The 144179-nt window shown below is 38.8% G+C and overlaps 3 protein-coding genes across 6 annotated transcripts; 1 reads left to right on the top strand and 2 right to left on the bottom strand.

Moving 5' to 3' along the window:
* Positions 1 to 39724: 39724 nt before the first annotated feature.
* On the bottom strand, positions 39725 to 50154 carry hccs.S (holocytochrome c synthase S homeolog). The gene is given in 7 exon segments (NM_001093680.1): positions 39725 to 40988; positions 41868 to 41954; positions 43944 to 44063; positions 44601 to 44749; positions 47855 to 47988; positions 48414 to 48653; positions 50143 to 50154. Coding segments are annotated over 6 exon segments (924 nt in total). The 5' UTR covers positions 48649 to 48653; positions 50143 to 50154; the 3' UTR covers positions 39725 to 40789.
* A 15403-nt stretch (positions 50155 to 65557) lies between these two features.
* tlcd4.S (TLC domain containing 4 S homeolog) lies at positions 65558 to 97801 on the bottom strand. Of its 4 annotated transcripts, XM_018259354.2 has the most exons (8): positions 97573 to 97798; positions 96413 to 96992; positions 89625 to 89785; positions 87128 to 87217; positions 83157 to 83215; positions 82474 to 82568; positions 72315 to 72388; positions 65558 to 68288 (listed from the first exon to the last, which is right to left on the bottom strand). In XM_018259354.2, the coding sequence occupies exons 3-8, from the start codon at positions 89777 to 89779 to the stop codon at positions 67973 to 67975; spliced, it is 789 nt and encodes a 262-aa protein (XP_018114843.1). In that variant the 5' UTR covers positions 89780 to 89785; positions 96413 to 96992; positions 97573 to 97798; the 3' UTR covers positions 65558 to 67972.
* A 6764-nt stretch (positions 97802 to 104565) lies between these two features.
* Positions 104566 to 124576, top strand: alg14.S (ALG14, UDP-N-acetylglucosaminyltransferase subunit S homeolog). The gene is made up of 4 exons (XM_018260994.1): positions 104566 to 104879; positions 105942 to 106093; positions 117272 to 117394; positions 124323 to 124576. The coding sequence occupies exons 1-4, from the start codon at positions 104735 to 104737 to the stop codon at positions 124551 to 124553; spliced, it is 651 nt and encodes a 216-aa protein (XP_018116483.1). The 5' UTR covers positions 104566 to 104734; the 3' UTR covers positions 124554 to 124576.
* The last annotated feature ends 19603 nt before the right edge of the window (positions 124577 to 144179 follow it).

The following is a 144179-nucleotide window of genomic DNA, read 5'->3' as shown; positions in this document are numbered from 1 at the left end:
TTCTAAAGTGACACATTTAGGGACATATGTATCAAGGGGTGTATGTGATAGTTCATCATTACATACATATGCCCCTAAAATTCCCATCACAAGTGAGTGGTGAAAGTTCCCTCTGGCAACCTCTATTTCACATTTTATTAAATCAGAATTGATTTACCTGACAGTAATAAAAGTCTTGTTCAAAGGAAAATAAAAATTTTGGGAATAATTTTTGATTCCTCATTTTGATCTAACAAATCTGACCCCGTTTGATTTTCATTAGAACTACATTGGGTAGTATACTGTACAAATAGGGAATTCACCTAAAATGCAAGACTGACAAAATTAAAATAAGAAACTTCCATTTTGGTGGTTTTTATCTTTTGACTTTCTATTGGCATCTCCCTAACCTTCTATTTGAAATATCTACAGTTATAATTTACAGTTTGCATGATTTAATTTTCTGTTTAATTTTCTTCACAGATGAACTCCTTGTTGGTAAGGTCAGTGCCAGTAGGGTTTTGGCAAAGTACTCTGGAACACATTTATTTGTCTTTCTATTGGCATCTCCCTAATCTTCTGTTTGAAATGACTAGCTGCTACAGGGGATTAAGCAGCTGTAAAGCAGATCACTTTTGAGGTTACATTTCAACAGTTATAATTTACAGTTTGCAAGATTTCATGTTCTATTTAATTTTCTTTGCAAATCAACTCCTTGTTAATAAAGTTAGTTCCAGTAGAGTTTTGGCAAACTACTCTGGAACACATTCCACTACAAGAGAGAGAAGGATTCAACAAGTCAGTTCAATCACGAATGCTTCAGTCCAACGAAGCCAAGTATAAAGATCAGTGGTGGTAATGAACTTCAATGAAGCGCAAGGAGTTGCTGCAAAATTTGTGCTGTTTAAATAAACAGCACAAATTTTGCAACAACTCATTGCCTTTATGCCACCCTACTATGAATTCTGGGGTATTGTACATGGAATTGCCATGTTCATTTATATATTCACCGAGGGTGTATTTATAAAATGGGGAGTGGTTAGTGAGGGTGTGTCTTACAAAGACATGAGTCTTTGTAAGACACACTTTGTAAGACACACCCCCACTAACCACTCCCCATTTTATAAATACACCCTCGGTGAATATATAAATGAACATGGCAATTCCATGTACAATATCCCGGAATTCGTAGTAGGGTGGCATAGAGGCAATTCCATATAAAATACCCCCAGAATTCATAGTAGGATGGCATAGAGGCAATTCCATGTAAAATACCCCCAGAAATCATAGTAGGTTGGCATAGAGGCAATTCAATGTACAATACCCCAGAATTCACAGTAGGCTGGCATAGAGGTAATTCCATGTACAATACCCCCATAATTCACAGTAGGTTGGCATAGAGGCAATTCCATGTACGATACCCCCAGAATTCATAGTAGGATGGCATAAAGACAATTCATGTACAATACCCCCAGAATTCACAGTAGGATGGCATAAAGACAATTCCATGTACAATACCGCCAGAATTCACAGTAGGATGGCATAGTGACAATTCCATGTACAATACCCCCACAATTCACAGTAGGGTGGCATAGAGGCAATTCCATGTATAATACCCCCAGAAATCATAGTAGGCTGGCATAGAGGCAATTCCATGTACAATACCCCCAGAATTCACAGTAGGGTGGCATAGAGGCAATTCCATGTAAAATACCCCCAGAAATCATAGTAGGCTGGCATAGAGGCAATTCCATGTACAATACCCCCAGAATTCGTAGTAGGCTGGCATAGAGGCAATTCCATGTACAATACCCCCAGAATTCACAGTAGGTTGGCAAAGAGGCAATTCCATGTACAATACCCAAGAATTCATAGTAGGACAACATAAAGGCAATTCCATGTACGATACCCCCAGAATTCATAGTAGGATGGCATAAAGGCAATTCCATGTACAATACCCCCAGAATTCACAGTAGGATGGCAAAGAGACAATTCCATGTACAATACCCCCATAATTCATAGAAGGGTGGCATAGAGGCAATTCCATGTAAAATACCCCCAGAAATCATAGTAGGATGGCATAGAGGCAATTCAATGTACAATACCCCAGAATTCACAGTAGGCTGGCATAGAGGCAATTCCATGTACACTACTCCCAGAATTCACAGTAGGGTGGCATAAAGGCAATTCAATGTAGAATACCCCAGAATTCACAGTAGGCTGGCATAAAGGCAATTCCATGTACGATACCCCCAGAATTCATATTAGGATGGCATAAAGGCAATTCCATGTACAATACCCCCAGAATTCACAGTAGGATGGCATAAAGGCAATTCAAGGTACAATACCCCAGAATTCGCAGTAGGCTGGCATAGAGGTAATTCCATGTACAATACCCCATAATTCACAGTAGGTTGGCATAGAGGCAATTCCATGTACAATACCCCAGAATTCATAGTAGGACAACATATAGGCAATTCCATGTACGATACCCCCAGAATTCATAGTAGGATGGCATAAAGGCAATTCCATGTACAATACCCCCAGAATTCACAGTAGGATGGTATAAAGGCAATTCCATGTACAATACCCCCAGAATTCATAGAAGGCTGGCATAGAGGCAATTCCATGTACAATACCCCAGAATTCACAGTAGGCTGGCATAGAGGCAATTCCATGTACAATACCCCCATAATTCACAGTAGGTTGGCATAGAGGCAATTCCATGTACAATACCCTAGAATTCATAGTAGGACAACATAAAGGCAATTCCATGTACAATACCCCCAGAATTCACAGTAGGATGGCATAAACGCAATTCCATGTACAATAACCCCAGAATTCACAGTAGGATGGCATAACAAAAATTTAGTCTTACCTGAAATTTTCATTTTCTTTAGTCCGGAGGCAGCACACACAATGGGTTAAATCCCCTTTCCAACCCTGGTAGGACAGAAAATCAAAGCAATTAATCAAGCATAAATAGGATCAGGTAGCCCGCCCCCCTTGTGTTAGTCTTCAAGCTACTTTCAAAGGAAAAAAACCAGAGACCAAAAAATGCTTCAAGAACTTTATTTAGGGAGGGAAATATTGTGCTGCCTCCGGACTAAAGAAAATGAAAATTTCAGGTAAGACTAAATTTTTGTTTTTCTTTACGTCCTACGGCAGCACACACAATGGGATTTAGCAAGCTAACTCCAAAACAAAAAAGGGAGGGTTATGCCCTGATAGCTGACTCCAGGATTCTGCTGCCATAAGCTGCATCCTGAGAGGCTGCCACATCCAACTTGTAAAACTTTGCAAAGGTGTGGAGGTCTGACCACGTAGCTGCTCTGCAGATCTCTGCCACATCCACCAAGGACCTCTCTGCCCAAGAGGTAGAAATTGCTCTCGTAGAGTGAGCTCTCAATCCTTGAGGCAGATCTTTCCTAGCTAACTCATATGCCACTGAGATAGCCTTCTTCACCCAAGCTGCTATAGTAGTCTTGGATGCTTTCAATCCTTCTCTCTTCCCAGCAAACACCACAAAGAGGTTATCTGATTGCCTTACTGGTTTAGTTCTTTCAATATACATGGAGAGACATCTACGAACATCCAAGAAATGCAACTTCTCTTCACTCTCATCCACTGGAGTCTTACAAAAGGCTGGAAGAATAATGTGAGAATTCACATTTTTCCAGGATGGCACCTTTGGAGAAAAAAATGGCAACGTCTTCATTATTACCTTTTCCGGCAAAAAAATTGTATAAGGAGGATGAGCTGATAGCGCCTGCAACTCACCCACTCTTCTGGCAGATGTAATGGCTACCAAAAATGAAGTCTTCCAGGACAAAAATTTCATTGATTCGAAGAAATTGGTTCAAATGGATCTTCACAGAGAGCTGCTAGTACAGTATTCAAATCCCAAGGAGGAACTAGTACTGACACTCTTGGTCTCAACTTTAGAGAAGCTTTAAAGAAACGTTTGACTAGTGGAAGAGAAGACATATTTTTGTGTAACATAGCTGACAGGGCTGAAACGTGCACCTTAAGCGTATTAGGACTTAAACCTTTGTCAAAACCCTCCTGCAGGAATTGAAGAATTTGAGCTGTAGAACAACCCCTTGGGTTGAAAACATTCTCCGCACACCAAATTTGAAAAAATTTCCAAACCCTAGTATAAACTCTAGATGTAGAAGGCTTTCTTGAAGCCAAAAGGGTCTGAACCACCTCCGCTGACAACCCCTGATCTATTAAAAATTCTTTGTCAGGATCCAAGCTGTCAGATTCCACCAAGATGGATTTGAATGCTTCCATCAATCCTGTAGAAGAAGATCATCTCTGAGAGGAAGTCTCCAGAACTGACCCCTGGACAATTCCATAAGATCCGAGAACCAAGTTCTCCTCGGCCAAAATGGAGCGATCATGATTACCGAAGCCTTCTCCCACCTTACTTTCTGCAACACCTTCTGGATCATTGGTAGAGGAGGAAAAATGTACCCTAGCGCAAATGTCCAAGGGATCGACATGGCATCCAGATAAGAGGGGTTGTCTGATCTTCTCAGGGAACAAAATACTGGAACCTTCCTGTTCTGACGTGTAGCCATAAGATCTATCTGGGGGAGGCCCCATCTTTGAACTATCTGCTCGAAGACTTGAGGGTGTAACTCCCACTCCCCTTGATTCAAGGAATTCCTGCTCAAGGCATCCGCCAGGGTGTTGTTCACCCCCTTGATGTGCACAGACCTTAAAAGAAGCAGATTGTTCTCCGCCCAGAACATTATTCTTTGGCATTCCTTCATCAGCAAAGGTGCTCTGGTGCCCCCTTGACGGTTCAGATAAGTCACTGTGGCTACATTGTCCGACTGAACCATCACTTCTCGGTTCCTCAACAAGTGCTTGAACTTCACCAGAGACAGACGGACTGCCCTCAGTTCCCGGAAATTGGAGGACTGATTCTTCTCCCATGGAGACCATTGACCCTGCGCAACATGATCTAACAGATGAGCCCCCCATCCCCATGCTGAAGCATCCGTTGTTATAAGAACAAAGTTCGGAGGCCTGAAAGAGTTCCCCCGAGAGAGGGTTCGAGGCAGCAACCACCACTTCAGCTTTCTCTTTAGACTGAAGGAGACCTTGAAACTTTTGTCTAGAGCATTTACATCCTTGTTCCACTGTAGAAGAATATCTTGTTGCAGAGGACGCATATGAGCTTTTGCCCATGGAACTGCCTCTATCACCGCCGTCATCAGTCCTAAGACCCTCATTGCCTGACGAAGAGAGACTTGCTTGCTCTGCTTGAGCTTCTTTATCTCGGCTACTAGGGATAATCTTTTCTCTAGCGGAAGAAAAACTTTCATCTCCACAGAATCCAATCTCAGCCCTAAGAACTTCACTGAAGTAGCAGGCAGCAAGTTGGATTTTTTTCTGTTTATAATCCAACCATGACTGGTCAGAACAGAGAGTGCTAGCTCCAGATGCAAACTCATGGCAGGAAGAGAAGGAGCTTTGAGAAGCCAATCGTCTAGATAAGGAATGACGAAAAGACCTTGTTGCCTTAAGAAAGCTGCTATCACCACAATAACCTTGGTGAAGACCCTTGGAGCTGACAAAATCCCAAAAGGGAGAGCCTTGAATTGGAGATGATAGAGAGTTGAATTTATAAAATCTGTCATCCTGAGAAATATCCTGCTGGCAGGATGAATGGGAATGTGAAGATACGCGTCCTTTAGATCTAGCGTAATCATTACATCTCCCTCTTGGATGATATTTATAGCCAACCTTATTGTCTCCATTCTGAATCTTTCTTCTTTGATGAATTGATTGAGAAAACTCAGATCTATAATTAGCCGAAATTGACCGTCTGCTTTTGGCACTAGAAAAACCCGAGAGTAAACCCCTCTTCCAAGCTCCGAAGCGGGAACCGGCTCCACCACCTTCTTCTCCAGAAACTCTAAAATTGCTGCCTCTACAGCTCTCTGTTTCACTGGATTCTGAAGGACTTGATTGATACAAAATTTTGGAATTGGAGGAGTCTGAAAGGCAATAAAATAACCGTCTCTTATAATACTCAAGACCCAAGAGTCTCTTGTTCTACTTTGCCATATAGGAAGAAAAAAGGACAGCCTTCCGCCTACTTCTTCCTGACTTCTGGCGTCAGAATCCTGCAGACTTGGAGAGGGAAGCATCCTTCTTCTGTCCAGCTTCCTTATTGGGAAATCTACCACCAAATCTCCCTCTCCTATATTCTCTCCCTCTGTCTCTGTCTCGGTCCCTAAACAATCTTCTGTAAGAACCAGATTGAGAGGGGGATTTTCTTGCATAGGGACGAAAAAAGGGTCTCTTATGAACTTTAGGCTTATCCTGTGGAAGAGTCTTCCCTTTACCTGAAGCCAAGCTATCAATAAGCTTGTCCAAAGATGAGCCAAACAATCTGCCAGGCTCAAAAGGCATAGCAATTAGTGCATTTTTTGAAGCGATATCTGCAGACCATGCCTTTAACCACAGAGCTCTCCTTCCAGCAGTAGAAGCCATAGTTCTGGCTCCCAACTTAACAGTGTCAATTGCAACATCACACAGAAAATCTGTAGCAAGCTTGATTGGATAAAGCATATCCAACAGGTCATCTCTAGAAGTGCCAGTATCAATTTCCTCCTCCAACGAGTTCAGCCAGAACTTTAAGGATCTGGAAACCGAGACCGCTGCTAGGGAGGGTTTACAAATATTAGAACCAGTAATATATGATCTTCTTAGGGCACAATCTGCCCTGCGATCCATCTGATCCTTGATCGCTGATTCTTCCACAGGAATAGTTGTACGTCTTGCTAATCTAGCTACTGAGACGTCAACCTTCGGAGGTCCTTCCCATTTCTGCAATTCTTGAGACTCCAGAGGAAACATATCTTTGAACCTCTTAGAGGCATCCGGATTCTTTCCTGGATTTTGCCATTCAGATTCCATCAGCTGTTTAACTGATGGATGTATAGGAAACGCAGAAGATTTCTTTCCTGAGAAAAATAAGAGATCCTGCTTCTTCTCTCCATCAGGCCCAGAGCTTTTAACTCCTATAACTTTCTTAACTTCCTTTATAAGTTTATTAATCTTTTCCACTGGAAAGAGAAAAAATTCCTCCTTAGACTTTTGAGGAGATGAAGAGGAAGTTGAAGCAGAGCCGTCAGAATCTGCCGAAACATCAAAACCACTGGTCAATGTTGTTGTAGTACCCTTAGAAGGACCTGAAACAGCCGAGGACCTTACATCATCAAAGGCTTTAGAAATCATGCCCTTGAACCAGACCATAAAATCTTCAGGGGTATTAGATGGATTAACCCCCGAATCCTGAGAACAAGTGACACAAAGGGATCCAGAAATATCTTCAGGCAGAGGCTGATCACAACCAGCACACACATTATGCCTGGATTTCCTCTTCCTCTTCTCTGCTTGAGACATCTAGGAACAAGAAGTATAATTAGTAATATATACTAAATCATTCCAGCCTTACCAAGGGCAGTGGAGAAGAAAGGATACACTGTACCTTTAACAGCCCACAGAAAAAATCAGCAGCCTGGCAGCACACGCATGACAGGAACTGAGAACAGCGAGGGCAAAGAAAACTCTACAAGCAGGCTTATTAAGGAGGCACAAAAGAGCACCACCCCCAACAGAATCTATAATAGTTCTTACCTGCACTTGTATCAGTTTCTGAGAGCATTCCAGAAAGCTAATTCAAACCTCGCACTGTAATGACGTCACTCCCACGCGCCTGAGCGCTCAGAGCCGCCAGCTTCCAGCAGCACCTCTCTCCCTCTACTTCTGGCTTCCCCCTGCCAAGAAAACTTGCAGCGGAGCATGAATGAGGTACTGTACTGCCTAAGGGGGGACTTACAGCCTTCCATTCACCCCCCCGGAGCCACCCACGCTCACGTGGTAACTCCTGCGGCCATCAGGTTCCTAAGAACCTGGATCTTCATCTGTTAACTTCTCTCCTACCTAGGAAGGACAGAAAAAAACACAAGGGGGGCGGGCTGCCTGATCCTATTTATGCTTGATTAATTGCTTTGATTTTCTGTCCTACCAGGGTTGGAAAGGGGATTTAACCCATTGTGTGTGCTGCCGTAGGACGTAAAGAAAAAAGGCAATTCCATGTACAATACCCCCAGAATTCACAGTAGGATGGCATAAAGGCAATTCCATGTACAATACCCCCAGAATTCACTGTAGGCTGGCATAGAGGCAATTCCTTGTACAATACCCCTAGAAATACAGGTAAGGGAAGGGTAAATGGTGGCACAATGGGAGAAACTAGGTGGAGCAGCTAAAACTTTGCAAGAGCATTGATGAGGGCATAGTGGGGGAGGGAGTGAAACTGAGTGAGACAGAGAAAAAAAACAGAACATTACCAGCATTCTCAGCCTGCCACTGATCTTCTGGGAGGAGGGGGGAGAGAGGGAATCAGCAGCATACTGGATACTGGAAAACGTTCCTGCAGAGTCCACCAGACTGAGGTGCATAGGTGCTCCTTTCCTCTTTACAGTCTCCTCTTGGCTGTGCTGGTGATATCATCAGCCTGCTGCCGGCTGCCTGTTTGCTCTCTCCTGCGCCCTCTGCCTGCGGAAATATGCAATGCGGGCCGGATCGGCTGCTTCACAGGGATTTTTTAAATATAGTGATGTAGACGGGGGCGCTTCATGGGGAAATTTCAAACAGGGACCGAGGTCCTGAAACAGGGCCTGTCCCCGTGAAACGGGGACGAATGGTAAACTTAACCTAATCCAGATACACACATAATGATTATTTCTTTACATGGCTTTACTACTGACATCATCTCCTGAGTGGGGTTGCCAAATCAAAACCACAAAATACAGAAACTGAGCTCCAACACAGAATATCTAATAAGAACAAAACTAATGAAGTACAAAAAGGGGGGGAATTCACAAAAAGTGTAGATAGACCATTTTTGGAGTAAAAGTGGTGGTAAACTGGAGTACAATACTTTCTACATATTCAGAAACAGAAATCCGCCTAAATTCCGACTCAACCATCACTTTTCATATTTCAGTGAAAGACACTTTTATGAATTTGTCTTTCAAACAACATAAAAATTGTGCAAAAATAAATTTTAAACAACATTTTCTCACAAGTAAAGCTCCATAGAACTCTTCCCCATGTGTCAGATCTTCCTCTGCTTTGGTTCATCTAATCTTCATTTCACATCTCATGTAGGTACCCCATTGAGGAAGTATTAGCATATTAATAGGGATTAGCATTTTATAGTCAGGGTACAAATTTCTGTCTAATCCTATAGGTGTAAAAGGCTCATTAACAAAACACGTAAAACACTTATTAAACAAAAAAAGTGTATTTTATACAATGTGATATGTAAAAAGTTTTTAACTCACACATGCATTATTTTACTAGTTTTATCTTAATGAATGAGGTAATATTAGCAATTTGAGTGAATATATTATTTAAAGGAAAAGTAGTCTCCCAGCCATTTTTTTAGTTTTAGCAGCAATTAGAAACTTGACCTAAGATAATAAAACATATTTCTGATAAAAATCCCTATACAGCATATTATGCAAAATAGCATTTCTTGTATTTAGACCCTTATATCTTGTTACAGAATTGGCAGATTTATAAAGCCCAGGTTATCCTGAAAAAAATGATGTATAATTTTCCTAGATAAAATAAACCCCCTCCCCAAAAATTTCAAATTTAATGGTTGACTGACAGGTGTAGTTAGAGCAAAATATTTTTAAAATGTCATGCAAAAGACAAAATCTGAAAACTGTCTGTTTAAAAGACAAATTCACAAAAGTGGAGGTTTGAAAATCCAACATTTTAATCTCCACTTTTATTTTGTCTCAATATCATGACTTTTGTGAATCCCCCCCCAAAGAGTAATGAACAATTCACCAGTAGAGAGTTTCTACCTTTGCAGAAATATGTGAGGACTAAGATCAATCCATTTAGCAAGGTCTCTGCATTCTCTGTACAGTAAAAGAAAACACATTGCTGTTGTTACTAGCATCACAAGTGTTACTGAGAAATGAATTTTCTTTACACTTTACTTATACATTAAGCCAACTTAATATCTTCTTATAAGGGCTAAATCATTTGATAAATGCTGAACATGATTCAGAATCATGTCACAGTTTCATACTAATTATTATGATACTAATATCATTAGAGACCTGTGGATTTCTGTCTTTTTTAAAATGCCACTTAAAAGCATAGATTTACTGCAGCGCATTTCATACCAGCAGGAGTCATAAAGGATAACTTATTTATATCCCTTATCTCTTAAGATTCACAGTGTAATGAAAGCCATCTTAGTTATTATCTCCATAACTAGAGCAACCCAACATTGAAGAAGCATCAGGGAGATCACCCAAGAGTGAGAGCAGCAAGCCAATTTTGTATATCTGAGAAAGTTTGGGGATAAAATAAACCCTCTGAGTGAAATCTATTCTTGCAAGGACATTTACATAAAACATGTCTCCATTCTAGAATAAATACCTTTTTTTCATAACATGAACGTATGACCCTATGCTTGGTGTGGTACTTTTTTTCCATCTAAGTTCTTGCTCTTTCTCTTCCCCAATGTACAAATTCATCATCCTTTGTACCATCATTTAAACAGCATCTTTCAAATTTCTCCCCGCAATTCATCAACCTGCCTCTGTCAGAATCTGCCACCTCGCTGTTCCCAATTGATTAGCCTTTACTATATGAGACTGTGTTTATCTTCCTTTTTCTATTTTAAAGTCTTTACCTTCTCATTTTGTCTCCCTGGAAGGGGAAGAAAAAAGAACAGAGATTGCTGGTAGAAAGGTCAGACACTGAGTATGTGATGCTGATTATAAATCTCTGTGTGTGTGTGCCTATTACTGTGCTACTGGTGCACAGGTAACAGACAATGGAGCTGTTGCAGAAGCAGAGCAGTGGTTCTTAAATTAACCCGGAACTGAGACTGCACAGATGTTGCAAACGTTGTTTCAAAAATATGGTGGTTAATGTAAAAGGCATGCACTTAAATTGTGCTTTGGCCCATTAATACACAACAGAAGCTTTTCTAATTATATAAGTCCAGTCTCTGCTTCCTCAGCTTGTCCTTTTGCAACTGTATGGACAGAAAGCATAATTAGATCCATGTTTCCTGTGTAAACTCCCAATACAAGGTTCACTAACTTGTACTTTAATCTCTTTCACTTTAAGGCTGATGAGACCATCAACAACCGTTTTAATCAATACAACAATATAACTTTCCATCTAATATTTTGCAGGTATTCCTTGGAGAGTAAAAAGGCACTTTAAAATAAACAGGCTGAAAAAAATGAAAAATTGCTTTGAGAAAATATCTGCTAGAATACATCAAGCTGTCAGATTGTCTCGCTGTTATTCAAATTGTGCTATACAGGTTACAATTATGTACCTACTTAGATATGGCATTGAGTGCTTCCAAAACATTAAGTAAAAACTCTTTTAGAAAGCAAAGTTTCTTACATCTCCTAAAATAAACCTTTTTGTGTAAAATACAAGCTTAGCAGTACATTATCTTTAAAACAAAATAAAGCCAGTAATAAGAATACAATTTGAAGCAACTATCAAAGATGTGTTCTTTTTTTGTATGTGTTAATGTACATGTAATATATTCTGTACACCATAATCTTGCTTTCTATGGTACTTTGAAAATAAATGATATTCTTGAGTGTCAATGAAATAATAGTTGTTTCAGATCACAATTGGTAATTTAATGGATTGGCGGTCACTAAAAGTGTGTCCTAAATAGCAGTAAAATAAAAGATAAAGCTTATATTTCATCATTAGAATTTAACTAATGATATTGCTCATCACTAGTGAAATTTAAGGGGGAGGATGATGCAATACTTTGTTGAGATGGGCTACCAATGGAGGGCTTTCTATGAGTGAGCTCATATTTATATACTTATTTGTGGCAGTCGTCTTCACTATTCTCCGGCTATTAATTTCCCTGAGGTCTTGTTAAGCAGGGAGAATTTCATTCTTTATATAGTATCATAAAATATAATAGTATAACACCAGTAGTGATGAGCGAATTTGTCCTGTTTTGCTTCACAGAAACTGTTGCTGCAAATTCTGCCGCTTGCCTCAATTTTAATGCCGGCGTTAAAGTCAATGGGCATCTGAATAATGATGACGTGCGATGGTTTTGACGCAAGCAAATTTTCCAAAGTGCGTCCAAAAATTTTTGATGCCAGCATCACTGCAGTTTCGTGAATTTATTCGCCGGTGGCAAAATGCAGAAATTTGCAGTGAAATCGTGCCTGCCGAATTTATTCACCCACCACTACACACCAGTTATATTTGATATGTTTGTGTGGGTAGTGTCTAAAAATCCAGCAGCAGCTGCAACACTGTTCGGATGTTATTTGCAAAGTTTCTTTGATTTAGCTTGATATTGCTTTATATAAACTCAATGATATAGTGCAAAGCTGTTCAACTGGAGGCCCAAAGGCGGGATGCGAAACTCTTGGTCATTTTTACAGCCCCCACTCACTGCACATTGACTCCACAGACTTCTTTGTATGACAGCATAATGTAATACAACTCAGCCTTCAAACATGAGATAAGACAAATAATTGTCTTACTACCTGCAAAAAGTCAAACAGCACAAATACAAATGCCCATATGACTAGTAATGTCTTCATTTGCATATTTCAGTCCCATGCATAGGAAACGTCTATAGCTATATTTTCAGTAAGAAGTGTTTTAAGGACATCTGCATTCTTGAACCTTTGTTACTGACAAACAGTAACCAGAGGTTTATATAATCTCTGTATCTGCTTTTAGATAGAACAATACCATGGCAAGACAGCTATGGAATATCTGTTGTGAACGTTTTGGCACAACCACCTCCTTACATAATATATCACAAGGTAACAAGGTGCTGTTTTTAAAAAGACCAAACAGACTCCATATGAGATGCACTGTATTTAAACGCCAACTTCCAAAAACAGAGCTGCTACTCCCAAACTTGGGAATGCCGTATCTATCCCTTGTGGTGCAGGGAATATGAAACAAAAGAAAACAGTGGAGCGCTCCAAGTGTGAGGAAGCACTGCTAAATGCAAAAACATGTTGGGGCAGAAGGGGATTTGATTTTATATGGCTTTTACCATATGAGATTTTGTACTGTAAGTGTGTTTTAAAGAGATTTCAGTAAAGCTTTGTGTATCTTATCACACTTGTTCAACTCCCCTGTTTTCTTTTGTTGCAGTTTTTAAGAACAAAAGAACTTTCTACCCATGTGTCAAAACTATGATTGTGAACCATAATACACAAAATATAAACAACATGCATGATAGTGATTTGCTTGTATTGCATTTGGGCCTTTTTCAAGGAATTCTGTACTAAATAAAATCACTATTTTTGAAGAAAATAACATTGGTGTGCGGGTCTTTGCAACAAATCTCTATATGAACTTTTTGACCCTGCACCCACAAAGATTAAGCAAAGTCCGGTCTTCAGAGTGCGTCGCTTGTCACAGATTATATATATATCAACTACAAGAGGTCCTCTGCACTCAACCCATTATCAATATATTTAAGACAGAGACATTTTGTGCATACTGCTACTAAAAAATGCCTTACCCTTTAAACAACACAGGGATTGTTTGTCCATATATTGCAATATATTTAAGCTGGCCAACTACGTCAAAGTCATCCCATATCTGGCCAGTCCTACGCTTAATTTTCATCTGATTCCTTAAGAATTCAATTGCTTATACATTTTACAAAGGGATAAAGTTTTACCTGCAACTTACTAGCTGCTTTCAAAGTAAAACTCCCAAACTTGGCTGCCCTTTTATTAGACACCAGTGGGATCACCTGACTATAGCTGGGAGGGGTGGGAGCTACAACATAGAGCTGGTCACTGCTCCTGTATAACTATAACAAACAAGGGAAAGTTGTGCTCACCACTATTTTTTAAAACCATTAGGCGGGGGTGCAATGAGGCTGTGACCACAAAATACATATAGACAATTACAAGAGTCCTCTGCACTCAACCCATTATCAATATATTTAAGACAGAGACATTTTGTGCATACTGCTACTGAAAAATGCCTTACCCTTTAAACAAAACAGGGATTGTTTGTCCATATATTGCAATATATTTAAGCTGGCCAACTACGTCAAAGTCATCCCATATCTGGCCAGTCCTATGCTCAATTTTCATCCAATTCATTAAGAATTCTATAGTTTCATTATACATTTTATAAAAGGGACGAAAACGTTTACTATACATAGACAATCTTTAGCCTTCTGTATAATTCTGAGAGTTGAACATGAACAAATGCTGGAGGACCACATGGTGAGTTAATATCCTATATAATCTAAAGTATAAGTAAATTGCCCTTTTAAAGGGATACCGTCATCGGAAAACATGTTTTTTTCAAAACGCATCAGTTAATAGTGCTACTCCAGCAGAATTCTGCACTGACTTGGGGCAGCTGAAAAATTGCCAATATGTCTAGCCTCATGTCAGATTTCAAAATTGAATATAAAAAAATCTGTTTGCTCTTTTGAGAAATGGATTTCAGTGCAGAATTCTGCTGGAGCAGCACTATTAACTGATTCATTTTGGAAAAAAAATGTTTCCCATGACAGTATCCCTTTAACAAATGAATGATCTAGGACTCTGGCCCATTTTATTTTCGCCTAGCAAAAAAGTAGCTCTGAGGCTCATTCACATGTATCCAAGCTGAAGAACTGCACTCATGGTTTTCAGAATTGGATATGTTCTGTTATTGAACCATTCTTCAATATATGGTTCCAGTTAGTGTATCTGTAATGCACCTGAGTTAAATTATTTCCCTATGGTGCATCTCCATGCCTCACGCTGTCGATACTTCTCGATCAAACACTTGCATGGCTCATGTACTTAATCTTAATATGTGCATACAGACAGATAGACAGGCTGCATGTCTCCCAAACCCCTCAAGCTTTGCTTGATTTCACAGAGGAAGGTATAGAACAGCACGTGTACTTTGGTTTAATCGGCGTAACTGTCCACAGAACTATATCTCGCTGCTAATCTATGCCAATTTATTTTTTTCCATCGTTAACCTGCATCTCACAGGACTCACTGATGGTTTTACCCCAAAGAGAAACGTCTTTTCTCATATAGTGAAATGTATTAGTATGTGTTGTATGATGCCTTCCAACTGTTTCAAAAGACCTGTCAGTCATCAAGACTTTGCTTTAAACCAGAAGCTGCCCTTACTGCTGAGCCCCTGTTCCTCAACAGAGCACTGATCCCTATTAGGACCTCTAAAGACTGATCTGGCCAAGGAACTCCATGACACCAAGGGAGAAATAGAAATCAGATGATCAATAGAATGAAAATCACTCACACAGTTAAGGATTACTAATGCACCTTATTTCAGCTGAATATAAAAGGAATAAAGATGAGTGAGAATGTGAAGTGTTTTGGGACAGAAGAAAGCATCAATGCAGGTGTAACAATATAACCATTTAATTCTGCATCCCTAGTTAATGCTTTGTAAATATTTTTATAACCGATGCCCAGGAGCCACATTTAAATACATAACAGTAGCAGCCTCATTAACTATTGCTTGGGCATAAATAGGAATAGGACATATTAGGCAGAGTAAAAGTGTGATGTGCAGTGGAAAGAATAGAAGCAAAGATGGATATCTGATGGGTGTCGTAATAAAAGTTGCAAAGATTTTACACACTCTAATTACCCCCAGCGATCAATTGCATGATTTGGTTTTAAACAAGGACCACTATATGCTATTGATTTGTTACTAGATCAGATGCAGAGCATGTCATGTTTTTTTATTACACTACCCCATGCGAGAAAAACATCTGAAGTGGTGGGAGCAACATAAGGCACCGGGGATGGACAGACCAAAAAAAGCTATGCATAAAGTTAAAAATGGACAAATGACAAATATATTATATATTTAAATTTTTGTGTGTGTGTTTTAAATAGCCATACAACATTACTGTCTATTGTGGGAATAGGGGCAAAAATGCTGTTTAGCATATCTGAGCATTGGGCAACAATGAATCCTTGCTGCTAATTGCCAATGATTACATATCCATTCTGACTGCTCTGCCTCGCGCCAGCTGTTGTTGAACTATGACTACCGGCGCCGACTAGTTATGTAGGAATAGCTTTGTGTGATGAGAATATTTCAGTATCCAATGCGCCCGGTTGATGGATGTTTAAGAAGGCATGTGTTTCTCTCTTTTGCCAAATATGTGCTACTGCTTTTGCATCCCAGAGATAGCTGGATGGATTTATCTGTCTTACATCAGAATAAACTGCACAAATTATTATCACTGCAATGAGAATGGTGATTAATTATCATACTGCCAATATTGAGCATTAAACACAAATCACCAGGCGCAACAAATAATGAAATGAAGTAAAAGGTGTCACGCAATATGTTTAAAGAGTAATTAAAAGATGTCTTTGTCTCCCTGGACATCTGTCTCTTGTACAGCTTTAGCTGATGTTCGTGATGTATGGAATATGATAAGTACTAAGAGCTATTTCATTTGTGGCTCCATTGACACTTACTCAACGTCAAATATACCATGCTATTTGTCTGCAATTTCTGTACGTTTTTTTTGGGAGGGGGCTGCTATTTTCCCATTATTTCTTTGGAAGTTCAACAGCACCACCTGGTGGAAATGTGAAACAGACAGTGCAGTGGCTGTGCCAAACAGAATATTTGAAGGCTGCACATTCCTGCTGAGCTGAAAAGGGACAAATTATGGGGGTACGCAAGCAGTGCCATCAGACTGCTGCTACTGGTTTGTCAAGATAAGAATACAACCTCTACCATGTAAAAATGTATGTCTTTGTTATGCTAATTGCCTCCTAATGGCTTGGCTGTCACACTGAAAGAAAAAACATAAAGCTTGGTGAATGAAAATTCAGGATAAAAGGCACTTTTACTTATTTATTTATTTTTGCATAAACATAATGATATGGCCCTGATTTTCAGAAAGTGTCGCTTTTATTTTTTTTTTAATTATAACCATCAATAGAAAATTAGAGCAGGACAAATCAAGCGTGCATGTATTATATTTTCGTTTTGTGCAGAATATATGCAAATATTCAATAAGAATAGCCCCATTACAATTTCATGTACTTTCTTATAATATTAACCCTTTTACACAATGTGTAGTTTGAATTTAACACAACAGTCATTGTTTGCAGGCAATTCTTTCTCCTACTCAATGTAACAGAAGGAGTCGTAGTGGGACATAGATTTTAACTATTGAGTGCTGTTCTTATATCTACCAGTTTGCTGTTATCTCGTTACCTTCTCATTGTTTTGCTAATTGGCTGATGGGGGAGGGAAGGGGGTAATATAACTCCAACTTGCAGTGCAGCAGTAAAAAGTGACTGAAGTTTATCAGAGCACAAGTCACATGACTGAGGGGAACCTGGGAATCTGACAATATGTCTAGCCCCATGTCAGATTTCAAAATTCAATATCAAACAATCAATTTGCTCTTTTGAAAAACAGATTTCAGTGCAGAATTCTGCTGGAGAAGCACTATTAACTGGTGCATTTTGAAAAATTCGTATGACAGTATTCCTTTAAAGGAGAAGGAAACCTAGTCGGCGCAAAAACCCTCCCCTCCTCCCGTGTGTTGCCCACCCTCCCTCCTGGCCTACCCGTCCCACTGGGCAAATGCCCCTAACTTGTTACTTACCCTTCTGCGCAGGTCCAGTCTACAGAGTTCACCGACGCCATCTTCTTCCATGCGATCTTCTTCCTGCTTTGACCGGCGCATGCGCCAAAAGTCACTAAGTGAAATCGGAAAACTTCGTGACTTTTGGCGCATGCGCAGTAGATCCATACCGGCAAAATGCTCCTACTGCACATGCGCCAAAACGCCATTCAAAGCAGGAAGAAGATCGCGTGGAAGAAGTTGGTGCCTGTGAACTCCGTAGACTGGACCTGCGCAGAAGGGTAAGTAACAAGTTAGGGGCATTTGCCCAGCGGGACAGGTAGGCCAGGGGAGGGGGGAGGGTTTTTGCGCTGACTAGGTTTCATTCTCCTTTAACCTTTTTTCTAAAAGAAATGGTCAGCTAGCACATAGACAAGCCCTTGGCTCATTTATAAACACTGGGCAAATTTGCACATAGGCAGTAAATCGTAGCAACCAATCAATGACTGGCTTTTTTTCAGCCAGCTCCAGTTTGAACAATAAAAGCAAACATTTGATTGGTTGCCATGGGTTACTAGCCAGGTGCAGATTTGCTCAGTGTTTATAAATGCACTATGTACAAGCAGGCACCAATGATTGGACAGTAACTGATCTATATTTATATAATTACACAAGTAATGGTTGACTGCTCTTCAGTTATGCATATATCTGCAATGACAATTTACAACATTTGTATTGCTATGTACAGTGATGCGGGGAATGAATGTGTAATTCAACTGCAGGGAGACCAAAATGAACGTGTGTCTTACTTTCCACATGAGCACATGTACAAGCCTGACCCCATCACTCAGTGGCATAGCTGGGACACCCAGGGCACAAATTCTGCTGCAGTGTCTAGTGCAGTGAACACATATGTGATATTGCACAGGTTTATTAAACTGCACTGTCATGCTGGATTCCCCCATTGACTTACATTATTTCAGCATAATTTGCAATTAAACTTTTGACTGCCAGAGATCATCTGAGTGAAGTCAAAATTCCTCCCCACATGATTCTTTGCACACAGGCAGCACACAAAGCTATATTATCCAAATTGAAAACATTCCAATCAGTCTCAGACTGGTCTTGAACATAGGAGACAGTGTGCTTGCCACACAATGCTGAACTTAATTAGCTCTGCAGCAATAATATTTTTATGCTCATTATAAATTAATGTCAGGAAATGACAATTTCTTGGAATCTATTGATAAAATGCAGGCCTCGCTGTGTGCATTAGCACCACAAACAGGAGCTTTATTGGAGCAAGCCTGACTTCCTTCTGTTTTCTCTTTCTGTCTCGAAATTAACTGCAATAACCTGGTTTATGGGTTGGTTTTTGCTCTTTTTCTCTTTTTTTCTCTCTGTTTGACAAGTTTCAGGAAGAGCAATGTCCCAATTAAACTGCACAAATATGCACATTAATCTAAGTATGCCAGGGATGTTAGCTGCATTATATACTGTAACTGTACAGGTATGGGATCTGTTACCCAGGATTCTCAGGACCTGGGCCTTTCCTGATAGCTCTTTCAATAATTTGGATCTTCCTACTTTAAGTCTGCTAGAAAATCATGTAAACATTAAATAAACCCAATAGGCTGGTTTTTCTTCCTATAAGGATTAATTATATCTTAGTTTGGATCAAGTACAAGGTACTGTTTTATTATTACAGAGAAAAAGGTAATCATTTTAAAAAATTTGGATTAATTGGATGAAATGGAGTCTATGGGAGAAGGCCTTTCTGTAATTCTGCACTTTCTGGATAACGGGTTTCTGGATAATGGATCCCATTGTTTTGGATTTGTAAATTACAGCAAATGTGGTTTTAAGCAAAGCTTTACAAAATGACCTGACTCCTGCTGCAACAGAATCATGAGTGCTTTCATACATTGTTATATATAAGTTCTAATTTTAAAATAGGCATGCAACAAACACAGGATTTTGTTCATTTCCGTACTTGAGATCTTACTGTACTAGAAAACAAAGCAATCCAATTCAGATTAAATGGAAATATTCCTAGATTAAAGGGGATCGGTCACCCTATGAAATAATTCCAAATTCTTATCTATTTTGTTGGTTAAGCAAAATAAACTTTACTTACACTATATAAATTATTTAAATATTTGTTGCCATCAGCCTTGGAATTCACAATCGCAGCAAGTAAACAGCAGCCAATTTGTGGGCATTGTTTTTAAAGGGATTCTGTCATGATTTTATGATGTCGTTTTTATTTTTAAAGTACACAGTTTACACTGCAAATAATTCACTCAACAATATAAAATTTCATTCCTGAACCAGCAAGTGTATTTTTTTTTTTAGCTGTAATGGTGTGTAGGCAGTCATTTCATTTTGTCTGGTCATATGCTTTCAGAAAGAGCCTGCACTTTAGGATGGAACTACTTTCTGGCAGGCTGTTGTTTCTCCTACTCAATGTGAATGTGTCGCAGTGGGACCTGGATTTTACTGTTCTTAGATCTACCAGGCAGCTGTTATCTTGTGTTAGGGAGCTGCTATCTGGTTACCTTCCCATTGTTCTGTACAATAAATGCAGGCTAAAGAACCTAGTAGAAACAGCTTGAGGGCACAAATGCAAATAGTCATAGGCACATATCAGTTGGTATCTTCAGCTCTTGCATGGACATCTGAGAAGGTGCTACAAGTAACTAGCATGAATAACTCACGAAGTGTAAGCAGTGGTCCCAGTGCACAGGGTCAGACTGGGCCAGTGGGACACCAGTTTGCAGCTGGGATGGGGGAGAGGGGGCTCTGTGGCTGGGGGGCCCGGGGGATGGTGTGGGGCCCCTGAGGCTGCAGGCCCAGTGGACCCTTGGCTCCCCAGTCTGATGCTCCAGTCCCATACCCTCGACTCGGGAAAGGAAAGTACTATCAGAGAGGGCCTCCAGAAACTCTAGGAAATCAGAGAATGCAGAATAAACATGGCTTTCTGAGTTGAAGTATGGGTAATTGGAAATTTTCTCAATTCCACCTTGATTAATAACCGCATTTGTTTAAAAAAGAAATGCATAACTTTAAGAGACTAAGAAGTCTTTAACTTATCCAAGAACCACTGATGAAAATGTATACTTCTCAGATTTAATACTTGAGAGTACTTACAATAAAGGCCCTATTGTAAACAGATACCTTAACATGCATTAAATTGTAGTGGTTACCAAGACGCAATTTCGATACAAATTCTATAAGCTCATAAGCCTCCAGAATGGGAAAGCAAATCGACACCAATGGAGATTTGTGCCTGGAAATAATAGCTTTTGTTGGCTTTGTATTTATATTATGCATCTCAGTATGTGGTGCATATTATGCGCAGATCCTTATTTTATGTAGAATATTATTTTTCTCATTTTATCCTGCAAAAAAAACCCAGCATAATGTTCCAGATGTGATAAAAATTTAAACAGGTTATGAATTAGCTTTTTGTTTGTAATGTTTGTATTTGGTGAAGTGAGCACGTTTGTTAAAACGACTTCAAATCAGTTGCTGTTCGGTGCTTTCAAATGGCACGATATTAAAATTCTTCTTCCATTTTACTGAACCTTACATATCAAAGTTCAAATAAGTGAAGGTGAATTATATCATGCATCCGATTGAAGTATTAGCAGCAAATCTAAATCCCAACTTAATTAAAAATGAAGAGCCCCTTGGGACATCTTTAATGTAAGAGCCATCTTTGTACAAAGTATTCACTCATTATTTCAAAGAGAGGCTATGTTTATATCAGCTTTACATCTATAAGAACAGATACCTAAAAGAGAATGGCAGAAATAAATAGTGATCATTTTAAATGATGCATAACTACGTACATCCTTTGGATACATACAGGATTCAAGTCAATGGAGGAATTTTAATGAATGGTTAAAAACTGCATAAACGTTTATAAGAAAGAAATGTTGAAGGTTATTGGGAAACACTATCCTGGGTATTGCAATCATTACTTCTTTTAACAGTAATTATTTATGCCATTAACTCCTTCACGCAAGGTAGATGTAGTTCATGCAAAAATACTCTTAATTCAACTTCTTGAATTATATATATAGTGAATAAAGTACCCCCTCTTGTAAAATATAAGGATATTATAAGTTACCGAGGAGTTTCATGACCATATTAAAACACGAGGCCGAAGGCCGAGTGTTTTTATACAGGTCATGGAACTCCGAGGTAACTTCTAATATCCTCATATTTTACAACTGGGGGTACTTTATTTATTATAATACACAAGTTTCAGTGAGTCATGTGACAGAAATGACATCACTACTCACCGTTTATAACTGATGACATCAGAACTCACCGTTTATAACGATATAATTTACAGGATATTCATGGCTTTTGTGTATTATATATATATATATATATATATATATATATATATATATATATATATATATATATATATATATAACATATTTGAACTTTATTAATTGTTCAACATCAAATTGTTGCATTTGTTTTTTCCCATTACACTGCATCAAGTAAAAAACTAAAGCTCTTTTTAAATTAATGCCTTCCTTGGTACTAAACAACTAGTAGATAATTTAATATAGATTTACATAAATAGCATACACCCAAATATTGTAATTATAGAGAAAGCAGACCACAGGGATTGCTTCCTCTAAAGTTACGTGGAGCCACCCCTCCCCAGCCGCTCTCTTACCTTTGGCTGGGGAATTTGGATGAAAGCAGCAAGGAGACTCAGGGGCAGGGAGGATGCAGGGTTGTGGGCATGTGGTCTGATGACCATATAAAAGCATGAGGCCAAAGGTCACATTATTTTATACGTCATAAAATTTCAAGGTGACATTTACTATTCTCATATTTTACAACGGGGACACATTATAATAATACACAAGTTCCAGTGAATCATGTGCCCGGGTCAGAACTATGGGTAGGCAGAAGAAGCACATGCCTAGGGCACAAAGCTGGGGGGGGCACCAGGAACGTTCCTTCTCTGACCACAACCAATGTCCCCTCACTAACTGGCAGTATTCTGCTAGACAGTAGTCAAAGTGCATGCACGAGTGCCTGTTTGGGGGGTGGGAGCCACGCGGCTGGATGGGTTGCCTAGAGCGTTGGCTGGCCTGGCCCTGCATGTGGAAGAAATGACTTTACTGAGCACTGATTATAACTGATGACTTCACTAAGCACTGTTTATAAGGCTATAATTTACAAGTTATGCATTGCTCCTGTATTACATATACATTTAATAATCTGTACAAGAGTGCCTATGCTATAGATACACAGCAAAATCTAGATATGTTATAATTGTTTTGCAACTCCCTGCTTGAGCGTGACTCTTTATTAAGCTGTACATACTACCAACAGCAAATCTATAACTTCTATACTATACTGTCAAAGAGTATAGTATACTATACTTTATTGTCCAAGAGGTTTTGCTGTTTGGGGTTTTTACAGACTCTTGGATGAATTATAAATCCATCCAGCAAAAGTCAACGATTTGCAGTGCATAACTGAAACAACATGACTTTGAGTTGTTTGCAGAAGGAAAAAAGCGTGAGGTTAAGGAAGCATGCCCATAAACCATTTATTGTTTCCTAAACGAAAATTTTAAAAAATCATAAAACCGGTTTGTAAAAATGGATTAAGCATGCAGTTTGGGTCTATGTTTATAGCAATGAAAGTTGCCCTTTGATTAGAGGAAAGTGTAAAAATCTGACCCTTAGCCTGCTTCATTCAATGGCACATAACATTCACTGGTGTTTCAATTTCTTACCCAAGAACCATAAACACATATACACATTCATGTATACTGTTTAACAGAATAACACTATCGTTTTTTTCCTGCCTTCACACAAGATAACTTCTTAATTCACTTCATACACAGAAGATTGACTGGAGGGTTGAAGCAATGTCTTTGATGGAATAAAAGAACAGCGTTCTCTTTTATGTTCTGTTTCAACAGCCGACAAGATGTACTCACATCATCTGCCACAGTATAAGGTTATTAAAGTATGCCAGATTAAGCAGAAAATCTATAGTCAGTCCTATGGTTGTAACTGTCACGAACACAGAACTTTTTCATTTTAGAAAAATGGTACATATGCCTAGTCTTAAACAAACTGACAGCTATTCAGTAACAAAAACAATGAAGATGTTTCTTTGCAAAGAAGTAAGAAAGATTACAATGGGTATTTTTTCAGACAGTGCAGAAAGTGCAAAACGGATTTTTATTCCTGTGATGATGGGTAGACTTACCTGAAAAAGTTGGACAATTTTATAAGCAACACATTACTAAAAAAAAATAGCCTGCATTCACAGAAAAAGCAGATGGCAACATTTTTAATTAGATGCTAACTATAGACAAAAACAATAGTTTAAAGAAACGTGAATACTTCTCAGGAGATGTGAAAGTGTTGCTAGATTGATCTCATTTAAAAAAGATCTTGAAAAAATATAAAGGTACAATCAAGGCTGAAAAGTTGTCACTTTTTTCAAATAAATCAAAAATTACTCAAAAAAATGATCTTCTGCAAAACATATAAAAAACTGTTTTTCAATACAGCAGAACCCACATTTTATATCCCAAGATTTACCTGGAATTTGCACCGTTTTTACTTGGTCCTCTGGGAAACAAAATATCTGTGTCCCACTGTATTTACATTACAGAACTTATTGTTATTCTGTTCAGAGCATAACATACCCTTCAGACCTAAATATTTAGGAGCTAAAACCAAGTGCGTTCTATACCCACAAATATGCTTTCTATAGACATAAATTAGCTTTCTACATATTTACTGCTCCAATTTCACCAGTGCATTCTCCCATCTGCAATTTTTTTTATCAATGGGATTCAGATTATTGTTGGATATTTCTTAAATTAAATAATTCTTGTGTGTTTTTTGATGTGTGCTTAGGGTCATTGTCCCATTATCTTATTATTTTAGTATCACTATAGCTGTGGATATTATGTTTGTCCAAGAAATCATCCAAGTCCCCTCATATAGGCATTAACAGAATCAGCCACCACAACATCACCCGGCACTGCATTCCACAACCTCACTGTCCTGACTGTGAAGAAACACCTACACTGCTTCAAATGAAAGTTCCTTTCCTCTAGTCTGAAGGGATGGCCTCTGATTATACATTTTATAGAACAGATCTCCCGCTAGCTGTCGCAAACGCCTTTTTTCCAGAGAAAACAATCCCAACTTGAGTCTACCATCGTAATTTAAATATGTTATCCCTCTAACCAATTTAGTTGCACGTCTCTGCACTCTCTTCAGCTCATTCATATCCCTCTTAAGGACTGGAGTCCAAAACTGAACTGCATACTCCAGATGAGGCCTTACCAGTGACCTATAAAGAGGCATAATTATGTTTTAATCCCTTGAGTTTATGCCCTTTTTTATGAAAGACAGTACCTTATTTTCTTTAGTATTATTATTATTATTATTAATAACTTGTATTTTTAGAGCACCAACATTCCAGTGCCTGGAATTAGACAACTTGAAATCTACAAAAAAAATGTAGTAAAATCACTCTGCAAGGTGGCAGCATCCTGCATAGAACTTATAGTGCACAATTTAATAACATCAGCATAAATAGAAACTGTGCTTTCAATGTCCGAGTATTATGACTTGGAATGAAGTCAAGTATTTTATCCCTTAATACCCCTTCAAATTGTTTTCCTACCACTGATGTCAAACTAACAGACCTTTAGTTTTGAGGCTGAGAACTGGATCCCCTTTTGAACAGTGCCACGACATTAGCAATTTTCCAGTCTCTCGACACCATGCCAGACCTCAATGAATCCTGAAAGGTTACATTTAGTGGTTTAGCAAGCACAATGCTAAGCTTGTTTAGTGCCCTAGGTTCACACCTCTCTGCCTGCCCAACTTTATGCTAGCTGTGTATGCGACTTACACTACTCTGCCTGTGTGTGCATACTCTGCCTAGTTACATTGCCTAGCTACGCCACTGTGAGTTTACATATAAATTAGAATGTCCTCCTTAAAATCCTACTTCTGAAAGGTACCAATTATTTTGTCAGGTTTATGTGAGGAATAAGATAATAATATAAGATTTAGGAATTGTGTAACTTTTTTTTGTTTTGCGGCAAACAAAAGAAATCTCCCTGGGCACTCCATGTTATAGACACAGGAGAACCCCACCCCAGTGCTCCCATGAGAAGGACCCTCCCCAAACCTTTAAAAGATCAACCCCACCCCCCAATCTCCAGTTTACTGTTTGCTCCCATTGGAAGCAAGTTCTTTTTAGCCTTGGGAAAGCATTAGGACTTGACACAAAGCATCCTAGCGACTGGGGGGGTCCATGAGGAATTTTTGGTCCATGTGATGTTTTTTCCCCCATAATCTTCTGTATCAGGTAGGCATGTTGGTACTGTGGCTGATATCACTTGTTTGTCCTTGATCCACGTGCCCTCCTGGCCTGCTGATAGCTTGACCGGTGACAAGTGCTCTGTCTCCTCATTGCCAGGCTTGTCTGAAAAAGTGTCTGGCGGCAATAGAGTGTGTGGCCCCTATACCCCTTATGATTTTTGCAGAGTGAAAGGTCACAGTTAGCTAAGGTTATTTTCAGAGGTGTGAGCTAGTCCAGCCCATTGGGGTGATGGGGACTGACACTTGCTGGAGTCCCAGGGTTGCCCCGGTGGGTTGGGGTAAGCAGTGATCTCTGGAGGTAGGGATGCTTAGGAAGGTCCCCATAGGCTAACATTGGTGCTCGGTAGGTTTTAGGTGGTGAAGTAGGTAGTAAAAGTTTTTTTAAAGAGACAGTACTTTGACTATTGAATGGTCGAATAGTCGAACGATTTTTAGTTTGAATCGTTCGATTTGAAGTCGAAGTCGTAGTCGAAGGTCGGAGTAGCCAATTTGATGGTCGAAGTAGCCAAAAAAAACCTTTGAAATTCTAAGTATTTTTCATTCTAATCCTTCACTCGAGCTTAGTAAATGTGCCCCAAAGTGTATAACTTGCATTTATATTATTTTTTCCAAAGTGCAATCTAATAACCAAATAGGAATTTGCAAGTTATACATTAGTCTGGTTAAGTTAACAACCAAACTCAAGGTATAGGCTTTAGCTGCCCAATGGGTTGGTGTCTTGGAAGTTGGAGGTTTAAAGCAATATCCAAACACTGTTCATGGTTATTCTGATTTGGATATATTTGCTTATACAGCTTGTGGTTTGATTGTGAGCATGTACAACATATGTCCCTGTTCCAGAGCCCCTTTGAATATACACACATTCAAATCAAATTAAAAGCATGGCTTATTTTTAAGAACATGCTGTTTGTGCATTATATGCTTGCTTAAGACTTAGACTTGCTTAACTGCGAGAGCAAAGTCAGACGCGTGGGGGTAAGTATTGTACTTCAAATGGAACAGTCAATACTGGCTTTAGAGCACAACCAAGTAGTATACATTTAATATGATATCTGTTATGTATTTTCACCTTTCCTTCCCTTTAAGATGGCGAATAGTTGTATTTGAGTTCTTAAAGGGTCAGAGAATGATAAATCTCGAAAATTAGAGTTCGGATAATTCACAATTATAATCTGATAGTTTTGACCAAATTTTTTTTTTGAAAATTTGAATTAGAATTTTCACTTTGACCCATAATAAATCTGTCCCTAACCGTTGCATAGTTCGGTATCATCAATATTTAATATATATCCTTGTGCAGGTAAAATGTTAACAATGTTATGTTTCTTTCCTCTACTAAGCCATCTCTTACAGATGCCTCACTTCTTGAGTTCCAATAGTGCTCTTGTGGTGGGCACACAGTTGGTACAGCTGTGTTGGTAAGTATTGGAAGTGGATGCTTTTTGTTACTATCCTCTCATCTTTCTATGGAGTATAGTTCTCTCACTCCAGGGGGGTGTTGTGCTGGTTTCAAACTCGTTTCATTAATTTGGTGTGGGTTTTCCCTCAAAAGATACCTATTTCCTTTTTTCTCTGGCTATTCACACTTTTCTTTTCTTCTAGTGCAGTCCATGTTTACTCTGTGGAGATAATCAATAGGTTTGGGACCAGGGGTTCTCTCAATGTTCACTGGTGGAGGTTTCATTCTCCTTGGTATTTATCTGGAATAGATTAGTTTCTGGGATCCAGATTTCCTTGTTCATTGTGTTACTATTACTCTACAATCTAGGGATATTAGCTTGATACAGTATGTCCCATGTGTATGTCCAGGGAAAATTGTATCATAATTACCATGATTTTCCTTTCATGGACACTCCATGCCATAGTTTTCCATCCCTTTTTTCTATCGTTTCAAGAAGCTTATCACTAGACACCAGATTGAGAATGGGGTTGAGCTTTTTCAGCTCAAGTTCTTGCTAAGTATGATACAATTATTCCTTATGTGACTACCTAGGCATTGTTATTCTTAACAATCTTGTGGCAGTGTGCAATTAACTGAAAAAAAGTGTTTGAAAGGTGGCAATATATTTGTCCAAGACTATGGGGTATATTTATCAAAGAGTGAAGTTAATAGTGAAGTTCCGCCACTAGAGTGAAATTCCGCTACTCTCCACACAATTCTATGGGATTTTTATAGGCGTATTTATCAAAGGGTGAACTTTCACTTTCACCCATTGATAAATACGCCTTTCAAAATCCCATAGAAATGAATTGAGAGCTGCGGAATTTCACTCTAGTGGCGGAACTGATAAATGTACCCCTATATGCAGAATACAGACAGTTACAAAAGTGTAGAAGAGTAAACTGCTCTGGAAGCTCTCTCTGTTTAGAATAGCAGCTACCATATAAGCTTTGTATGGCATAACTTCCTGTCTGCGTATCTTCCTGTTCGCTAATAGCTCTTGGCTCAGATTACAGCAGGGAGGGGAGATCAAACGGAGCATGCTCAAGCCCGTGCCCTGGAGGTTTATGACAAAAGAAGGACTTCTGATACAGAAGCCCATGTGTACACAGTAGAAGGAGATAATGTGTTGTTTCCTTTGACATAGAAGCATTACTTTGAGGGTTTATATGTGTATTTACATAGACCTTTCTGATAAAGCTTACTTAGCTTTAAGTAAGATTTAAAGAGATTTCTTTTCACTGAAGTAGTTGTAGTGTCAGATACATTGCATAGTTTTAAGTAAGGGTTGGATTAGCAATGGGTTGGATTAGCAAAATTCTACTGATACTAATGATACAACTAATAGTATTTTTCCATTCTGATGCAAATTGAAGACAGCTTCAGATGTTTTATTCCCCTTTCTGTAGATCAGGGTTGTTCAGCTGGAGGCCTATGTACTGGTTGTATCACTTCAAGGAATGTTTACAACCCCTTTGACCTTATGCTGCTGTGTATGTACTATGGCCCACAAACATGGAAAGAACTGAACTATGCTGTTGTATATAAGCTACAATTTAAAATAGATAGAAGGTTGAACTTGATTGTGTTTTTTTTAACAAAGTCCCTGCCCAGGAACAAGATTGGTACAGACCAGAATAAAGAAATATTCTTCATTAGACCATTCTTAAAATGCAAATTTTAATTGCACTGAATTGAATGTTTCAGTAAGAAGCTTCATTATATACACTCTGCAATGCAATTTTTCTTCCATTTGCAGGTGGGGCACTAAACACTTTCCAGATACACAAAAGTTATTTTCAAATTAGGAAAACTAAATATTTTTCATATAATCTAGCAATTGTTAGCAGTATACATATTTTTACCGTTAACCGTTTTTGTTATATTACACCATTTGGGACAACGCCACATGTTTCCCACCACTGATGTTATACATGTTACACAATAGAACCAGCTGCTCTTTTTTTAGGACGAGATGTCTAACAGGTGACTCTTTAGCTGCTGCTGAACCACAACACCCCTAATTTTTAGCCACCCACATAATGTTAAACGCTGAGTAATATAAAAATATAATTTTGGTGATAGTCTTGTTTACGAAATAAGGAGAACAGGACAGACTTATCACAGCAGAGAGCTTCCATTTTTTGTCACCAACTACTTTTCATCTCGTTGGCTATTTCTGCCAGCAAGTAAACTTCCCTCAGATACCTATGTACTTTCCATCCATTAGAAAAGAGCTTGTACAAATTCAGAGAAAATTGCCTCAGTCCCGCTGCTTCAAACTCCTTTTGCAAATCACTTACTGATGAATATTCTTTAACTTCAAATGTAGTAAATCTGTAAGAGAATAAGAAAGTGTATATTCCTACATTATATAAGACTAATGCTATTCCTTTACTAAACAGCAAAAGTAAATTACCTTTTCTGCTTCAATGGTAATATGGTTTCACAGAGAACACTGATCATTTTTTTCTTTGCATTTCTTTCCCATTGAGTCCACATCTACTTTAAAGGTTTTCTGGAGCACTAAATAATCCTGCAAAATAATCACAAACTTTAAATAACCATATTAGTTGGTGTTGGGGCATTTGCACAACGCAGGGGTCCTGCTGGTTAATACCGCATTCAACATCTAGGAAACTTTCTTTAAGAAACATATTACTTAAACAATTACTACATCCATACACACTATGTAATGTATCCCCTTAACGTACCTTCTGTTGCAAAACATTCAAAGCCACGTTATTATATAATGGCACAAGGCCAAAGGCGAATAACAAAGATGCCTTTGCAAATGTGCCTTGTAAATTGTACTTTATATATGAATAACTTACCCTGGAAGGAAGACTCTGGCAATACATGTAGCAATAGATCTAATTATCAACCACCCCAAAATTACTTATAAGCTAAGAAGTTTGAACAATCCAACACAAATCAGCCCTTCTGCACATAGCATGAAGCAGTTCAACAGAGCAATATCTTGGGTATTGGAGAATTGTTGGAGCAAAGTGGGTGGTTTATGGACTTGAAGAGGAGAAAAGTAAGAGACTTTGGAGCACATTTACTAAAGGGAAAAATGAAAATGCACCACAGCATTGGCAAATTAACTTTGCATTGGAAAACCTTCACATCTTTTTTTTCCAGGTGAAATTTTTCTAGTGTAAAGCTTTGGGCATTTCCCAATTTACCAAGTGAATGCATCTTCACCCAGAAGAATTTCACTAGGATCAGTTTGGCAAACTACCATTCTAAGGATTGAGCAGCCACATTTGTGGCAAATTGTTGGCACATTACATTAGCAATGGCAGACAAGACTTTAATGAAATATGTTATGTCTCGTGAAAATATGCCTGATGAATTGAGGAAAATCATAATAATGATAATGTCTACCTTTCCACTACCCTCCCTATTTGGGACTATTTGAACTTTGAGCTTTATTACATTATTGCTCATCCCCAATGAAGCAACACAATATATAACTTGTATGTAAATTTGGGATTGCCTTATTTTTTTTCTAACACATAGAAATGGTGGATTAGTCAAAAAAGAAAGTGTATTTCAAAGCGTCTCCACAAAGCCTGGAGGATATTTGTTATTCTCAATAAACAGTAAATCCATATCAGCGTTACACTTGTTCCCCCATTCTTCTCAACAGAGTAGGAGGCTTCTCCTGGCTGCTTTAATCTCTGCAATTCTGTGATGCACTTGGATTTGCACAGGAGCCAAATGCTATATAAATATGCCCCTTACCTTTCCTTTTAAAAGAGATATTGTAAAACACAGCAGGACATAACACAAAGATATTTCCTACTCACCTAGTCAAAACTACATGGATTCTTTATATATGTAGCTCTGCAAATAGCATGAAACAGCTAAGCATATATATTTATGTCACAAGGACACATCATGTACTTTAGTGGAAGCCTTCCGTGAACTTATTACTGTCCATAAAAGCCCATATTTATGTTATCTTAAATGCTCTGTGCACAGGGGTTTTTATTATATGTACCTTTGGACTAAAAGCACATTAAATAAACCATTTGGTCCCAACACTCAGCAACACTACTTTCCATTATGCCCAGGAAGGAAATATATTTCATCTGCAAGATAGTTGAGAAAAAGTACAGGATTTTTGAAATAGTTTTATTCAGTATGAATGAAAACCAAAGGTATTTCTTACATGTAGTGAAGGAATCCCTGATGAATGGAATAGTTTTGGAACACAAGAGTTATTCTTCAACTGCTTGTGAAGTGCAGGGCTACCTCCAGAAAATGGGCCATATCCCTTCACCTGGCCATGCCATGACCAACCCAAACCCTACCCATAGCTCAAGCAAGCTCTTTGTGGCATCCCAGAGCTCCCTCACTGGACCTGGGTGCCTGGCAGGACTTCTCGCTTGATGGTGGCACTACTAGAGTGTCACTGGTAAAACACAGCCAGTACATCTGTTTAGATAATGTTGCTGTTTTTTGGCTTTAAAGCAGCCTACAATTACAGCCAAACTCTCCACAGAGCACCAGAAGCCAGGTTGCGCCAATAGGGAATAAACAATTTAACTTCTATCAACAAAACAGTTATTAGAGACAAAAAAAGGTGTCAACTTCAGGCCCTGGGGATGATGTCAGTATTGAATGGGGACTGATATCAATAATTCTTGTTTTTCAAGCTACTGAAATTTGTAAAATCATTGTGTCTCTCAGCTTAGTGAACAGTCAGAATTTAAATCAGACATTTTGAATGGTAAATAAAATATAAAGGAGGAATGCAGAAAGATGGATGAATTAAACATGCTAGAATTACTGTGTAAAGGTCATTGAAACATATACATGGAAATAATAAAATATTGCTTGGTTTGACAAGTGTGGCATAATTTTGTCTTGCTCTTTTACTTCCTCTGCTCCGCCGGTTACATTCAATAATTTACAAATCAATTTCAAATACAGTCCCAAAGGAAATCAACGCTCGATCAGATTTTTTTTCCATTTCAGCTACTCACCCTGGTGCTTTGTCTGTCTCCTTGAAGAAGAATCAGTATTATCTTGCCCAAGAACATTAGTCTTCCGCAAAACTTCAAGTCATTTGTCCATTTTTCCACAGTTTTGACATATTTGCTCTTAGCCCATATGTGATTTAAACGCAAAAGAATTGTCCATGTCGCCTCTTCCGTTATTGTGTCTAATGAGAGAGGGAACTGTCCTTCCAAGATCGATGGTTCAGGTTGCGCAATGAGGTTGTTTTGATTCTGTTGTGTCCACACAACCAAGTCATGTATCATAGGATCCAATATATGCTGCTTAGCTTGTTCAACCAATTTCTCCCTCACGTCTTTACACTGAGCTCTGCTAAGTTCTTCAGAGTTGACAGAAATATTGGGTAGGCTGGATGGATATTCCACTGGCAGGTCAAAAATAAGCTTTAGATGAATTTCTGATCCTGTTATCCCTTGCACGCTTGTCTGAATCATTACTGTTATTCCATTTACTGCAAAACATGGAAACAATTTTTCAGCCAGCTGCAATGCTACATACAGACAGAAATAAATCAGAGATTAGCTACATTTTCAAACAGCTCAAGTCATTCCGCTATTCATCCTGATGTACGACTATCTCCTTCCCAAACCAAGATATTCATGGCAGCTCAGAGCTACAGCATTACAGTATTGTTGCCAATTTGATTTGCTCTGCATGCATGTTTGTACATTAAACTGCTCAGAGGAATAGAGGCACTAGCAAAGCTTGGGTGCTATTCCAGTACATTAATCAAATACCTGTTGTGTTAAATATCCCCATTTTTTTAAGGGGTTGTTAAATACTGATGGGTGAATTTGTCCCGTTTTGCTTTGCCAAAAGCAAAACGTGGGGTTTCAACGCAAATTTGCACTTGGAAAATTGTACAGAACAGTAACAATATTTTCCAACATATAACTGACCAAATTCTTTATCCCAGCATGTGGTTGTTTGGGGAAAAAAGGACATTTGTATTTCAAATCAATAAAAAGTGTTTATCTCTCACTGTATCCATATTTATTAATATAATATGTAAAATATAAATAGAATGCCATAAAAACAGATACAACTTGGGTAGCCATATAGCTAGATATAACTATGGCAGGATGTCCTAATATTCTTCATATTTATAAAAAAAAGAATTTGAACACTAAAATCAAGTAGAATGTCTGTTGAACTGGTTATAGTTTAGTGTAAACATGTAACTCATGCATGAAGCCCCAGTGATGGGAGCATAGTGCCTGGGAGCCAAAGATGAGATCTGGAATTTATAGCAAAATCCTTTGTGCCACAAGTTTCGAAAACCCTTTTATTCAAAATCTGAATAATGGAAACTAACTAAAAGGGCGATGTAGTGGAACTGTTTGTGGACCATGCTGGGCATGCTTGTTACAGAGCTTTAGATGTATGCAGTGATTTCTTCTTGGCCTTATGGCCTTATGTCTCACTGCTAGTCCTTTCCCGTATTATGGTGGATGTAAAATGCATTCACAGTATGCAAAGAGCTATAGCACACAGGTCGATTTGTTGCCTGTGGTTAAATCTGGCTTAAACACAGAAAAATGCAAAGGGAGGCAATTTCCATCAATTAAACTAGATTGCTGCAAATAATATAAAATACTGCAATCCTACAGTTATGCTATGGAAAGACATTTTCAAGAGATTTGTCACTGTGGCAGTGCAGATTTAACCATGAGCTGCAAATCTTACTGCGTGTCATTGACCTAAAAGCTGCACCTACATTCCAGATCATACAGTACCTGCTAGGGCTATTAAAATTAACTTACCTGTGACCTCTTTTGCATGGATCTAATTTGGCCACATCGGTCGCACTTTCATTGTATTTATATTTTTTTATATTATACTGTATGTATTTTATATATATTTCTTTACTTAAGGTGGCCATACACAGGCCCATAAAAGCTGCCAACAGAACAAAGCCGACAGCTTATTGGCACATGTATGGGGCCCTCCGATGGGCTTCCCCAATCTATATCGGGCGGGGTAAAAATCCCATCGGAATGCATCTGGAAGACTTCTTAGAATTACATTTGATTTAGCTACAACCACTTCAAATGAAACATATTCACACCAACCCCGACATACACCCACATAAACTATATATACCAATACAGTTTGGGAAACCCTCTTAATTCTTTGGAGTTTTGTTTATCATTGGCTGAGCTTTCAAAGTAGCAACTTTCTTTTAATATAAAACATGCCTCATGGAAACAGTAGTATTTCAGCAGTGATATGAAATTTATTGGATTAACATAAAATATGCATCAATTTGGGCACCCCAACAGAGATATTACATCAATACTTAGTTGAGCCTCCTTTTCAAATGTAACAGCCTCTAGACGCCCCCTATAGCCTTTGATGAGTGTCTGGATTCTGGATGGCGGTATTTTTGACCATTCTTCCATACAAAATCTCTCCAATTCAGTTAAATTTGATGGCTGCTGAGCATGGACAGCCTGCTTCAAATCATCCCATAGATTTTCCATGATATTCAAGTCGGGGGACTGTGACGGCCATTCCAAAATATTGTACTTCTCCGTCTGCATAAATGCCTTTGTAGATTTCCAAGTGTGTTTAGGGTCATTGTCTTGTTGGAATATCCAACCCCAAGTTTGTGACTGATGCTTGAACACTATCCTGAAAAATTTGTTGATAATTGGTAAATTACCAAACTGCAAGAGGAGAATTCGGAAGAAGGTGAGGCTGTCGAACATGGCGCCACTGTGCCCTGCTGTTCTGCACATGTGGTCAGTATTTCAGAATTGGACACAATTCTGGAGTAACACTGTGCCAGGAAGAGGAGGGGGGCCAGTAGAGTGGGGCCTGTGGGGACTTTTGACTGCGGGAGGTTTAGTTCTCCTTTAAAGGTATTAGAATCAGCCATCACAACATTATCCGGCCGAGCATTCCACAACCTCACTGACCTAACTGTGAAGAACCACTTATGTTGCTTCAAATGAATGTTCTTTTCCTCTATTCTGAAGGGGAGTCCTCTGGTGTGGTGATCTTTTTTTGGGAAAAAATATCCCCTGCTATCTGTCTATAATGTCCTCTAATGTAGTTATAGGGAGTAATCATGCCCCCTTTAGTAATTTTTCCCATAAAAAAAAACAACCCCAACCTTGAAAGTCTACCCTCATGCCTTTAACCAGTTGAAATGCATGTTAAATCGAATTAATGCCCTTTTTCTGCACCACAGTACTTTATTTGCTTTAGTAGTAACAGAATGTGCCTGGAACCAGACGTTATCTACAAAAATCCCCAGATCCTTCTCAATTACTGAAATCCCCAACACACTGCCATTTAAAGTATAACTTGCATTTATATTATTTTTGCCAAAGTGCATAACCTTGCATTTATCAACATTGAACCTCATTTTCCAGTTTGCTGCCCAGTTTCCCAATTTAGTCAAATCACTCTGCAACGTGGCAACATTGTGCATGGAACCTATAGTTCTGCACAATTTAGTATCATCAGCAAAAATAGAAAAAATACTTTCAACACCCACCTTCAGGTTATTAAAGGGATTTGTTGTTTTTATTTCTAAGTTACACTGTTTACATCACAAATAATTTACTCTACCATATAAAATGTTATTCCTGAACCAACAAGTGTATTTTTTAGATGTAATATTGGGTGTGTAGGCAGCCATCTGTGGCCATCGATCCTTTGCTTTCAGAAAGAGCCGGCACAAGTCAATTCCGCTGCAGGAGGGGGGGGGGGAGAAGAGGGTGATATCACGCCAAGCTGTAGTGCAAAAATAAAGAGTGACTGAAGTTTATCAGAGCACAAGCCACATGACTGAGGGCTCCTGGGAAACTACCATGTCTAGCCCTATGTCAGATTTCAAAACAAAATATAAAATTATTTTGAAAAATGGATTTTAGTGCAGAATTCTGCTGGAGCGGCACTATAAACTTACAGAATCCCTTTAATAAACAAGTTAAAAAGCAAAGGACCAAGCACAGACCCCTGTAGTACTCCACTAATAACACTGGTCAAATTAGAAAATGTTCCATTAGCCACTCGTTGTAATCTGTCTTTAAGCCAGTTCTTTGTCCACTTACAAATATATTCCATTATTCTTGAATTCAACCAGTCAGTCTGTGTGGCACTGTATCAAATGCTTTAGCAAAGTATAAGTAGATCACATCCACTCCCATCCCAGAGTTGAGGTTCCTGCTTACCTCATCATAAAAGGCAATTTAAGTTCTAACTTTAAAAAAAATATTCAGTTTATTAGATGAACTTGTGTTTGAGTGTTCGTGCCCCTTAAAGCCATACATCAGCGCAGTGGTGTTGGAAATAAACAAGTGAATTATTGTGCCGGCTTTCATTGTGCTAATAAAGTCAGACCTCATAAAACTTTGATGTCATTTTGTTCTTAATGCGGCTTTCTCAGCACATTTACTACATATATTCAGAGAGGGAGATTTTGCAAAGATTAGCATAAAATGCATACGTGTCTAAAATTTCTATCTGCAAAAACATCAAGTCATAAAGAAAACGCTTTGCTATTATTGCCATGAACAAATGATATGGAACTCATTACTTATATTCGAAGTGCCAGCTACGTTCCTTGAACATGACTTTATGCAAAGAAATATACCCATTAAAGGAAAACTAGCATGTCCATTGATGGAAATTGCCTTAAACCAAAAAGGATCATATATTTCAGTGATTTTTTTTTTCATAACGCACTTTGGATTTGAAAATCCAAGCTGCAAGATACAGTCAATACAAAGTCAAAATGCAACTAAATGCCACTTTGGGAATCAGAACCCAATAAATATAAGGATGTTTGGAGATACATATATGGGATCTGTTATCAAAGAAATCCATTATCCAGAAAACCCCCGAATTACAGGAAGGACAACTCCAATTTTTAGTAAGCATCAGTGCCTTTCGGTGGTGGGCGTTAATTGAATGAGTCTGAGTGGCAATAAAGCATCTTACAGATGAGCATATCTTGTTGCATGTCCCTGGGGAGGGTCCAAGGCCAGAACTAGGGGTAGCCAGAAGCTAGGACGCTATCAGAAGAAAATATAATATATGGCTGCTCCCATCTGCCCAGTCTTGCTTTCAGTTCTGTGAAGCGGGCAGGAGTGGCCTGAGACAGGAGGCATTGGTGGGTTGGAACTGCAGCTTCTAGAAAGGAGGTTCTTGTGACAGAAGGGAAGTTGCAGCGATGGGCGGGTGGTTGAGAGGGAGTGAGTGAGTGGGGGTTGGAACAGGAGGTATTCATACCTCCCAACATTTTGGAAATAGAAAGAGGAACAAAAACATTTACTACTCGGAGAACTGCAGACATTTGTGACCTTGCCCATTTTTGTGGTCACACCCCCTAATTACCATGTTCATTTTACAAAATTGGGCAGGTTATGAAAGTTTGAACACATTTCTGTGTTTTTTTATTTGCTAATGAAGGTGAATTTCCCTTTAAGCTGCAAATCAGTTTCTCAAGAGACCTTCTCATCTTAATTTGTTACCATTGTTTCTTTGCTCATCTTAAATTGTTACAAAAGTATCTAAGTGCACCTGGGCTCTGGGCCGAATAGAGGAGTGAAGAGCTTTGATGGTTATGAAGAGAAGTTTGTAAGTTATTCTCTGTTTTATGGAAAGCCATGGCAAGGACTTCAGTAGTGGAGGGGTTTGTACCTTTTGGATGAGATGAGAATTCTGGCAGTGGTGTTTAATACTGACTATAGAGGGGAGAGATGGAAGTTAGGAAGGTCAGTTAGTCGAAAGTTACAGTAATCTAGTTGGGATAGGATATGAGCACAAATGAGCGTCTTGGCCATAGCAGGTGAAAGAAAGGGACAGATTTTGGCCACATTGCGTAAGGAAAAGTGCCAAATTTTGACAATGGTGTAAATATGATCTGAAAAAGAGAGAGGAGTCGAAGATTACCCCCAGACAGCGAGCTAAATTGACAGGGTTAATGAGCATGCCATCAATGGATGTTTTAATGATAAAATTTGCACGCAACTTGTATTACATTGCTTTTTATGTGTAGGTGACAGGTCTGCTTTAAGTTACACATGAGCCCTGCACAGGGGTGTTTCTGACATGAGATGAGCATCTCTTTGTGTCACTCCTCCATGTTGTGATTGGCAAGTATTCCTTAAAACAGTACGTGTACTGTGTTCGAGATAAGCCTATGATTAAGGGAGAGATTTTTTAAGGGTCAAATTGCAAATTCAAATTAGAATTCTCGATTTTCTTTTTTTATGCTCAAAACTCTCAAATTCGAATTGTGAATTATCCAAACTCAATTCAAGTTTTAATTCGAATTTCGAGATCTATCAAACTCTGGCCCTTTAAGTACAAAAAATTCGAGTGTCAGCATGTTTTTTTTTGTTTCTGACTCCTCCATGGGGGCCATGACTCGATACATACCGGTGTAGCACATATAAGTTATAAGTAAATAACAGAAACTATAGTGAAAATGAAAACTTAATATGAGCTTTGTCTCATGAAAATCAGAAACTTTCAAAATATAATCAATTTTGGACTATATCTGAAATATATAGTCTTCACTCTTCACTATCACTCTCTCAGCATCTCTCTCTTTTTATTCTCTTCTCATTGGAGATGTCTGGGTCAGATTTTGATCTACAGGCAAGAGTAATATATTTTTTTTAAGGGGGGTTCCTTTTTCTAGCAGATATATAAGAGCTAACTCAAAAAACTAACTGCAGCACAAATAATAAATAACAAAATAAATGGCTCCAGCACAAATCCTGCATGTAAAGAAGCCATATTTCTTGTTGTTTTAAAAGAGTGAGCTCTAATACCTGTTCTAGGCAAAGGGAGCACCCCAAAGCATATATTAAACCTGTCAATCAAATGCTGACTCCAACTTCTGCCTGAGGAGAGAATGAAGAGAGACAGATTTCTGTGAGGGGGATAATGAGGATTAACTAGATGCAATAGTTCCCATTTTAGAGGCATATTTCCCATGTTTTATTTTTAGCTGTCCAATCTACCTCACTTGGCTCGAGTGCAATCATAATAAATAATAAAGAGGACACCAAGCCCTGGCACTTGATCCTCACATAAACCTCTGTTTTTTTCTATTGATGCTGTTAAAAACATTGGACACTTAAAAATCTTCAGTCAAAGATTCAAACAACTTTTAGTCTCTGGCCATGATTACCGTGACCATGAATAGGCAAAACTGTAGAGTGAGCATTGACAGAAAAGGCTGAACCAGCCCAAAAGCTTTATTTTTTGTTTATGCACTCGGTAAAACTCCCCCTTTTGTTGTTGTTATGCTCCAAGAACTAAACCCTGCAACCATTGGCATTAAAGATGGCGCAGAACTAAACTTCCAGCATTTCAAAAGGACGTAGGGTGCAAATCATGTGTAATGAGTGATTGCACTTTTCTGTTACCTGCATTGAAATACTTATACATCTCTAAGCAGCATGATAGCACACCCAAGTAACAACTGAGGTTCTCTCTAAAGGCTCTTACATATGAGCGTTCCACCTATGTTCGTCGTTTATGAGCACCTGTGTGAGCACTGGCTCACTGAAAAGAATAGAATGTGTTTCTTGTTGCACTTCCCTGCGGTGAAACGCATTAAAATTGACCGCAGGGAATGGAGCAAGAGACACTCGTGTGCAAGAGCAATAACAGCATCAAGTCATTAATCTCACCCAAGAGCAACAACAATCTTTAGGTAAAATCATATATATCACAGCTGATGTTGAGTTAGCATATTTTGCATCATAAACATACGGACAGACTGGAGTTCCTCTTCCACACTTCATATAGTAACAAACTATATCTCTAATATATAATAATTAACTCTGTATTTAAGTGATATTATATAGTGAATAAAGTACCCCCTCTTGTAAAATACATATAAGGATATTGTAAGTTACCAAGGCGTTTCATGACCATATAAAAACACGAGACCAAAGGCCGAGTGTTTTTATACAGGTCATGGAACTCCGAGGTAACTTCTAATATCCTCATATTTTGCAACTGGGGGTACTTTATTTATTATAATACACAAGTTTCGGTGAGTCATGTGACAGAAATGACATCAGAACTCACCGTTTATAAGGATATAATTTACAAGATATTCATGACTTTTGTGTATATACATATATATATATATATACACTTAAATACAGAGTAAATTATTTTCAAATTGCACTTATATAAGTCCACTTTTTTTTGCAGTTGTCTGATCTTGTATAGATATAAAGCAGCTTCAAACTTTATAACAGGCTTTCAGATGAAAGGCTATGATGTCCAACGCCACCAAGCCACTTTCATTCTGTCCCAGATGGCACTCATACTGTCAAATGCAGGACGGACATCTAAAATAGTGAATTGATAGTTCTTATCAACTACGCCTCCATCATAATAGTCAATAACATATCGAACTTTTCTTCCACAGCGGTCAACAATCCAATCATGACGATCAAATGGAAGCTCATACCTGAAGACAAATTAGAAAAATAAACTTTTAGAAGTACATTATGTCTACAATAAAACTACTTTATAAATACTCAAACTTCTATTGATTTCTATTCAGCACAGGTTAGTATAATCTCTGCACTGCAGTATAAACTTCCTATTTTATAGTAATCTTAATTTGCACTGCTATGGTTGAGTCACATGCATAACCATTATATTACAAATATTATTTAAAGAGAATCCTACTGTGCCCTGTATCGCAACTTTCATAGATTCAAAGGAATCAGATCTAATTACAGACTAAAAAGGGTGTGTGTCATGCTTTGCAATTTGTAAGGTGTATCCTGAAGCCAAGACCAAAGCAGTGGAAGGATGGAGGACAACTGAAATTAATTATTTAAATTGTAGATACTGCTGAAATTATAGAGAGCTAATGTACATATATATATAACCTTATTATGAGCTAACCAATACCTGACCAGAAGATGAAATGCAAATGGTGGCACCAAGTCTAAAATCAAAAGCCATAATAAACTTCTGGGTGACAGTAGCTAACTGGGGGTTGCCTTGTGTATTTCTTCAGTAAAAGAAACACTAAGCTCACGGCCAGATAGGCATATGGGATGGCAACACAATTTCATATGGCAAACCTGTCCTCAGCATCCCAATGTTTGCCTGGGGTTTGAAGAATATCTTGGCAGTCCACCTAAGCAGCCAAAATAGCACAACATACAGTTGTTTGTAGCTTGATAAACTGCTCTTATCTTTGCAGAATTTGTATATGTGTAGCAGACTTAACTCTTATATATATTAATTGTATATTGCAGTATTTTAAGATATTGCCTTTACTGGTCCTTTAAAGCGTTTTTTTTGTTCACAAAATAAATTGTAAAAATCATACCCCATCCATGAGCGCATCCGTGCTCTTGGAGAATACTCCTTTGCTTTTCCACCAAACCGAATCAATGAAGGGCCACAAGGGCATTCTCTAAATATTAAAAAAAAAAAAACTGAGAGACAGCTTCTTTGAAAGTGAAACATTTGCCCTTTAAAATAACTGAAAATGATCATTCACTTTAACCATGTCACAAAATGCATTAGGCAGAAAGGGTAACAAAAACTAATGGGAAAGATGGATTCTTTAGACAAGCGTTAACCATGTCGGATATCATACCCTTCTACTATGTTGTTTTTTTTTTTTTTTTTAAAGTATTCTGCTGTGGTTTGGGCACTAAAGGAAAATCTAGCTCACTGCTTCCATAAGCCATAGATAGGCAATTCTTATTAAGTCATAGCTACAAAATGCTTCCTTAAATATTGTGCTCCCTATGAGTTCAGAACACTTTGCATCAACTGTTTTATCTTGGAGCAGGTTTTGTATATGCCTCCTGTCAAAATACAAAGTTAATGTTTGTCAAGGTGCCCTTCAGAGAATGGTCACTGGAGCAAAATGAAAACTAACTTCAATATATCTTAAATGGTGCAAAACAAAGGTGATTATTAGAACACTGAACAAAATTACTCTGGAAAGGATTGCTGAAATGAGCATGCTCCTAGCGGCCAGAGAGCTGGGGAAATAACATCAGTATTGGGAGTTGTATGCTGTGAGCTCCATTTTTTTAATTGTTATAGTTAATACTTTTGTTTCTATAAAGAACCTCACCTATTCATATTTAAACATACAATTCAAGGTACAGCTTGGTCACTAGGTTAAGTGGATTTCAGCATACAGATAGATCTTAAAATATCAAACTGACATTGGTGCAGAACAAAAGGTTAAAAAAAATAAACAAAGACCCTAGCAAGTTGTTGGTCTGCATCTCACTAAAGGTTAATTTTTAAACCCATCACAAGTGGAACAGTTGCAATTATAAAAATCCTGTAAACTGCAATGGATTTTCAATAAACCTGTTTAACAATGTTTTAAAACTTCATCCCTATATTTTTCTATCTGGGCGTTCTTCAATCTAACATCTTTTTCTAGTTTTGAAACTAGGGATGCACCGAATCCAGGATTTGGTTTGGGATTCTGCCAGGATTCGACCTTTTTCCACATGATTCATATTCGGATGAATCATTGTGCCTGGCCAAACCGTCTGCCAATTAGGGGCGGGAAGGGAAATTGCATAACTTTTTGTCACAGAACAAGTAAAAAATGTTTTTCCTACCTGTCCCTAATTTGCATATGCAAATTACGATTCGGTTCAGTATTCAGCCAAATCTTTCGGAAAGATTCAAGGATACAGTTGAATCCCAAATAGTGGATTCGGTGCATCTCTATTTGAAACAGACAGCTTGTTTTTACCAAAGCTATCTGTTTCAAAACTGCCTGTCCAGGTTTCACTAAGCTTCCCAAAGGTTTCATCTAATCCCAGTGCCTAATAAAACAAACTAAATGTGAAAGAGAAATATTACTAGGACAAAGAATTTCTAAAATCACTATCAATTAGTTAGGCAACCCTCAGTGAATAAAATCATGCCTCAGACGCTAGGCTGGCATTTCTTTTTGATAAAAAAAGCACCTGCCCATAGTACTATAGTAGACAGTGCCAACATCTTGCTTGTCACAGGATCTTTTTTGCAGCCCTGAAATTTATGCATGCACCACAGGGCAAAAGTTTGACTTTTTGCATCTAAGATTCAAATTTTCTCTGCTGCACATGAGCACAGCCCAGGGCAGCCACAAGGATCCCTGCTACAGGAGATGGTGACACAGGCCTCACTCAAATACCCTGTGCATGTACAGTTTTTAGGAAAGAGGAGCGCCAGTCTGAGTTAAATGATTATAATAATGGGAGGAATACCAAACAAATTGGCAACCCAAATGTTTCAGCTGTTCCTTTTTTAAAGCATCTGCTCCACTTTAGTGGATTCCTTTGTACATCAATCTAAATCATTTTAATAAAACATTTACTGTTATATATGAAATACATGTATAGGAACGATAATAGTTGGCATTTAACATAGTTCAACTAACTTGGCGTGGAGGGCTTCCCACTTCTGAATTTCTGACCAGGCCTGCTCATTGTTCTTGTTGTGAATTTTGATAATGTTTGCCATATCATCAGGTTTAAGATCATCCTCTTTCCACCTCCATCTAAAGAACAACACAGTAGTTAAAATTGCCAAATACAAGATGGTGCCTACATAGAGTATAAACTTTAGCGAATTTGTCTGCATGTAATTTTCTAGTAGTTTTCATTTATTCTTTCAATTAAGCTCTCAGAAGGATAGCATTATTAGTAATTTACTTAGTACATAAAAATGTAATAAACCCATTTATGACATAAATTGCTTTGTTTATAACATAATATATTTAAAACACCATTAATAGATAAACACGCAATTCATAACAGTTATATCAGAAATGAATGTTTACTCTTGATTGTATTTATCTATTCTTACAAGTATTAGGACGTAAAGACAATCTATTGTACATATATAACAATGACCACATTGCATGCAACTTCCATGAGTGATATCTGTGTGAGTTATAAATGTCAAATAATAGCAAAAACTGCCAAATGCAATTATGTGGATGGTTGTAGAAGTTACAATAAAGAATACGAATTACGTGTTATGAGAATGAGAGTGTACCTTTGAACTTCTAGAAAGAGAGCAGAATAAGGCTTACCCCTTCCTTAGCATAGCATTCCAAAACATCTGTTCAGATGGGTATATCCAGTTTTTTTCAGTGTTGGATCGTGGAATGGTGGATTCTTCTCTTTCCAGAGACAAATTGAATGGCTGGCCAGGAGCTGGAGTCTGATTTGGAGGTGGCATCTATATAAAAAAAAAAGGAGAAGACGGCAATTTAAATTTTAAAGAAGACATTTTATATAACCTTCATATTCAGATATATTACCCATCCTTCCTCAAAACATGTAATGACGCAGAAAGAAAAGCTTTTGCAAGCATTTTATCTCCTAAAACTGTCATTATATCACAGCTGGAGAGAGATCTTTATAGGTCAGAAGCTAGGCTGAAATAAGGAGTAGGAGTGTCTCTTAAATCTCCCACAGGAAATGGTCACAGCACTGACTGACAGGCTGAAATCTGTAGCTGTAGCATCCAAACTCCTCCCCTCCCACCTCTGTCCTGCATGTGCCAGCCTACACATAACTCTCTTATGCTGCTGCCTGATCATTCTCTTATAACAATATACCTTAAATGTTCAACATAAAGCAATAGATGTGAAGGTTAATACAAATTGTAATAGTAATGTAATAGTATGCTCCTGTATTCCACAGCAAATAGGCATCAGTCACAAATGTACACGCCCAGCTGGACATAATCTATACTCCATAATACATTGTTATACACTGTGAAAATCTCTATTAAATTATAAAAGTTATACAAACAGTGTACATTAGTATTTACGGTTATGATATTCCATAACATCAGCTGTAGGTTTGTTTTCCTGCATATTGATGTAGGGATGTGAAAATCTTAGACACCCATACACTTTACAGACAGGCACATCCCTAGTTATATGGACGCCTAAAAGGGTCCTTATGGGGACCTTGTGCTTATGTAACCCCTGTAGTTCACACAGTGTACACCAGATGGCACTGTGCCAGAGTATAAAGGTTTAGGAATCATGTGCTCTGGGTCCATTGCTTTAGCCCAACCAAGCAGGCTGGAAGGGAATGGGTAGTGCTGACCCTAGGCGCCTTGGCCCTAGTAATTAGACAGCTATACTCGTTACTCGCTCTAGGAGTGATAGAGAGGTTATTTAGTTGAGCAGCTCAAGGCTCCGCCGAGGAGATTAGAGGGATTAAGATCCCAGGGTATTACTGACCCAGAGTAAGGAACCAAGTGTTGAGATAGGGATGTCAGGAGTTCCCCTAGTCTGCCACTGGAAGATATCCTGAAAACTGGGCAATACCCATCACATGCTGTCAACTTACTCTCTGCTGTATATTCCCTAGCCTGTGGGGATTCAGCCTATACGTGCTGTGAGTATATGCTTCCTTTATGCTGCTGTGTATGTTCTATACTCCATTGTGGATCAATGTGCTAAATGATCTATGTGCTATTGTTCAATACACACAGTTCTTTGTTCAACCATTAAAGAACTACTGGCGCCCATAATTGTGCTATCGCATCCAGTTACAGTTACGCTATACCCTTGCCTCCACCGCGTTGCGAGGGCTTACCCCTGAGAAAGAGAGCTCATCTCTGGTCTCAGCCCACAAAGGAAAGTAGTTAAAACTGCCCTAGCACAAGTCAGTTTACTATAGCGCTACATTGATATATGATCAGGTGCAGGGAGTTGCAAGGGAATAAATGCAGCAGTCCTGGGAAAATGTGTGCTTGATTGTAGGGAGTTGCAAGGGAATAAATGCAGCTGTTCTGGGACAATTATGACCAGGTACTGGGAGTTGCAAGGGAAAATGCAGCTGTTGTGGAACAGTTTATGGCCAGGCACAGGGGTTTGCAAGGGAATACATGCAACTGTTCTGAAACAATTTATGACCAGGTGCAGGAAGTTGCAAGGTAAAATGCAGATGTTCTGGAACAATTTATGTTTAGGTGCAGGGAGTTGCAAGGTAAAATGCAGCTGTTCTGGAACAATTTATGATCAGCTGCAGGGTGTTGCAAGGGAAAATGCAGCCATTGTGGAACAGTTTATGATCATGTGTAGGGAGTTGCAAGGGAATAAATGCAGCTGCTGTGGAACAATTATGATCAGGTGCAGGGAGTTGCAAGGGAAAATGCAGCTGTTCTGGAACAGTTTATGGTCATGTGCAGGGAGTTGCAAGGGAAAAAAAGCAGCTGATGTTCTGTAATTGTATAACATATAATAACAGATGCAAGGTGTTACAAAGGAAATCCGAAAAGATGTTGATTGCTTGTTGTATACAACATAATATTGTGTAGAAAATGACTGGTATTTACACTAACTGCTGATACGCATTGCTCCCAGCAAAAAATAAAATACTTTTAGTAGCAGATTATGTTTTATTTATACAGCAGTTTGCTTTTTCCCCCCCATTTATTGCAGGGCAAGGGAGAGGAACAAGCAGTAAAAGGAGGGGGAGGAGGGAGGAAAATGAACAGGGCAGAAAAAGGAGCAGTTCAGGGAAGGGAAAACAAGCAGTTAGGGTTAACAGATGTCTGCAGGGAAGGACTGAGTGTGACATCACAAACACGCCCACTCGTCCCTCCCTGGCTGCTGCTCTGTTCTGCTGCTCTGCTCTGGACAGGAAGTTGCAAATACAGACATTTTTGACCCTAAAGGTATTAAAATAAAAACTATTCCTTCTATTTTACATGGTTTGGTGCATTTTGAAAATGTATGCTATATGTCCCCTTTAACAATGGAACTATTGATATGCAGAATGGTATCTTAGATCTAGTACAATTCGCATCAGAATTCAATAATCAGCCCTGTAGCATCAGCTTCTATGACAAATCTGGATGATTTTTGACAACCCCTAAGCTTAGCTTCTCAACAGTTGCCCAGAGTGCATTGAGCATTGTCACTGACACTCATTACAAAATTTGAAATGGTGAGCCCCTTTGACAATTTTGAAGGCATGGATAAAAAAAAGTTTTAGAGATACTGGGCCTTTAGGCTGCTGCAGTAATAATATAAATTATATTTTATATTTTTTTTAGTGTTTAGTTCCACTTTAATAAATGTGTTAAGATCTTTGATTGAGCAATTCAGAGTATTTCACTCTGCTATATTTTAAGATTCTGAATCAATGTTTGAGTTGAGCTACCATAATCATAAATACTTCAAAACAAGTGTATTTTTTTGGAAAATGACGTGATTAAGCTAGAATCCACTTCTTCCAAATGTTCAACTAACTATAATAAGAGACAGGTGTGTTTATACTGAAGGGTGGATCACATGCATTCCCCACAATCACACCATACCATATTGCTGGGATCAATGTCATCCTTTGCTCCTGATCTCATTGGACACTGAACATATGCATAGGCCTCTTCTTGATGTACAGGGCCAGAACAGTTTTCAGTATTTTGCTTAGATTCTTTGTGCATTGGGCAGCCTAGAAAAAACAAAAATTGAAGAATGAACCCCACTAATTTTCAAACAATTTATGTCTAAAAACAGAAATGATTTATCAAAGACAGGCAATGTCTCAGTAGTTATTAGGTCACATTTTAGCACTCTGACACTGGAAAGCATCAGAGTACATACTTGATAGCAAGGCAGCTTATACATGACATTTCAAACTTTGCAGCTGGGTACAACTACCAACCACCAGGTAAATGTAAATGAAAGTTTATAATTTTCTGGAGATTATGATTTTGTTGGAAAAAATAAGTTAAAACCGAATGGTTAATGCGTGACAAAATGTTTAAATAAAAAAAAATCTCACAACACAGATGTTCGGTTTATCAGATTACAGCTTTCTAGTATATAGTATCAATTTGTACCAAATCAGAAGATTTGAAGTGAGCATTTAAGTACCTTCCATCTTTTTCTGATGCATTGGACTTTCTGCTGGGTGGGTCTTTGTGGAGTCAGTAGATGACTGTGGAGGAGCACTTGATGGGGTTAAAGGTGAAGTCCCCATGTCTTCCATCTTTTTCTGATGCATTGGACATCCTGGGGGAGGAGATTCTGTTGGCCTTGTCTTTATAAATTCATTAGATAACTGTGGCTGTGGAGTAGAACTTGATGAGGCTGATGCTGAAGCTCCCATTTTAGCTGTTTAGCAGAAAGTGAAAAACACATCGTAGGCTTATAGAGATTAGAAATATACATAGACAATGAATTAGACATCATTTCCACATTTCTAATATTTTCTGTGTGATCGGGCTGCCATTTTAATTGTTCCACAAACCTCAGTCTCAATGTGCAAATGTCTTTCAGATAAAGGACAAATGATCATCAAATGAGTCTTAAAGAAGGAAAGCTACCAAAGCAGTTTATTGCCAATAGAATAACAACAATAGTGCAAGCTATAATACTATATTTATTCTGCGAAATGCTTTACCATACCAAAGTAAACAGCTCTAGAAGTTCTCTCTCTAGGTTTAGGATAGCAGCTGCCATGTTAGCTTGGTGTGACATCACTTCCTGCCTGAATGTCTCCCTGCTCACTTATAGCTCTGGGCTCAGATTACAGCAGGGAGAGGGGAAAGGGAGCAAACTGAGCATGTTCAAGCCCTAGTCCTGGAGGTTTATGCTGAAAACAAGAAGTCTATACACAATAGAAGGAAAGAAATGTGGTTTCTTTTGACAGGACTGAGAGCAGTATTACTTTGAGGGTTTACTAGTGTATTTATATAGACCTTTCTGATAAAGCTTACTCATACCTCCCAACTGTCCCTTTTTCGGAGGGACAGTCCCTCTTTTGACAGCTCAACCCGCAGTCCCTCATTTGTACTGGAAAATCACTCTTTTCTATGCACTGAACAGCCAGAAAAAGAAACAAAGTTTCCAACATAATTGGCTTTTAGCAGAGAGCCCAGAACAGCTAACAGGTGCAAATAAGATACTTTGTAACAATTTTGAGACAAAAACACAGTTTAGATAAGGAGAAATATTTTCAAACTTTCATAACCTGCCAAATTTTGTAAAACAAACATGGTAATTAGGGGGTGTGGCCACAGAAAGGGTGTGGTCAAAAAAATTGCTGCGCTACATGCGGGAAAAATTTTTTATCCCTCTTTTTACTTCCAAAATGTTGGGAGGTATGACTTACTTAGTTTTAACCTTTCCTTCTCCTTTAAGAGATCATTGCCCATATTTTGACTTTTACTATTGAATTCCAGCCACAGAACAAGGTAATGATTTATATTATTATTAATACATGGGCCTATTACTACACTACGTGCCATGCTCCATAGTTTTACAGGCAGCTGGAACAAAACTTTTTATTTGCCCTCCACAATCGGTCCTACATTTTCAGAGATCGCAGCCCACCAGGGGTTACTAAATTTCCACTCCCAGCAACCTTCCCACGTGGAGTCTTAGGTTTGACAGCACACACCAAAGAGATCACCTCCTGTCCTAGACATGTTTCTTGTACCACTATAACCCACAGAGGTCACCATCTCGAGGTCCCATCAATGATTCTTTTTTTTATACCACAAAAGTGCGTTGTACATAAATAATCACTGCAAAATGAGGCCAAACTTAAGGAAACATGACACAAAGCTAGGTTCTCGCAATGCAAAATGAATTACCTTACCCTCGGAGCCCTGACAACCAGCAACCTCTAAATGAAGGAGCGCACCGTTATGACGTCACAAACTTCCGCTTGTTCCGCTCGCGTGCCAAGACTCGATTTAGATTTTCAGTTCCGCCTGAAGTAATTACAGCGATAGTTTGTTGCTGTAGTGTAGTCCGTTCTCTTATTTGAGCAGTCATGTAGTACTGACATCTGCAGGTGGACACAGAAAAGCAACCATGTACCAAGTATCCTGTGACCATCAAAGTGCCCCGCAGCTAAGCGAGTGGTCCACATTTAATGGAGTTATGTGGCCAGTCCAGGGATGGTGATTTTCACGAAAGAGCATTAAATATGGAAAATCAGTAGTATTTCTTTTTAAGCTAAATATTGCATTTGAAGCTATTCTGTTACCTAAAGTACAGGGCCCCACAATTTCTAATGGCAACGCGGCCTGATGGTATAGCTAAGTGATTTATCATTTTATGCATCATATGGTCAAGTAGAAACCAGTCATTTATGAGAGAGATTGCAAAGCAGCAATTGTAAGCAGTGATCAGTACAATCCCTTACAGTGATAATAAATAGTCTTGTATTGCTCTCTGAAGCATGAAACTAGAGTTCACTACAGTCATGGCCGCCATTAGAAATCACGGGGCCCCATATAACAAAAATTTTGGGGCCCCCTGGGCCCCACCCACACTAGCGCCCGAGCACCACCCCAGATCCCTCCCACATCATAGCTAAAAGACCACACAGACATCAGCGCAACAAAAGTAACCCCCACACCCCCCTTATAAGTTAAAAAAAAAAAACATTGGCGCCATGGTCCCCCATAAAAGTTTTTTTTAAAAAAGCATTGGTGCCAGGGCCCCCTTAAGTAAAAAAAAAAAATTGGGACCCCAAAGAATATTTTTTAAAACAAAATTGGGGCCCCAAAAAATATTTTTTAAAAAAACTTTGGTGGCAGGGGCCTATAGAATATTAAAATAATACATTGGTGGCCAGGGGAATTAAAAAAAACACAAATTGGTGTTCATTAGAATTAAACTCAAGGCTTCAGGACTTCAACTTTATATCCTCCTCCTCCTTTCGTGACTTCGGGTCTTTTCGCCGCTTCAGGACTTCAATTTTGGCTGTTTTTGTGACTTCGGGTCTTTTCGCCGCTTCAGGACTTTGGCTATTTTCATAGCTTCGGGTCTTTTTGCCGCTTCGGGAGTTCAGCTTCAGCTGTTTTCGTGACTTCCAGTCCTTTGGCTGTTCCGCTTTTTGGCACTTCCACATTTCAGCTGTTCGGGACTTGAAAAATGGCCGCATGGCTCGGGCCCTCTCAAGGGGGGCCCGGCTCTTTCAAAAGTGCAGCACTGCCGGGCCCCCCTTCATGCCCAAGACACTTGTCCCCCCTGTCCCCCCCTGATGGTGGCCCTGACTACAGTTCCCAGAGGGATAGTTCTCCACTCTCTTTTTATTAGTATAGGATTTTAAGAATAGAATATTCAAAAGATGCAAATAGTTGACAAATATCTCTCTCAAATACTATACTAGTGAATAGAGAGTGCTGAAACTCTATTAAACTATATTAACTTTAAAGTAAATATTATGCCCTTCTAAGTGGGATAGAGGGAACTGGACTGTACTTTCTAGGACACAAAAGTGTCATTAGCTACAATATACTCTATTAGGAGTAAGCAACATTAGTGTCAGATGCTGTTGTCTTACAATATCATAGTGGTGCTGTAAAACACCTGATTAATGTAACCCTCTGACCTGTACATAGGGATCTGGTGTTATCAGAATGACTAGAGAATTACCCTCGGGAAACAGTATACAGTAACTGCTTTAATCTGAACTTTTGCCCAGATCTGTCCAGAATAAGGCTTTTTGCAGAATCTGACTGAGAAGCCCCAAGGTTTAGACTGAATTAAATTAAAACTTTCAAATGCTTTTGTATTTCCAGATCTTCAGCACTGTCTAAGCTCCCCATTAAAATGTTTTCCCATTCTGATGAGAATTCCAGTGAGATACACTGTGCCTGCTCTGGGGCAAGGCATGGGAAAGTCTTAGGAGGGCTATGGTCACATCATCCTTGTAAGTTATACTGGCCTCTAATGTCACCAAATGCCAGGAAATCTGATAATTATTTCTTTCTCTGCTGTTTTCACTTTACTTTCATGTTTTGCGAGCATCTATTTGAACATTTACCAAATATTTTCTTGGTATTGTGCACCGCAAAAAGAGCTTTCTTGTAGCCATTCTAGGGAATATGTAAAGTCATTTTCTTTTACATTACACTACTTTCGGATTGGGATGAGTTTCGCTGGGGTTAAAATGTAGTCACATCCATGCTGAAATTTCTTCATGCATAATGCTGGGAAAGAACTTGGGAGCAAATTTACTAAAAGTGAAGTGTCCATCGCTGGAGAAAAATCGCCAGAAATCCAAACCGCAGGGACATTGCCAATTTACTACCAGGTGTAGGTGACAATTCGCTAAGAGAGCATCGCTAACGTCGTTTCGCACCCTTTCGCCATAGCATAAGTGTACTAACAAAGTTTTGCTAGGCAGAAATGAACATTAACGAAAGTTCGATACGAAATGCTCATGCTGACGATTTTGGGGTAAATTTATCAAAGAGTGAAGTTCCGCAACTAGCGTGAGATTCCGCAGCTCTCAATTCATTTCTATGGGATTTTGAAAGGCGTATTTATCAATGGGTGAAGTGAAAGTTCACCCTTTGATAAATACGCCTATAAAAATCCAATAGAAATGAATGGAGAGTGGCGGAATTTCACTCTAGTGGCGGAACTTCACTATTAACTTCACTCTTTGATAAATATACCCCTTTGCGTTAGCAAAACTTCGCCAACGTTCTGTGAATTAGTGTAAGGGTAGCGAATTTTGCCTGACGAAGTGGCGTGGTGTGGCGAAGCCTTCCCAGGCGAAAATTTGCCCTTTAGTGAATTTGCCCCATGGTCTTTTGTGTCAGCAATAAAAATATAGAAAACCCCTCAAGGAATGTTGGCCTAGAACATAGTATTTGCACCTGGATAGAGAACTGGCTAAAAGATAGACTACAAAGAGTGGTGGTAAATGGAACATTTTCTAATTGGACCAGTGTTGTTAGTGGAGTACCACAGGGCTCTGTACTAGGTCCCATGCTTTTCAACTAGTTTATTAATGACCTGGAGGTGGGCATTGAAAGTACTGTTTCTATTTTTGCAGATGATACTAAATTGTGCAGAACTATAGGTTCCATGCAGGATGCTGCCACTTTGCAAAGTGATTTGTCTAAACTGGAAAACTGGGCAGCAAACTGGAAAATGAGGTTCAATGTTGATAAATGCAAGGTTATGCACTTTGGCGAAAATAATATAAATGCAAGTTATACACTAAATGGCAGTGTGTTGGGAGTTTCCTTAAATGAGAAGGATCTAGGGGTCTTTGTAGATAACAAGTTGTCTAATTCTGGGCAGTGTCATTCTGTGGCTACTAAAGCAAATAAAGTTCTGTCTTGTATAAAAAAGGGCATTAACTCAAGGGATGAAAACATAATTATGCCTCTTTATAGGTCCCTGGTAAGGCCTCATCTGGACTATGCAGTGCAGTTTTGGACTCCAGTCCTTAAGAGGGATATAAATGAGCTGGAGAGAGTGCAGAGACGTGCAACTAAATTGGTTAGAGGGACGGAAGACTTAAATTATGAGGGGAGACTGTAAAGGTTGGGGTTGTTTTCTCTGGAAAAAAAGGCGCTTGCGAGGGGACATGATTACACTTTACAAGTACATTAGAGCACATTCTAGACAAATGGCAGGGGACCTTTTTACCCATAAAGTGGATCACCGTACCAGAGGCCGCCCCTTTAGACTAGAAGAGAAGAACTTTCATTTGAAGCAACGTAGGGGGTTCTTCACAGTCAGGACAGTGAGGTTGTGGAATGCACTGCCGGGTGATGTTGTGATGGCTGATTCAGTTAATGCCTTTAAGAATGGCTTGGATGATTTTTTGGACAGACATAATATCAAAGGCTATTGTGATACTAAACTCTATAGTTGGTATGGGTATATAGAATTTAATTAAAAGTAGGGAGGGGTGTGTGTATGGATACTGGGTTTTCATTTGGAGGGGTTGAATTTGATGGACTTTGTCTTTTTTCAACCCAATTTAACTATGTAACTATGTAACTATCATCATTCTGTGGCCCTTACCTTCCACATCAACTGGATCAGTGCCCTCCCCATGTCTGTCTACTATACAAAGCTATCCAGGTGCATTTCAGTGATGTCACTATTTTGTGTATTTATTATGCATCACTACTTTCTGAGCATCACCTTAACCTGATATTCCAGGTATCATATAAACTTATAAGATACTTTCACAGCTCATCAAACTTGATGCACTTATGAAGAGCTCAGACTGTCAGAAAACTGTTCTGTTTCTAGTGGGACAAAAGCAAGGCACATAGTGTCACTTGAGCTTCCAGCAGATCTAACTAAATTGGCAGAGCGATGCTAGGAAATATACTGTAGCTCCGCAAATGCTAAAGCAAATGCTAAATCACCTGATGCTTATTTCTGCAATGTGGAAATTGATAAAGCTGAAAAAAGCACAGTGAATAATTGGATTACGATGAACAGCAGGAAACAGGGACCAGCTCCACATTATTTTCCTTTCCCTACTGCCCAGCACAGCAGGTTTTATTTCATATTGTTTCTTGTTAATAGAATAAGTGCATAGAACTGGATTGTGACACCTACCAGATTCATATTTAGGGTTTTAATGTAGTTATTTGCCACTAGGTGGTACTACATTACTACAGATGGTTTGTATGCAATTTGTTTTTTATCACTTGAAATCAGTCAAACTCTATTAAATTCGAATATACTCGAAATTTGACTGGGGGGTTATATTTAAAAAAAATAGAATATCTAAAACTCGGACGAGTTTTACCGACTCGAAAACTCGATTCGAATTTGACTAAACTCGATTTGAGTTTTTCCCCGAATGTCACGAAGGCTACTTACATGGCTCCCATTGACTTATACATTAACTCGGCGGGTTTTAGGTGGCGAATAGTCAATTTCAAGTTCTTAAAGGGCCAGAGTATGATAAATCTCAAAATTTGAATATATATAGTGAATAAAGTACCCCCTATTGTAAAATATAAGGATATTATAAGCCCTGAGGAGTTCCATGATCAAAAAAGCACGAGGCATGTTTTAGTGAGTCATGTGACAAAAATGACATCATTACTCATAGTTCATAATGTAACCATATGAGTATCCAGACTCCAAGTCTCAATATGTATGGGTAGTGGTGCTGATTAACAACTTGTATACACAAAATAACTACAAACCGGCACACCCTTTGTAAAAAAAACGTTGTCTTTTTATTACATAGTATCAAGGTCCAATGTTTAGGTCCTTATTAGGACCTTTTTCAAGGGCGATACAAAGTGCATTGAAAAAACTTTAAATAGCAATGTGTGTTTAAACAGACCAATCCGTGCTCAGTGTCCAACCTGATCAATTAATTGATCAATTGATTAAATATGTATGTTCTCTGAAAAAAACTCAAATGTCAGGAAGGCTATTAACATACCCAGATTGGTCCCTGGACTTCTCTCATTGACTTATACATGAACTCGGCAGTTTTAGGTGGTGAATAGTCAAACTTGAGTTCTTAAAGGGCCAGAGTATGGTAAATCTCAAAATTTGAGAGAGAGAGAGAGAGAGAGTGTGTGTGTGTGTGTGTGAGAGAGAGAGAGAGAGAGAGTGAGAGTGAGAGTGAGAGTGAGTGTGTGTGTGTGTGTGTGTGTGTGTGTGTGTGTGTGTGTTATCCCACAGCACCAGCACTCAGATCAATATATTGCAGGTGGTGCACGATCAAAGTTGCATTAATAGTATAGAGAGGATCAGCACTCACATCTACAACAATGTGAGTGCTGATCCTCTCTATACTATATATATGAGTTCTGATGTCATCAGTTATAAACGGTGAGTTCTGATGTCGTTTCTGTCACATGACTCACTGAAATTTGTGTATTATAATAAATAAAGTACCCCCAGTTGTAAAATATGAGGATATTAGAAGTTACCTCGGAGTTCCATGACCTTATTAGGACCTTTTTCAAGGGCGATACAAAGTGCATTGAAAAAACTTTAAATAGCAATGTGTGTTTAAACAGACCAATCCGTGCTCAGTGTCCAACCTTCAGTTAATTGATCAATTGATTAAATAATCCTTCAACCAGTGACCATCAATATTTGTGTAAAACATCTAAAGACCATTAAATACATCATAAACTACATATCTGTTAATGTGTCAATTAAATGTGAATCATAAATAAATTTTCAATATTCTCAAATCTTATTTGTGTATGTCTCATAATTTAGTGCATTTAAATAAGTGTCCATGTAAAACCCATTTGCATCCACAAGATGTCACCAGTGTACCTTAAAAGCTCATGCTACACTGTCCATAAAATACATTTGTTATAAACCTAAAAGGAAACAAAATTGTAACCAATTTGTATCTATCACTTGCAAACTAATTTTTACACTGTAACAACCACAGAAGTACTTTTAGAGATATCTATTTACTAGCAGAAAAGACTTCTTTTTTTAAACATCTCATACTCAAGTCAAGAAGCATACTAAATTAACTTGTCCGTTCATACCATTTAGGATTACACCGTTTCATTTATAGAAGGCTGTCTATATTTATATTTACAGATTATTTATTTACAGAAGGCTGTCCTTCTCAAAAGCATATATCTGTGTAACCTCCCCTGGGATGTGCTCTTATGTATTTAATTGGCATACACCTAAAGGAGCAAGCATGGTGCCTAGCCTCTGCTCAACATTTGGGGACGGGCTGTTGGGCTATATCCTGCTTCCCATCACATCAATCATTTTTGTTTTTTATTCTGTCCGGGTCTAATGCTGCCCTAATATTTGATCGGTGCAGGCCAATTCTTTCTTTTAATTGTCTCACTGTTTATCCACAATTGAGCAACCCACAGGGACATTTGATTATATAACCTACCATGGTTGTCTCACAATTCATACGTTGTCTCACCTCATATTTTTTACCGGTGTATGTTCTCTGAAAAAAACTCAAATGTCAGGAAGGCTATTAACATACCCAGATTGGTCCCTGGACTTCTCTCATTGACTTATACATGAACTCGGCAGTTTTAGGTGGTGAATAGTCAAACTTGAGTTCTTAAAGGGCCAGAGTATGGTAAATCTCAAAATTTGAGAGAGAGAGAGTGTGTGTGTGTGTGTGTGAGAGAGAGAGAGAGAGAGAGAGAGGGAGAGTGAGAGTGAGTGTGTGTGTGTGTGTGTTATCCCACAGCACCAGCACTCAGATCAATATATTGCAGGTGGTGCACGATCAAAGTTGCATTAATAGTATAGAGAGGATCAGCACTCACATCTACAACAATGTGAGTGCTGATCCTCTCTATACTATATATATGAGTTCTGATGTCATCAGTTATAAACGGTGAGTTCTGATGTCGTTTCTGTCACATGACTCACTGAAATTTGTGTATTATAATAAATAAAGTACCCCCTATTGTAAAATATAAGGATATTAGAAGTTACCTCGGAGTTCCATGACCTGTATAAAAACACTCGGCCTTCGGTCTCGTGTTTTTATATGGTCATTAAACTCCTCGGTAACTTATAATATCCTTATATTTTACAATAGGGGGTACTTTATTCACTATATAATCCCCCCACATCTATGCATTTCGGTTCTACTTATATATATAGTGAATAAAGTACCCCCGCTTGTAAAATATAAGGATATTATAAGTTACCAAGGAGTTTCATGACCATATAAAAACACGAGGCCGAAGGCCGAGTGTTTTTATACAGGTCATGGAACTCCGAGGTAACTTCTAATATCCTCATATTTTACAATTGGGGGTACTTTATTTATTATAATACACAAATTTTAGTGAGTCATGTGACAGAAATTACATCACTACTCACCGTTTATAACTGATGACATCACTACTCACCGTTTATAAGGATATAATTTACAAGATATTCATGGCTTTTGTGTATTATATATATATGTGCATGGTAATACAAGGCACTTTTATACCAGCGCAGTGGGATTAAACCTCTGTGTTTCTGTCATGTGTCTGATTGTTGCCTGTATTTCTCTTTTTCACATTAGCTGCAGTGGTGGCAAAGTGCAACCCTCCTCTCAGGTGGCCTGTTTGAAGCTGCTTGTATCTAAGGCCACTTCATGCCAGAATACTATGGGTGTAAGGGCAGAAACCCACGTGGAGATTAGTCGCCAGCTAGAATCTAAATCGCCGTCGGGATGGCACTTGGATCGATTTGGCTTTCCGAAGTCGCCTGAAGTTTCCTCATGAGGCAACTTCAGGCGACTTTGGAAAACGAAGCACTCTAATGAGACCCTAATTACTGAGCAGTTTGAAGATAGATTGGTAAAACAGGTGAACCTCTGGATATGCTGTGCGGCCAAGTATCATCTAGTTACGCCACTGACAGTACTAGTGAAAAATGAACGACTATTAAAGTAAGCATATAGCTAATATCCAAACTGCTTCTAATACATGGAAGTGTATTTTTGGAATACAGGCATAGGAACCCTTCTCCAGAAACCTCAAAATAATGGGAAGGACATCTTACATGGAGTCAATCTAGGTAAATTATTTTAACTCTTAAACATGATTAGCTGACCGTGCACTCATCCCACCTTTCCATAAGAAATGACATAATTTTGCCACATACTAAAATGTTTTCAGAAGTTAATCAGATGAAGTGAAATGTACACTTAATGTCTCTAACTGAATTTATACACATGCACCTTAAGTTCTGTTTTAAGCTAATACAACATCAGGGGGCAGATTTAACAAGGGTCAAGGTGAATTTTTGAATGAAAAAAATTCGAATTTCAAGCTATTTTTTGTGTACTTAGTCCACATTCGATTCAAATTTGAAAAAAAATTAAAAATTCTAATATCGAAATTTATCATGTACTGTCTCTTTAAAAATTCAACTTCGACCATTTGCCATCTAAAACCTGCCGAATTACTGTTTTAGCCTATGGGGGACCTCCTAGAACCTATTTGGAGTAAATTGGTGGACTCTGAAAAATCTTTTTTTGGGGGAAAACTTTGAATCGAATTTGATCGTTTGCGCTATTAATTCGATTCGAACAAATAAAACTTGACTTAATTTCGGTCGGTCTTTTTGAATTTGAATTTCGAAGTTTTTTTCGATTAGAAATTCGACCCTTGATAAATATGCCCCTATATGTGTGCAGCAAAATCAAAGAAGTGCTAAGGGTATATGACAATGACATTACTAATATCATTAATTTGATGCTACCTTTTCATAATGCTACTGATTTTGGCACCAAAACAGATTTGTGGCTTCATTATACATTTACATACAGTACATCTGTTTCACAGCATTCCATTGTTTTGCTGATGTGGTAGCACATGTTTTTTTTCCCCATGTACATCAGTGTGAAATCAATATTTCAAATCAATATTAACTCTGTGACCCTGAATCAGATCTGGACATGATAATGGATTTAGATCTCAAGGTTGGCTCAGTTTGTAACCTTTCTAGGAAGTTAAATCTGTAGCTTCCTTGCTAACCTAATATTACTTATTCAAATTCATGTTTTGTTATTATTTGTCATTATCAGTTTGATGTTCTGATATATGGAGTAACTCATGTAAAATCCAACAATGCTGTAGCTTTATTCATCATGGAGCAGAGATTTTTTTTCCTTACTGCCAGTGATTAGGGCCATATATCAATAAATCAGGTGTTTTAATTTTGTTGAAAGTAAGTTTTGTTTATATCCACTGCCATTTTGATGATTGTACCAAGCTTGCGGCCCTTTAAAGGGGCCCTTTAAATATTCCAAATCTATTTTACCATGTTAGTCAAGCAAAATGAACTTTACTTACACTGTATAAATTATTTAAATCTTGTTTCTATCAGTCTGGGAACTCATAATTATAGTGAGTAGGCAGGAGTCATTTTGTGGACACTGTTATTAAGACAGGCCTTGCATCATCTCAGAATCCTGTTTGTGCACCAGAATGGGGGACCTGATGTCCATCCCCATGCCCTGGCTACATAATTAAACTGTTAGGAGAACTGGGGGAATGTGGGGAGAGCAGTGACATCTAAGGCATAGAGGAGGGGCAGGCAATATTTGATTGACAGCTGAAATTTATGAGTTTATAACAGCTATGAATGCTTTAATAGAAAAAATAATTTGTATTTCATGTTTAATTTGAAAAGGACTTTTATTATCCATTTTTTTTATGTCTGGGTGACAGGTCCACTTTAACTATGAAAGAGAGTGGTGACGTTCCTTTCAGCCCCAGTGCACAGGCCACCTGGAACCAGCGGCATCACTTCCCCAAATGTGTTGTATTCAAAGGTTGTTGGCTGCTGCCATCTTTGGAAGTGCAATTGTTATTCTTTATGATGACCCCAGATGGTGGACTCTGAAAAATCTTTCAGAAGCAGCACGCAGAGGTCTTCAACAGGAGTGGAGGCCTGTGGAGGACAATTTTACTGAATGTTGTTGCAAACACACAATAGAATGCCTTCCTTCATTATTGGCTTCCTTCTACATTCCAGAAAGTCTTACCTGTCCATTATGGAGCCTTTAGGGGAAGAATCAGCCCACTTGCCTATCAGTTGGCTCCACTTACCAAGTGGTCTGAATCTCCTATTACTATTGAGAAATACAGCCTTGTATCCAAGGGTGTTTCTTTGGGGATAGGAAATATTTTGAGCCTTCATCTATGGCTGGTGTCTCATTTGCCCTTTGAATCATCATCTGTATGCTACTGAGTGTCACAGTCGGCACCCAACACCAGAACAAATGCCAAGCACCCTGGTCTCTGCTCATGCTTCACCAGTAGTGACAGGGCTGGTCCTATCACATGTGGGGCCCAATTGGGACCATGTTGGCGGGGCCCCTAGACAAAGTGTTGCTGGCTACTGACACACCAAGTATTTAGGAAAATAAGGGCATACAGGCACAAAATAGAAAGGAAAGGGGCAGACAAGGTAACATAATAGGGGCACACAGGGTAAGAGAGAGAGGGAGGAAATAGGAGAGTGGACTGGGCCAATTAGTTTGAGGCTGGGCCGATTCAGCTTGGGAGCAGGCTTGGTTGGATTGGGGGCAGGCAGGGCCTATCAAGGTTGGAGGAAAGCTGGGCCTATGAGAGTTGGGGGCAGGCTAGACCTATGGATTTGGGGATGGGCTGGACTCTCAAAGTTGGGGGCAGGCCAGGCAGCATCATGTGCTGAGGGAAATATTATCTGTGCTGCCCTGTGGTGCGGGGCCCCCCAGAGGTTCGGGGCCCCCCAGAGGTGCGGGGCCCAATTGGGCCCAATTGGTCCAATTGGCCTAAGGCCGGCCCTGAGTAGTGTGACCGCCTTTGGCCTCGGGAGGAGCCCTCAGTTACTTGGATGCCACCAGGACGAGAGGTGCAAGGCTATAGGTTCTGGATAGGCAGAGGGGCACGACTGTAAAGCAAAGTCTTTGGGTAGAAGGTCGTAGTACAGGGCGTTAGGCAAAAGAGTAGTCAGTTCAGGCCGCGTCAGGGCAGGCCGAGAATAATCGTAGTCAGGCAGGCAAGGGTCACACCAGGAAGTCAAACAGAGGGTTAAGCAGAATCGAAGTCGGTAATCATGCAAGGAGTCAGGATACAGAATGTAGAATCGTCAAAAGCCAGGCAGGGGTCAAAACAGGTAATCAGGATCAGATTTCAAACAAAATAGCAAAAGCTAATAGCACCAGGAACAAATCCTATAACGAGCAAGGTCTGGAAGCCCAATTAGGCTATTTATACTATTTGAACTTCACGCCAGCACGCCTGCGCCTTTAAATGCGTCATCAGCGCGCCGCGCGCCCTAGTGGACAGGCGCCTACAGTCAGAGGCCACAAGGCGCGGCGGGCGTCCCCCCACTAGACCACCAGGTAAGATTATTACACTGAGCAAATCAAAGTGGTACAGATTATTTCCCTCTTCTCTGGTGAGCCTCAGTCTGGAGCTCAGTAAAGGGACAGTAACACCAAAAAATGAAAGTGCCCTGACATAATGGACATATATGGGCAGATTTATTAAGTGTCGAATAGAAAATTCTAATTTGAGGAAGATATCCAAACTTGATTCGAGTTTTTAAAAAATTCTAATTTGATTTTCAAGAGTTATCATACTCTGGCCCCTTAAAGGAGAACTAAACTCTAAAAATTAATATGGCTAAAAATGCCATATTTTATATACTGAACGTATTGCACCAGTCTAAAGTTTCAGGTTCTCCACAGCAACAGTGATTCAGGATTTCAAACCTGTGACAGGGGGCCACCATCTTGGAAAGTATCTGCAAAACACATGCTCAGTGGACTCTGAGCAGCTGTTGAGAAACTAAGCTTATCTGTCATGGTTTAGGTAGGGGGCACTGTGGAGACTAATGCGGGAAGGGCGAGACCTTGAGGCAGGAGCTGTATGTGCCTAGTAATGGGAAGGCAGCAGGCCCGGACTGGCAATCTGTGGGTTCTGCAAAATGCCAGATGGGCTGCTATAAGGTCCCATAGAAAGTCAGTATTTAGTGGGCTGTTTGGGCCTCTATGTGGGCTGATTGGGCCTCTGTGTACCTGAAATGCCAGGGCCTATTTTAATTCTCAGTCCGGACCTGGAAGGCAAGAACAGATTGATAAGGGTGATAAGTCCGACTGGATCAGGAGCAGATCAGAACTTGACTAGGCAGGAAGAAGAAAGCGACGACTCAGGACAGGAACAGACTGGATGGAACAGGACGGTGCGGGTGTAGATCAGATCAAACTGGGAATAGAGTGCAGAAGGAGACTAGAGCAGAATAGCAGGAGAGGACTGGAGCAGGATAGCAGGAGAGGACTGGAGCTGATAGCAGGAGAGAACTGGAGCGGATAGCAGGAGAGAACTGGAGCGGATAACAGGAGAGGATTGGAATAGGCAGGGCAAGATGCAGAGTGAGATGAGGGGGTACAAGGTAAAAGGCAGGGTCAGGGAAGAAAGAATCAGGAACAGACGAGGCAAGGTCAGTACAAGGTGAAGTCAGGGAAAGCTACAAGGTAGAACAGGAAGCAGAAATCAGGAACAAGCAAGGCAGGGGTCAGGTCAAGGTCAAGGCTGAAATAGGTTAAGGCAAGTAGAACTGGAGCAGAACTGGGAGGGAAAGACCAGACAGGAACAGAACAAGGAAGGATAAGAAGGAAAGGTTCAAGATAGGACAGAACAAGGCAAGGATGCTAAAGCTGACACCCTTAGCTAGGAACAATGCCACACTGCTAGTCTGGGAAACAATGCTCTGGCAAGGTATGTTTGGAGGGCTGACCTTAAATAGGGCAGAGTCAGCCCTGATTGGCTGATTGCAACTAATCAGGTGGCAGCTGGGCTGGGGCTGCAGAGGCCAATCAGGCTGCAGCTGGGCTGGGGCTGCAGAGGGCAGGTAACATGTATCGAGCAACCCTACAGGCTGCTCACCTGGCCAAATGGTTAAGGAATCGAGACAGAAACCCAAAGGTCCCTCGCTCGAATCCCATTATCAAACAGAAAATGAGGTTGGCCTGTAATATAAGCTGATGCTACAGGGCTGATTATTCAATTCTGATGCTAGTTGCACTGGTTTCTGTGCTGCCATGTAGTAATTTTCTGTATTAATTACTAATTATCCTTATATTGTGACATTTATATTCTATATGTAATGTATATTGCAAGTGGGTCCCTAAGCTCAGTAAGTGACAGCAGCACAGAGCATGTGCAGTAAATCAGCAGAAAAGAAGATGGGGAGCTACTGGGGCATCTTTGGTGTGTGGGTTCCTGAAAATCATAATGACTATCAACCGTGCTTGTTTAAACTGATTGACATCTGAGGCAATAATGCTTGAAAATCTTGGGGCCAACACTTCATGGGTTTTACCTAAAGCACCAATGACCCCGAAACCCACCTCAGTTTCAGCTACTACTTTTTCTAAGTTCAAGCCAATGCAGATTGGGGGGGTCATCAGGTCTACTATTTATCATGAGGAACAAAACTGTCACATACATCTCAACTTATGTAGGTTCTGTGGCTAGTTCAGACATCTTTTCCTCAGTTGCCCAATCAGAACTGCAAGTAAGTATCCAGAGTTTCTTAGTATAATGCTTTGTCTCAAATTCTCTCTCTTTAATTACAGTGGTAAAGCAGGAATTCTCCATATTAAGACACTAATCGATTCCAAAGCCTGTAACTGATTTATGGATTTATGGTATTTACAGCAAGGAACCACACCCCTTTTAAGTGCAAGTCCTAAAGTATATCAATAAAACATCCGAATTCCTGGTAACTCTACTACCAAGGATTTGTCAAAACTTCCTGAAGGAATTCTCTCTCTCTAACTGGAGCTGAACATTTTTAAAAGAGTACATTCATGAAAACCTCAAGGATGGCTTTATAAGGCCTTCTACATTACAGGGATGCTCTTTGTTGAGAATATGATTTTCTTCTTCTATGTAGTAATTAGATGGCATTAAATAAAATCACAAAGAATAATTACACTTTCCCATTAGTCCCTACATGTTTTCAAAGGATTTGTGCAGCTAAAGCTTTCTCAAAGCTTAAAAATAAATGCTCAATTGTTCACCTTCCTATAACTTTTTTTCAGTTCAGCTGTTTTCAAATTGTTCACCAGAAATAAAGACTTTTTTTTCAATTACATCTTTTATTTTTTTTATGGACTCAAAAATGTAAGTTTAAAGTTAAATGTTCCTGTCTAGTGTCTGTCTGGCAGCTCAGTGATCCAGGAGCATCTGAACTGTTACAATTTGCTACATTTAGTTGATACATTTCTCAGCAGCATCTGTGGAATATTCGCAACTATTGTATCAATTCTAACAGCTGCCTTTAATGAAACTCAGGGATTCTGCTCAACAGGGACAAAGATAACAAATCATGTATTAACTAAATGTATCAATTCAGAACAGTTAAAGAGTCGGCAACCCCCCCCCCAGTTGCTTTGAAGGTGAAAAGTGAAACTCTGCATTTCAATATTAGAAAAACAGTCACAAATAGAAAACAGTTGGAAAAGTCTGAACTGAAAAAAGTGTTTGAGGGGGAACAACCCATTTAAACCAAGCCGATTTCTACTACTGTAATTCTTTACAACATCATATTGAAAACTATTTCCATAAACATTTCTCACTGCAGATGTCAAACTTAGCCAATAATGTTAGGATTTGAACATAAACCCCTTTAAAATATTGATGCTGCATCTGCTTCCCTCCAACCATTTGGTACCTTAACACAGTCTGAGAAAATAACAGCATGGCTAAACTGAACTAAAGTCTCCAAGTAAACCGTAAACAGTGAATAAAATAACAAAAATCATACCGTTTTCAGAGAAATTTTTATTGCATTCATATTCAAAATAGCATAAGAAATCTTAAAAGGGCTTAACTCAAATACAGACCTTGGAGCAGCCCTGTTGTGAAGCAACTTTGACAAAAATAAGATTTAATCCTTCAAAATGTCGCAGTCAATTGCTTTCAAGCAACACTGTTTTCAGACATTGGTAGATTAAGAAAATAAGATCTCTGACGTGTATTTATTGCCCTCCTATAGGTATAAAGGGGAAAAAAATAAATCATTCTTTTGTGTTTTCACACAAAAATATCAGGCATGTATTTATCGGTTCATTTTCCTCAAAAAAAACAGCACTCTGGGTAAAGTGTTATATATTGAATTCAATTATTAAAGGCTAAATATATATGAAGGGTTTTTCTCATCAGATCAGAACTAAAACACTTGCCCATGCAAAAGGCAATGAAAGAATTTCTAAGTAGAGGATGGAAAGTGCTTTTACTGACTCGCCAGTGTAACTAAACCCAAGGAGAAATTCATTAAAAATGCAAACCAGTATAAATTATTTAGGTCAGCAGAATGCAATGGCTGAGCATGCCAGGATTAGCTTCACTGCAACTTTACAGATTCCTGAAGTGTAGACAAAAAAAATAAACACTATAAAAAAAAACCTGAGCGAAGAATTTTTACCTGCCTGGTAGAAGACCCCAGGTAATTAAAGTCCCTCAAATAGGTATTTTTATATTTTCAAACATCCTGTGAAGATGTACCAGTGCCAAATAAATGATTCACAATTCAATAATATATTCACCTAATTATTATGACCTTCCTGAGCTTTCAGTTACATGTTTCAGTCTGGGTTATGGGGCAACGTATATAGTCAAATCTTCATTATAATTGAATAAATCTACTGGAAAGGCTTTTGTCCTTAAATTGGTTAAATATTAGGTTTTAGTATTAGTCATTTAATCAAAGGTGCAAAATCCCAGCAACCTTCAGTTTTGAATACAAAAGACTCTTAGGGGGTTATTTATCAGTCCGATTTTATCTCAACATTTTCTGCTACAAACTCCGATCAAATCCGCTCGGGTTTTTTATGCTTATTTGTTATTACATTTTCCCCAAAAATTTGCTTTGCGGGAAAAAAACCTAGCGCACATCAAAAAATCATTGGGATATCTCCCATTGACTTATATGCAACCTCGACAGGGCTGAGATCCCGGATTTTCTATATCTGAATTTTCCATCCTCGGGTTAAATAAATTCCGAAAAATTCTTAATTTTTTAAAAAAAAATTCACAAATTGTTCAGGATTTTTGAATTCGGAGTTTAGTAAATAAGCCCCTCTTATTTTCAGTATAATGTTTTATCTGTGCTGATCTAGTCTCACCCCAATTATTTTCAGTATAATGTTTTATCTGTGCTGATCTAGTCTCACCCCAATTCCGTCTTCCAAAATCTTGATAAATTTTATTTACACTTTTATTTTTTTTACCACTCCTGGAAAGCTATGTTACATCATGTAACTGATAGCTCTGTTTTCAAACAAGTAGCTGCTGCAGGAACGATCAGACCTGTATTTGGGCTGGTAAATAAAAAAAAACCTCAGCCACCAACAGTGAGCCAATAATTAGAAATATGCATTAACGGGAGCAAAACCTCCCTTTTTCATACTACTGTGTGGACATGGATAAAATCACTACATGAAACAAATACATTTAAAAATATAATTACTAACCTATCATTAGAATTTTGTATACACAGAAGCTCAAACTTCTGTGTGGACATGGATAAATTCAAAATTTTGCACGTGACAAATTACTTCAGAATACAAAATTAAAAGATTATATAAATGGCCTGTAGATGTCACTGTGCTAAAAACTTATACTGTGTATACTTTCTATACAGCTTGTGGTGTTAGAGTTGCTTACTGTTGTGTAGTGGCTGCATGAGCCTGCTAATAAAGCACCGTTATACTCTACTCATCCTCGGCTACCAAAACATAGCAGTGAGCTGTGATCACCTCCAATATATGATAAATGGTAGATCCAAAGGGGTTTTGGAGCTGCTGTAGGAATGATCGGACCTGTATTTAAACACCCATCAACCAGTCAGTTCATCTTTCAGATTTGCATACCCAGAAGCACAAGGCTACTTTTTTATGCTTCCTTTCAGGGCACCAGTGTTAGACTCTTTTTTTTAGAAAAATGATTCCATTTAAAGAGTTACTGTTTGACAAAAGGAAAAAGTATAGAAGAAAATGTGTTGATTCTTCTTTGGAATACTGTTATTGTGGAAATGTGGAAAGGGTGCAAATAGCACTTACAAAAAGGTAATAATTGTTGTCTCCTTTGATTATGGCAGAAAAAGAACATGCAGGTCCTTGGGGTAGGGGTTCCCAAACAAATGCTGGTTGGAAGACAAAATACATATATTTTTGTTTTCTACTCTAGTTTTCCATTATTCTGTGTTTTGGTCAATTTCCCATCTCTGTGATAGAGGACTTTGTAGCACCCTTTTGCAATTTTTATCATCCACATAACGTTCATAATATCCAGTGATACACTTGAGATGATCCATGCGCACTGGGCACCAAGTCCCAGTCTGTGAAACGCCTCCGTGCCGAAGGTGGAAAAGACACGCCCATAATAGATCGGTATGACCGCTATTCTCACAATGAAGAAGGAGATTGTCATCAGAACACCATTTACCATGTTTGGGAGAGAATATTTGGAATATCCCAAAACTTCGAAAAACCACCTGCAAAATTCAAAATAAAAAATAATATATATATATTTGGGACAGCCAGAACAGGCAATGTATATCAATCTTGCTCCCCAATGCTTTTTTTTTTTTTTTTTTTTACTCCTATGGAGTATTCAATGTATATTGAACTTATTATTCAGGGTAACAGACAGGTTTTTGAGCAGTGACTATAAGTTAAAAAATAAAACCAAAAAGTAGACAATGTTCCTGGCTCCCTAAACAGACAGTATGAGTACAGGTATAGGATCCCTTGTCCGGAAACCCGATATCCAGAAAGCTCCGAATTACGGAATGGCTGTCTCCCATAGACTCCATTTTTATCCAATTTTTTTTCTCTGTAATAATAAAACAGTACCTTGTACTTGATCCCAACTAAGATATAATTAATCCTTATTGGAAGCAAAACCAGCCTATTGTGTTTATTTGATGTTTAAATGAATTTCTAGTAGACTTAAGGAATGAAGACCCAAAGTCTAGAAAGTGGGTCAGTTTTTCTTTGTTGATCTTTAATTTCACACTCTGACTTTAAGGGACCGATTTATCAGGGATCAAAAAATTTGAATTTCAAGCTATTTTTGTGTAGTTTGACTAGGGAATAGTTTAAATTTGATTTGAATTTGAAAAAAAATTACAATATCAAAATGTATCATGTATGGTCTCTTTAAAACTTCTTCTTCAACCATTCGCCATCTAAAACCTGCCGAAACTATAAGGAGACAATTGGTGGACTTTGAAAAATGTTTAAATTTTTAAATACTTTGAGTCGAATTCGATCTTTCTTTGATTTGAACAATCGAATACAGCCTATTCACCCGCAGAAAAAAAAACATTACAGAGAGAGCTATGCTTTAAACAGCTGAGGTATTCAGAAACATTATTTTTCCAATTCTATGCCATGCCAACTAAATCTGTAATAAAAAGCATTAAGGTTGTGCAGCACTTAGGGGCAGATTTTTCAAGGGTTGAATTGAAAATTAGAATTTTTAAATTCGAATTTTGAGTTTATTTTAGTGTAATTCCACTAGGGAATAGTCCAATTTCAATTGGAATTTTAAAAATATAGAAATTAGAAATTTTGAAATGTATCATGTATTGTCCCTTGAAGAATTTGAATTTGACTACTCACCATTTAAAACCTGCAGAATTGGTGTTTTAGCCTATTTTAGCTATATGAGGACCTCCTACAATCAATTTAGAATCTTTTGGTGGATGTTTGAAAAAAAAAAAAAAAAAAATATTAATTTTTTTGTGAAACTCCAATTTAATTTTTTTCTAAAAGATTTTTTTTTTTAATTTGAATTGGTGTTTTTTTTCCAAATTTCGAGTGTATGGGAGTTTATGGGCGTTTTTAGAAACTCCCATGACTCGGCCCTTGATAAACCTGCCCCTTAGTGTGGGGATTTGTAAAGAATACAAAAAAAGTCCAAATTGGACTAGAAGTTCACAACACTAAGGGCCAAATGTATCAAAAATGAAGTAGGTGTTTCTTCTCAATTAGAGCAAAAAGCAACAAAAAAAGTGAAGGCTTATATATGCTTGATTATTTTCTTAAAACTCAAATAGTTGAGAGGTATTTTGAGATGAGTTGAGTTGAGATGTATTTTCACTGGAATTTCTATAGAAGCCAATGGGAATTGTCCAAGCAACTTTATTTAATTTCTCAGTTTATTAAAACATTAGAGAGTTTAAGGGGGTTATTTACTATAATCCAAATTTTTATCATTATTTTATTAAAAAACTTCGACCAAACTTCAATGCGCAATTTTATCTTACTGAGCAAAAAAATTATTGAAAAATGATGTGCGGAAAAAGACTATAAATTCTCAACAAAATCCTGAAAAATCTGAAAAGTACAATTTTTTTCGGATTTGACGCCCAACTCTAAATGACCTTGGCAGGTTTGAGATGGAATATATTTTGATTCAGACTTTTTGTTTCTTCGGTGTATAATAAATCTTGAAAAATTCTAATTTTTCCTCCCACAAATAATGGTGTTTTCCCCTTTAAAACTCCGACCAGAAAATTCAGACTTAAGTAAATAAGCCCCTAAATCTCATAGAAAATGATTGCAATTCTCACTTGTGTGACTTTCGTGCTTATTTATTAACAACTCAAATGCAGTGAAATCACATTCTACCCATTATTTTCTGCCAAATTAAAAAAAATATGCCAATACAACTACGATTGACTTCTACATGAAAATGCCAAATTTCTGAAGGGCAAATTTTTCTGTGCATAATAAATCTCAAAAAACTGAGTTTTGAAAATTTGAATTTGCAATTTTTGTTAGAAAAAAAAAACTATAACTCTAATAAAAAATTTTCAGCTTAATCTGCCCCTTAGTATCTCTTTACCTTTTCTTCTCCTCGACCCCCAGACTGCAATACTTTCAGGGGGTGATTTATTAATGTTAGAATTTGGTAACAAATACAAATTCGAATTCTATTTTCAAAAACGCAAATGTTTGATATTTAGTAAGCACACAAAAGTATAAAAACTCGAATCTAAAAGTCTGCGAGTTCGTGTAGAAGTCAATAGGAGTTGTCCTAGTCAAAATTCATTTTTTTAATGAAGTTGTTTTTGGGGTTTTTTTTTTTTAGCTTGTGAACTAACAAAGTCAAGGTTTTTTGAGCTTATAAACTCACAGATTCGAGGTATGTTTTTTTTTTGTTTTTTTTTTTAAATTGTGAGTTTATTTGAAATAGAAAAAAACCTCTTAAACCTCACTCGTTAGTCTTCGGATAAATAAGCCCATTAGTGTTGTTACTTGACAAGAAATGTACTAATTTTTCAGATGATAGGTTGACCGTAGTGCTTCCCATTGTCAATAATCTTGTTATTCTACAGTTTAACATGCACGAATAGTATAAAAAATATTCTACAAATCAACAGAAAAAAAAAGTGTCAGGAATCTTTTAAGGATTTATATACATCACATTTCTTAGCAATATCATAGAGATGTAAACTTAACTTTGTTTCTGGGTGTGAACAAAATTTAAAAGGGAACTATCATGAAAATGTGATGTAAGATTCATCATAGTAAAATAAGAAACTTAATAAATAATAATAAATTTACACATTCTGAGCAGTTTCTGAAATAATCAAGTTTGTCTTTACTATTCCTGTCACTAGCATCTGTCATGCAGGAGCTGTGTCAGATTTTGATCATCAATTAGATCTAATATATTTTTATATAACTGATTCAAGCATAAAAAAAAAATCAAACAAAAAAACTGACTGTGGCACAAATCCCTCATTGTAGAGAGACAGGATTTCTGATGATTTTAAAAGAGTGAGCTCTAAAAAAATATTTTTAGGCAAAAAAGGCTATATAAATATGGAATCGGTTATCAAGAAACCATTTATCCGGAAAGCTCCAAATTACGGGATTGCCATCTCCTATAGACTCCATTTTAAGCAAATAATTCTAGTTTTAAAAAATGATTGCCTTTTTCGCTGTAATAATAAAACAAAACATTATACTTTATCCAAACTAAGATATAGTTAATCCTTATTGGAGGTAAAACAATCCTATTGGGTTTAATTAATGTCTAAATGATTTTTTAGTCAGCCTAAGCATGGAAACCCAAATTACAGAAAGACCTGTTATCCGGAAAACCTTTGGTACAGAGCGTTCTGGATAACAGGTCCCATACCACTGTCTAACTGTCAATCAAAAGAATACTCCAGACTCCTGTTTGTAAAGAGAATGAAGAGAGACAGATGATAAATGGAAGATAGTAAAGATTAACTTGATTATTTATAAAAACAACACAGCAACAACAATAAATAGAAAGTTTCTTATTTCAGTATGATGAAGTTTATATTAAATTTTCATTTTCAAGATATTTCACCTTTAAGAACAATAACCCCTTTAAGCCAGTATAATCATTGACAAAATTAATACATTTACACATAATATCCTATCTTTTACATATTTTGTTTAATGATTAACAGTATTTATTGCTGTGAAGTTAGAATAGCAGCATATGCATGCAGGTAGATAGGACAGATACCTACCGTTGATTAACAAAGGGTGTAGAAAATTCAGCAATTAGTCGGAAATTACCAAAATATGGCAACATTCCTTCACCCTGTGACATGAAGTAAGGATAACAAAAGAGTTAACCATTTATTGTAGAATATAGATAGTTTTAAAAAAATAACACTTTGTAATAAGTATTCTAATGTTACAATGACAATTTGTGTTTATATCATTTGTCTTCCACATTACTTTAAATACAAAGACCTGAAATGCCACATGCTGCACGTCTGATTGCTACTGGAGGGAAGTTTTCATTAGATTTATTTAGTGAGGTTGCCGTCATCTATTTTAGCAGTACTTGCCTATTTAATATCGAGTAATGATAACATAGAGCCAGTATGTTATTCCAAAAATAGTACAAACCATATTTAACCCTTTTTACCCTAATCATGATACTGGCTTCAATATCAGATCATGTGTTGTACCTATCCTCAAAGCTCTACAGTTGGTTAATTTTGTTGTTAAGTCATTTCAACAAAATATAATATTCTATATGACTAGCAACAAAACATGCACCTCAATACTATTAGAAATGATTGGTTTTTGCTAGGACCTCTTTTCTTGGACATACTCAATTAATAGAACAGAAACAAATCCCTTATTAAAAAAAACCCTACCCCCCTTCCCCACATAGACCCTCTCTCCCTCCTCTGACCCAGCCTAGCTGCTACCCCAGGCAAATGCCCCTAACTTTTTACTTACCCCTCGGTGCAGATTCACGGCAGCCATCCTGCAGGTCTTTGGTAATCTGAGAATGAGACTGGCGTAGCGGCGCATGTGCAGTTGGAGCAATTTCCCAGTTCGGGACAACTGCTCATCCACCAAAATGGACGGAAATTGCTGAAACGCCGGAAGACTCGGAAGATGGCTGCCGTGAGCTCCGATCCCTGAATCTGCACAGAGGGGTAAGTAAAAAGTTAGGGGCATTTTCCTGAGGTAGCAGCTAGGCTTGGAGGGGAGTCTATGTGAGGTAGGGTTTTTTTTAATAAGGGGCTTGTTTCTCTTTTAAAGGCAACCTTAAACTCAAATGTATGAGCAGGAGACTTAGAGGCCCGTTTATCAAAGGTCGAATTTCAAATTCATGTGGATTTTTTTTTTTAAACTCAAATATACTCACAATTCGACTGGGAGATTATTTAAGAAAAAACGTGAATGGATAGTATTCATTCGAATGGTTCCGACCTGAAAACGCAAATTGTATGTGAATCATATTCGATTCATACAAATCGAGTTTTTCTCCGAAAAAAAAAAAAAAATTGAATGTCAGGAAGGCTAATGGCTCAATGGGGTGATCCCAAGCTTTATTCCATGGTGCTCTTGATACAGTTCACCAGATCAAACGTTTCTGGACCGCATGGCCCTTCAACAGTGATAATATACAAAAGAGACTATACAAATTTATAGGCTAAAACACAGTGACTCCTAGTGGCGGTTCATGAGAATAATCCTCTTTTAGCAATCGGAGTTAGATAAAATGGACATTGGCAAAGAGAGGATTATTCTCATGAACCGCCACTAGGAGTCACTGTGCTTTAGCCTATAAATTTGTATAGTCTCTTTTGTATATTATCACTGATGAAGGGCCATGCGGTCCAGAAACGTTTGGTCTGTTGAACTATGTCAAGAGCACCATGGAATAAAACTTGGGATCACCCCGTTTGTTGCATAAAAAGGTATCAGCTTTTCATTCATTGTCGTACATGAACTCGGCACATTCAAATAGAGGGATTAAAATTCAACTGTGTGAATTTTTACACTCGAAAATTCTAATTTACTATTCGACCCTTGATAAATCTACCCCTCATTATTTTGTAAATAATGAATATGGTTAATCGGTTATGTTAATTATTGTTACCTATTGTTCATATCTTCTACAATGAATTATCAAACCTGTCAGCTATACATACCCGTTATTCTCAATCTTACCAGTGTGTAATAATCAGAAAACCACTTTCTTTATAATTTTATACTGAAACCATCCAAGAGTCCAGAGCCTGTCTCAGGGACTGAGTAGAATAAAATTTTGTTATTAGGGACAACAATACAATATTAGAATAACACCTTATTTGTTCTCAGAGTTCCTCAATAACGGCTCATGTGTATTTTATTACCAGCCAGCATGCTGCAGGGATGCTCATGTCACTGTGCAAGAGGTGTACTATTCTTATATATATTTTAATGCTGGTCTAATGGAAAGAACAACTGCATTGCTTGATTCATTTAACAGACCATAGACCATATAAAATACAAAATATGGATGAACTGTCAAAGGCCCATGAGCTAGATATCAAAGAACTGAGAGATGCCACTGGTGTTTGGCAGTATGTAAAACATTTGAAAACCCCAGAGGAGCCAGAAGTGCAATTTTAGTTCACTGTTCCATAAATCTTGGAACATATTTTGCTTTGGCAAAAACAAGTATGATGAAAGCATAAATGGCAAGGTAGTGAGAAAATGTATGGAGAGACAAACACCGGGGAGAAACATAAGTAAAGAGAGAAAAGCTAGGAGCTGGCAAAAATGTGCCACAGAACTAGAATCAGAATAGACATAAAGAGGGACAAAGCTGTGAAAATTAGAAAACAATTGGAGTAGGAGGTATTTGGAGCAACGCTCCCGTAACTAGTCTATTATTTTTGCCTATAAAACAAATACTTAAAGTCCAAACTCAACAGTATAAACTTTACGAGCAACACAAAATAAACCCGCAGAGCAATATACTCATACTCTTACACACTGGTGAATCCATATATATATAGCCAAGCAAGTCATTGCCTAGTTTGTACCTTTAGCATTACACACAGACAAGACTGAAGCTATTGTATTTGCTACTTCATGGCAGCTTGTAGAAAATGTGAGCACCCCAGTTGTGTTAATGTATGTGTTAATCAAAGAAATGATTAGGTTAATTAGACAGAAAGCATCATGCGCCCAAGAAAACTCTAGGATAAAGTTATTATAAAGGTCACCAAAGAAAGAAGATGCTAACAGGACTGATCCCAAAGTTTTGCTTTTTCGTTATTTTCTGTACTCTTCACATTTTAGGTGGTTTGCTGTAAATTTCTGGTTGCCTGAAGCCCATTCTACTCTCCAAAGATCTCCAAACTGTTTTTTAAAGGAGAAGGAAACCTAGTCGGCGCAAAAACCCTCCCCCCCTCCCGTGTGTTGCCCACCCTCCCTCCTCCCCCCTGGCCTACCCGTCCTGCTGGGCAAATGCCCCTAACTTGTTACTTACCCTTCTGCGCAGGTCCAGTCTACGGAGTTTACCGACGGCATCTTCTTCCAAGCGATCTTATTCCTGCTTTGACCGGCGCATGCGCAGTAGGAGCATTTCGCCGGTACGATCTACTGCGCATGCGCCAAAAGTCACAAAGTGAAATCGGAAAACTTCATGACTTTTGGCGCATGCGCAGTAGATCCGTACCGGCGAAATGCTCCTACTGCACATGCGCCAAAACGCCATTCAAAGCAGGAAGAAGATCGCGTGGAAGAAGATGGTGCCTGTGAACTCCGTAGACTGGACCTGCGCAGAAGCGTAAGTAACAAGTTAGGGGCATTTGCCCAGCAGGACGGGTAGGCCAGGGGGGAGGAGGGGGGAGGGTTTTTACGCCGACTAGGTTTCCTTCTCCTTAACTGCTGCAAACACATCTTTTGAGCTACCGAGACTCAAAGTAAAAAAGAACAGGAATTCAGTAACATACAGGAATCATATAGCCCACCGCTGTATCCCACCATTTTTTCAAGCATGGTTCAGTGCTCCATCTTTAAACCACCCACATTGTGCCGCCCCTCACGCACTGCCAAGCAAATCCCCTTCACAAATGTAAATCAAGTTATCTAGTTATCTGTAAGCAGAAAGTGAAAGCCAAATAGTGAGACATCTAGAAATACGGTCTTTCTGAAACAATTTAAAGGTCACATACAAATATGACAGCCTTACAATCTAAATTTGAAAACCTTTTTGAAACAAATTTTCTCTCCCTTTATATGACATCAAAACATGAGTTTCATGAGCTATTTTTTTCCATTCTTATTCTCCTTCTCTGTTACCTGCCCTATAGTCACCTTCAACCATACAATAATAAAAGTTAGCTTTATAGATAATGAATATGGCAGGTTGTGTATGTTTATCTATTGTTTATTATCCATTTTAGCTATTTTATTTGGCTTAATAAACAATGCAAAAAAAATCTAGATAAATGCCAACATATTTATAACAGCAGCTTTGGCCTGTGTTTCATGCCAATGGTTGAATGAGGAAGCAGTAGAATGTATGTACAGCTGTATTAACTAACAGGAAGTTTGGCTAGGTTTAAAGGAATTGTTCGGTATAAAAACTGGGTAGATAGGCTGTGCAAAATAAAAAATGTTTCTAATATAGTTAGTTAGACTAAAATGTAATGTATAAAAGCTGGAGTGACTGGATCTCTAACAGAACAGAATACAGCTTCCTGCTTTGCGGCTCTCTTGGTTTCCACTGATTGGTTACCAGTCAATAACCAATCAGTGACTTGAGGGGGGGGGACATGGATCATAACTGTTTGCTTTTGAATCTGATCTGCATGCTGAGAATGAAAACAAAACTCACTGAACAGTTATGTCCTATGTGCCCCCCCTTCAAGTCACTGACTAACTAACTAACTAAGTTAGAGAGTGGAAAGCTTTTGCAATGTTATGCGAGACATCTGCTCACTTCAACCTTTATACATTACATTTTTGGCTAACTAACTATATTACAAACATCTTTTTTTATTTTGCACAGCCTATCTATTTACCCAGTTTTAATTTTTACACTGAACTGTTTTAAGGACCCACAGCAATCATTGTCCCCTTTCAATATTCTAGCTATTTTGGTTCAATAAAAGATTAACTGTTACTGTTTGCGAAGGTTACTGGTCAACAGCAACCTTCACCCAAGTTACTAAATAACACATGGGGCTGATTTATCAAAATGTAAGAATTTAAGTTCACAACAGAATCATTTACCCACTTTATATTGATTCATATGGAATTTTTAAAAGCGTATTTGTCAAACGGTGAACATTAACTTTAACCGATTCAATACACTTCTAAAAATCCCATAGAATAGAAAGTGGGTGAGTTTTTCTGTGGTAAACTCTAATCTCAGGTATCGATAAACCTGCCCCAAAGTGTAAAGAACATACTAGCATACACAATAACTCCTTATCCCACTCTAGTTTAGTTTAGAGTATCCATCACTCTTACAAATGTACTGATGTGTGCATGAAGAAATATCACAGAATTTGACAAAAACAGACTGTGCCTATGGGTTGAAAACTAATGAGATGAAAGAATACATTTATGGCTGACACCCCAATAGCATGAGATTTATGTTGTAGCTGGATTGAAGCGCTTGCCTTCAATCATTAATTTCTCTCCATAACCAAAACATCAATTTTACACTTCTACACTGTGCCACTAAACAAAAACAAAGATTGAAAGGAAGAGGAACTCCAGCAGGTTAACTGCAAAACATTTATTCCAGGTTGTGGCAACACAACAACATTGTGCCACTAAACTTTATATCTATATACTGGATTTGTACTTGAGTAATACATTTCTGAGATACTCATCAGAAGCAAGACTCTTCAAAACATATTTTGTTGTATGTAAATAGAGTATAATTTTGAGAATATACTTTACTATACTTTTTGTTACAAACGATCATTTGTATGAGAAATGTTCACTGTTGCTGCAAGTAGATTAACCTATTCCTGACCTTTGCAAGTAGAGATTGGAAATGATCAATACTATATGTTTACTTTTAAACTTGCAGAAATGGGAGGGTCTTATCTAGAACCATGTTTGCTCATATTTTATTAAAGGACTTTGACCTAGTAATAGTAAGCTATTTTCACTAACTACAAATCCCATTAATATTTACAATTCAGAACCTTTCAGAATCTGTTTTTGATATGCAGCATCTGCCAACACAGTTTTACCACTGCTCCTTCCACAGTACCAGCAAGAGAGTGTGTTTTATAGTTAAAGGACCAGTAACATCAAAAAATTTTTTTTGAAAATTGGTTAGTAAAAAACGAAAAATAAACATCAAGGCAAATTAAACTTTTAAACAGCAAAGCCTTTATTAAGAAATAACTTACCAAAACAACACTTCCTGTCCTCTGCAAAAAAGGCGAATGGGCGACCATCCATCCTGCAGAGCTCGATTTCTCCTCCTGGCTATTCTAGTGACAGTCTGCAGCGCTTCACCTATTCCCAGCAGCAGCAGGTACTGGAAGAGCTGGATCAGTGGGGTGCGCATGCCACCTGCTCCGGGAGTTGTAGTGCCCCCGTCCGATGCTGGAAAACCCAAGACGAAGATCAACCCCCCTAAAAGCGATGAGACCGCCAATGCTAAACTACAGGACTGTTCTTTCCCCAGATCTGACACAAGCTCACAGCCATTATAAACAGGCCACAAATCCCGCGAGCTACAACATACCTCCAGTCGGCAGTCACGATTTCCCTCCCCGATCAGAGACAGTGGATGTATAACCCGTGCGCTGAGATCACCGCTCCTACAGCAAAGCGAGACCCTCCGGAAACCACAGCGCTTCCTCGCAGCTGACACATTTGAAAATCGCGCTTGCTAGCTCCCAGAGTCCGGACAGCAGCATGTCCAGCGGCAGCCCCACAGCATACTGTCTGTGAGTCTGGAAGCTGCCTGCTGCTGCAGGAGAAGGCGGAAGAGCCACGCACACGATCCATGGAGTTGCCTTGCTGAGCCAGTGTGTTGCTGTCCAATGTGTTGGACATGCTGCTGCTGCTGTCCGGACTCTTATCTTGGGCAGGAGACATGGACTGAGAAGTAGACGGGGGCACTACAACTCCCGGAGAAGGTGGAGCTTTGCTGTAGGAGCGGTGATCTCAGCGCACGGGTTATACATCCACTGTCTCTGCTCGGGGAGGGAAGTCGTGACTGCCGACTGGAGGTATGTTGTAGCTCGCGGGATTTGTGGCCTGTTTATAATGGCTGTGAGCTTGTGTCAGATCTGGGGAAAGAACAGTCCTGTAGTTTAGCATTGGCGGTCTCATCGCTTTTAGGGGGTTGATCTTCGTCTTGGGTTTTCCAGCATCGGACGGGGGCACTACAACTCCCGGAGCAGGTGGCATGTGCACCCCACTGATCCAGCTCTTCCAGTACCTGCTGCTGCTGGGAATAGGTGAAGCGCTGCAGACTGTCACTAGAATAGCCAGGAGGAGAAATCGAGCTCTGCAGGATGGATGGTCGCCCATTCGCCTTTTTTGCAGAGGACAGGAAGTGGAGTTTTGGTAAGTTATTTCTTAATAAAGGCTTTACTGTTTAAAAGTTTAATTTGCCTTGATGTTTATTTTTCGTTGTTTACTAACCAATTTTCAAAAAAAATTTTTTGATGTTACTGGTCCTTTAAGCCGGTATGGTGATGTTAAATAAGGACATCAAATGAATTATGTTCATGGCCTAGTTTCAAGATCACAGTTATCTTCTCTTCTAATTACATTCTTTATCACAGAGCTGTCATTTATGACTAGTGGGATGCTCATTATTGGACTGGATACAACAAGGAGCCTTGTTAGGAGAGATTTCTGTGCTCTTTTGCAATTGCCTCCACATTCTATGGCCTTCTACATTCTTTTAATCCACAGATTCCCAGTTACAAAAGTTCTCACTCACTGCATCTACCATATAGAATAGATGTATTTTAAAGAACTATGGACAGTTACTGATCGTGGCCATACAAAGGCAGACAAATGCTCGCCACTCTGCAATCTAGTGGCCTATATACATTAGCAAAGAATGTCACACACATCACGCAGATGTTTGGCGGCTTTCTTTTATACAACCCGATCTTTATGCCAAATACAAATTATCTTGCTGGAAATTAAGGCATTTACAATACACAAATATATATATAAAGCTGTGTAGTTATCGTTGATGTTCTTTTTATTCTCCTGCACATTCCATAAATCATCTGACATTAATACATGCAAAAATGTCAGATTACCAAATTTACAAACATATACTGGTATGGTATCTATTATGCAGAATTCCTGTGATAATGCGTGTGCTTTAATGCTGGATAAGCAGGTTTTCCTGTCATTTGGATCACTATACCTTAAGTCTACTATTAAAAACAAAAACAAAGTGAAAAGGATTATTTTGACACTAGATATATGGATTCATGCATCTTAATTACCATAACAGTATACAGAGCACGTGCCACTGTCTTATTATTATACAGATAAATGAAATAACTAATTTAATTCGAATTTGGTTAAAATTAAGTAATTTGGGGCTTTCTGGATATCAGGTTTCCAGATAAGATATCCCATACCTGTACTTGTATTCACTGGCAATAGAATTATCTAAGAGCCCACACAATACAAAAATTTAAAGGAGAACTAAACCCTTGCCCCCTCCACCCGCTCCACTGCTCCCTCCACGACCCCCCTCTCCAAGCTCCTTCCCAGCAGTATGTATTCTTTTTAGAAGTCTCCCTTCTGCTGACCTACTATAAATCTGCAGAGTGGCACAGCAGAGCATGCACAGTAGAAGCTGAGTCAGAACATAGATTCAACTGCGCATGCTCCTCTAAGATCCAAGTCGCTGCTCTAACAGAAGAGGCTCAGAGACAGACAGAAGATGGCGCCTTTGAACTCTGCAGATTTATAGCAGGTCAGCAGACAGAGAGACATGCTGTGGGGAAGGAGCATGGAGGGGGGTCAGTGGTGGGAGCATTGGAGTTAAGGGTTTAGTTCTCCTTTAAGAAAAGTTCCCCCAAATTGTTCCGATATGTAATGCAAATGTATCGTAAATCTTTATGTCCTTACTCTTTGCACATCATTTAATAACACCTTTTAAATTTCTAACTTTTACCTATTTTTTTTTATCTATTTGTACTCATGTTTGTTTTTTGCATTTTCTTCCCAAAACAGAAGTAATACATGATGTGTCACAGCAGTGGAATGCTGTGCTGAGCATCAACTAAACTGCTGCATTTGAACTTCAATCAATTAAACGGATTTTGTTTTCAATGAAACAAAAAGTTCCTAAAATAGTAAGGAGTGTTGTATAAAACCTGCCTTATTACATACAATTTGGTAATAAATCCTACATATACTATAGCCCCATGTTTCCCTTCCTAAATTCCCAAGAGAGCTTTAGGTCCCTGAAGTTTGTGCTAAGAAGCAAGGCATGCAAACAATCACCCTTTTCCCGACATGCAGTAAGCCACAAACACAAAAGCTTTCACCCATGCAGCAAGGGGAGACAGTCTTTCCATGCAAGCTTTCTCCATGAGCTTCTGCTATTTATTATTCATGACCAAGAATGAACTTCATGTAAGCATCTCTGTGAGCAGAATACAAACTGCCTAAACAGCCCTCTTGAAGTTTGATGAATCTGTATTTCTTGTATATTTGTATTTATATGTAATCATGTATTCTTGCAATTATTATCACAAACTGCTAGAATATTAAAATGTTTTGGTTCTGTATATTTATATTTGTTTGGGAGACAGGAGGACAGAAGTCGCTATATTTTTATGTGATAATTCTACGCACAACATGTCTGACTCTGGCCTGTAGCTATGTCTTGCTCAAAGAAAAATTTGGTAAAACCTGATTTCAATAAGATTTTCTGTATTAATATGCTAAGAATGATAGCAGACATGTGTCATTGCCGTTATCACTTTCAGTGAATTCAATCGTAACATACAAAAACCCAGCAGTAGAAAGTACAAAATTTAAATCAACATTTAACAAAAAAGCTTAGCAATAGATATGTATGTGACTTCAGCATACCGTTACAACGGATTCTAGCACAGAGGAAAAATATCTACACAATCTAACACTTTCTGCCTTTTTCTACTGCTTTGCACCTGCAGCATCGAAGCACTGTGTTCTTGGTTTTGAACATTTCCCTGTGTTCAAAGCTCCTCTCACAATACTGGTAGGTTAACTGGCTTCTAATAAAACTAATGCCACAGCAGGGACTAGTATAAAGAATGTCGGTGCTATAGAAATACATGAATATTATCTCTCTTATTGTGCTTTAGAAGTTCATTCCTGATCATGTGTTTCAATCTTGTCTGCATGTACTACTGCTGGGTAAAGAAACATGGCACTCACCAGTACATAGTAGTAAGCATACAGAGCTGCCAAGTGATGTGTCACAAAATATTTATCACCAATCTCCTTCCAGTAATAAATAATAAGCAACAGGTCTGCAAGAAAGCATAAAATCCATAAGATATTAGCATTGATGTCATTCTGACGTCTATCTGTGCAAACATTCCCTAAGCTTGCAGGAATAATATATAATAATAAAATCAGGAGAAAAGCTCCATAGGTTTTACATTTTTACAACCCCTTTTACATTTTCTTTTTGTATTTGTCAAATGGGAATATTAATATGTGAAAAGCTTTTTTATTTTACAACCTTACTAGTCAAGTTAGCAGTTTTAGGGTATTTTTTTCCCACCAGCACCTATTATCCTTTCATATTAAAGGAAAACACACTGCAACACCACAGTCTGATGGGGATTTCTCAGCAGACTTAGCATGGCCTGTTGTCACTTGGGGCCTGACCAGTTTAAAAGAGCATAAGTGGAAGTCTCCACTGAGCTGACAACCCTTAAGGTATTTACATAAAGAGAAATGTGTCCTAAAACTACGCCAGTGTAGGTATTCTCCTGTGTATATACAGTGTAAAATGCAGGAGATGGGGATGTAAAAATTAGGTTTTACTGTATTATGTATGAGCAGTACACTGGCTAAAATGTTTAGTCCATAAAAATTTAATTTATAATTACCTGAAATGAGGTAGCCTGAGGTTACTGCAACATTCAGCTTGACCATGAAGGGATCACCCCTGAAAAATATTGGTTACATAAAGTTACTAACAACTCTTACCTCTTGGACTGCTAGAATCCAAATTAGCCTCATGTCTATTTGCAGACACCTGCTTACTGGTCTTAAAATATAGGATTATGTGAAATAAAGGATCTAATTTCACAGCTGCATTGGTACAGCAATCAGTGTGGTGTAAGTCTCATTTCTTACATGAAAGGAATGCTGAACAGAGCTATTAATACATGATCACAAGTAGTTGTGAAATTGTAAAAAGAAGAGTTTTAGCACCTTAGGGGTGTTAGCAAACAGAGCATATTGATCACTGCTCTTTTCAGGAAAATGCTTAAAAAATGGAGGAGACTGCTACAACAATTGCTGTGAGTTACCGTAGCAAGTGCCCTCATTAAGACATAATTGTGGGTAATGTTCCTTTTGATTTTTTTGTAAAAATTTGTCTGTGTGTTTGAATATGTCATAATTTGTGTTCAAAAACCTGAGGGCAGCCTGGCAAACTTTTTCCTTTGTACTAGAGGTATGAGATGGGATTATCCAGAAACTTGTTATCCAGAAAGTTCCATAGACTAAAACATTTTAGCTTCCCAGGGGCCATTTGTAAAGCTGGAAAGTTGCAAAAGGAGGAAGTAAAAAAAAAGTAGAAAAAACTTCAGACCAGTTGATAATAACAGGACACTCTATAAAGTATTATTAAACGTTAACTTAAAGTCTAAGATTCCAAGCATACCAGATAACAGACCCCATACCTGTATATATGTATTTCATAGGTTATTGTTCATTTAAACTGCAATGTATAGAGTTAAAGCTTGAGATTTTACAGACGTTACAAAATAATAAATGTTCTATAACAAATACTGTAATCTGTCTCTCCATTTAATATCAAGTAACATTTATGAAACCTTGCTGAAGGCAGCTTCATTTTCATACTTGAAATTAGGTGATAGGTCTATGCTAAGTAGAGACTATTTTATAACCCTGGCTTACATAACTCTGGCTTATGCAGGATAGAAGAGGTTTACTTTATGATGCCTTGCGAAGCACTGACCTTTGCAAAACAAATGACAATCATTTTTTAATGGCTGCCGGACTGCAGCATATAAACACATAAAAAAAGAGCACATACAATATTGGGCAAGTGCCCCTTAGTACTAAAGAAAAAATGTTAAGTTAAGGTTTTTTTAGATAAGGGGTCTTTCGAGTGAACATTTTTAATACTGATGTATAGCGATGGGCTAATTTATTCGCCAGGCGTGAATTCTCGTTGAATTTCCATGTTTTGGCGCAGATGAATAAATTAGTGAAAATTCGCCTGTGTCAAATTTTTTTTTTTGTGACGCCGGCGTCAGTACAGACACCTGCGACAATTAAACGGACGCTCATTAACTAATGTTCATGAAATGTCATTTCACAAATTTTTTGCCCAATTCGTGAATTTCACGAAAAATTTCGCAAATTTTGTGGCCAAGCGAAATGGGACAAATTCGCTGATCACTACTGATGTAGTCAGCCTAATAGTTATTAAAGTATTTTACACACAGGAGGGGTCATTTATTATGGGGTATGCAAAAAGGCCACTATTAAACATTTTCTAGCACTTTGCACACTGTAGCATGCATTTAAGTAGTGTAGAGTGCAGGTACCTGTGGTTTGCCTGTTGATTCCTGCGTTAGGCAGTACTCTATCCAAGACGATATCCTCACCCGCCCACTGCCTGCACCCCAACTGTCAGACACGCAAGTTAGTGAGTGTCAGGAGATACAGCCAGCATTGGGAGCCTGTCATTACCACCTACCCTAAGGCAAGGTAGTAAGGACAGAGCTCTGCTGCACTTCCAAACTGCTGTCTTCAACAAGCTGTATGCTGTGTGCAGAGGGCAGCTATCACAGGGGCACAAGTTCTTGGTAAGTGAGAACTATGTCCCTTATCACTCTTGGATCACATGGATTAAAAAATGACCCTTGGGAAAGCTATTGAAATTGAATGCAAAAATAGGTTATGTTATTTAATTTGACTATTAAACTAAGGATGTCTTCTGTGCTGAATTGCACAGAACTAGAATCTAACTTTACATCAAAGGAACAATGTCATGAGATAATTTTTTTTTTTTTAAACACATCAGTCCTCCTGCAGAATATTGCTTTGAAATCCATTTTTTAAAAAGAGCAAATGGATTTTTATTTATATTGAATTTTGACATGAGACTAGCCATTTTCTTATTTGTCCAAGTCCCCTCAGCCATGTGACTCTGATAAACTTCAGTCACACTTCATTGCTGCACTGCAACTTGGAGTGATATCTTTGTAAAAATTGTTTTTACATGGAGGTGCAATGAGATAGCAGTGCAAATGACTGTGGTTATTACAGACACAATATTTTTTTTTTTTAAATACATGTTAATTGGTGATAGGATTATGTAAGTATGTATTAGCACTACTAGGATAGGCAGTGCTGTACAGTTTTAAAATGTAGAAAAGTATACACAGGGAAGACAAACAAAATTATACATAGGTATAAATATACAGAGATTAACTGCCATGTGGTGAAATACATAGTAGGAAAAAGGTTCCTGCCCCATAGAGCTTCTAATCTAATCCAGGTAGTGGCTAACATACAAGTGTGGGGAACATGAAAATAAGGACAATGGACAAGCCCTAAAAAGCAATAAACAACTGACATAAGCAGCAATTCCGAAAAATAAATTGATTTGCATTTCTCTCACAAAGGCTAAGTTTACAGCCTCCTGTACATTTACATACAAGTCATAAAGCTAATTTTCTGTCATTTTTTGGCTGCAGACAACCAGTTATATGTGCCCAACAGACAAGTAGCTTTCTTAGAGGGTTGGTTCACCTTTAAGTTAAATTTTAGTATGTTACAGAATGGCTAATTCAAAGCGACCTTTAATTTTTTTTTTATATAGCTTTTCAATTATTTGCCTTCTTCTGACTCTTTCCAGCTTTTATATGCTGGAACATATGCCCTCTAAGTCTACAAATGTTTTAAAATCCCTAAGTGTTATTACTTATATTATTCAGGCCATCTCCTATTCATCTTCCAGTATCTTGTCCAAATCAATGCATGGTTGCTAGGGTAATTTGGACCATGGCAACCAGATTGCTGAACTTGCAAACTGGAAAACTGCTGAATAAAATGCTAAATGACTCAAAAACCACAATTAATCAATAAAAAACTGTTGCAAATTGTCTCAGAATATCACTCTCTACATCATACTAAAAGTTATTTTAAAGGTGAACAAACCCTTGAAATGTTATCTAAACCCAAAAATCAAACTAGGTCAAACTTAGTAAAAGGGGTCCATTATCAATTCACATGCATTTCTGTTTTTAGTTTTTTTTTCCAGATATTAGCAGTTTTAGACAGCTTTATAATGCTAATACCAGGCTTTGAAGGCCCAGTGTGTCAACGACCCTTCATGTCTATAAATTTTCTATATTTAGTTAGCCCTCCAGTTACTGACTCTAAAGGTGGCGATGTCTCCCCGATATGCCTACATTGAGGTGGGCGATCAGATTAGAATGGAGGCAATATGGGCGGTTGGATTGCTAGACTGCATCAATGAACAGATACGGCTGCAATCCCACAGGATTTTCAACCCTGCCCGATCAATATCTGCCCGAAAGTCGGGCAGATGTCAATCGGGGAAGCCCGTTGGAGGACCTCACACACGGGAAAATAAGCTGGCAACTCTGTCGGCAGCTTTTATCAGCCCGTGTATGGCGGCCTTTAGTTTAGCCAAAAGCCTGGTATTAAGAAGTCTAATAGGAAGAACATGATGTAAGTAAAAACTCATCAAACACCAAGTTTTGTTAATTTTCTGTTAGCCTATAAAATATTGTTAAATGTGTTAGATATTGTCTGATTTTTAACTGAAACTGTAGAGAAAAGGGCTACTTACCAAACAGGGTCAGCATTAACAGCATCATCGTACACCAAAATATACAAGCAGAAACATCCAACCACCAAAGCATGGAATGAGGACACCGTCCTGTAAAAGAAACACATTTAGGGGAAACACTTGCACATCTCTAACATGGCGGCAGGAGTATTAACCCACATGATAAACTGATGACGTAGCAAATCACCCTCCGTCACCTATTGCATGATAGACAAATGAGACAAGAGACATATAACAAGAAAAATATTACAAGAAAAATATAACAAGAAAATAATAAAAGAGGGGTTCCCACATAAACCACAATTCTCTAGGATACATCCTTACCTCTCCCTTAATTTATATTGTAGTGACCATCACAGTGGGGTAACAGTGGATATGGCATTACATTTATTAAATGACAGGATGACAATGTGTCCCTTGACCCCTACTCTGTGCAGAAAATTAGTAATCAGAAACAATGTTAGATAAGTAAAATAATTTCTTTAATTAGCTGTGATACAAGCTATAAGTGATTTATAAACATCCTCAGAAATATGCATATGAAGAAAAAAGGGTTGATTATGCTTCCACCTTGATACAAGGCCCATGAGAGAACTTTTGCCATGGCTTTCCTGTGAGACAAGTCTGCTTTCTTACTTGCTAGAATACTATATTATTTTCTATAACATCCCTTGTTTTAGCAAGACAGTTGGCAGCAATTTATAATAAAAAAGTGAAATGTACACAACTCCGATCTCAGAACCGACAAGTATCTTTTTCTTTGTCTGTGTGAAAATACTGAAGAGTCTGTTTGTTACCATCTTGGACATTTCAGAATAACGTCAAATAATTCTTCAGGTACTTATGAGATATAATCTATAAAAGTATACATTTCTTTCTTCACAATCTCAGCATGCCCCTTTTCTAAGAGAATGGCAAACATTACTTCACATTCCCCAAAGATGCCTCAAAGTTCATCCAGAATCAGTGAAATTTAATGCTGAAATGCATTTCAGCGTTGCAGCTGAAGTTGGGCCAATAAATGTTTCATTACAAAGCTCAGGAAGTGTACATAGAAATTGAAACCCTATCAGAATCCAAGATCGTACCACAGTTTAATGGAAAAGAATGGAGCAGTAGCAATCTCGATTTCCTGGGTTAAATCGGTTTAATAACCTTGATTAAAAATACAAAAAATACTCTTATTTTACATTTCAATACCTGCAATTTATCATAAATGAATGAAATTGTAGCCGATAACTACTCATTATTGAGGAATGGGTGTGTTAGGTCTAAGGGCTACATATTAGACCCAGTATAAACTGCTGCAATTCAAGATATTTATTTTTGCTCTAATGCACAATGAACAACGACATCAATACATTCACCTACCTTTTCAGAATATTTTGCTCTTCTGAAATTAAAGGGAATGGTAACCTTGAAAATACTTTTTGTATGCTTACAGAGTGGTTTTGTATGTGTAAGGGCAATGGCACACAAAGAGATAAAATATCGCTACCATGGGCGACTAATCCATTGCAAATGCTTTCTCATTGGCAATACTGTAAATCAACATAAACTGGTGACTTCATTTTTGCAAGGTCGCCCAGAATTTCCTTGTGAGGCATTGCCCTAAAAGTCAGTGAAAAGAGCCCTATGCTGATAGTAGTGTAAGCAAGATAGAAGACTAGGAAGTCAACAGCAGGAGAAATAATCCTACCAAAAGCTGCAGAACTAGCATACACTTATAAGCTCCTTTAGCTCTTTGTAGAGACACAGCTGGATGAGTTTGGCAGCAGAGAAAATAGCTTGTCGTCTGAGCATTAACCCAGGAAGAGATTCCAGAAGATATATTGGAAATAAACTGGGTCAGAGCCAGAAAACACAAACTGGAGCCAAGAAGAAATCTGAAGCAGTGTCAATAACAAGGCCAGGGTCAGAACTGATCATTTCTTGAGGAGTCAATGACCCACTCACAATAACTGAGCACTTTATGCGCAGGCAGAAAATATATACCGTAATTGTCCGACTTCATCTTAGGGGAAAGACTGCAATTTTTGTTTGTTTTGTTCTGCAACTATATCCAGTTTAGAATTTGAAAAGTTATGTGGCTGTTAGGATTCCAATGGCCCTAGCAAAAAGGCAGTGGTTTAAATTAAATACTGGAAGAGCCAAAATAAATAAAACAAATCTTAAAAATAATTTAAAAAAATACAACCAGAATAGATCAATGCAGAGAATAAATACTAGAGAGACAGAAATAGAAAATATAATCAACAAATAAAAATCTAAGTTCACTCTTACTTGCAAGAAAAAGATATCTGAAGATATTTCTATATCATACTAACAGGAAATTGTAAGATTAACTTCCCCTTTAAAAGTAAGACATGAGGCAGGCTGTGTAGGGCTGCAAACGAAAGGTGTGTATTGGTATGGCTGGGCAGAGGAGCCACTGATGTTCTTGGATTGGGCTGAAAAGAAAATTTTTACAGTTAAGCAAGGAACTTGTTTATATTACCTGGAATTCCATTCAATCTTCTGTCTTGCACTCAGCTTGTGGAAACCACCAGTTAAACGGGTGGAGAGCCAGGAGCTTCCAACATGAAACAGGAACTGAAATACTGCTAAGCTAGTCACTGAGATAAAGACAGTCAGAGGGCTGAAGTTAGCCATGGTAACCTGGAAAAAAAGAAAAAATTGGTTGGTTATATTGAAATGTAAATTGTGACATCTCAGACCTATTATAGATCCTACAAAGCACCATGGGAAATGGAATCTTGGATAGGGGAGAACTGACTAATGTTGCAAAAGTTGAGTGGAAGGGTTGTAGTCAGGATAAGCAGTGGAAGGAATAGTAAGAGACAGACAAATACTGTTTTCAGTAGCAATAACATTTACAAATAACTTTAAAGCATCTCATTGTTTAATTAATGTAAACAGGCTACTAATTGCCTCTTCTTTGGGGCGACTAATCTCCCCAAACGACTTCCCCCTGTCTTCCGCCGGCTATAATGGAAAATCGCCTGTGCCATGCTGCAGGAGATTTTTCATTATAGCCGGCGCAAGACAGAGGAAGCCGTTCGGGGGAGATTAGTCGCCCCAAAGAAGAGGTGATTAGTCGCCCTTACCCTAAGGCAGGGGTGTCCAAACTGCGGCCCAGGATGGATATGAATGTGGCCCAGCTTGAAATTCAGTTCCCGAGGAAACGTCATAATAATAATATAATAATAAGTCTATTTAATATCCAGATGTCCAATATTCTAGTGCAGGGTTCCCCAACCTTTTTTTACCCGTGAGCCACATTCAAAAAGAAAGAGTTGTGGAGCAACACAGGCATGCAAAAACTTCCTGGGGTGCCAAATAAGGGCTGTGATTGGCTATTTGGTAGCCCCTATGTGGACTGGCAGCCTACAGGAGGCTGTTTTTAGCAGTACACGTGATTTTTATGCATTCAAAACTTGCCTCCAAGCCGGGAATTCAAAAATAATCACCTCCTTTGAGGCCACTGGGAGCAACATCCAAGGGGTTGGTGAGCAACATGTTGTTCGCGAGCTACTGGTCGGGGATCACTGTTCTAATGTATAGCTCCATCTTGTTATTCAACTGGTATTGCAGTTCTTTTCTGTGTATTTTCTTTACTTTTACAAATTAAAAGTGTTTGTGTATTTCATGTGTGGCCCCCGGACAATTTTTCTTTTTCCAATGTGGCCCAGGGAAGCCAAAAGATTGGACACCACTGCCCTAAGGGTTTAAGCACACGGGCAGATTCTGGGAGATTTAGTTGCCTGGCGACTAATCGCCTCTTTTGCGGGGCGTCAATCTCCCCGAACTGCCTTCCCCCTGCCTGCTATAATGACAAATGCCAGCGCCAATGCACTCGCAGTGGTTTGATTTCTGAAGTCAGAAATCGAAGCACTGCGAAGCTTCGGGCGACTTCAGAAATCGAAGCACTGCGAGTGCATTGGCGCTGGCGTTTTGTCATTATAGCAGGCAGCAGGCAGGGGGAAGGCAGATCGGGGAGATTGTCGCCCCGCAAAAGAGGTGATTAGTCGCCAGGCGACTAAATCTCCCCGAATGTGCCCGTGTGCTTAAACCCTAAAGGGGTTGTTCATCTTCCAAACACTATTTTCAATACAGTTGTTTTCAGATTGTTTCATTTGGTTGATACAATTAGTTGCTAAACGCATGGAATAAAACTTATTTGTGTCTAATTTACAGTGACACCTCAATGTTATATCCCCAGATTTTACACCAATTTTTTTTGGTCCGTTGAATGTGGGTTCAACTGTAACTGCACATAATGTCTCCTTTCATCTTTACCATATGGGCTTTGTTGCATACAACGAATTTGGTTTCCTGAATACTAAACAAACCATGATCAGGGGGAAAATATAAAATTGCATTACAAAAACAGTTTTTTTTAAAAAAAAATAATTCAAATAAATGTTGAGAAATAATTAAGATAATTAAAAATAATTAAGAAAATGTGAATGCAGATGTAGAATGTTGTGCAATCTGGTTGCACCTTGTGCCACCTTAATTACAAGGTGTGGTAATGGAATAAGACAGTAAAGAAATAGATTTGTTTTTTCTCAGATCGTCAGAAACAGGTTTAGGCAGTTTTGTGTATTATTGAATTTCAAGTTTTCTTTGAATACCTTAAGAAACCTCAGGAAGTGACACCAAAGTTTTCAAATATAAATATTTGCTTTCCTACAGTGGGCTGAACAAAGTTTAGATAGGCCAAAATGAAAAACCTGTCAGACCAGTGACCAGCAATTTTGTGCATGTCCAATGTGACACACTAATCCATGGTCTGATCCACTGCATCAGTGCAATGGTTATCAATAGGTCTTCAAATACACGACCATTTGACCAAGTAATATCTCAAAACTCTGCCCAAGTGTGCGTGCTAAAACATTTCTTTTGTTTACAGTGTAAAGTCATGGATTGTGGCACTGAAAACTATCTGCTTCCCTGTAAAACTGGTTAAAAGTGACAAATCAATGTAAAGTTTGTGCCTACAATATCTTTGTAACAAAGCATTGTTCTGAAATGACAGACTCCTTGTTTTGCTCAACTAGAGTACTATTTAACAAGCCTGAAAAGCATTAATGTTATAATTAGACAACAATTTCTCTAAGGGAAAAATCACAGTGTTCCTTTATGGCACAGACTATTTTCTCCTTATAAGTCCACAGAAAACCATTAATAGGTGACTTCAAATAGACTGAACTGTTGCTACATTTGAAACCTGAGAACGATTTGTTGTTGTGACTTGTCTCATAAATCTCCCTGATGAAATGCATTTGCTAGGCTTACCACTACAACCATATGGAACTTCCCTGGGGCGTAACTATAGAGGAAGCAGACCCTGCAGCTGCAGGGGGCCCAGGAGGTATAGGGGCCCCATGAGGCCCTAATTCATATACAATTTCAATAAATATTGGAGAAACAAGTCAAACATTTTGGGGGCCTGAAAAATAATTTGCTGTGGGGCCCAGTAATATCTAGTTACGCCACTGGTTTCAACTTCCATTAGTTTACCTCTGGAATACTTGTAACTTTAGATATGTCTGTCTAAATTAGGAGCCTACTGAAAATGTCTAATTGTGTCACACAAACAAGATCATCACACTAAATTGCATGTTTGAAAGACAAATTTATATACAATTCAGTTTTAAAATGAATAACGTCTGATTTTTAATTTGTTAAAGTGATATTTGATATAACTTGCTGTCTCGTAATATGACTTGCTCAGTGTTGCACAAATTGAACAGTAAATGCAATCTAAACACACAGGGGCAGATTTATCACACTTTCTATTCATTCCTATGAGATTTTTAGAATCCCAAATTTATCAAATGGTGAACATTAATGCATTGATACATACAAATCCCATAAGAATGAAGAGAAAGTGTGTGTTTTTTTTTCCCTGAGCTCAAATCTCACATTTTGATAAATCTGACCACAGTGTAAATAGCCCTATTAAGAGCAGGGGCACACAAAGCTACAGGGGGAGATAAGTTGCCCAGCGACAAATCGATTGTTCTTCAGGTGAAGAAGCGATTTGTCGCTGGGCGACTAATCTCCCCCTGTAGCTTTGTGTGCCCCTGCCCTAAAAAGAAGTTAAATTAATTTGTAGATGTATTTGCTTTTAAATATATCTGGCTGTTTATATTCTCTGAGTAAACAAAAAATGTTTTCAATTGCAATCACATTTACAAACTACCGAAAATATTTATCAAAAGAAGGAGTAAAGTTATTTGCAAGCATAGGCTCCCTACACAGGTACCTTACCTGAAACAGTTGTTTAAAAGTACAATTTGCCCATCAACTAAAAAGATCATTTCAAGTGATATGGTCTAGTAGTTGAAGCCAGGAAAACTATGGGTTGCAGCTTGCTTGGCCCTGCAAACAATCAGACAATGGATACATTTCATTGTGAATGACAATTTTCTAACCTGACCGAAAAGATGTAAAGTCTATGGCCACCTATTCTCTCAAGTCTAATCTGTGGAGGGAGGCCTTTGCTTGCTAAATGAATTTATTTCCCCTTTAAATGAGAGAAAGGCAAAATCACTGGGGAGCGTCAAATCATAGACATATATAATCACTTGGCTGATAGCCCACGGCTCCTGTTTGTAGGAGCTTATTCTCCACAATTTCCTTCAAGTCTTTTTTACAGGCAGACGCATGCTCTCTCCCCAGTGATTATACCTTTAGCTCTCCTAAGACATCAGGGACATTTTGTCACCGGAGATAAATCTTGGTGAGAAAACTTCAGGCAACTTCACATTGCGTATGTTTCCCCCACAAGCAATTTGTATTTTATAGGAATGTAACAAGAATTATTGTAGCTGTAGGTGACAAAATATACCATGTGCCATTGCCTTAACATACATACATACACTGAATGCAAACACAGGACTATGTGTTCCTTGTGCCACAATGTGTAACATAGTTAAAGGGACAGTATGCATTTCTTTTTAACATTAGCTGAATTAATATGGCTTGTGTTGAACATGCTTTTTGCATATTGTTCTAATTAAGAAACATTTGTTTTTTGATAGTTTTGGCATTAAAGAACCAGTAACAAACATTTTTTTTTTTAAAAGAAATTTGTTTGTACTTAACGAAAAAACTTTTAACTTGAAATTCGCAAAGTCTTTATTAAGAAATAACTTACTGATTCTCCGCTTGCGCTCCTCTTCAGAAACGGCGAAAGGGCGACAATCCATCATGCGGGGCTTGATTTCTCCTCCCTGGCTATCTCCTATAGAAGACGGAGAGGAGAAATCGAGCGGCGCCCGAGGATCGCCGCCCTGTCGCCGTTTCTGAAGAGGAGTGCAAGCGGAGAATCAGTAAGTTATTTCTAAATAAAGACTTTGCGAATTTAAAATTGAAAGGGTCTTGGTGTTTTTTTTTTGTTGTGTAGAAACTAATTTTTTTTAAAAAATTGTTTTATATTACTGGACTTTTAAACAAGAATATGAAGTATCACTTCCAGCCAGCTTTCTGTACTTCAAAGGAGCTGTGCTGTGTGGCCCTAGCCTGAGTTCTGATTTTAATATACTGTGCATGCGCACTGCCCTAATAAGCCACAACAGATTTCTACCAATGCTCCCTCTAAACTCTAAAAGAATTTTGTGTGAAAAGACAAAATTTTGTATTCATTCTGACCTGAGGAAACGTTTTTTAAAAATGCACACCACACGTTTAGAAATGTGTACTTAAAATATTTTACATTGAATTTTGCGCACATAGCCAAGAAGGAATTAGAAGGAACGTTGATCCCTGGCTAACAGAAATACCTGGCTTGGCAACACCAAGGAGTTTCATTCTTTAGGGTTTTCAGGATGAGTTGCATTCCTTATCACAAGATTACTTTCAGTGGATAAGAATTAGGCAGACACAAATATGAAAAACACCAACAATTACCTAAACTGTCAGCAAACTAATGTATGTTCATTAATTTGTCTTTTTTAGAATATTTCAGAAGTGTATTACCATACAAAAAAAACCCTAAATGCTCATCAATTACTTGTAAAGGAGATATCAATGTAGATATAAATGGAAACTGGTAGGAGAGTATGTGTTATGCAATGTGAAGACTTATCTTATTTTGACTTATATTTTGTGTGAAGTACATCCACTTAGCAGTCTTTTGCAAATCTGATTTTTTTTTTTTCGTTTCCAACATAACCTAAAGAAAGAACCGAGGTCTGCATGAGCCCATAAACATAGCAATTTAAATAGGTTTTTTTATTAAAAAATAAAATACTATGTAATAATGGAAATCAAAATGACTCAGTTGCGGGTAAAGGTGGCCGTACACGGGCAGATAAAGCTGCCGATATTGGTCCTTTACAGGCCCGGACTGGCAATCTGTGGGTTCTGGCAAATGCCAGAGGGGCTGCTATAAGGTCCCATAGAGAGTCAGTATTTAGTGGGCTGGTGGGAGCTGTTTGGGCCTCTGTGTGGGCTGATTGGGCCTCCGTGTACTTGAAATGCCAGGGCCTATTTTAATGCTCAGTCTGGACCTGGTCCTTTAGACCTATTCAGCAATTATGGGGGGCTTCCGACGTGTCTTCCTGATCAATATCTGGCCACGATATCGATCGGGAAGGTTTACTTTTTCTTGCCAATTGACCCGTCGGAGCCCATTGTTCCTCGTTGTAATCAGATTGTTCGGCCCTGGGGCCGAATGTTTGGATTACCCAATATAGTCCTGCCATTGGTGGACATATCGGTGAAAAATACGCTCGTTTGTCAATGTTGCCAGACAAGCAGATATCTTCATGTATGTACCTAAAATCTGGTGTTCATACAAAAACAAAATTGCACAAACAAGTCACCGTGTGATACAGCTCAAATGTCTGTGCCTTGTTAGTTACAAACTCATCGCTCAAAGGAAACATTCACAACTGGGAGTTCTCATATTTCCAGGGATACACAAACATTGCATTTGCTGAAAATGACTTCTCTGTTCCTTATCCATGAACAGGTGTCCCTTGTCTCATGGGAGTGCATTACTTTAGTCTTAATACTTCATGCTCAGATAAAAAAAATGCAACTCTAAGGCCACGCAACAACAACAACAGCACCACCTTCATTGTAACATTCATTTGAAACATGACAAATTGATATTTAATATGTTCATAGAAAGAGAGAGAGGAGGTTTCTTGGGAAAAGAGGATAAACAAAGGTGTGTAAACATTTCCAGTCAGCAGTAGTCCCCTTAGTTCATGACAAGAGTAAACATCCATGTTTGTAGGGGGGCCTGTAAGGGACATACTTGCTTACCTGCACCAAGGGCTCCTACATGCAGGCCTGAGAGCGGCTGTAAGTGGGCTCATTCATTGTGTCTAGCTGCCGATATCCATGCTGAATGCTGTCCGTACTGACCAGGGAAGAAAAGCTTATCTGAAAGGGGCAGAAGCCCAGACGGACGTGGCTACCGGGATTCTCTGTCAGAGCCTCGCAGAGATGGTGGCGATCCAAGCAGGGCTAGAGATGCTGTGAGGGAAGCCTCGGTTAGTCGCTGTAGAGTCTGTGCAGCAGCGGTCGGATCGAGTTACAGCAGGGTTTAACCCCTAGTGTGCCGGCCAGGCCCGCGCTGCAGTGAATGACGAGAGGCGGCGCTTGAGAATTGGCATGTCGTTGTTAGACTGGGACACGGAGAAGGTTCATTGCGGTCAGTCCGGTTCTAAGGGGCTCGTGTGTGATGCTGGCGAAGTGATTCCGCAGCGCGTCTGGAAATCCCTCCTGGGCACAACGAACGGCGCGGATGAGTCACACAATGGAGGAATGAGGGAGGTCTCGCGGGGCAATGTGGCTGGATGGAAAAGCGCCTTTTCATGTCTCATTCACCCAAAAATGTGTTCTAGGGGAAAAATGTAAATATTTCGATTACAGGGATTTCATTAGCCTTACCAAACCCCTATGGCACTATTTGCAAGGAGTCTCAAGTTCTGTCAATGGATTTAAAACTCATACAGGCAGTTTCATCAGCGCCCTATGATTGTGTTTGGCATAAAGACCTTAGGCCTACGGCACATGGAGCATTCTCTGCTGACATTTCTCTCATGACCAAAAATGGCCCAGAGACGGCCCATTACTGCTTAGAAATTGTATGCAATAGACCTATGTGGGCTTAATTTCTGAAGGTGATCTGTCAGGTCTGGACTGGGAGTCCAAATAGGCCCTGTCATTTCAAGTACATAAAGGCCCATACAGCTCTCAACCAACCCAATAAATAGTGAAGTTCTATGGCATTGTACAGCAGCCCCTCTGGCATTTGTCAGAACTCACAGATTGCCAGTAGGGTTGCCACCCGGCCAGTATTTTACCGGCCTAGCTGGTAAAACACATGCCAAGGCCAAAGCTGGTATTACAAATTTACCGGCAATGTAGTTGTAATACCCTTAACAAAAAGCCCTTGGCCCACTTTGCTCAGTAGTTACCTTTTTTTTCAGGCTTTTGGCCATTGCACGTGTTTCTCCACGTCCTTTTGCGTCATGGTGCGTGACTCCACCCCTTTTGTGCGTGACTCACAAACCACTCCTTTTGTTCCCACGCGCCGATAAAATTTTTTAGACAAGGTGGCAACCCTAACTGCCAGTCTGGGCCTGTGATGTGCAATTTATAATTTGCGTCATGTTGTGCTTGTGCTTAGGGTTGCCACCTGGCCGGTACTTTACCGGCCTAGCCGGTAAAACACCTGCCAAGGCAGGGACCAGTATTACAAATTTACCGGCAATGTAGCTGCCGGTAAATTTGTAATCTAACAAAAGCCCGTGGCCTACCCCCAAACGCACCTTTTTTGCCGGCTTCTTGCCAATCGCCGTGCTGAGGATCTATCCCAGCCAATCACGTGCCGTGGCTCCGCCCCTTTCAACGTCACAACCCACTCTTTTGTTCCCGCTCCCTCCACCGGCTGGTGGAACTTTTATTAAAAGGTGGCAACCCTACTTGTGCTTCTGTTAGTATGAGGCACTGCCCTGCTATTAAGAGATTATATACACCCTTTTTAGGGTCATCGCACAGGGCCATTCCTGCCATGAGGCAAGGTGAGCTAAAGTGAACGGCCAGATACAACGGGCGGCAAAAAGCCGCCTCCTGTAACTTTAAGAGCCAAATTTCCGTTTTTTAAACCGGAAATTCGTCTCTGCTAGTGCTGAAAGCGCAGTACACACTGATTGCACTAGCTATGCAGCCCCTTTTGACCTGCTCCGACGCTAAACTTTTAAGCGTGGAGCAGGAGAGGGGGGCGGCAGCAGCCCACGGATCACCTCTGTCAGGGTACACAGGCAGATTCAGGGGGAATCGCCCAGCAAGGAAACTTCAGGTGACTTCAGAAAATGAATCACTCAGGGAAGCCAGTTTGGGGAGATTAGTCATCCCGAAGAAGAGAATTTGTCAAGGGCGACTAATCTCCCCGAAATCTGCCTGTGTGCCCTGACCCTTAGGGTGAGGAGGACACTCAGAGCTACTAGTAGAAGCTAATTGTTATTGCTACAAAATAGACAATAGGGATTGTAGGCCTGGGTTCAGGCACACACAGCTGAGTTTGGAGCCAAATTGCAAACTCTAGTAGTTTGGTGCCAAAATCTACTGTGTGTGCCTGCACCCTGTCCAACGCAATGTATCCAGGTGTAGGCACATAAATAAGCGTGGGAGCAGATCCTTGGTCTGCGTTTGTCCACAGGCCCGAGATCCATACGCCTGACATTAGTCTTAGTTAGTCAGTTTGTTTGCGTTTTAGCCTTAGCATTCAGATTCAAAATGCAAACGAATGGATCTTACACACTGCATTTTGGGCTGTGTTCTGTTTCAAACAGTTTAACCACAGAGGAGCACAAGCCCAGCTGCAGGCAACTCTTCTTTATGAAAGGAGGCTGTCCTTTCTACAAGTAAAAACTGATACATTACCATAGCAACCATGCACGATGATTTGAATAAGAGACTGGAATATGAATGGGAGAGGCCTGAATAGAAAGATGAGTAATAAAAAGTAGAAATAACAATACATTTGTAGCCTTTCAGAACATTTGTGCAAAGAGTCAGAAGAAGAAGAAGGCAAATAATTAAAAAAACTAAAATAAATGATGAAGATCATTTGAAAAGTTGCTTAGAATGGGGCATGAAAGTTAATGTAAAGGTAACCACCCCTTTAAAAAATATGGGTTATTCACCTTCAAACACTTTTTTCAGTTCAGTTGGTTTCCGATCATTCCTATTACTTTCCACTGTCAATTTGTAACCGTTCTAATATTGAATATCAAAGTGTAAAGTTTAATTTCTCACCTTCTAAAGCAGCTCTGGGAGGTGGCTCTCCAACTCTTTAACTGTTTTAAATTGATACATTTAGTTGATACATTTAGCATCTTTAGCCCTGCTGAACGGAATCCCTGAGTTTCATTAAAGGTAGTTGTTAGAATTGATACAATAGTTGCCAATATTCTACAGATAATGCTATGAAATGTATCAACTAATTGTAGCAAATTGTAACAGTTCAGAATGCTCCTAGATCACTAGACACTAGAGACAGGAACATTAAACTTTAAAGGGTAACTCCACAAAAACAAAACTTAAGCTTTTTGAAAAGTGGACATAAGTTCACGCAACTTTGCAATATACATCAATTAAAAAATATGCAGACTTTTCATGATTTTTAATGGTTTCTGACAGTTCCCAAAGCCTAGCCCCCTGCTCTTCTGTTGATCTTTCTGACTACTTTGCTGAGCTGGCTGACTACTGTTACTTTGCATCAACAGCCATCTGTCCTCAGCCTGCATCCTCCAAATGCAAAAAGGAAAGGTTGTGGGAGCACTCCATGGCTTAATAAAAATGTACTAAAATATAATGGAAGTGCTACTGACCTGGCCAAATTAACTACAGACATAGAAAAAAGAAGAAAACTTGATCAATGCACATTCCCTGGTCCCCTGTCATATCAGTAATCTATGCAGATTCATGTATTTACAAAGACTGGGGTTTTTTAGTTACAAAATTATGATCATAAGATTGATAAGCCACCATACCACGTCAAAGTAAAACCCATATGGCGGTCCCTAACTATTTACCTCTGGTCATAATTTCAAATGCTAAAGCCTCCCGGCATAAGAGCATTACCTGAAATAAAAGGTCTCCCGACCTGGGCATTGGGTTTCATCATAGGGCTTAGTCCTCCCCCGCCATTAGCTTTCAAAGGGGAGAGATAACCTAGACCCCAGCATTGGTTCCATGAGATTAATGTGCATTGATCGATTTTTCTTCTTTTTTCTATGTCTGCATCCTCCAAACCCCACAATTCCCTGCACATGTGATTTCAATAAGGAACAGAACATCATAGTGCAATGCATTGTGGGTTATGTAGTTCCTGCATGCTGTCTGTAAGTTGTGGAGAAGTAGTTACAATTTGTAACATCAGTGTTTAGTTCCTCCTTCCCTGCATGGATTTCAAATGATGCAGAAAGAGAAGAACTGTTAAACAGCTGGATTTCAGCATAGAAATATTTATTCATCTTTTTGAAGGAACAGGTAACTGTGATGGGTATATTAGGAGTTTCTGTATTATCAAATTTTGGTTTGGAAGCCGGAGTTCCCCTTTAAGGGGCAAATTTAGCAAAGTGTGAATTTAGAACTCACCACAATAAAACTCACTCACTTTCTATTCATTCCTATGGGATTTTTAGAATTGTGTTTATGAATGGAGTTCACCATTTGATAAATATGCAGTTAAAAATCCCATAGGAATGAATGGAACCTGTGAGTTTTAGTTAAGTGAGTTATAAATTTACATGTTGATAAATCTGCCCCTAAAAGGCTTGAATTCCATCCCATTTGTGGAGCCATTGGAGTTGCTGAATGTAACAGTCTTAGCAGACTCTTGAACTGCCTTGCTGCAATAGAAAATAGATTTCCCATCTGTGGATCTGGTGCTAAAACTAAATGTGGCTTTACATGGGCCTGGTATTGATTGTCTAGGTTTAATTTCGCTATCATATCACTCTGACTGCCTGCCTAGCGGCAATTATAAAGTAATCACTGGTCCAAGGGCCAAACGATTGCATCAGTCTAATATCACCAACCACAAGTGGGCATATTGGTAAAGATCAAGCAGGTTTCTTAGTCAGCACCTGTAACCTCCAAACTACTTGAGCCTGGTGCACGTCCAACGGTTTCCACCTTCCATCCGTTTAATCACAATTTTCCAATTATTGGCAGCACCAATCATAGGTTTCTTTTCTTAAAATGCCTTTATTGAGACATGGGCTCTGACCCCAAAACAATTGGCAACGTTTCAGACCGCCATTGGTCTTTTATCAAGCCGTATCATACCTTTACACGTATGATATTTCCATTATTAGTGTGATTAAAACCTTTGAAAAGGCCCTAGATATGAGGTTATGCTAAATGGCAGACCAGTGAATGGGAAGTGTCGTTTCTCTCCTACAGTAAACCTGAGAAACCTCTGATAAGTACCAGCAATCAGATCAGATGTGGAAATATGCATTCTTCAGATCCACTGAAAATAGCAAATCTCCAAGGAAGACATGCTATATTATTGTTTTCAAGGATTCTATTTTGAGTAATTTCTTCACCAGAAATTGATTTAATTTCCTTAAATCTAGAACAGGATGGAAATCCCCTGTTTTTCTTTAACGTTAATAATGGGAAATAGAAGCCTTATCCATTGGAGGCTGTAGGATTAATAAATGGCACACTTTGTCCACTTTTTCAGTATTTTAAAGGGCTAGTTCACCTTCAGTGTAACTTTTAATATACACTTAAATGGCCATGTGTTTTTAAAGAAGATTGAAATATTTGCCTCAGCCTTAGGAAAATTTCTTAGTCCTTGGACAATTGGCATTTTGGAGAAAATGCAGCACCAGCTTACAACCTACTGCAAGGGTCTTGGCAACCATAGACAGAATTATTACATCATTTAAGATGTATAAACTTGTGTTGCTAGTAGTTCAAATGTCTGCAAGAAAGGTTACTATTATTCCAAATTAATTAATTATTCCAACGTTTCTTCTTTGAGTCCCTATTGCAGAATAATTTCTAAAACTACAGTGCTACACACATTTCACACATAGGGAAGATAAATTGAACAATAGCACATTTATATATAGCGTGTTGTCTTCTTGGTGGGCAGAAGTTACCAATGCTTCAGTTGAGGTAATTTATAGGGCAGTCACTTGGTAAACGCCAGAAATATAATATATGCAACTGTCAGGGGAGGGTCTATTTCACACAAGCTTCACATAAAACTTAAGGGAAAACTATACCCCCAAACAATGTAGACCTGTATGAAAATATAGTGAATCAAACAGCTCATATGTAAAACCCTGCTTCATGTAAATAAAACATTTCCATAATAATATACTTTTTTTTAGAAGTATGTGCCATTGGGTAATCATAAATAGAATATTGCCATTTTAAAAAATGAGGGTCACCCCCTGAGACCTTAGGATAGACAGTGCACACAAACAAACCATATATGTTAGGTCACATGAGCCAATAACAGACAGAATTCTGTCTTTTGCTTCCACACTTCTACCTGTTACGGTTGCTTAAATATTCATTTTGGGGGTGTAGTTTTCCTTTAAAAGCTGCTTATTTAAGCTTTGTATATTAATTTGTGTGCTGCCACAAGACTTAAAGTAGAAGGAAAGTCTTTTCACACTTGGGGGTGCCAAATGTTAGGCATCCCCAAATGAATGTACTTACCTGAAACCCCGGACTGGTGCTCCTATCAGGAGAAAACCACGGAGCGATCCTCTTCCAACTTCTTCTTGCCTCTTGCGGCTGCGCATGCACATTAGAGTAAAAACCCAAGCTTTAACTAAAAATCTAGCTATTTCATTCTATTGTGCATGTGTTGAGCCTATGAAATATGAAGAAAGAAGAAGCCGGAAGAGGATCGCTCCGAGGTGCTCACTGGAATAACCCCGGGCAGGTGCAGTTTTCTCCTGATAGGAGTACCGGCCTGGGTTTCAGGTAAGTAAATACAATCACTTGGGGGTGCCAAATGTTAAGTGTGATACAACTTTCCTTCTCCTTTAATGGAACAATCAGATTTGGTCCTTCTAGTCTTTTAAAACAGTAAATGAAGAGTCTCCACCTGGCTTCGGTACGACAAGAAACTAAAAATTATAAATTCACCCCCTATGGTCTCAGTGTTGTAATAAGAATACTGACATTAGAATGCATCACAATAATCTAATAATATTACAGAAGGGTGGGAATAAGGATGTATAGGTAAAAACAAATCCAAACAATTAAGCTGGCCATAGATGCAAAGATCTTCCCCATCTCCCAACCTGCCACTTACCTTTCAGATCAAATAAAGAACAGATCAGCCGATGTTCTGCCCCTACAGCAATTGTACGGAAGTTATGTCCAACAAAAGCTAGTGACCGTCTCCCACTGAAGATCGTCAGATCGGCAATACACGCAGAGATATTATCGGCAGCCGACATACATTTTCTAACCTGTCCGATCGGCATGGCACCTGAACGACCAATCGGTATGGCACGACAGATGTCGGGACACTCCACACACAATCCGAAAATCTTACGAATCAAGGATTTGTACGATCGGATCTTTGCATCTATGCCCAGCTTTAGTAAAGGATGATGTGGCCTTGCCCTTTTCTAACATGCCAAACTTTTGCCAACCTATAAATTGTGGAGGCTGACAACAGGGTATGGAGGGGTTGAACTGCCAGTTTTTTTTTTTGGCCTATGTAAAGACAGCTTTACTCTAAGACCAGTGTGCTTGTACTGTTTCAATGCAAATATCATGAAGAGCCTTTGGCTTGACTGGTTCTGCTAGCCCAATACAGCTTGAAATATCTGGTTTGTTGCTCTTCATTTGAGACCTGTGGGCACTCCCCAGACATGCAGTGTCCTTTCATAAAGTAGAAAGAAGCACACACTGATGCAGATTATTACTGCCAATCATTCATTGTCGGACTGGCCCAGTGAAAACTTCCGGTGGGCCCAGGTGTCAGTGGGCCCTCATGCTGCTAAACATTTGGCCTATTTCATGGCTATTCCCTATCCTATGAGAACAAAAAGGCTAAATAGATGGAATAATAGATTATAGTATGTACTAGGAGAATACAGGTTGATTGAGGAGATGAAGAATATTAGTACTGAGAGTGGGCCCCTGGTCTAAGGTTTTATGGTGGGCCCCTGGTCTAAGGTTTTTGGGTGGGCCCCTGGTGTCCCAGTCCGACACTGCAATCATTCCATTGTGCATTAGGCTATAGCTGCTTTCTGGAGAACAATACCATTTTATAAAGATATGGACACGTGCATAGTGCATTTATTTCAAGTCTCCAGTGTGTATTATATTATAGCAGACTGAAGCAACTAAAGGTAAAGCATGGGGAGAATGCAGAACAGCAATAACCTATGTGCCTGCCAGCGACCCCCCCGGCGCCATCAAAAGTCACTTCTAGTCACGTGGTCAAAGCTGCTCTATTATGAAGTCCCAGCCAATAGGGATGCTGCGACGTTGCTATAGTGAGACGCTGTTGGCGTGACGTGGCGGAAGTAAGGCTGGGAAGAGTAGCTGTATTGGGAACTGCATGTAACTTTGCTCGTTTGGATGGAGCTTTTGTGGTTAGTGGTTGCTGTGGTCTGTTTGTTAGCCCTGCTTTTGGCATTGCGGATATGGCTAGTTTTGCGGCAGGGTCTTGAGTGCAGACCTGGTAGGAAAGGTTGTGTCAGCCTGATGGTAGTTGCTGGTTCAGGTGAGTGCTAAGGTAATTCACGCTGTTATTTTGAGTGGCTGTCTGAATTTTGTTTAATTCCCATACCTCAGACTGAGCTGCCCTTATGTCCAAAACATGTGAACCCAACACATTTAGCATTAGTATAAAGTAAGGGGTGAGGTATTGTGAAAGTGGCTTTTTAAAGTGGTACTTTACGTTATAATTGAAGTTTATGGTATGGAATAGAGTTTTTTTTGTTGTATTATTTACATTTTTGCACCTCTCACACTTGGAATTTAAACTTTCTGGTTGCTAGGAATTAATTACCCTAGCAACTAGGCAATCGTTTTGAAATCACAATAGAAGATTGTAGTAAAGAAAAAGAATAATAATTAACAGTCTCTCAATTGAGTTTTTAAATGGGGAAAATCTCAAATTTTTAGAGGAAAATGAAGGAAGATTTGTTATGCTCTCAAGCTGCGGAAAATTCGAATCCAAAAATACTTCAGCTAAAAACTCGATGGCAGATGGTCCCTTTAACAATTGGAACATGTTTAACAATTGCATCATGTTTTTTTTTTTTTGCCTTAATGGTTGTTGAAAGTTTCGGGTTTGGTTTTCGTTAAATAATCCGAGTTTTTTTTAGGTGCCAAATTGAAAAAGTTGTACAATTCGAATTTGTCACAACTGTTTTTGCACTGATTTTTGGATAAATTAGGTAAATTTATGGATGGGAGTTAGGTTGACTTTGTTTGAAAAAATTGGAATAATTTTTAAGTCTTTGTAAAAAAATAAAAATAAAACCCCTTAAAGTGCATAGCATCTGATCATCATGGCCTGTGCATGGTATACAAACCTGTCAGTGTATTCTGTGATGCATAGCAGAGAAAATAGAAACCTAAGAAAAAACAGTCAATGCTGATAAATATGTATTTATTTTTTACCATTATTTCTGATTGACTATAACATTTCTGGGTAGCAAACTACAGATGTTATTTTTTTTCAAGGATCCTGTGATATTCGAATTCTGCTCTTCACTTAGGCACCATAAAATATTGTCTATTTTTTTTTTTTTTTACTTTAATGCCTTTTATTTTTCAGGTGGACACACGACTGAAATATTGAGGTTGCTGAGCAGCCTATCCAAATCCTACTCCCCAACACATTATGTCCTCGCTGAAACAGACAAAATGAGTGAAGACAAAATCCATTTGTTTGAAAATATACGCACCTCTGGGATTTCAAAATCGAAAGTAAGTACTTGGTCTGGAGAAATGAACCTGGGAGCTTCCTGTACGGGTGGACATGTTAGGGCACATTTATGTGCATAATAACACCGGATTGCCCATTCTGTGCATGTGTGTGTGACATAGATCAGGGCATTCACTTGACCAATCTGTGTTGCATGCATGTGCATAATAAACAAGCTTACCCACTCAATCCTGTGCATGCATTTGCCCCAACATGGCTGCCTGAATGAGTCTATAGAGCTTAATAGGGGGCCTTTCATAGAAAGATGCTTTGTATAGGGGAATAGTATGGGCTCTGTAAGCCCGCATCTCCGGTGGAGGAAATACATTTTTTGTGGCAGGTACCCTTTACATATTTACATATCCACTGAGATTAGAAGAAAGGAGGTTCCACTTTAAGGTGCAAAAATATAGTTTTACAATGAGATCTGTGAAGTTTTCACCCCAAAGCGGTTGTACCGGCAGATACAATAGATAACTTCAGGAAAGAGTTTGGATGCCTTTTTGGTATGTGAGTAAATATAGGGTTAATGTAATTAACTGCCGTCTTGGAATACAGATGGACAGAATTATGTAACCCTTAGGGTAAATTGGAGAAGACTTAAAATAGCATTTTTTTTCACTTTCCTTTGAATCAGCGAGCGGGCAGATTTCATTTGAACAAAAATGTTTAACTTTATTGCCATATTCCCCCCCCCCCCAACCTCAGTTAAGCTGCTTGACTTCTTCTTTGCTTTCAACAATGTAATATAAATTGAGGTTCTACAAAGTATACTGATTTGCTCTTAAAGCAGTAAGTTGCATATAAATAAGCTGCTACGGTCTTTAATGTTCTTACAAGATCCAGCCAATGGCATGCAGCTTAGGATGTCGCTAGAAGCTACGTTTTGCATGGAAATCACTATCTCTGTATAAAAAGTAGACCCAGAACACAGATCCAATTCCAGATTCGTGCAATGCACAATTCTCCTTAGCAAATGTGAAACTGATTTGAGAGATGGCAAACATTTATCTTCAGGAAGACACAAACTTTGACCAAACCACTTTGTCTTTTTGTATGTTCAAAACAACATTCTTGGGCTGAAAACTATGTTTTGCATACTTTTTTGTTTAACTTTCTTGGAATCATTATAGATTAGTACTTTAGCAGTCGGTTTTAGAATGACAGCTAGGTCATGCACTCATTGCATTCCAGCTTGACCTGTATTTTGTTTCATTTGAAGTTTTGTCAATATGTAACTTCATTTGCAGGAATGCTAATCATCATGCATGTGACCTATTGTATTCAATATGTAGACTGTTACAGGAACTGTACAGGTTCTGTTTTTGTCTTGCAGTTGTTTATTCCTGTGCTGCTTGGCAAATCAAGGCTGTTAAGGGAAGCTGGAAAGTGTAGCTTAAAGGATAATTAAACCCCCCCACACTAAAAGCCCCCCTAAACTTCCCGGCATTGCTCCCCTCTCCCTCACTGCGATGTGCTTTAGTGTTAAAAAACCCTTTAAAAAATTCTGACCCTTAAACACAGAGAGTAACAGCGGAGTTCCTGGTCACCATTTTTCGGGCTCATCGTATAGTCTTGGGGTCTCTTCGTCAACTCAAAGCCTGCAGAAGCATGTGCAGTTGGGCCAAATCAGGAATCAGCTTCAACTGAGCATGCGCAAATCAGCGTTGAGACCCGAAGACTATACAAAGAGCCGGAAGATGTCGACCGGGAGCTCCGATTCCCTTTTTTTTTTTACAGGTTTTTTTTTTTTTTTTATACACTAAAGCACATTGCTGAGGAGGGGGCAATGCCTGGAAGTTTAGGGGGGGGAGTTAGTTCTTCTTTAATGACAAGTTTTATCTGTTTAAGTCTTAAGATGATTATGGTTAAGGTTGTACCTGGTGCAACCTTTACAGTTTCTATTAATTTATGCCTTTTGGCTGTGAAATGGGAACTCAACATTTTACATTAAGCTGTTTTGTGGGTAGAGTGCTCGTCCGAGCACATCTGCAATTGGTTTTTTTAGTTTTCAAGATATTAGCAGTTTTATACTGCTAATATCATGCATTTGCAACATGAGTTACCCTGCTATTATGTTCTGTAATTATTTCTACAGTTTTCACTATCGTATTTCTGCCAAGTAACAATGCAAAACTCTTATGTTGGAAAAATCCGATGGGCAGGTTTAAAAATCCTGTCGGATCGAGGACCACATCTGTTTGTTGATGCGGTCCGTGGTCCGACTGTCTGTATTATCTGCATTATCGCTTAGTTACCTTGGGTGCTGATCTCTTCCCCATCTGAAATCCTCTGTCAAATCTTTTCCACTAAAACACTTATTTAAACACTTGTTTATTTATTTAGTTTACTTTTTACATTTATTCTATTGTCTGTAGTAGTTATTGATATAGGGATGTGATATTCATTGTTGTGTGTCCTTCACATTTACATGAAAAACTAAACAATTTATAATATATGAATGAAATTGCTATACAGGTATGGGATCAGTTATCCGGAAACCTGTTATCCAGAAAAGCTCCGAATTACGGCAAGTCCATCTCCCATAGACTTCATATTATCCAAATAATCCAAATTTTTAAAAATAATTTCCATTTTCGCTGTTATACTAAAATTGTACCTTGTACTTGATATAATTAATCCTTATTGGAAGCAAAACCAGCCTATTGGGTTTATTAAATGTCTACGTGATTTTCTAGTAGACTTAGGGGCCGATTCACTAAGGGTCGAATTTCGAAGTTAAAAATACTTCGAAATTCGACCCTCGGATTGAAATCCTTCGACTTTGAATATCGAAGTCGAAGGATTTAGCGCTAATCCTGCGATCGATCGATCGAAGGATTTTCCGTTCGATCGAACGATTAAATCCTTCGAATCGAACGATTCGAAGGATTTTAATCCAACGATCGAAGGAAAATCCTTCGATCAAAAAATCACAGGCAAGCCTATGGGGACCTTCCCCATAGGCTAACATTGACTTCGGTAGCTTTTAGCTGCCGAAGTAGGGGGTCGAAGTTTTTTTTAAAGGGGAAGTACTTCGACTATCGAATGGTCGAATAGTCGAACGATTTTTCGTTCGATTCGTTCGATTTCGTTCGAATTCGAACGAATTTAACCAATTCGATGGTCGAAGTACCCAAAAAATACTTCGAAATTCGAAGTATTTTTCATTCGAATCCTTCACTCGAGCTTAGTGAATCAGCCCCTTAAAGTGATACACTAAAAAACTACTTTTTAAAATATGAATGTACATTAAAAGTTACCTATAGGTCATGTTGATCATTTGTTTTTGTAAGTTTTAATTGTTAGTTGACGTTCCTAAACCTGACTGTTTTGCCAACCCGACTGTCCCATCTCAGCCTGTCAGTTAAAGTTTCTAATGCTGAAGGACTCCTGCTGCACAAATATCCCCCCCCCATACAGAAACATGGGGCATCAGACAGATAATGTAAAAGCATTGTGCAAATACTTCATGCCGGTTATAAGTTGCTTTCAAAGGCAATATTATGATAGATGTAAAAAAGAGTTACATTTCTGGTGTCAGTATCTCTTTAAGGTATGAAGATCCAAACTATGGAAAGATCCCTTATCCGGAAAACCCTAGGTCCCAAACATTCTGGATATCATGTCCCATATATTATATTTATAAACAGTCTTGATTTCCAAAGTTTAACACACGGTGGTGCACTGCCTTCACATTTAGACTTTCTGTACACATATGCCTTCAAATGCCTATTTTCATCATCATCATGCGTTACGGCCTAGTTGTAATTGCACATTTTTACAGCAGCATTTTACCAACCAGTTCTCTATTTAGAAAGTATTGTTTTTGGGGGGCGTGGCCTAACTGCCGATGTAGAGAGACGCGTCTGCTCAGAGCTCCGGTGCAGTTGCTCCGTCACAGCTGATCCTGTGCCCCCACGGGCTACAAAATTTTCCCTGTGGGTGGCCGAGTGCCCCCTGATGCCACTAGATGGGAGGCGTTAAGAAGTCAGCCGAAGCAACGACCAGCAAGCTGGATAAATATGTGCGGCATCAGAACCAAGATGGCGCCCGCTTGTGTAGGACTGACCCGCCACCTCCACCCCCTCCTGATCCGGCCGGACCTGAGCCTCCTGAGCGACCAGAACCGACACTCCAGGAGGTCCTACAGGCGATTCGGGATACTCGGACAGCAGTGGAGGTAAAGATTGATACTAGGGTGGAGGAGGTGAAGATTGACTTGGCGCTGCTCCGCCAAGATCTCCAAAATTTGAGGGAGCGCACGGCGGAGTCAGAGCGCCGGATTTCGGACCTAGAGGACGTTACCAGAGAGGTCCCACGCGCAATTGCTGATCTCCAGAACCAGCTGCAGCTATGTAAGACGCGGGCCGACGACCTCGAGGGGAGGCAGCGACGCAATAATATACGCGTTGTCGGCATACCCGAGAAACAGGAGGGAGCCACTCCTGAACTGTACCTGGAAAACCTCCTCAGGGACCACCTGGGGGCTGCCCAACTATCTCAGATGTTCCTGGTTGAGCGGGCCCATCGTATTCCATCGCGGCAACCGCCCCCGGGGGCTCCCCCGCGCACCATGATTGCCAAGATCCTTAATTACAGGGATCGCGACGCCATCTTGCGGCTGATGCGCACTAAAGAGGACCTCCACGTCGGAGATGCCAAGATTATGATCTATCCGGATTATACTATGGAAGTCCAGCGGCAAAGAGCCAAATATGCAGAGGTCCGGAAGAGGCTCAGGGATAAAGGCATTCTCTATTCTACGATTTTCCCAGCCAAGCTGCGAGTGGTGGACGGCAACAACACCAGATTTTTTGTGACGCCACAGGAGGCCATGGACTGGCTGGAACGGCGATAAGGCCCTCCTGCATCCTGCTCACCCCTTGGGGTGTACCTACCCTTGGGGGCTTCTGTCCACTCTTCAGATGCGGACTTGTGGCCTTGGGTTCGTGAGTATATACCCTCCTCCCGTGGTGAGCCAAGCAGTGTTCCTATGTACTGACCACCACTCATGTCTTTACTGGACAGTCTCTCATTGGTACCATCTATTTTTCTGTGGGGACACTCACCAAAACCCGGAGGACTGGGGGCCCGTGCTTATGTTGAGTATTTTGTTTAACTACATAGTGTTTATGCTATAGTCGCCATGTCCCTGGCGCTGGCTATTGAGGTTTTGTTAGGGGTCGAGGCCCACCCCAGTTTTCAGGGTGGGCAGGGCGGGCTAGGGTGTTGTGGGTCTTCCCCAGGTTTTTCCCCCTTTCGCCCCCACCCTCTTACTTACTCGTGCAGCAGCGAGGTCTTGACATACAGTAGCATTCTTCTATTTGACTATGGCTAAGGTTACTTTGGTTTCATGGAATATCAGAGGCCTTAATGATAAAATTAAGAGGGCACTCCTATTCAATGCATTGAAGCAATGGTCCCCGGCGATTGTATGCCTCCAGGAAACCCACTTAACGGGCCAAAAAGTCCTATCGCTGAAAAGGGCGTGGGTCGCTCAGGCGTACCACGCTACCTTTTCCACTCATGCGAGAGGGGTCTCCATTTTAGTCAGGAAGGGCCTTCATTTTTCGCTTCATCACATTCATGTGGACCACTGTGGTAGATATCTTGTCATGCACTGTACTATCTACTCCTTTGAATTTATATTGATCAATCTATATGTACCCCCTCCCTTCACAACGGAACTTCTGGATACGGTAATGCGGAGGGTGGCGGCTCTTCCATTGGTCCCTCAGTGCTGGGTGGGTGATTTCAATAGCGGCATGACCCCTGTGTTGGATAGGCTTAATTCAGCTGATACTAAACCAACTAAATTGAAGGCCTGGTCGGACTCAATGGGGCTTCAGGACGTCTGGAGGGCCAGGCATCCTGGGACTAAAGTTTTTTCCTGTCACTCCGCCTCGCACCAAACTCTTTCGAGAATAGATATGGCCCTGATGTCTTCTGAGATGGCTAACAAAATTGGGCACATTCAGTATGGTGCTAGGTCCCTTTCCGACCATTCTCCCTTAATTGTCACTATACAACCTTATGCAGGGTCCGGGGATAGGAGGTGGAGGCTCAGCCCCTTGTGGCTCACGCACAAAGAGGTGGCGGAGAAAGTTTGCGAGACGGCAGAAACTTATTGGGATGAAAACCAGGGCTCAGCCTCCCCTTCTATGCTATGGGATGCGTTTAAGGCGGTCTCGAGGGGTGCCCTGATTCAATCCATTAGTAGAGTGAGGACTGAGGCCAAACGGGAGGTTCAGCAGGCATCTTGGGAGTTGGAGGCGGCGGAATTAGCGTATGTTGAGGCCCCCTCCCCTGACCTACATGAGGGCTTGATGCAGGCCCACACTAGACTGCAATGTAAAATGACAGCTGTTACCCAGAAAAAGCTACTATATGCTTCCCAGAGGGGGTTTGAGCAAGGTGACAAGTCGGGCAAACTGTTAGCCTATCTATCCAGAGTTACTAATCCACAAACAATCATTCACAGGGTAATGTCTGCTACCGGGCATCCGATAACAGATCCACGTGAAGTAGCAGACGTGTTTGCTGAGTACTTTGCCAATCTATATTGTTCCCGGGTGTCTTATACTGAGGCCCAGCTAACAGAATTTTTATTGGATATTCCCCTGCCTACTTTACACCCTTCACATGTAGCGTTACTTGATAGTCCTATTACACCAGGTGAAATCCGCGAAGCTATAGCCTCTATGACTCCAGCCAAGGCCCCGGGTCCAGATGGGCTACCCCTGGAGTGGTACCGTACCTTGGGGGAGAAAACACCGGCCACACTCTGTGAAATTCTGAATCAGGCCAACCAAGCCAGTGAACTCCCACCCTCCTTTGCTAATGCGCTTATTGTTTTGATCCATAAGGAAGGGAAAGATCCGGAGCAATGCGGTTCATACCGTCCCATTTCTCTAATAAATGTAGATGCCAAAATCCTGGCGAAGGTGCTGGCGGTCAGATTGCAACAGGTTATTACTCAGTTAATTGAGCCTGACCAGACCGGTTTTATGCCCAAGAGGTCCACAGATGTTAATTTAAGACGGCTCTATTATAATTTGCAGGTCCCTCATGACAACCTGGGCTCCAGAGTGGTAGTTTCTTTAGATTCCGAAAAGGCATTTGATTCTATTGAATGGCCATACTTGTGGGCTGTGTTGGAGTCCTTTGGTTTTGGTAAACAATTTATTAAGTGGATCAAGTTGCTTTACAGTCATCCCACGGCTCAGGTCTTAGTGAATGGCTTTGTCACTCCGTCCTTTCCTCTGGGCAGGGGGACGCGACAGGGCTGCCCCCTGTCGCCCCTCCTGTTTGCTTTGGCGATAGAGCCACTGGCCACTCAATTTCGCATTTCCGCTAATCTCATTGGTCTTAAGTATGGCCGCATAGAGGAAAGAATCTCACTATATGCGGACGATGTATTAATTTATTTGGCAGACCCTGGTCCCTCTCTAACGGAAGTGTTAAACATCTTTGCCCGATTTACAATCTATGCCGGCCTCCGTATCAATTGGACTAAGTCTGTGATCTTTCCACTGGACCCGGGTTTAGACCCCCAGCTAGCGGCTGACTCCCGCCTCAAGTGGGTTGATTCATTTAAATATTTGGGGATCACCATCCATCTGGATCCAGAACAATTTGTGCCCTTGAACATTTCTCCCATTAATCATCAGCTAGCCACGGTGTTACAGGCTTGGGGTAATCTCCCTTTGACACTCTGGGGCAGGATCAATATTGTGAAAATGGTCTATCTACCCAAGTACTTATATCTATTTCATAACTCCCCAACGGTTATACCCAAGCAAACCTGTAAGGCCATACAGGCTCTGATTACCCCCTTTCTCTGGTGTAACAAAGCTCCTAGAATCTCGTCACTCAAGTTGATGGCCACGTCAATGAATGGAGGATTGAATCTCCCTAGTTTTCATGACTATTATATTGCTAGTCAGCTTAGTTATATTAACTGGTGGTTAACGCAGGATTTGAGTAATCCTAATGTACCTCTACAGGCCCGTCTAGTGGGATCCCTGGAAGCCCTTCGTAATTGCATCCTCAGGAAACCAAGGGACTCGCCTGCACTGCCCCCTTGCATGGTAGCCCCCCGTGCGGCTTGGTTAGTTGCTCTGAGAACACTCAAAATGCCATCCCCTATCCTGTCTCCACGGCTGCCTCTCTGGAGGAATTCACACCTCCAGCACTTCCTTCCATCAGAGGCCATGTGGTTCTGGGCCCAGCATAATGTCAAATACCTGGGGGATATTGTGTGTAATGGGAGATTCATGGATATGGTCCCGTTGAGGGATCAGTTGGGCGTTCCAGACCTCCCTATGTACCGTTATTTACAGCTGAGGCATATGTTTAGGGCACAATTCGGGTCTGGGGAGTTGGTCTTGGGGGATCCTTCCCTTTTGGTCCAACTGAGGAAGGAGGACCCAGTTAAAATGGTTTCCAGGCTCTATGCCTGTCTGCAATCCTCCAGGTCCCCCCCTTTCCGCTCCCTTTTTAGTCAGTGGCAGGCTGATATCCCCAGTTTAACTGAAGAGCACTGGGAGGAAGTAACGGATAGGCTCTACCAATTCCTAATAAGCACCAGGGACAGACTTATTCAGTACAAATTTTTAATGAGGATTTACTTGACCCCGAATAGACTTCATCGAATGGGGAAAATACCCCTTCCATTGTGTAAAAGGTGTGGGGATAGTGATGGCTCTCTCTGGCATATGATCTGGACGTGCCCTATAATAGCTAGATACTGGGCTAAGGTGGTAGGCTATATTGTTGATACGCTGCAGTTACCCCCTCTGAAATCACCGGAAATTTGCCTCCTGGGTCTGTTAGACGATATGATACCGGCCAGTAATACCAGGGTTCTGGTGAGGACATTGCTATTTTATGCTAAAAAGGTACTTGTACTGCATTGGATGGCCCCTGCTCCACCCAAGAAAGCGATCTGGTTTGCTTATGTTAATAAGATGCTGCCTCTGATAAAGTTGACCTACGAGGCTAGAGGGCAACCCGACAAATTTGATAGGATATGGGGTGTCTGGATGGAGACACATATGTTAACTTTGCCATAACTGTGTGGTCCTTATATTGCTGTACTTTGACGGATTGTGATGTCATGACTGCTGCTGTATTATTATTTTATTTTCTGCTTTCTTGTATCTGTTCCCCCTTCCCTTCCTTTCTGTATTCCCCCCCCCGTTTTTTTGAAAATTCAATAAAAAGAACACCTGTTAAAAAAAAAGAAAGTATTGTTTTTGCAGGCTGATTTGCAGAGGGATATTCCCATACCTGAAAGATGCATTGTTTTTAAAGAATTTACTAGAAAGCAGATTTTGATTGAAGTCCTGGGTGATGCTTACTCCTCAGAACAACCATTGTAGCCCAGTTCATTCAACACAAATATGTAGCTAAATGATATGGTCTAAATTATCCATATACTTTTATTGGTGATGGTCAATGTGCCAGATCTATTGCTGATACAGTATAATAATATTAAGCACACAACCATGTCATCTATAACCACAAACAATGGTAAAATGGGTCATACTTTCTGACTTTCCTCATGGCACCATTGGATACCTCCTTTTGAACAGGTAAGTTTGTCAGATTTTGCTCTACTAAAATGTGATGGAATTGTGTAAAAAGTGGAAATGTTTAGGATCTACAACAGTTCAGTAGCAAAAAAGTTGTAGTGGCTAGTGATGTGCGGTCTGGCCCAAAACATGCAGGTTTGCTGTGTGCTGTTTTAATCTATATTTTCTTGTTTCTGGCACACATTTCATTTGCATGCTTGCTAAAACAAGGCAACCAAATAAAAAGGATTACATATACAGTGAAACCGCAATTTAACATCTCCCGGTTTTAAGTTTTCCCTCACCTTACACCATTTAAATAATATTTATGTATAATTTATAATATATTTTCTTGATTTTACAATTTACTAGATTTACACCATTTTTTCTGTTCTCAAAAATGGTGGTTTAAAATAGGGGGTTCTAATATATATGATGTAAGTTGACTGTTGAGTATGCCTTCAAAACTTCTTCCTTTTCTGGATGTGGGGGCAATAGACTCCCAAGACAAGAAAGGGAAGCACCTGTATGCCTGGCAATCTGAAAATGTGTGACTACTGCTAACTGTCACCTGCTTATGATTAGTCAATTTGTACTGACTGTTCCTAACACAAATGGGCTGAGCTGTTCTCCTTATGTAGGCCATCCCACAAGGACATGCGAGTATGGAAGCTGCATACTCCATGTCACATGTGAAATTTCATATGTAAAGGTGTTTCCCAAAATGTGAATGAGTATTAAAGAAATTAATAAATGTTCTTATGATTCTATCTCCCACAAGTGGCCCTAATATAGGGAGCACTTATTCTTATTATCTCTTTATTTATTGTGTATATTAGAAACACCATCACTTATTAATTTTTTAATAACGGCCTCTACCATCCCTTTCAGCTTCAATAAATTTTGTTTATGGATTTTCATTTTATTTTGAAAATATATATCCTTTTTCACAATGAAAAATATACTGCTCTTTTAGTTTAGTTACAGTGCTGTCTGACCTAAGCAAGAGTACAGGCAGTCGCTGTGCAATAGTGCCCCGACCAGAGTCAAAACTAGAATCCCAGTGCCGCAAGGCAGAATTATTACTATTGTGTCATAGTGCTGCACATTCTGGCACACTGACACGTCTGCATGAATATTATTTACATCATCAAGGCTTAATGATTTCCAAAACGAATGCCACATGGGGCTTACTCTCAGACTGAAGATAAACACAGGCCGAAAATTTGCACTTTTCCCACTATTGCCATTTTACTTTGACCCCTGGAGCCATTGTGACGGCCCAGATGCAAGCACACAGAGTGACTTTCCTAGTTGAAATGTATACTCTCACATTTTGGCGCTTTACTTGGTGAGCAGTGTAGTTTGGTTTACTGCACCTCTGCATGTGTGGACTAATTGCACCGTATCTGACTCCCAAATAGTAGTTGTGCAAGGTACAAAGTAGTTACAGCAAAAATCACACAAACTTCTTTAAGCTTGCTCATAACCTGTATGAAGATATAAACTTGTGTCATGTAAATGCAAAACAGGTACAATTAAAATACTTTGAGATTTTTTTTTTCTTCCTTGCTACTTTTATAAAAATATATATCATTACAGTATTCAATTCATCGAATTCCAAGGAGTCGTGAAGTCAGACAGTCTTGGAGCTCCTCTTTCTTGACCACATTACAGTCCTTGTTCTATTCCTTTCCATTAACTGCTCGTCTACAGCCAGATTTGGTATGTATGGTGGTTTCTGTACGTGCTTCAAATTTGCATGCTGCATTTATTGTAAGGCTCTTCTGTATTCAGAAAAGACACCTATATTAATTGAAAATTTGACCAACTTAGGTGTTAGGACATCTATAAAGAATGTATAGGCCTCACTGTATTACAAATCTAACTCCCATGTTATTTGTGTTTGACAAGCCATATCTAATGCAATGACACTAATGAAAGCAAAGCAGAGTACATAAATGGAAGAAGTGTATAGAGATACTACACTTGCAAAACAAGTAACAAAAGAAACCAGTGTGTGTGTGTGTGTGTGTGTATAAAGCCACAATTAGGAAATAGTTACATAAGCTGCATGTTTAGTGCTGGCAAAGAAAATGAATCCTAGGATAATCACACTTGTAGGGACTTAAAGGAGAACTAAAGGCTTAAAATGACTATGGCTAAAAATGCCATGTTTTATATAAAGAACTTATTGCACCAACATAAAGTTTCAGCTTTTCAATTGCAGCAATAATCCAGGACTTCAAACTATGTAGGGTTGGGGGGTAGGGTTTTTTTTACTTTACTGCTGAATTCTCTTTTAAATGTCAACACAAAGTATCAAGAAGAAAATGAGGTTGGTCTATAATATATTGTGACATTTATATTATTTGTGTACTGTATATTGTTAGTGGGTCCCTAAACTCAGTAAATTACAGCAGCACAGAGCATGTGCAGTGAAACAGCAGAAAAGAAGATGGGGAGCTATTGGGGCATCTTTGAAGATACAGATCTTCCCTGCTAAAGGGCTGTGGTTGCCTTGGGCTGGTACAGAAGCACAAAACATAATGTACAACATTTCTAGCTACTTCTTTAGTTAAGCTTTATATAATATATATATATAATATATATATATATATATATATATATATATTAGCAGAGCGAGACACACCACGATGGTTATTGTCCCAAACCTCTCAAACTCTGGCTCTAATGGGAGTTGTAATGTACAGTATGCTTGTGTTGCCCATACGCAGACTTGTAATTTTTGAGCTCTGCATTATGGGAAGGCCATCTCCCATAGAATCTATTTTAATCAAATAATTAAAATTTTTTAAAAATTTACTTTTTCTTTGTAATAATAAGACAATACCTTGTACTTGAACCCAACTTAGATATAATTAGGCAAATCAATTCTATTGGGTTTAATTAATGTTTAAATTATTTTTAGCAGACTTGGGGTTGAAGATCTAAATTACTGAAATAAACTATATCCAGAAAATCCCAAGTCCCAAGCATTCTGGATAACAGGGACCTGGAAAACCCAGGGCCAATAGATGTACAAACTTGCAATTCACTTTAGTCTGTGAGTCAGCTAGGCAGGTTCAATGAAAATTGGTCCTTATGTTCTTGCCGTTGCTATTCCTACAGATTTTGCCAGGGCTGTGGAGTCGGTACATAAATCCTTCGACTCCTCACTTTATGGTACCTCTGACTCAGCTGGTTTTAAAGGAGCAATAACACCATAAACTGAAAGTGTATCAAAGTAATTCAAATATAATGTACTGTTGCTCTGTAACTATAGGGGCAGGCTGGAAAAAAGAAGTAAAGACACAGGTTAGATAGCCAACACAGCGGTCTCTTCCCATTGCTGCTTATAGTCTTGTGCCCAGGTCCCTTACTCCTCCTATAGCAGTATTTCGGTATTGGGTTCACTTTTTTTAATGAACTCGTTCATAAATGATTTATGGGAGGGTTTTGTAAGTAATGTATCAGTGTTTGCAGATGACACAAAAATATGCAGTCCTATTAATTCCATCCAGGATGTGGCATCCTTGCAACACGATCTTGACAAACTGGCAATCTGGGCAGCTAAGTGGCAAATGAGATTCAATGTTGATAAGTGTAAAGTCATGCACCTGGGATGTAAAAATATCCAAGCCACTTATACCCTTAATGGGACTGCACTAGGCAAATCCATAATGGAAAAGTACCTTGAAGTCCTTGTAGATAATAAACTTGGCTGTAGCAAGCAATGTCAGTCAGCAGCCGTAAGGGCAAACAAGGTCTTAAGCTGTATTTAAAGGGGCATAGATTTGCGGGGCTGAGGGCATTATTCACTGCACAAAGAGCTGGTTAGGCCCCATCTCGAATACACCATAGAGTTTTGTTCTCCAGTGCTCAGTCGGAACATCATTGAATTAGAGCGAGTCCAGAGTTGGGCAACTAAGTTTTTGTAAAAGGTATGGATAATCTCTGCTCGGCCTCATGGGGAAAGACTGGCCAAGTTGGAGTTGTTAACTTTGGAGAACAGACACTTGAGGGGTTATATAACTGTATAAATATATAAGGGGATCATATAATAATCTCTGATACTTTATTTACCAGTAGGTCTTTCCAGCTTACACGAGGGCACCCATTCCGATTAGAAGAAGGGAAGTTTCAGCAAAATATTCAGAAGGGTTTTTTTTTTTTTAACAGTGAGAGCTGTGAAGATGTGGAATTCTCTCCCTGAATCAGTTGTGATGACTGATTCATTAGATGGCTTTAAGAAGGGGTTGGATGGCTTTTTAGCAAGTGAGGGAATACGGGGTTATGAAAGATAGCTCATAGTACAAGTTGATCCAGGGACTAGTACGATTGCCATTTTGGAGTCAGGAGGCTTCAGATGGGTTTTTTTTTGTCTTCCTCTGGATCTGACAGTTAGGCTGGTTATATATAGACTTGATGGATGTGTCTCTTTTTCAACCTAACTTACTATGTTACTATGTATACAGCTCCTTCTGTTATAGATGTTCTTGCAAAATTATTTAACTTATCAGCCAGATACATTCTGGGTATTTTTCAGTTCTTTTTGGTGCAGGCAAATCAAGGTCACAGAGTTGGACAGATAAAGTTAAGATGATGTGCTCTTTGTACAACAGTGTGGTTATCTCTGTGGAAAGCCCTGTGTCATTTTACCCTCTCTCTGAACAAGGGGAAAAGCTGGCTGACTTTCTTTTGGTCTTTCTCATGTTTTTACAGTGGTCCAGTAAATAAAATTCTAGTTATCGTCTGATGTTTGAGACCTTTGTTGGCATAAAGAGCACACTGGAAAAATCTAGTTGTTGTTGCAGCTGAATTGATAATGGCAACTTGTTATGTGTGCTGACATTTGGAAAATCTCAATCTCCGGTTTTGTGGGTAATAATTATCTACTGTGCCATTCCCAGCATAGTAGTGTTCTGGAGCAGACAATGGTGTTTTATTTAAAAATTACAAGTGTAGCTGTTGTCCTGAAACAGTTATGCATTTTTTTTGTTACTTTTTAAAATTGATTTTTAAATACTGATGCAGATAAAAGGTTTAAAATGACCCCTACAAGTCTAAATTCCAAGTCAATTGTTTTAATTAACAAATCCAATAGGCACGTAGTCATTTAAGAATTTGTGTATTTTTATTGAGGGGTTTGGGCAAGGTTTATTTTTTTCAATGGTGATTGAGCGCTTACTGATTCAATTATTGCTTTTCATTATCAGATTTTTTTATAGTTTAACTCTAGGAGCCACCTGTATAAAATCCATACATTGCTGCAATTTTAGATGTTCTAGGCATACACGGCTAGATTGAGATATTAAAGGGGAAGTTAGGCAAGTTAAAAGGTTGAACTTGATGGACGTGTGTCTTCTTTTCAACCTAACTTACTAACTTACTCTGTTACTAAGTTTATAGTATGATTTAGGTATTGATATTCTGAGACAACATGCATTTGTGTTCCTTTCTTGTTTTATGTTTATATTTAACCTTTCTTTATAACCTGAAATTGTAATTTCTTTTTAGTTTCTTAGGCAATAGTATCCAAAAAAACAAAATAATTTTGGAGCAAGAATTTTTATTGCTTAACTTTCTACCAAATCCACTATTTTGGGATTCGGTCAAATATTTCAGTTTGATTTGACTGAATCCTTCTGAATCAGAACCCCAATTTGCATATGCAAAATATAGGGCAAGGAAAGGTTAAACAAAGGTACACGGAAAAGAAATACAATTTCCTCATGATTTTAAGGATTCAGATTCAGTTTGGACAAACCGAAATATTGTTGAAAGGCCTAATTTTGTGCATCCCTACTTTCTATACAGGTTCTTTCGAATACATTTTTTTTCTTTTTATGCACTGGTTGGGAACCACTGAGTTATAGTAATGACTTCTTCTGTAAGTGTTGGCAATAGTTGTACATTTGCAATATGCTTAGTGGAAGATGAGTAGAACATTAGTGCTGACCAGCCAGCAGTCCACCATCCTTAAATGTATTAAATTTGCGAGCAGCCCACATCCTTTAACTGTAATACAGCTGCGAGCTCTACACAATAGCCTTTTAACTTGTATTTTATATATAGTGGCTCTAGTCCTTCCATGGTAGCCTACCTGAATTGTAGTTGTCTGTAAGTTGGTTCTGAATTTATGCATCAGCGGAGTTTTGTATGGACCAGCCCCCTACAAATATTAGATTTATTTAATGCCTCCCTTACATTATTATTATTTTTAATAATCATTTTAAATTCAAAAATAAGTCATGTTGAAAAGTTGTTTTTTTTGTTCGCCAAAGTTATGCAGCAATAGAATTACTTTATTGCTAAACTGTCTAGACTAGAAGCAATTTTTAAGCAGCTTAGGTGGAGGACAATCTATTCAAATTCTTGGGAGCACATATTTGAATGTAAGATGATCTCACCATTATATGTACTTTTCCTTATATAGAATGTAGAGCAATTGCTACTTATACAGATATGGATATTTGGATGTCTCTTGGCAGACAGTATGTGAGGGGCAGAGCTGAAACATGTGTTCCTTGTTAGGAAAATATGCATAATATGTAACAAACCCAACTGTGTATTTCTGTTCCCGGCTTCTTTAAGGCAAAAAAAGTGCAAATGTCAAACATAGTATTAAAAAAAATTACACATTGAATATGGCTTTTGCATGAAATGTATATTTGCACACTTGACTTGCCTCTCATGGTTTACTGCAACCTTTTGTTTATAGTTTTCCAGCTGCAGTTTGTCAGCTATAGCAAATGGGCATTAGGTTGACTGAATTATCTCTGAAAGAGAAAGGAAGCCATGTATGTTTTTTGTAAGATTTAATCAGTATTCGCAATTTCACATGCTGGGTGATTCACTGGAGTGATTATTTGTTTAGTACCACCATTGTTAGAAATAAATTCTACCTATATTCTCCTCTTAAAATGCACTGGTCCAGGACACGTTTAATCAGTGTTGCTTTCATTCTCACAAGGATTCCTTGCTGTACATATGAAATGTAATAAAGTTAGTGTGTATATATATATATATATATATATCTATATCTATATCTCTCTATCTATCTCTATCTCTCAAATCTGTACAAGAACCACACTCACAGGACTTGTGCGGTTCTTGTACAGATTTGGTTTACATAACATTGTGAATCCTGCAACCAGGCAGCTGCTTTTTGATTACAAGAGTGCTCCAGTTTTGAAGAAATATATATCTATATCTATAGATATATAGATATATCTATAGATATATAGATATATCTATAGATATATAGATATATCTATAGATATATAGATATATCTATAGATATATAGATATATCTATAGATATATAGATATATCTATAGATTGAGAGATAGATAGATAGATAGATATTCTATTGTGCCTGGGAGAATTAAAAGTATCCCAGGCTACTAAATTTTTTTGGAGAAGGGGAGCACCTACTTGGGGTGAACAGTAAGTTGTTATATTCATGGGTGTGCTTTAAAATTTGGCACACGCAGGTCAAGTAGAAGTGAGACAAAGGAGTATGTGTTTTGGTGAGGGGGAAAAGTATGCCACTTCCTAAAAATCGATCCTGCTTATATCAATTGTATTCAAAGGCATTTTGGAATTCGTCTTTATATTTTATGCTTGTAGCTTTTGAATTATTAAGCATTTTCTACAGCTTTCCAGTTTGGAATGATTTGTTGCATGACAGACTTGAATATAAATAAAAGACGTAATGAAACATTGCAATAAAACTGCTTTCTATTTGCTATGCAAGCCCAAGCAATCATGCTTTACATTTTGGGTAAGAGAAAAGAAAACATGAACAATATAGTGGAAAGTCCTAGTAAAGTACAGCATATAAATTGTAACATCTAAAGATGAAAAAAAATCACTTTTAGAAGAGGATTGATGGATATGGTTATATAGACAGTATTGTACAAGCAAATTCAAATACTGTGTATCGAACAGATAGAATGCATATGTATGTGAACTCCATAGAAAGCTTGTTTACAAACTTTATTTGCTCTATCATCATGGACCCAGTAGTTTTTCAGCAGAACACAAGCATTTTCATATAGGAGCACATAAATTATACCATTGTTTTACACTACGTATATATGTGGCATCAACCATTCAAGTCAATGGCACAAAATTAAAATCTTGGTATTTAAAGATTTTCAGAGTTTTACCTGACCACACATAAAGCAAATACATTACACAGCTGTATAACAATCCAAGAATTTACAGTCTACGGTGTTTATGTTGCAGTGTTTTTTGTTAATGTCAAACTCAAATATTTTTTAGGGATGCACCAAATCCACTAATTCGGGATTCAGCTAAATACTTTGTGAAAGATTATGGACAAGAAGGGCTAAAGAGAACCGTGCTGCACACATGGTTAAAAATTTTTTTGCTTCCTTGTTTATGTGACAACATTATATGATTTAGAGGATTCGGTTCGGGTAGGCACTTAGTGTAGGCTGAAAAAGAAATCCTGGATTAGGCGCATCCCCAGTATTTTTTTGCACACGTCTGTAAATATACAATTCCTATGGATGGGGTCATAAGCCTAAACCTCAACCAAGATGGTGGCGATGAAAAAAAAAAAAGTAATCATTTTGGGGTTATTTTGCGTTTTTATTTATATGTCTTTTTTTCTGTTTTAGATCTTATGTAACGGTCCCGGGACATGTGTTCCTGCATGTTTTTCTGCATTTCTTCTCGGGGTCTTTGGCATAAAGAAAATAATCATTGTCTATGTAGAAAGCATTTGTCGTGTGGAAACTCTGTCCCTCTCTGGAAGACTTCTCTATTACTTTGCTGACTATTTTATTGTACAGTGGCCTCGGCTACAGAACAAATACTCCAAATCTATATATCTTGGACGAATAGTTTAATTAAAAAATAATATACTGCTTCATTACTGGGTACATTTATTTAATAATATTTGCACTTATGAGCATATAAATAGAAAAAATCATCATGGTTAGGGCGAGAAGGGCTTAAAGAAGCAAAATAGTCCTTCACAATGCAAGACCTACAGTAACAGCCTTCCTAAAACAGACAGTCTCAGCCTCACATAAGGAATGAGTATGCCTGAAGAATTCCACATTGCTTTATCAATCATATCTGATTCATTTCAGTAGGGGGCCCTTTATCCCTTACGTCTACTAGAAAATCATTTCAACATTAAACAAAATAGGCTGGTTTTTGCTTCCACTTCGTTTGGATCAAGTACAAGGTACTGTTTTTTATTATTACAGAGAAAAAGAAAATCATTTTAAAATGTGGATTCATTGGATAAAATGGAGTATATGGGAGATTGCCTCTCCATAATTCGAAGTTTTCTGGATAACAGGTTTCCAGATAACCGATCCTATACCTGTACCTAGTTTTGTTTTTAAACAAATAGTTTTTAATGTATATATTATGAATTTATGATTATATATTAATATATGTATATAGTCCACTAGGTTCACACCATATGTTACATCTATACCTTGGTGCCACCGCAACAAAAACATATAAAAATGAGCAAAGCTGCTGCACTCTCAGGATTTGAAAAATCGCAGAAAAGATTTATTTAAACAGAAAATACATGCAGAATACTCAACGTTTCCGTACTATACAGGTGTTTGTACACAAGTGTACATTTACCTGACGAAGGTCCCCTGTATAGGACCAAAACATTGAGTATTCTGTATGTATTTTCTGTTTAAATAAATCTTTTTTTGCTATTTTTCAAATCCTGAGAGTGCAGCAGCTTTGTTTGGTTTAATTGACATATGTAGATATACAGTACCAGAAAAAAATGGTGAAAAATTCAGCAAAATGTAAAAACAGGGAAATGTATTATGATATAGATATAGAGATATAAATATATAATGTATGTATTGGTTAGGCCAAAGAAAAACGGTGGAAAAAAAATCCAGTATTACTTAGTCAGGGTATATAGAATTTAAGTTTCACTTTAGATATGAAGTTTATACAGTATGTTCACAATAATAGCAGTGTGTTTAAAAAAAGTGACTAAAGCTCAAAATCCTTATAATAGCTTTTATTTCCATACACACAAATGCATTGAGAACACTGTGCATTCTATTCCAAATCAAAACATAAAGAAACATGTATCAAATTTGTGTTCCTTTACAGAAAGTAAAGAAAAGGGAATATTAGGCTGTTCCAAAAAAATTGCAGTGTCTGTATTCTTCATTACAAACTCAAACATTCTCTGTATAAACTGGAAAATCTTGCTTTCCTTTGAATCACTGAACTAATATTTCATTGTATAAGCAGTTTTTCTGAGAACTGCTGCACATCTGTGTTACATGGAGTCCACCAACTTCTGGCACCTGTTACATTTCACAATTCTTCTGCATTTCTTGGTTTTGCCTCAGAAACAGCATTTTTGATGTCACCCCACAAGTTTTCTATTGGATTAAGGTCCGGGGATCGGGCTAGTCACTCCATAACGTCAATCTTGTTGGTCTGAAACCAAGATGTTGCTCGTTTCCTGGTGTGTTTAGGGTCGTTGTCTTGTTGAAACTTCCAAGACAACATGACCTCTTTAAGTACTCTGATGTATTAAAAAGGAAATATAGATAGAGATAGAGATATAGATAGATATTTATTTATTTATTGTACTGCTATATACAGCTAGTTATACAGTATACTGCATAACTGACACCCCTTCACATAGCATACAATTTATAGCTCCTCCCAAAATAACATTTCATCCTTGAGGTCGCAACCCAGGAGATAACTGCATGCCCTGATATTTACACGGTAAATATTACTTTATGAACAAGATGTCCATAGCTAGGTATAATTAGCTGCTAGCTCATATCCAGGGTCTTGAGGCTGGTGTGTGTTCCTTGGATAATACTGTGTATTCAAGCAGCATTAACAGCTTTGCTTGTGCTTAATAAATGAATTGTGGTTTGGCAATGAGTTATGATTGGATTATAATTTCAAGCCTTTTGTTTAATTCTCCTTGAGGCTGGTTACATGTGTTTACTCCATTATTATTATTATTTATATAGTAAGGATACATTTACACAATGTTTACAGAGATTACTGGCTGCTAAATAAAGTTATTTTAGTGTATTGGTTATTGACTGTTGTATGTAAATCTGCATGTTTAGTGCATTCCCCCATTTTTTTTGTACAGATCTGCAGAATAGATTGATGCTTTTGTACATATGCCCATTTGTAATCATTTTGCCATGTCCTGAATGTAAAAGCATCATGCACCAATCTCCGCACATGAACCTTTTTTTCTAAAAGGACTCTTCAAACTACTCCCTTGTATGTTTTTTTTCTTTTGATTCTCTGTGTCTGATTACAGCAATGTCTTGGCCATTATCAATAATATCCTACTTGTTTGTCCTTCACTTATGCTAAAAAAAACTAACACGTTCAAGGCCTATCACACTCTTCATTTAGGTTTCCCTTTATTTATTGTTCACATTGATACACCTACTCTCATATCTATATTTACACACATGCACACATAAGTGTGCTCCTATACATATCTTTTTACTTTGCCTTCACGCTACCATTATCACACTTTTCTTAAAAATGGGTGTTGGTTTGGGCAGTCTCTCTCTCGCGCCGCATAAGCAGGTTGCAGGGGAGGATTCAGCCCACAGGTTGAAACCGAGATTTTTACTCCAAGTAATGCTGTTAAGCAGAGAGATAAAAGACCTTTTATGTTATGACCAGAGGTAAACAAGTTAGGGACCACCGTGTGGGGTTTACCTTGACGTAGTATGGTGGTTTATTAATTTTATGATCATAACTTTGTAACAAAAACCCTGTTTTTTCTTTTTTTAAATACATGCACTTGCATATTTATTGTATTATTCCGACAGGGGACCAGGGAATGTGCATTGATTAACTTAGGAGTGCACCCACAAACTCCCTCTTTTGTATTTGAAAGCACAAGTTACCCACTGCACCTACACACACTTCCTAATATTTTACCAAGATGCCCAGTCTGAGTTAATGAAAAGCAGCCCCACAGCATGATGCTACCCCAGCAAAGTACTGCCATTCTACCCTTAGTTTTTATTGTTCCTCATCAGGAGCATAGGGTTTCTTTTGTTTTTCTGTCTTCATCTTATCCCTGTACTTACTGTCCTTTAAGCCACCCATTTGTCTTTATAATTACAGTTATCAGTCTCTTCTTTATTTGAATGTTACTGAGTTCACTTAGATCTTCTAAGGGGATTATTATTAGGAGAGCCAGAGAGAAAAAGAAAATACATTGGCTGTAAAGCGGAACATTTAGAAATAGAGATCATGACTTTGCCATACTTTTTTGGAATTTGCTTAAAATAATGTACAGTATATCATGAAACCTTAAGGCACAATCGCTTCTTCCCAAAGGACTGCTGCAGTCCAAATTTTATATGTGCCATAGGTTTAGGTGTTTAGAATGACACAACAAATCTGTAGATGGGTTGCCATTGAAGCTGCTGTTCTGTCACACAGGGTCTTTATCAAACTGTGTGTGACCCAGATTATGTATCTCATAGCAGACTTGAGGATGATTGCAAGTAGTACTTCAACGTGGATCTGCTATTAAGAAGTTTGTTAATGTCAAACTATTGTATATGTGTCGTTCTACATTCATATTCTACATAGACCTACAGCTAATGGTTCCACACGTCTGAAACTGCAGGTTTATATGAACAACATTCTTCTAGTAAAGGGGTTGTTCACCTTTAAAGGAGAACTAAAACCTAAAAATGAATGTGGCTAAAAATGCCATATTTTATATACTGAACTTATTTCACCAGCCTAAAGTTTCACCTTCTCAATAGCAGCAATGATCCAGGACTTCAAACTTGTCACAGGGGGTCACCATCTTGGAAAGTGTCTGCGACACTCACATGCTCAGTGGGATCTGAGCAGCCGTTGAGAAGCTAAACTTAGGGGTCGTCACAAATTATCCATCTGAAAATGAGGTTTGGTCTGTAATATAAACTGATGCTACAGGGCTGATTATTAAATGCTGATGCCATTTGCACTGGTTTCTGTGCTGCCATGTAGTAATTATCAGTAGTAATTACTAATCAGACTTATATTGTGACATTTATATTCTATGTGTACTGTATATTGTGAGTGGGTCCCTACGCTCAGTAAGTGACAGCAGCACAGAGCATGTGCAGTGAATCAGCAGAAAAGAAGTTTGGGAGCTACTGGAGCATCTTTAGAAGCACAGATCTGTACTGTACAGAAGCCCAAAACATAATGTACAACATTTCTAGCTACTTCTTTAGTTAAGCTTTAGTTCTCCTTTAAATAAACTTTTAGCATGAAATAGAGTGATTTTCTGAGACAATTTGCAATTGGTTTTCATTATTTATTATTTGTGCTTTTTGAGTTGTTTAGCTTTTTATTCAGCAACTCTCCGGTTTCTAGTTTCAGCAATCTGGTTGCTAGGGTCAACATTACCCTAGTAACATGCACTGATTTGAATAAGAGACTGGAATATGAATAGGAGATGAGTAATAAATACATTTGTAGCCTTACAGAGCATTTGTTTTTTTTAAATGGGGTCAGTGACCCCATTTCAAAGCTGGAAACAGTCAGAAGAAAAAGGCAAATAATTAAAAAAAACTATAAAAAAATAAATAATAAAGACCAATTGAAAAGTTGCTTAGAATTAGCCATTCTATAACATACTAAAAGTTAAGTTAAAGGTGAACCACCCCTTTAATAAAGGAAACATTATAGCATTATCTATTCTATATAAGCACTGAATTCTATTGATGCTTCCACTTTTGTGTTTCACTGGTTAGTTTAGTTACACTTACAAACCTGCCTTTTTTTTTTTTTAAGGTAATGCTTTATTTGTTTTCATGAACAATAAACATTAAACAAGTCAATAAACAATTCTATTTCAAACACGTGTCACTTGATTTGATTTACATTATAACATAGTCTTATTTCTTTACATATGTATTGACTAAATATATATATGTGATTAGTTGCAACGGGGTTACCTTATACACTCACTGTGTCATCTCTTGGTTGAGTGCCAGGACCGATTCCCACCAGGGGCTCCATATCTTGTCAAATCTACAGGCGGTGCCTCTATGTGAGCTTTATCAAGGGTATAACATTGTTGACAAGTTTTATCCAGGAGTCCCTTGTAGGAGGGGTGGCTCCCATCCAGTGCATAATTATTCATTTCTTGACATAATACAGTAATGCTCTAAATCTCATTCTTGCATAGGCAGTAGGCACTAGTTGGTCCACTGCCCCCAATAGACACACCAATGTAGAAAGCACCTGTGGAAAGTCAAGGGTGTTAGCTAGGGCTGCCATTACCTGAGACCAATAGGTGTTTATTATTGGGCATGCCCAAATCATGTGTATGAAATTGGCCGCTGGGGTTCCACATCTGGGGCAAATATCATCATCTCTCTTGCCCATAGCCTTAAGTTTTAGCGGGACAGACCTGCAGTTATGTAATAAAGGAATATTGTCTTCTTTCTCTCTTTGCTTTCTCATGTTAGCCTTTAATAGTGCAGCACACGGAGGAATCCTGCAAACCTTGAACTGTTTAGATAGCTCTAGAACCTTAATACAATAAACCTTGAAAGGATAAATAATACCTGATGATTCCTATTGAATTCGTCTCCTGTAGACAGTGACTAAGAAAAGAGATCATCTTCTGACGTTTGGGAACATTAATTTAAAAAAGAAGCAATATAAATAAATCTTTTACTGTAAATGCTTATAAAATTGGGAATTTATTGCCTAAAGACAGATAAAGTAGATATTATTGTGGTTGCTATACTCCAGCATGTGTGATTGTAGATTTTTTTTTCTACCTTGCAGAAAGTATGCTTTATAACAAAGGGAATAAAGGCAGTGTTTATATTTGGAGGTCTAGTCTGTAAATAAAAGGTATGCCTGTAGTGACCTAGAGTATAGAAATTGTCCAAAGTTTACTGAATTTCCAAACCACTTGATTCTTGATATGATTGCCTTGAGCCTACCTACCCTGAGCCTTGAGTATACTACTGCTGGCAGGGGGCAATTTAAAAAAAAAACTAGTTACCCCCAACCGGCAGGACCGGACTGGCAATCTGTGGATTCTGGCAAATGCCAAAGGGGCTGCTGTATGGTTCCATAGAAAGTCACCATATAGTAGGCTGGAAGGGGGCTGTTTGGGCCTCTGTGGACTTGGAATGGCCTATTTTGACTCCCAGCCCAGGCCTGCCAACTGGAGTGTGGTCTCTATTAGCCCGCACCTTTGCTTGGGGATTATATATTTTGGCAACAGGCGCCCTTTAATACAACATAACATTCAGTGTTTCCTTGCTAAGCATCTACAGAGCAAGGTGCTGCTGAGATGTAGTGGATATTCACCCCTTACCTTTGTATAAGGTCCCTATATTGAATATGAGATGGAATCTCTCTCTCTCAAGAAAGTATTTCTCTGGGGTACAAGAGTTTTAGTACTAAGCCCATGGTACACTCCACCCATGCAGCCTGTTAAATTCAATGCAAATTGTATCCACAGATGGTGGCAGGCAAATTTGGGCACAAAATACACATATGTGTGTCGACAGGTTGAATCTGCTGGACCCTGCGAGTACATTCATGGGTAGTGTTGTATTTAGGTCTGGTGCCACTCTAAGGGACAGATTTATCAAGGGTCGAATTGAAAATTCGAGTTTTCGAGTTTTTTTATGTTCAAAACTGTCAAATTCGATTTGGGAGTTATTTGAATTTGATTTGAATTCGAATTTCAAGATTTATCTGGCCCTCGAATTTGACTATTCGCCACCTAAAATCTTGCAGAATTGCTATTTAAGTCAATGGGAAATGTCCAGGGATCAATTTTGAGTTGTTGGCAACCTTCTTGACATTCAAGTTTTTTTCAAATCAAGAAGTTTTTAGAAAATTTTTAAAATTCAAATCAAATCCGATTCCAGTTTTCAGGTCGATTACATTTTAATAAAATTCGATTGGTCAAATTTCGAATTTATTGGAGTTTAGGGGAGTTTTTAAAAACTCACATGAATTCGAAATTTGAACTTTGATAAAGGTCAATGATAAATGACCTCCCTGTATCTGCACCCCCAGTTTTCCAAAGTTATATCACATGCACTTCACTACGCGTGACATCACTGCTGCTTGATCCGTGACATCACACCTCCCAGGAATTGCGGGCTGATCCCCTCACCCCCCCCCCCCAACTTCGAAGCTAGCTGGATTTATGCAGATAATCTCTGATGTTGGCTGCAGGCCTGGATTTGTGGAAAGGCCACCTAGGCCCGGGCCTAGGGCGGCAGGATTTTAGGGGGGCGGCGGCATGCTGCCCAACCACACCCACATTGGTTCAAAAATACTGGGGATGCGCTGGAGATACAATAATTTTTTAAATTTCCCATGCACCAATCCCCATTGATTGATGGATGGATGGTAAATTCGTACGATCGTTCCGAGAAAATCGTGGTCTCACGATGAGGATCTGATCTTTTAAAAATCTCAACATCTATGGCCAGCTTGAGACTTGTCTCTATCTTGCCTAGTAAATTGGAATACATTGTTAATATTCAGTAGATCACATTTCTGTGATTTAGCACACTGGATAGTGAACACCATTCTCCAGTACATGTAACAGCTCACCTTTGTGGGTGGAATCAGCAGTGTAACCGGAGATCTATCTTAAGCCATTTTTTGCTTTGGGTCTGCACTCCTGATTGGCTGCTATCTGCTCTGGCTTCTACATATTTATATTGTTTTAGCATTGCAGGAATAATGTACTGGGAGTGAACTATTTTAACAAACTCAACTAAACTCCTAAGCAGATGACAACTGATAGGTTGCTGTTAGGCTTTTAAGTCATTAGCTGGAATATTTTTGTTAGAGATGAACGAAAATTGTGAGATTTATTTCGGCAGCTGAAAATGTCGGGTTCTGCTGAAGAGCTGTCCTGAAACAATGGGCTCGCTGTTTTATTAGCAGAGCAGCAATTCCACAGAGTTGGCAGTGCTTCTGGTTGACTTGGTGTCTCTTTTGGTTACACCCCCCCCCCATGCTTCGTTTTTTCCAAATTCAGAGATGAAAAAAAAAATTGGCTCAAAACTCCATAACTTCAATATGCCAACATTCTGCGACTCTGAAACATTGCTGAATTGTTTAGCTCATGTATAATTGCAGTAACAGTTGTTGGGAACACTGTGGATGCTCTAATGTCCTTTTCTTGTGCAAGTGGTGTTTATTCTGCATTTCCTAGCACTGTGATTTCAGTCTGCATACATTATAAAGCAAAATCGACAAATTAAAGGGAATATCAACTAAAAAACATGTTTTTACCTAATAAATGAGAACATAATTCTGAGCAACTTTGCAATATACATTCATTACAGATTTTCTATGATGTTTAAGTTATTGGTATATGTAATGCTATTGAAAGCAGTGTTTGTCTGTCCCTTTCTATTCTCTGCCTTGATGGCTCAGAGTTTTGATGTAAGACAAGGCAGCTGATTAACAGACCTGCTTTGCCAGCATTGAGAACTAACAACAACCAGTAGTTAGGCCAATGCTGCTTTCAATAGCAATTTTTTTTAAAAAAAACATTGGTGGCAGGGTCCCCCTTACAAGTTAGAAAGAATTGGGGCCCCAAAATTTTTTTTTTAAAAAAAAAACATTGGTGGCAGGGGCCCCCTTACAAGTTAAAAAAAAGTCTTAACTCAGAATTCTGTCCCCTCTTGAAACAGTGACTGCACATGCAGAGTGAGCTCAGTGGAGCCCATTTGTAGTTTATTTATTTCAGTCTGATATCTGATAAGATTGAGAACCATTGTTATTTGTTAGTGGATCATTATTTTGTCTTTTCACTTTTTTCTTTTCTATTTCCCACATACGTATGCAATCCCTGTCTTGGTATGTATAAATGTCTTCCAGTACAGTTTCATACAATGTACCATCTTTTAGTCTGAAGAAGAGATGTAATACTATCATCTGAAAAGCTTATAGTTTTTACTTCATCTTTCAAAGGCTAACAAAGTACAACGACTTACTACCATCCTTTTTTCTCTGTAATAATAACACAGTACCTTGTACTTGGATCCAAGCTAAGGTATAATGGAACCCCTACTGGAGGCAAAACAACCCAATTGGGTTTATTTAATGTTTAAATGAATTTTAATTGTAGACTTAAGATATGGAGCTCCAAACTACACTGGAATACACCAGCATTCTGGATAACAGGTCCCATACCTGTGCATGATTTAAATGTGTTCTTGTTAAATGTGTGAAGGGGTTGTTCACCTTTGAATTCACTTTTAGTATGTTATAGAATGTCCAATTCTAAGCAGCTTTTAAATTGGTCTTCATTATCTATTTTTTTTATAGTTTCTAAATTATTTGCCTTCTCCTACTAACTCTTTCCAGCTTTCAAATGGGGGATCTCTGACCCCATCTAAAAGCAAATGCCCAGTAAGGCTACAATTGTATTGTTATTGCTACTTTTTATTACTCATCTTTCTATTCAGGCTTTTCCTATTCATATTACAGTCTTTTATTCGAATCAGTGCATGGTTGCTAGGGTATTTTTAACTACAAACTGCAGAGTTGCTTAATAAAAAGCAAAATAAGTCACAAACCACAAATAATAAAAAACTAAAACCAATTGCAAATTGTCTCAGAATATCACTCTTTACATCATACTAAACGTTAACTCAAAGGTGAACAACCCCCTTTAATTTGCTGCTGTTTGAGCAGGCATGGAGAATCAGTTGTAATTGTACTGCAGACCTCCCTGCCAGTTGCTTATCAGTGTTGGCACCTTAATGTATCAGGAGTATGAAAGTAAAAGAATGAAGGACTCATTACAAAGATTATTGTTCAATAAAGACTTACAAAGCCAGTACACTTGTTTCTAAGCATTTCTTCATGTATCAGACACACCCTTTTTTAGGCATTAACCCGAACTTGCAGATCACCTTTAAACTAAAAATATTCAGCTTTTGTCTTAAGTAAAATAAACACGGAGCACACTGCCCCAGAGTACAATGATGTTTATTTGCTTAATACTTGGTTAAATCTTTTTTTTTGTTCATGAAACAGATCCGTTAACAAACATTATAGGATAACTGCATTGTTCCTGTTCCTGCAAGAAACAATAGGAAGCCACACAGAAACTAAGCAAGGTGTCGTAGAAATCTTCAGTCCTAGATCTGCCTTCTCTCTATCAAGAACTCTTTATTTAGTGTGGCTGCATTGTCTGACAGTTATTGGCTGTGTTAAGCTGGCCATAGACGCACAGATCCGATTGTACGAATCCTTGATTCGTACGATTTTCGGATCATGTGTGGAGAGTCCCAAAATCTGTCCCGAGATCTGTGATGCCGATCGGTCATTCAGTCGATCGCACAGGTTATAAAATTTCTATCGGCTGCCGATAATATCTCTGCGTGTATTGCCGATCTGACGATATCAGAGGGAGACTGTCACTAGCTTTTGTCGGACATAACTTTCATACGATTGCTGTCAAGGGCAGAACATCGTCTGATCTGTTTTTTCTCTACTTTATTTGATCTGATAGGTTAGCGGCAGGTCGGGAGATGGGGAAGTCCAATAAGTCCGATCGTTCGAGGATTCAAATTATATGATCTTTGCATCTATGGCCAGCTTTAGGCTATTCTGCTTTCAAGGATCAGTCAACAATCTGTTCTACAATAATTGGGATAACAGCCTTATTAGTCATGCCAAATATTAGTGTATCTTCCATTGCTTGAGGTGAGGTAGAACTCCAGGTGATGGAGCAGTTGTATATCTGATAGACCACTTAGTCCATGCCCTGTATAGCCTATTATATACATTTTGTTCCCTGCAACATAGGGAGATTAAGTAACTTTCCTAAGGCCATAAATTGTTCACACAGGGACCATTATAAAAAGCCAACTTATCTATCCAGAATAATTTGCTGCGTTTTGAAGTTGTGTTGTACCTTTTATATAAAGGTGCAACTATTTTTGTCTACTTACATACATTTGGGGACAGTTACCAGTTTTGCTTTGACCTTTTGTGCAAATTTTAGCTACATTGTTGCAGTGCATAGGATGTAATATGTCCTCTAAAACAAAATCATGAAAGGCTGCATCAGAACCCTTGTGGTTTGGAGCTGTAGGAAGAACCTCCTGCAAATATAGGAAGTACAGTATATACCTCATCCATGTATGCAGTGCCCTGAACCAAGAATAAAAGACAGAAAAGGGTGCAGAAGCTGAATCTGATTGGATAACTCCCATTTAGGCTTTTAATTATTCTACAATCCCACATAACCACAGTTGTAAATGTTTCATTAAAAATACCTTGTAGAATAGAATAATTATTTAAATATCACTCAACAGTCAATTAAAACAGATAAGGGACAGGGTAGTTCACCTAAACTAAACTAACTAACACACTAAATTAACTTAGTGTGTTACAAAATGTTCTATTCTTAGCAACATTTTAATTTGTCTTTTTGTTTTTTTTAACGTTTGAATTATTTCTTTTCTGCCTCTTTTCAGCTTTCTTATGGGAGTCACTGACAGTCAAAAACTCTCTGAGGCTACTAATTGGCTACATCGCCAAACGAGCGGATCTCTCCGTGTATGGCCACCTTTAGAGTATTAACTTGAATTTGAATTTTGAGATTTTTCATACTCTGGCCCTTTAAGAAATTTAACTATTGAACATGTTAATAGCCTTCCTGAATGTTTTTGGCAAAAACTGGGATCGAGTTTAGTCTAATTTGATTTAAGTTTTCGGGACGGGAATATTACTCAGAGTTTTAGATATTCAAATTTTTTTTATAAATAACCCACCAGTCAAATTTCGAGTATATTCGAATTTAGTAGATTTTTAAAAGAACTCACATGAATGCGAAATTCGACCTTTACAGTGGACCTGTCATAAAAGTCATTTTCAAATTAAACATGAAATCCAGTTTCTATTTTTTTATTAAAGCATTCATAGCTGTTGTAAACTCATTTAAACATCTCAGCTGTCAATCAAATATTGTCTGCCCCTCCTCTAGGCCTTAGGCATAGAGGCGGGGCAGGCAATTACTTTCACTTTCCATTCAGCACTTCCTAAATGTCACTGCTCTCCACACATTCCCCCAGTTCTCTTCACCATTTAATTGTGTAGTCAGTACATGGGGATGGACATCAGGCCCCCCATTGACAAACAAGATTCTGAGATGATACAAGGCTTGCCTTAATAACAGTGTCCACAAATTGGCTCCTGCCTGTTTGCTATCTTTATGAATTCCCAGATGGAAGGAAACAAGATTCAAATAATTTATTTAGTGTAATTAAAGTTCATTTTGCTTGTGATAAAATAGGATTTTGAATATTTTTTGGGTGACGGGTCCCATTTAATAAATGTGCCTCTAAAAGTTAAGTTAAAGATGAACTAAATTCACCTTGAAGTGATATGTTTTAAAAAGTGAATGGAACCAACTGATGAGATTGAATCTATCCAAAGAACTAGTGATAAATAGTATTCAATTACACAGAACAGAACATGCCTAAACATTTTCTAATGTAGCCCCTTTATAAATGTTTCTACCCTAACAAAGCCGGCAGCCTTGAATAACACCTCCGTATGATCATACAAACAGTAGCATAAATATAGAGGAAGCAGACCCTGCGGTCACAGGGGCCCAGGCAACGGATGCTTGATTCCTCCATAGCAGTAAAAAATCGACCCCTCCCCTGTCGAGTGGGGAGGGAGGATGCAGCAAGTATAAGATGTGGCCAGGAAGCATGGAGTGGATGGATGGGAGGTGGGAATATCTGTGCACCAGATTTTTTTTCATACTAGTTATGCCGTACTGCATGCTCGGTACTATAGTTGTGCATTCTTGTATATACCTATAGTTCTTATATGCAAGAAGCTCCCTTGTTCCTATGTAGAATTGTCCCTTTCAGGCTGGGCAGCTGCCATCTGTCTTTTCACTTTCTATGTCATGATGTATCTTTATGATATTTATCCAGGTCTTAACAATTATTTAATTCCCCCTCATCTGAGCATTTGATCTGGTTCACTGGACAAACTGGTAACTTCTTGTATCAATGCTGCAGAGAACACAGCAAAATTAACAATGTTATGCACCATATGTCCCTTTTTATCCCTTTTTCCTACAAAAGGACAACAGATGTCAGTTTAGGTGAAAAAAAAACTAGAAGAGAAAATGTTTGTCATCATGAAAAAGAACTGCCAATCCCCGGAGAGCTATGAGGGTGGTTCACTATTAGAATCCACATTTCATGCTGTTTATTTAATAAGATTTATGAGTTAGTGCATGTGATATGTGGTTCTACAACTCAGCAGTAAGTGGGATCTTTAGGTACTTCACACAGACTACTGAAAAAGCATATCATGTCTTTGGAATCCATCATAAATCTATATGATGAAGAAGACAATTCGCTAGCAAAAAACCTCAGCGCTAGAGAACTTTTGCACCATTTTGACAGGTGACATAAATCTACATGAAGAGACTAGCATTTTACAGCATGTTGTTAGTCTATTCTTTTTGGTAAGAGCAGGTGAATTTAAAGGGATTATCCACCCAAAACTATTTTTATTTTCATAATGAAAGAAAATATAATTCTAAGCAACTTTCCAATATACAGTACCATTCGAAAACATTAATGGTTTAAAAGTTTTTTGTAAATGTAAGTGCAACTGAAAGCCGTATTTGTGTTTCCATTTCAGTTCTCTGGTTCAGACTCTTGAAACAATGTAGCAGAAGTCTGTTACCCTCTAGACCTGTGGTCCCCAACCAGTAGCTCACAAGCAACATTTTGCTCCCCAACCCAGTGAATGTTGCTCCCAGTGGCCACAAGTCAGGTGCTTATTTTTAATTCTTGGCTTGGAGACCAGTTTTAATCGCATAAAAATTAAGTATACTGGCAAGAAGAGCCTCCTATAGGCTGCCAGTCTGCATAGGGGCTACCAAATAGCCAATCACAGCTCTTATTTGCCATCCCCAGGGACTATTTTTTCATGTTTGTGTTGCTCTCCAACTCTTTTTACATTTAAATATGGATCAAGGGTAAAAACAGCTGGTTTCTACAACGTTTTTGCTAGCATGCAAAGAATGTAAAACAGCCTGAGAGATTGTTTTAGATCATGGACGTCCACAGAAAATTTTCCAGGGAAGGCAAGATTCTCTTTGAATGAAGTATGGCATGTTTGAGATATATATATATATAATATAGAATTCCACAAGTTTTTGAAATAACAGTAGGTGTGTAATCTCTGCCTCCCTCCGTCCACTTGTTCGATCACTGTAATTTTTTGGTCTGGTAGAACCTGGCGATGTAGACTTTGGTGAAAAGGGTAATGTATTGGAAAGTTTACACTTCAATTCATTTGCGGATTAACGATTGTACGCATGACCGAAAAGTCACCTGTCAAAATGGTGCAAAAGTTCTCTAGCGCTGAGGTATTTTGCTAGCGAATTGTCTTCTTCATCTTCTAGTAAATTGGTGATGTTGTTGCGAATTGTTATTTTGGTGAATTTTCACAAAAAAAAAACATGATTCACCCTTGGTAAATGTGCCCCACTGTGAGAAAGATAATCACCAATGACTCTTAAACTGGCCATACACCTAAAGATCTTCATGTTTGGTGAGGTCACCAAAAGAGTGGATCTTTGTCTGATATGGCCACCTTGTGCCGGCTGATATTGGGCTTATTCAGTAAGCTTTCACAACTGATATCTTATACTGAGGCCGATAAGCTGCTGAATTGATCTGAAGGGAAGAATCTGCATCTTATACCTGCACATGTATGACCAGCTTTACAATGTTAATATGTACTTATATTCCCATGTAGCTACCCAAACCCAATGTGAGACCCAGGAAAAATAATTGTACTATTGTAAATGTTATTTCACCATTCATCATCAAATCAGATTTCTCAAATATTTGCAAGTATTAAGAACAGAATTAGCAATATAGTTGTGGCTGGCCCTTGGGTCTAATATCATTTTATGCCACCTTCTTCAGATTTTCCAAATGCCAAGGGAAATTACATCTGATCTGCAGCTGCTATGACTTGCCCACACTTCTCATTCTTGCAGTTGCATTCACAGATTAGCCCATTTACTCTGCTACTATTTTCATCTACACATCTCCAATTTATAAACAAGTGTGGATGTAATAACTTGTGGAGCATATCCACTCCTTACATAGTAGAATGGGGATATGCCACTTTGACTGTCACAACAAATGTGCAACATACCACAATCATGTACAGCTATAAATTGCATCTGGTTTAGATTTAAATAAATCCATATGGTTTATGAGTGCCCTGTAAGTCACTGGTGACTGCCCTCTGATATTAATCACATGCCCATGCCCGACTTATTTTTTTAATTATGTATTATTATTAACATGTATTTATATAGCGCCAACATATTGCGTAGCACTGTAAAGTAAATGTGATTATACAACTAAATCACATGAATTATATACATAGAACATATGGAGTTACATACATCACAGTCAATACCGGTACAAAAGGTGAGGAAGGCCCTGTGCATAGGCATACACTCTAAAGGGAAGGGAGTAATACAAAAGGTGTGGGAGTGGGCAAGATCGAATTAAGTGGGTGATGTGGTACTGTATGTGGTGTTGCGTTTGGTAGTTAAGCAGAGTGAGGGTAGGCTTCTCGAAAGAAGTGTGTTGTAAGAGATTTCTTGAAAGCAGAAAAGGTTGGGAGAAAGTCAGACAGACCGTGGGAGAGAGTTCCAGAGGAGGGGTGCAGCCCTTGCAAAGTCTTGAATGCGAGCATGTGAGGAGGTAATGAGAGAAGAGTTGAGGAGCAGGTCAGTAGCAGTAGAATTTTGTTCAGCAGCTATACAGTTTGGAATTCTAGTTATGATCACTACTAGGGTCCAATTTACTTAGCAGCCATTGGTTTGAATGAAAGGCCCAAAGGTAAATAGTAAGGGCTTTGAATAGAAAGATATTGAAAGTTGTAGCCTATAAAAACAATAGATTATTGGTTGCAGGTGGCACTGACAAGAGGCAACCGAGGAAGGTCAGAAGATACCGCAGGTGTGAGGTTTGATAAATAACGGAAGTCATGTATTGTGTTATAAGGTGGTTTAATGATAGCAATGATTACTAAATAGCAATACAGAACAAGATGTAATGAAAGAATCAAGTCCAGTTGAAACCAGTGGTTACGCAGGTAAGCAAGAGCAGGTCCTTAGGCAGGCAAGAGGTCTGGGGACAGGCTGGGGTCAGAAACTGCATTAGGGTTAAATAACTTGGCTATTGTGTCTGAAATTTGCACTTCATTGTATTCCTGTAGGGGAGGGTTTCAGTGCTGATTCTTACATGCACTTTTCTACTTACAATTCATTAGGCTCAGTGGTTCTTAAACACACATATGATTGCTTTGTTGTTGGAATGTCACAACAGACATTCATCAACAGGGAGGTTACACCAACTCTTCTGAGTTGAAACACTCTCAGGTGCCCCAAAGGAATCCCTCTATTAATGATGTGTGGGCCAGGCCAAACCCATGGGGTTTGTCCTGGAGCTTCTATCTGTTCTACTAGATACTCTAAAGGTGGCCATACACGGGCAGATAAAGCTGCCGATATCGGTCCTTTAGACCAATTCGGCAATTTATCTGCCCATGTATGGTGGCTTCTGACGGGTCTTCCCGATCGATATCTGGCCACGATATCATTCGGGAAGGTTTCATTTTTCCGGCAACTGACCCTCGGAGCCCATTGCTCCTCGTTGTAATCCAATCGTTCGGCCCTAGGGTGAATGTTCAGATTACCCCGATATAGCCCTGCCGTTGGTGGGCATATCGGGGACGATCGCTCCTTTGGCGATGTTGCCAGATGAGCGGATCTCTTCATGTATCGCCATCTTAAGTCTCCCAGTGTGAACTACAGTAACTAGGTTAGCTCAGTTTCTGACTTCACTGAATAGTCTCCTTAACTCAGGATATAACCAGATGGGATGTGTTTTATTGGGACAACCAGACAAATGATTGTTAACTGAGACATTTGTTATATTAACTATACTTTTCAACTTGTTCATCTTGAATTAACTTGAGCTTAACAGGGCAAGCAGGGAAATTGATGCTACTTCATGTTTGGTCAATGTACTGGTATACAACCCTGGTGAAATACCAGCAACCCCCTACTCACTTGTATTAAATGCTTTCCTCTTTCATCCTATTAACTTCCTAAAGTCACACCATCTGGGGTGTTCCTTAATGCTTTCACATTTATTTCTTAAAGGAATAGTAACACCAAAAACTGAAAGTGTCTCGAAGGAATGACAATATAATGTACTGTTGCCCTACACTGGTACAACTGGTGTGTTTGCTTCAGAAACTCTACTATACTTTATATCAGGGATCCCCAACCTTTTGAACTTGTAAACAACATTCAGAAGTAAAAGGAGTTTGGGAGCAACACTAGCATGAAAAATGTTCTTGGGCTGCCAAATAAGTGCTGTGATTGGCCATTTGGTAGCTCCTATGTGGATTGTCAACCTACATTGAGGCTCTGTTTGGCAGTACGTCTGTTTTTGATACAACCAAAACTTGCCTCCAAGCCTGGAATTCAAAAATAAGCTCCTGCTTTGAGGCCACTGGGAGCAACATCCAAGAGGTTGGAGAGCAACATGTTGTTCATGAGCCACTGGTTGGGGATCACTGCTTTATATAATCAAGCTACTGTGTACCCATGGAGGCAGCCATTCAAGCACAGGATACACAATGTATAACAGATAAGTTCTGAAAAATCCCATTGTATACTACAGAGCATACATTTTATCTGCTGTGTATCCTGTGCCTTTTCTCCTTTTTCAGCTTTGAATGGCTGCCCCCATGTCTACACAGCAGCTTGTTTATATAAAGGATTGTGCAGCACAACAACACATTATATTTGCATTACTATTTTTTGGTGTTAGAACAGTAATAATTTCATATCATTTCCATATCATTTCAAAAGACAATCATTTCTGTTCTGTGTTTTTGCTGCATACTTCGTGTTCCAATGTACCTGTTGTTAAGGTGCTGACGTTTGCTTTCCTGCTTTGTTGACTCAGTGTATATTTGCTTTATGCAACAAACATTAAATGAGATAATATTATGGTGACTATTACATATTAATTGGGGGGGGGGATACACAAACAAATTGTAAAGAAATGTAAAACCAACCTGACTTCTCTTTCAATCTGTTACTAATTAAAAAGAAAGCTGGAAAAATAAAAGAACGAATAACCAAATGCACAGTATTCAAAAATGATGGTTTCATGAAAATCACATTATTTATGTAACAGAAGATATCACAGGAGTATACTGTTTGCCTAATGAAAAGTGTTTGATAATATCAGTCAGCAGAAAGGATTTTCTATTATTTCCTCCATGACAGAAGGTGAATAAAGTCAGAGACTAGGGAATAGAAGAGCACTGTTAAGTGATTATTCAGCTAACCAGTTGTAGAAAATCTCTTTGACCATTCCTGATAGAAGGCTTCCATCCTCACCTTGTTTTTTCCAACTTTATTGGACACAGTGCTTGTTTAGCTTATTACTGGGACAATAATGACACAGGCATCATAAGATACTGTCAGAATAAATCTTACCTAAGGCCTCTGGGTGCAGCAGGTGCAAAGCTCTATTTAATGCATTAGGCTATATCGTGACTACTGCTGCTTTGTCCTGTCATTATGATTGCAAGTGCTCAACTGGTTCAGCCCTGGTTACCATACTGTTACCATACAGTTAAAAAAAACCAAGTGAAATACTTAGCGTATATGCTAGAATGAGTACTACTTAAAGGGGGTTAAAAACCAAAAATAACTTTTGCCCCATCAAAGAAACATAAAAGTAATCAATTTTAATCAATTTTACGTAGACTGAATTATCGGTGCAGAAAAAGGCAAACAAAGGCTGTTTTCAGTTGCAGTTGCATTTACAAATTAGTTTTAGACCACTGAAGATATGTGCTTGTCTCTTTTTAATGCAATTCATTTTTAATCAGAGTATGCTCTGACTGTGTAGTAGAATTGTTCTTATTGGCTAAGGTGAAAGGTGTGTAAGAATTACAAAAGGAAATTGTTGTTCAGCACATTAACATCGGCTATAGCCTATAGGTAGACTTGAACTGTCATTCCCATCTGTCGTTTAACCTCTTGTAGGAAAGTAAAGATATTTGCCAACTGTTTTTTCCAATATATGTTTGCCCTGTTGGTGTATTCTCCCCTAAATTGAACTAATAATATTCTAAGGATAAATTGAAATACATTATATACATTTATAGATATTATCTATTGCCAGTAAGTGTTCTGTATCTGTTGTTTTTTGTACAGCTAAAAAGCCATGAATAATGTTTACCTATTACAGGTATGGGACCTGATATCCAGAACGCTCCGGACCTGGGATTTTCCAGATAACAAATCTTTCTGTAATTTGGAGCTTCATACCTTAAGTCTACTAGAAAATCATGTAAACATT

The sequence above is a fragment of the Xenopus laevis genome, chromosome 4S, assembly GCF_017654675.1.
Source record: "Xenopus laevis strain J_2021 chromosome 4S, Xenopus_laevis_v10.1, whole genome shotgun sequence".
Lineage (NCBI taxonomy): Eukaryota > Metazoa > Chordata > Amphibia > Anura > Pipidae > Xenopus > Xenopus laevis.
Note: the sequence above shows the minus strand (reverse complement) of the source record. Positions and strands in the feature narration are given on the sequence as shown.

Excerpts from the sequence above, each read along its gene's own strand:
- tlcd4.S (XM_018259354.2), bottom strand. The coding sequence starts at position 89,779 with ATGGCTAACTTCAGCCCTCTGACTGTCTTTATCTCAGTGACTAGCTTA. Across the intron at positions 82,569-83,156 it reads CTCAGGCTACCTCATTTCAG|ACCTGTTGCTTATTATTTAT; the intron begins GTAATTATAAAT and ends GCTTTCTTGCAG. Across the intron at positions 68,289-72,314 it reads ACACCCTTTGTTAATCAACG|GTGGTTTTTCGAAGTTTTGG; the intron begins GTAGGTATCTGT and ends TGAATTTTGCAG.
- alg14.S (XM_018260994.1), top strand. The coding sequence starts at position 104,735 with ATGGAGCTTTTGTGGTTAGTGGTTGCTGTGGTCTGTTTGTTAGCCCTG. Across the intron at positions 104,880-105,941 it reads GATGGTAGTTGCTGGTTCAG|GTGGACACACGACTGAAATA; the intron begins GTGAGTGCTAAG and ends TTTATTTTTCAG. Across the intron at positions 106,094-117,271 it reads CTGGGATTTCAAAATCGAAA|TATTCAATTCATCGAATTCC; the intron begins GTAAGTACTTGG and ends ATATCATTACAG.